The following is a 144179-nucleotide window of genomic DNA, read 5'->3' on the forward strand; positions in this document are numbered from 1 at the left end:
TATTTATATTCAATCTGAAAAGATGGATCTCAACAAAGAGTGCATAGAATTAAAAGGCAACCGACAGTATTGTCAGGTTAGCATAGAAACTAGAAAGTGTTTTAATTGCAATCGTTTCAAGCTTTGCAAAGGATATTGCTGTGTCGAAAATGAGATTGATGCGGATGTGCTTTATTGGATTGTCCACTTTTGTTGCCCAACCATGAAAAACACCTGTGAGAAAGCATGAAAAAGAGGCTGCAAGAGGGAAATGATCACAAAGCTAAACCGCGTCTTCCTTTGACCTGAAAGCTGGTATTCATTGCTTTTCAATTTGTTAGGATGGGCCATGTGGTTCCTAAAATCAGCATCTAAACGATGTGGGTGAAAAATGTGAAAATAAATAGACATGACTTAGAATGCCTCATTGCATTTTGAATTCGCAAAATCAAATATTTGCATTTTGGGGAAGATCCATTTGATGAGTTTCACCTCTAGGTCAATTATTTGGTAAATGACCCAAATACTCATGAATCTTGCACATGCCAAGAATTTCCAGCCTAGACTTCCCCAGTCCACAGAGCAGGTTGCCCTGGTTTAGGGCAACGGAACCTAGACTGTGAAGAAATTCTGTCCCCTGCAGTCTGAAATAGAAGCCAAAAGTGTACCAAAATGGATATTACGCTAACAAATTGCTGCATAGTAGAAGCAGATATGTAGCAAGTTTACTGAAGAGGTGAATATTTTTTATTACCTTATCTATAGACTGTGCTAAAGAACACAATAGAAGAACTAAAGATTTTTGTAGCCGTACTTAATTTAAAGGTACTTTCTAGAATCCTGTTCTTACTTTAGCTGACTGTAGTTAAATACAGTGTTTTGAAATCAGTTTGGCAGGTTTCCCTAAAGCAGGAATTGTCCACGGCACGATTGGCATTGGAGCTGGAAATTTCCTCACTGTTGTGGGGAATGCTTTGTGCATATAGAAGGTTGAGGAGCATTCTGTCCTCCATCCATCAGATGTCAATGGCAAGACCTACCTTCCTCCCGATTATGAATATTTAAATTGACATCAGATATTGCCAAATGATTCCTGGGGGCTTAAAAGTGCTCTTGATTGAGAACCAATGCCCTAAATTGAGCAAGGAGAAAAGAAATTAAAAAATTTTAAAGATGGGGTAGCAGTAAATGAGAATCCTAAGAATGAAGCCTTTCGTGTATTTTCTGCTAATAAATACCCAACAGCTTTGGTGCTACACTACACAGGCTTTGCATCCTGACTCCAGGGTTTTGTGCAGTTGTTGTTGTTGATAGGTGCTGCTGGGTCACTTTCCACTGACAGTGATCCCCATCTGATAGAACTACCCCATAGGGTTTCTAAAAACCCGCTGTGAATGAGTCCATTGCAACGCTCAGCTACCTTATAAGGCCTCGAGTAGAATTGTTCTGTGGGCCTTCAGAGACTACTTCTTTACGGAAGCAGTCTCTCCTTTCTCCCAGTGAGCAGCTGGTGGCTTTGAACTGCCTCTGTGTGATTAGCAGCTGAATGTTTAACCCACTGCGCCAGCGGGGCTCCTGATAGGGTCTCTTAGGATGTACTATTTCCAGAAGCAGATTGCCAGGTTTTCTCCTATAGAGATGCTGAATGACATTGACCCTTCCACTTCTAAAATGACATAGGGCTTTTGGGTAATTCCTTAGACCTCTCTGTGACTTCATCTTACCCTCTCTAAAAGGGCGATTGTAGTATGATCTACCTCTTAGAGCTTTTGATAATCACACCTGTAAAAAGCTTGTAACCGTGTCTGACACGTAGTAAGACTAGTAGAGGTGTAGTAACAATAATAGCAGCATCTTAAAATATCCATATTAATCGAGTTGCCCTCATTTAAATGTGTGGTGACTAACGGGATGAGCTGACCATTACTTTGCAAATTTAACAGAATCATCCTTTGATAATACTTGAGAATAGGGCTTTTATTATTATTTTCAGTTGGATGAATCGGTCCCCTCTGCTCCGCCCCCACCTAGAGGAACTATCACTCTCGTGAGCTAACACAGTCATGGTGAAAAATAAAACAAAAACATTCAGGAAAAAAACAATAAGGAAAATAATATAGATGCAGAGGAGAAATATAAATAAATAAAACAAAACTCCCCAAAGACAAGTTTGTTAACCACTCAGCTAATAACAAATAAACAATGATATATCTGTGCGCGTGTCACAGCGACCCCTATCGGACAAGGTAGAACTGCTCCTGTGAGTGTCCAGGACTGTAACTCTTTTTAGAAGTAGAAAACCTGTTTTTTTCTCTTGAGGAGTGCCTGATGGTTTTGAATGGTTGGCCTTGAGGTTAACTATCTGATACATACAATGCCACCAAGGAGCATATATATATATGTAAATATTAATATTAATATGTAAATATTAATCTCTTCGCGTGTGACACTTAGAGCTTTGCCCCTCTTGCCTCTCTCTAAATCTTGGTCCTCTAATGATGTATTGTGGGGAACCTGAACAGATGTCTAGCCTAGGAGACAGCCTGCACCCCCTTAGCAAATGGCAAAGCACTCCTCACCTCTACCTGGGATGCTCCAAGCACTGGTACGAAGACGCACATACAAAGCCTGTCATTTCTATGGACATTTAGTCTGGGGACATGGTATCTTAGTCATAGTTTATATATCTAGCTCTATCGATCAATCCATCTATCTACCTATAAATCATCATATATATCCATTATTAATCAATAATTGTTTTTACAGACACAATGGATGCTACCCTATCATGTAAAGTGATCGAATGCTTAGGAGACTTCATGGAGAATGTATTTAGCATAAGATCAGAGTTATGATGAGCTTAGTATTCCCTTTATCATAGATTGTATTCATCATACTTTTTTAGAAAATAACCAGGAAAATTAGAGAGCCATGTGAGTTGTAAAACTTTGAAAATAGCATATGCAAATGACCACATTTGTGAATGTTAAGCTTGTTTTTGCTGAAGCCAGAAGAAAATTATCTGAAAGACTCGCAAATACTAAAAGCATGTGCGTACATTTAAAAACTACCAATAGTAAATAAGAAACCATTGCTGAAACATCATAAACAACTTTAATACATAAAATAGCAAATGGGTAAGCTATTCTTTTTCAACATGGTTTTTATCTGGGTCTATACATCTATGAAGGCAGTGATTTCTTCTCTGTAATCTTCCCCCAACAAATTCTGCACATTTGGGGTTCCCACATTTGAAAAAGCAAATTTGCCTCCTCAGTGGGTACCAATTGTGATGCCTTTCAATGTTCTTTGAATTTTGATAACAGAAATGAGTCTGAAGGGGTAAGAGGAGAGCTACAGGGTAGGTAGAGTGAGGCCCCCACCTCCCAGACTTCACAGAACAGCCCTGATAATGACTTTTTAAAGGGTCGGGGTGGGGGATTCTCATGGTCACTTTTCTGATCCATTCTTCATCATATAATTTTTTCAATTTTCTCACAACTTCTTAATAATAAGTCTGAGGTTGTCTTGTGCTTTTGAAGAAAATCAGTTGAAAGTATCCCTTTGGAATTCCCCGAACAATTGCCATACCTTCTGAGTGTGGATTGCCTTGATGGTGACACAGCAGATCACTGCAGAAGTCAGTTTTCGCTCCTTGAAGACGCCCTAAATAGAGAAGAAGACAACTGTGTTACCGTGGAAACACCTCTGCACCCAACCACTAATCTCGGAGATATGTAAAAATGTTTTGTTTGGGGAAAATTTGTGCATGTATTAATTGGAACTCTAGTTGTAATATTTTTTACTTACTCATGGGTGTCTGTGTATATGTGTATAAGATGCATGTATAGCTAAATAAAAGAATAAAAATTCAATTAATGTGGCTGATTTTTTTATTAGCAGATAGAGTTGTTTTTAAAAAAAAATAAAATACAGTATAGTATCATGAATGTTTTTAGAAGATTCTTCAGGAATATTTTTAGAGGAAATTATAAAAAGCTGCCACTGGAGATATAAAAGGAATAGCTTGGCGTATTGGAAGAGGACTGACATTTAATTTTATACCACACAGCAATTTTGAGTTTTATGCAACCTGCACTTATTCCCTTTTAAAATTTCAAAGCTAAAGTATACTTATACCATCATGTATTTTTAATTAATAATGCTGGTGTTTATAATGTCTTGATTTAACGTTTTCTTTCAGGAACAGCAGTAGAATTAATTGAGAATGATTCAACCCACACAATTAAATGGGAACAATTGATCATTTCAAAAGGGTTAAAGTAAGCAAAGTTATATACAATAAAACAATAAATGCTACTCATTGTAATTTTCACGTAACCATAAATTTTATTCTTATGAAAGAATTGCCAAAACCCTTAACAAAATAGACTCTGAAAACAGTCTTTTGTATGTTGGATTGGTTTCCTTCTGCATTAACTAAATAAGCATTTTGCTTTTGTTCCATGCAGAAGTTGTTTTGTGCTAATTCGGGCCTTGTTACTATGTTTCGAACAGCCATAGATTTAAGATTTATTTTAAGGCAGAATATCTTTCCAAAGCTATTCGTGGCATACTTGTGCCCATCCTTCACAAACATTGTTTCCCAAATACTCAGTGAGTTCCTCTGCCTTTCATTCTCTCTCTTCTGAAATCCACCTGGTCCGTTGCCGTGTGCTGTGCTGTCAAGGTGCTCTTCCATCTCATCTGATGGTCGAGCCTAGCTAAAACTGATAGGATGGAGAGCAATTGGTGACTTTTAGCAAAGGAACTAGATCAATAACTTATAAAACCTATCTTTAGTTCAGAAACCACAATGGACTTGAGACTTAAAAACAAAGAAAGAAAGAACAGCAACACAAATTAACTAATATCTTTAACTGACAGTATTGACGTCTTTCTGGAAATAAGAAGAACGAATCTTGTTCTCAGATGCAGACATCTCCTTTCTGAAAGACTAATTTAGAAGTTCTTTTTTAGAAGTCTAATTCTTCTGAGATAAGACGAGATCAGACGCGTTCAGGGTGGTACGACTGTAGAATCTAATTCTGATCCATTCTATCCATTTAAAAAATACCAGTGATGCCTCAAAGTCAACTTTGAAAACCACGCCTCATAAAAGTGATGCTGATGTGATTTTCAAAGTTGGAGAGATACATTACAATGAAAACAGGATTTCATCTGTTCCTACTGCCCATCTCCTGGTGAAGTGAAAATGCCTCTTTTTGAGTTTTTCTGCTTTACCAAAATGCAGGAACACATGTTGCTCAAGGAACAAGGGCAAATGAAATCTTAAACTACAGGATTCAATATCCCTGGAATAGTTCCCACTCTCATTTGAAACTGTGATGGCGATAGACAAAGTGTCACAGCCAACGTTTGTCATGACGAGAGGAGGGTTTTGTTTTTGTTTTAGTTTAATGGGCACCTGATGTGATGAAAAATTGAGTTTTTAAAGCTGAAAGTAGATCATTTAAAAGTATGTTATGATAACATAAATCATATTATTTGATCAGCATACGCCCTTTAAAAAGTTATTATCAGGTGAATACTGAACACTTAGACTTTGTGGATGCCTTAGCTTAGGTTCTATTCTGGGATGCTGATAAGCTCAAGATGGTCAGGAAGATGACAGACTGGTGACTACAAAGGTGACTGCATCTAACATTAACAGGTCAGGCTTGTGACTGAAGAGGAAAATGAATTCATGTCAGCAGCAGGTCAGATAGCAAGCAGCTGACTACTCCAAGGACTGGCAGGCAATATGGCAGATGTTAGGTCAACTACAAAGAACCAGTTGATGAACCAGCCATGGGATCTATTTGCAGGATTCAGACCCATCCAAAAAATCGCAAGGTTTTCAACAGCATCCACTTATATTGAAAACAGACCATACCTCTGAGGAGACATACTTCAAATGACTGCATCAGGGCTATGATCTTAGTAAGGGTGTCGTAATATATAGTAGTTCATAGAAAATCCCTTTTTTGAAATTACATTGTGTTGGAGGGATTGCTAGGTCTTAATTACCAATCCTTGACCAACCAATGTGACATAAACCTTAAAATCACAGTGGATATCATAATCTAGTATGGAGTAATGGTTACGTGTTGGGTTGTGATCTGATTGGACAGTTGCTCAAAACCAACAGCAGCTCAATGGGAGAAATACTGGGCTTTCTATTTCCGTCCACAGTTACAGGCTCAGAAATTGACCAGAGTCACTATGAGGCAGCATTGGCTAGATGGCAGTGAAATATAACAAGGTGACTGTTGGCTTAAATAGAAATAGACTCTGGGCTGAAATAGAAGAGTCAGGGGGACACTTGTCCAATGCCCCACCTTAAATAGATTGTGTGCAGAGAGCATTGCCATTAATCTTCGGTCCAGATCCCGTATCCTGTGGAGTTGACACTAGTAGAATATTCCTATTAGATATGAGTCAGAATTGACTAAATGACAGTCAGAAGTCCTTAAGTCTTGGTTCGTTACAGGAAAGTCTGAGGTCAAGGAGGATGATCTGGATGCATGGCCCCTAGATATTCATCTGACTGAAGTTGTAGAGGTTTTCCTGGAATCAATTCAATGTACTGTGATTGAGTTCATCAGATTTATACCTATACCCTTTTGAAACCTCTCTCCCCACCTAATTACTTAGGATCAATAAGTTGGGTTGCTTTATTTCTTTTAAGATTGTATGGCTAACCTATCAGATTGTCTAGCGTTGACCTTATTTTATCAGCCAGAACAGTTATCAGGAAAACTCATTTGAATGTTTGTTGAATAAGTGTCAGAAGATTCACACTAGCAGTTAATGATGGTGAAAAACTTAAGAAAGGGAAAAAAAAGGAAGTTGTCTGGCATTCATTCATGAACTAGGGAAGCAAGCACCTATTCCTTGCATGTTGTATGAAGGGCTTCCAATATGTGGAAAATTGGAATAATGGAATTTTTCCATTGACAAAAAACTCGCTTGTATTAGTTGTCCAAGACTTCTGGAACAGAGGTCCACAAATTAAGTGACTTAATACAGCGGATACTTTCACGGTTCAGAAGGCTAGAAATCTAAAATAAAGGAGTCAGTTTGTTTTTAAAATAGTTGTCACTGGTGGTAGGTGAGGTCAGAGCCCAATGTTATAGATGATATTTTATCATCTTTCATAAGGATTCGGGTTTTGGTGTCTGTGGCTGGCACAAATATTTAGGACTCTTGCTTTAACTATTTTCCTTATGAATAAGAATAGTTTGTCTAGGATTCGGGAAATTCATGATCAATCATCAATCAACCCCAACTATTTCTTACAGGCAACTTGTAGGATAAGTGGGCCAAAGTCAAGTTAAGGCTAGGAAATTGGCAAAGTTTAATAAGTATAATTTTGTAGTTCTGAATGTGTGGTCTACTGATATACAGTTATATATTACCACTTCACATAATAACATAATCTATACCCGTAACTGGTTTCAGAGTCAGACAGACCTGGATTTAAATCTTTGTGCCTGCAGTTATTGCTGAACAATTTGGATAATGGGAACACAAGTCCCCAGCACGTAGTGATTAGTGGAAAAGTTACATGGGGTAAGAATGCCATTGAGTTCTACTCGGAGAAAAACTCAGTAAGTGGTTGAATTAATTAATGAACAATGGCAATAGAACTCCACAGAGTTGTAGGTACTTTACATAGCAAGTGGCGTGTCTGTCATTCCTTTTTAAAACCTTTTGTTCTGTTAATATTGAAGCAAGTAAGGAATATGCTCGTAATTGCAGCGTCAAAGGTCCTAAAGGTGAGAATGATGGTAACGGTGAGAGGGATGGGGTCAGTGGAGGGAGGATAGGAATTGGGCCAAATCAGACTTTTTCTCTCTCGTAATACAGTTTCCTTTCATTGTCATTTTGTCTGTCTTTTAAGCTTTGCTCTTTCAACTTCTTTACCTGTGGAAAATACACTGGTCAAAACTGAAACAATAACAAACTGCATAAGCATATTATCCTAGCACATTTCCTTAACACAATACGAGCGCTTCAGCTCTTTCTCCTCACCTGCTTTCTCCTAGTCTATCTCTGTAGGCTGAAGGAGCAAGCTCAACTACAAGTGTCAACGCCAACTTATCAGAGACAGAACTGAATCAGAAAGGCAAATGGCAGAAAATGAACTGGAAAAATCATCTTCAGAAAGAAAACCAGTGCTTAAGTTATTGAGAATTTTGGCAGACGTTTGCATTTCAGAGGCCAGCATTTACTCTTGTGGATGGGTTATGTCCAATAATTTTACCTCCTTGAGTAAGCTACAATCTGAACTAGCTGAAAAATCTCTTCTTTTCTGTCAGCAAAATGTGGGCCTCGCTGTTCTCTTTGAACATGTTTGTATCCATTCTTCAGTGTTTTTAAGCATTGGTGACTGTTGCTCAGTATTTAAATACTATAAGAACTTTTTTAAAAATCACAAAAAGATCCAACGATGGAGACTTTTGTTGAGGTTAGGTATTAAACTTTTCATATTGTATTTTATTATGTTGCTTTCCATAGAAACGAGTTGCGCCTAAAGTAGAAGATCGATTGGTTGATATGTGAAAAAAAAAACTCCATAAAAAATCCATACAAACAACTAACTATATTTAGTGCGGTGTTTGAAGTTGTCAGAAGAAAGCTCCATTCAGCCGGGCAATAAAGGTCTTTTTATTCAATAACAATAATAATAATCAGCTGTTTACTTTGGTTAACTGTGATCCATTAACAAAACATCATTTTCGTCTCCATCCCTGCAGCTCCTCATAACACAAATTGATTTTCTCTTTCTCACCAAGGCTATTTTGTCCTCAGCACATTATGGTGAGAGGCATTCTGTTGTTATTGTTTGTTTTCACTTTTGTCCGACACATTTTCCACTGGTCAAGTAGATGAAAGAGAAATACTTGGAAAGCAACGAGACAAAGAAGCGTCATATGGTAAGGAAATATAAATATTATATTAAGCATAAAATTTGGATTCAGTTTATTTAGAGGCTTCAATAAAATCTCCACACTGGCACTTAGAGTGAAGTCATTTTTTTAACGTCCGCAGGCAATACAAATCCTTGTGATAATCCACCGCCTAAGAGGATTAACTTCATTGTCAAAATGGTACAGCATAGTCCAAAACAAAATCTGCATAGGATCAGTGAGATATAAAAGTGAAACATTGCCCAAGAGGAACATGGGCTCTTGCACCAGTTTGTTTTTAGCACCAACCCCCTTTTATGAGGGAAAGGTTGAATTTATTCCAGTCATGTATTTTCTCAAGATCACCATTTACTTATCTATAAAATTATGTTCATCCTCTCTACACTTATCATTTTTTAATCTATGAAGCAATAGCTGATTCAAATGCTTTCTAGTCTTTTATTTCAACATTCAACTCACCCCATATCTCCATGAACTACTGTATATACTCGTGTATAAGCCGAGTTTTTCAGCACAAAAAATGTGCTGAAAAACTGGGGTTCGGCTTATACACGGGTCAGTGGTACCCTAGCTAGGTGTAACATCTTGTGCATGATTGCCGTTTCTCCACTGTTCATTCAAAGCCCCGCTGACACTGCAGGGCTTTGAATGTTTGTTTACTCACATCTAACCAATCAGAGCCATCTATGACATGGATGGCTCCAATTCGCAGAAGCACCCATAGTGATTCACTTATGCCAGCAGCTGAACTGGTAAGGATGTGTCTGTGGCTGCGCTCCGTCTCTCCCCTCTGGTCTCTGTGTTAATTCACATCCTGCATTTCCCACCCTAGGCTTATACTCGAGTCAATCAGTTTTTCTAGTTTCCCAGGTAATAATTCGGTACCTCGGCTTATACTCAGGTCGGTTTATATTCGAGTATGTACGGTATTTGTCATCTACTTCTCCGTCAAGGACATACTGAAATATCATTGTGTACATGCTGTTCTTTAGGGCTCTGTGGGAGCTAATTAATAGAAAAGATAAGTAAGTAGTGGAAGAGATACTTCTTATTATCAGGTCGCAGAATTTAGAGTTGGCAAAGTCTGTAAGACATAAAATGACTTTCATCCTCTCTGTGCTTTTCATTTTTTTAATCGTTATTTGACAAACAAGCCTGCAGAAATCTCAAGGATCATTGTTAAATTATCCATAGAGTAGGCTTCACATAATCTCATTGTTTTGCCTTATCCACAGTGTTTGAATTTCACATCAAACTTTAGGCCTTTATAAAATATTCTTATTATTCCTTGATTTCTAAGATATTTCCATTATTCATTGATTCCGTCACTAAATTTTTGATAAGCATTTGCCGTAACATAGACAGTGTGGTAGATGCTAGGTATACAATAACTGAAAAGTCAAAATAACTCATGATTGCTTATAGAGAGTAAATAGGAAAATATAAAGTCGGGGCATAGCTATGAATTTGGATTTCCTAGAAGGAAACAAAATAGCCAATTTTCTAAAATGATGGGGATAAACTATTTAGATAGACCAGTAAGATATGTACTACTTCAATGGAGTTTTCAAGACTGAAATGGAATGCTCCATGGGAAGATGAAAGGGGACAATATTGCTGGATACACAAGATAGAAGAACGTAAAATCCATTGCTAATTGGACATAGACCAAGTGGGAAAAACAGAAAAATGAGATCGGCAAAATTTTAGAGAACTTGCACATATTTTAATACTTTGTGTGTTTGCTTTCAAAGCACAATGGGAAGCAGTTGGAGGACATATAGCAGAGAAATTATCTAATCCAGATAAATATAACCACGGACATCAAGTAAATTCACACTCATAGTGACCCTATAGGATAGAGTAGAACTGATCTATCGGGGTTTCAAAGACCGTAAATTTTTGAGGAAGCAGACTGCCTCAGCTTGGAGCAAGGGCTATTCTATCCCTCCTCTCTCCCTGGCCCCACCCCCGGTCCTGGCCTCCCCGTAGTCACCAACGTTTTGCTTTTTGGTGTATTGAAAAATGATCTTAAGTAAAGGTCTGACCTTTGAAAGACAAGAAGTTCAGGAACACCAGCAGAGAAAGTGAATTTTCAATGCTAAGATTTAGCCATAGACTTGATACCAGGGAGGCAGGGCATGAGGAGGAGATTTTGAGTGCAGGGTTGGGGGATGCTCAGTCTGTTTCTGCATCATCTACATGGCGGTGCAGTGGTTACGCGTTGGGCTGAGATCCTCTGTGGGAGAGAGACTGGGCTTTCGACTCTTGTAAGCAGTTACAGTCTCAGAAACTCACACAGGGGGTCACTGGGAGTCAGCTTTGACTCCATGGCAGTGAGTTTGGTTTGGTTTTTTGGACATAGCAAATCTGAAGCTGAGGCGGTGATGACTTGTTAGAAAAGTATCAGAAGGGTATGGATTGAGTGGTGTTTTTGTTGTGTTTTTTACTTTATTTTGTAACAGCATAAAAAGATTAGACATGAAACACATCATATATGTATATATGTATTAATACTGTCTTATAACTGGACAGTCAGCTATGTAGCTTTCCTCTGTGTCTTCCACAGCGTCTACCACTCTTATTTTCACATGAAGAATAAATGAAATAATCACAAAAGTGTCAGATAATGAAACCTGCACTAGTTTGCATTACAATATACTAGCTTAGAGCAAAATTTGTGCCAAAGTGATAACATTGAATCAATAGAACACATTATTTTAAAACATACAACACAACACATATGCAGGGCCATTCGACTGGTACAGAACACACTGAATGAAGAATAAATGCTTTTGACTCTCAATGTTCCCATGTCCACAATTGCATACATGGATAGAATCCCTACAAAAGAGTTTCTTTAGCAATTTTAAAATATAGCCTTCCATTAACTTTTTATGGATGTAGAAACGCACCCTGACCTCTACCCAGGGCTCTCTCATCTCTTCCACTGTTGGTCCTGAGAGCTCAGTTGGAAACTCCCTTACTGCCTGTGTGGCTGTTTTATGGGTGACCACGGGGGCCTGCTCTATTATTACTGAGCATCTTCCTGATATTTGCTCTCTGTACGCCCACAGTAGTGTGAGTGAAGAAAAGAGGAGAAATGAAGCTCTTGGAGTAAATCAGCAAGAGTCATGTAACACCAGCCACATTTGAATCCTTGAGCAAGTGAGTGATTTTCTCATATATTTCTGGATCTCACTCTAGAGCTCACTAGGAAAGAGCGCATTCAGTGACTTTTCCATTAATTGGAACCACAGAGAGAAATGGAATCCCTTTCTGAAAAACCAAATCCCTTTCCTCCTGCAATTAATAGTCTCATCTCCTGTGTCCAAGTGTCCCGTTCGAGCATAAAGAACGGCAGGCTTAAATCCTTTCATTTAAACTGGAATGAATCCCCTTTGTATTACTGGATAACTCATCCATGGAAATGTGATTAGGCTTCTTTTGCTCATGAATAGCACCTATACATCATACTATAAATCATAAAGATTATATTTCATGAATTAAACATGAAGCTTTTCCTTCGTGATTGAGCTATTTCTTTGGAGCAAAAAAAGGGGAAGATTCCAGTCCTGCATCTGAGATCTCTGTTAACTGACAAAACATCTCCACTTCCTTTGCCCCAAGCAAGAGTCCAAAGTCAATTATCAATTACCACAAAGGTAGAGATGAAGTAGTCTGTTTTTTTCCCCTTGGCTGAAACACCTGATGTATAGCACCCTCTATCATTGGCTTCCCCTTCCAGACATTCTCTGGCATTGTTAACTGGGTTTTCATAAGCTTGTGTCTCGTTAGGACCTTGAGGACACAAAGTCTATGAAGTATTCAGATAAATGTAGACAATCATGACCATGCAATAAGCGAACAGCACTGTTTCCAGTTAGTTGAATGTTGCTCTCCCTCAGGGCTTTAAAAGCAGCTATAGGCACCCACAGTTCCTCGGACACTTTAATCTTGGTTTATAAACCTGAAAATAAATGATAGGAAAAGGTGTGTGTGAATAACCACACAGAGGTTATCTTTGACAAACTGCAACACAATGAGGAGAGCCTGAGTGTTATCATTTACATCCCAGATCTATTCAAATAGAAGATAAAAATGCTGATGCAATGGTTGGAGAGGGGATGAGAGCAGAGGACAGGAAGAGCAGATCAAGAAAAGTGAGCCCATGTAAGAATGGTCCCGAAACAGGACAGGGAGCAGAAAGGGCAGGTGGGAAATCACTTCAGAAAAGGAGCAGGCTAACGTTCATTTAATTTTTCTTGATGGAAGAGAGGTTGATAGTATTTTTATTGTTATTTATTTATTATTTATTTGTTTGTTTATTTATTTAATTGTGGAATGTGTTGATAAATTGTTTCCTTTCAATGCTGTGAAATAGTCCATTATAACAATATATCATGAATTTTCCATCCATTTCCAGATTTTGGTTATTACAAATAAAGCAGCTATGAACATAACATAAAAGTCATGTGCTTTTCTCTTGTGTAAATACTTAGTGGAATTACTGGATCATGTAGTAGGTGCAGCAAATGTTGTTTTCATTTCAACGCAGATATTCTCTCTTAGCCATTGGGAACAGGATTCGTTCTTTAAAGTTTCATGGAAAGAGTTTAAGAAGTCACAGGGTGTCCACAAAACTCAGCCACTGACTTTAGTGACCATAATAAGGATAACAGTTTCCAAATGACTGTGTGCCGATTTATTCCACTGCTGATTCCAAAATGCTCCCTCATCATTCTCTGTGAGGGGGATGAGGACCGCATGAAAACATGGCAGCTTGCATGGAAGACACACCTGTATTCATGGTAACTGCTGTACCCAGTCATGGGATAAACCTCGGTATGGGAATGCCCACCATTGAGTGGAATCTTTGTTTCTTTTCAGTAATATTCAGGACAGATGGGACCGGCTGCCTCATTTTGTGCTGTTTTAGAGTATTTCAAAGCTCGCATTAAAGTAGTTAGCTATGACTCCAAGACCCAATGGCAGCAGAAGGTTACCTGAGAAGAGATTTGTTTTATTATGGTCACTTTCATGTCGTCAACCACCCTTTGTAGTTGGCTTTAGCTATTGTCTGGTTCCGAGCAATTGACCTTCATTTTCTTCCCTTCGAAGACTAGAATTAAAAATATTTATGGTTTGCAGTAATGCATCCACTTCGATGGCAAAAGGTTGCCAATTAGTGTTTTTCTGCTCTTTTTCAAAAGATGATTACATGTTCACAATTTACAAGGTATTGTACACATTTCAGCAGGAAATTGTAAGCCTTTATCTTTTGACAGCAAGAAGGAATTACTGCCCTTTTTTAAATAGCCTCCCTATTTTGTTCAAATAAATGATTCATGCTGGAGACTTCATGATGTCTTTTGTTGGATTCTGTGATTTTCAACACGCGCAGTCAAAAGGGAAAAAGGAGGAACCCATTTCAGAAAATTTTAGAAAATTATAGGTTTTATATGGAAAGGAGGATGCATTCAAATATCTTTAGTCCTGATTTTTTTCTCCCTTCTATGCTTTATTAACGCAAAGCTTCAAGGGAAGGAAAGAACTTAAATGAGAGGGTAGGAAAAGGGTATTTTCTTTCTCCAGCCAATGGCTGTGCAGTGCCCAGTTTCCTTATGATCGTACAGAAAAGTGAAAGTGCGGGCTGGCTACAACCATGATGGCGAGCACCTGCCACCTGTCACAAACTCCTCCCTCTTTAAAAATAGCAGCATGCCTTCTCTAGAATGCCTTCCTCCAGAAGTTTGGGGACCTGTCCTTTCATCTTAAGCTAAATTCAGAACAACAGCAAAACTATCTATTAAAAGGTTCTGCAACAACATTTTACGTTGTGTACTATTTTACTGGTAGTCTGTCTAGATGATTTCATCTGTTACCATTACAATATTAGTGTCAGTTGACTTAACTGTCCTCTACCCTCATGAACAGCTATGTTTTTGCATGTACCTAGTGCCTTGGGTCAAAGCTAGTTGTCAGTAATGATTAATTGATTTCAGTAGAATTTTTCTGATGGTCAAATGCTAGCAATTGGCTTCTCTTACCTCTTCTAAATTTTTCTAGCACCTTAAGATTTATCAATGCTAGCACTGTTGACATTTTGGAAAGAACACTCTTTTTCCTGAGGAGCTACCCTAAGCTGAAGGACTTTTAGAATCATTTCTGGCTTCTACACACTGAAGGAATTCAAGAAAAAAATCTCAAGCCTAGAGTTTCAATCTTGAGAGATTGCATAGGCAACGTATTGAATGATGCGGGAATCATGAAAATAGGATGGAAAGAAAACACAGAAAAAGTGTAGCAAAATGAACTAGTCCACATTCCACCATTTCAGGAGGAAGCATCAGAGCAAAAGCAGATGCTGTTGAAGGAAGAAGTTCAAGCAGCACTGCAAGCATTGTCAAAGACAGTTATCTAGGACTCGGTGCAATGCCAATGGAAATGTTCCAACAATCTGGTGAAGCACTACAAGCACTTATTTATCGATGTTAGGAAATTTTGAAGACAGCTATTGGCCAACTGATGGGAAGAGATTCATATTTGTGTACATTCCAACAAAAAAAGTGACCCGACAGTATTCTCAAAGTATAGCAAGGTAACATTAATATCACATTCCACAGTGTTGTTGAAGATCGTCTAACAATGGTTGCAGCAGTACATTGACAAAGCTCAGAAGAGGATGTGGAACACGGGCCGTCATTGCTGATGTAAGATGGATCTTAGCTGAAAGATGACAATGCCAGATGTAAGGTTTATTTGGGTGCAAAACAGAACCAGAGATCCAATTAGCAAAGTTTCAGGAGCAGGCTTTATTGAGAAGCTTGCGGGCGGGATCAGCAACTCAGGGCATTGAGTTATTGAAGCTGCGCAGAGGGAAGTGTGAGCTGTGTTCTTATACCCCCCTGGCTGGCAGGCACAGGGGGAGGGGGGAGAAATGTGCCTACACAAGGGATTATGAAAAAGGGAAGCAGTCTTTAAATTTTCTGGGAATTGGGTGGGAGTTGGGCAAACTAGCTGAGCAAGCATCCTGTTAGTAAGAACACGCACTTTTGGACATTTGTGGTGTACCGAAGGGCAGGGGAAGTCGGTGAGGGGTAAGTTTCAAGAATTAACATGGAAGCGCCTGATTCAAAATGGAGCTTCTTGTGCCAAGGTCACACACCAGAGATGAGTTTACTTGTGTTTTATTGACTATGCCCAGGCACTTGACTATGTTGGTAATAATAAACTATAGCTATCCTTGAGAAAAACAGGAATTCCAGAGCACTTCATTGTGGTCATGCAGAATTTGTATGTGGATCATGTGGTAGTGGTGTGAACAGACAAGGGAATGGTGAATGGTTTAAAATCAAGGAAAGTGTGTTTCAAGGTTCTATCCTCTAAACATATTTATTCAATGTGTGCTCAAGAAATAATCAGAGATATGTAGATGCCACAAACCTGCTTGCTGAAAGTGAGGAGGGCCTGAAGAAATTGCTGATGAAAATAAAAAATGACAGCCTCCAATATGGATTACAAATCAATGTAAAGAAAATCAAAATCCTCAAAACGTGACCAATAGGCTACATCGGGATCAGTGGAGGAAAGCTTGACGTTGGCAAAGCTTCCATCTTGCCTGTATCTACAGCCAGTGCTCATGGAAGCTGCAGTCAAATGTCCAGTCAATCTGCTGCACGAGACTCCTTCAAAGTGTCAAAAAGCAAGACTTTGCTTTGAGGATTGGAGTATGCCTGACACAAGTCATGGTATTTTCAGCTTCTTCATATGACTATGAAACTTGACATTGAATAAAGAAGAGTGTAAAAGAACTGATGTGTTTGAATGTGGTGAAACTTTCTGAAAGTACCATGGGCTACCAAAAGAGCAAACAGGTCTGTCTTGGAAGAAGTGCAACCAGGACGCTCCTTAAAGGCAAGGATGGTGAGACTCCATCTTACTTGCCAATCCCTGGAGAAAACCATGTGTGGTAAATCGAGGGGGTCAGTGGAAAAGAGCAAGACCCTTGAAGAGATGGATTGACACTGCTGACTAAATGGGCTCAAAGATAAGAATATTGTGAGGAATGTGCAGGAGGAGACAGTGTTTTGTTCTGTTGTTTATAGGGTCAATATGGGTTGGAACAGACTGGAGAACACCTAACAACAACAACAGGGTGTACACTATGTTGTATCTCTGTTGACTCAGGGTTAAAGGTCCTTGTCTCTTTGAGATTCCCTGTGTGTCTTTGCTTCTTCTTCTTCTGTGCTTAATCCATTCATTTACATACCAAAGGTGATTGGCTTAAAATACACCCTATCCTAATAGGGTTTGTTTACATAACAAGATCATTGTCTTCAGAGATCATTTTCCAACTTTAGGAATTTAAGACACAATTAATTCCACTGAGTCTTTCACATCCATTAGTACTATGGTGTACCCCAAATCTCCACCTTCCCAAGAGAATCAGGCCAAGAAATGTTGGTCAAAAGAATCTTCCTAGAATTTAAAAATACACTCTCTCGATCTGTAGTATCCCGTGCAGCAACTTGGTGTCACCCAGAGCAGTAACTTACAGTGCCTGCCCCAACACACAGAAATCTGGCTTAACATGTTTTTTTATATGACTATGACTCACAAATCATAATTACCATATAATTCTCCTTTTCCTTTACTACTTCATTCTCACAAAAACTATTGATATAGAATCACAAAAACTAAGTACTGCAAAACTGTAGCTGAAAAAGCAAAAAACGTGGATGACAAAAATCACTGACTATTAAAACATAGGTAGTGACACAAACAGCAGGTTGGACAAAAGAAACCCCATGATGTAAGATGTCATTCGGGCTGGGTAATCATTATAGCCCGGAACAGACCACACAAGAAGGTTAAGAAGTTAAATAAGCGGAGCGTTCTCCTTCTAGGTATCTTCAGAACATCAGCTGAACCTACAAAAATGTTTTTGTTATTGTAACTAAACAGACTTTTCTCTTAAAGGATACAGTTTTTCTGAAATATGAAACAAAAAATGTGTGATCTCATCCTCTCTGATGTCACCGTGGCAGTGTGTGTCCTCTACATGTCCCCAGTAATTCACCGGAGAGTCCTAATTATATATTACAAAAAAATTTTTAAATGGGCAGAAGGGGCCATATAAGACCACTTCTGGCTTCAGGCAGGTGTCATAAGCACCTCCACCCTTGATCTGTTGTTACCCTCTTCTGAAAAAAACGGTTGCCCTCATGGAACTCTCATTCCATGCTGCATTTGACAATTCATTGCAATGACCACGCAGAGTCTATGGACAATATTCACAATTAAGGAGGGTTTATTATAGAAATGAACAGGTTACTACAAGCCAGGATCAGTAAATAGGAAGGAAACAGCCATTACTGTGCAGATGTGCCTCTCCTCCGCCATCAGCCAACTCTCTTTGGTCCTCCATCTCTCAGCCCCATGGCCCCATGGCCCCATGGCAGGAGGCCCACCTGTGACTATGTCTCACAGACCATAGTCTTGGGGCTGCTTCTCTGTGCTATTAGACAGTCTCTTTGCCTCCCTCTCTGGTCTCAGCCTAGCCACTTGTCTTTGTCCCCTGGGCCTGGTGCCCCAGACTCTAGTCCCTCTAGTATCAAACTTTGCCACTTCAGACAGAGATTTCAAATTTTCTCCACTGGTGGCTCTTCTTCCAATGTGTCTCTCCTTCTAAGGTTGCTCTCTTACATGGAGACATGGCTCTGATGGCAGTGAGTTTTTGGTCTTTCAGCAGGCCATTCCCCAAAGGAAGCAGATTTTGGCTTAGTTCACATCCTCAACGAAGGCAGACTCTTATTTATCTGAATTTTGTTCATTAGCATATCAGAGAATGCCCTCCAACATGAACAATAACCACAGGCTAGAAGGGCAGAATGTATAATACATCACATGCAAAGGATTATGGTTAGAAGGGTCATATTAATTATTACATCTCACATGACCATTCAACAATTGAAACATTCACTAGCCCCCAAATGAACAAAGAAACAGCTCACTACCAGTGAGTACATTCTGACCCAAAAGGACAGAAAAGCAAAGAAACAGAAGGATGTGTTCCACTGGATATGCCATGGTTACAAATAACCAGTAATTTAAAAGTTTATAAATCCGAGGGGGACTACAGATCACCTGATGATGCCTGAATCACAGCATAGGGCCTGTGAAGGAGCCGGAGTCTAGTAGGATCAAAAGAAAGCTGCTAGGGGGGTCAGCCCAACAGAGAAATGGCAAGATAATGGTTCATTTCTCAGTGTGATTGGCAGCAACCTGTAAGTGTGAGCCACACAAGCAGGCCCCTGCTTTCCTGTCAATAAGCACAGTCTAGCATTTGAGTCCTCATTCTCCTTCTCCCTAGAACTGAGTACACAATACCAGCCACTCTGTCCTTACTGACTCCCTGGACTTATCGCAGGACCAATCCCGTTAGAATGGAAAGGTTAATGGTTCTGGCAAATTATCAGGAGGATCTGCACAGAGGAGAGATGCTTTTTCAATATGGTGTTAAGGCTGTAGTGAAATGTGCTGTTGATACTTTCAAGGATCCATGACCTCTTGGATATAGCACTTTGCTGCTTTTCTTTCTATGCTGACTTTAATATCTCTGCCAGAGTGGGAGCAATGTCACAGCGCTGCACTCGGAATCCATCCAACTTCCTTTCAGCTCGCAGCAAACATCTGCTCTGACCCCCTGCCCAGAGGCCCGAATGTGAAGTGGAGTGTTTTTATAGGACCTGCAGCAAGAATTACTGGCATGGAAAATTGCTTCCTTGGTGATAAGTCCCAATATGAAACTAATGACATCAGCCTTTTTGTATTTTCTATTTTTAGATAAATATTTTGTAAAATTATCAAGGAGATTTAGAAATACTTATAAAATGTGTAAGATTAAAGAACTATTTATTAAAACATATGTCTCTTGAACCTGGCCGCATTGTGGGCTTGCCTAGGGCAATCCCCATCCTTTTCAATAGACAGAGAATAGTCATCATTGATTCTAACTCAGTTACCTTGTAGGGCAGAGTAGAACGGATTCGGAGAGTCGCCAAGGCTGTACATCTTTATAGAACAGACTTCCATGGAGCAGCTGGTGGGTGTGAACTGCAGACACTACTGTAGCAGCCGAGTAAGTTGGCCATGAAGCCATAGGATTCCTTCTTCTTCCACTGATAGGCGTTGGTTTTTTGTTCATTCTTTTTATCTTTAATTTATTTTATTATTATTTTTAATAAACCATTTTATTGGGGGCTCACACAATTCTCATCACAATCCACACATCCATCCACGGTGTGAAGAACATCCGCACATCAGTTGCCATCATCACTTTCAAAATATTTTCCCTCTACTTGAGCCCTTGACATCTACTCTTCATTTTCCTCCTGCCTCCCCCACCATTCCTCCCCCATGAACCCTTGATTACTTATAAATTATTACTCTTCCCTCATGTCCCGCACTGATTGATGTCTCCCTCCAACCACCTTGTTATTGTCCACCCCCTTGGGATGGGGCCATAGGTAGATAGATCATTGTGATCACTTCCCCCTTCCTCCCCCTACTTTCTCTTTACCCTTCTGGTATCGCTACTTTTAATATTGGTGCTGAAGGATTTATCTGTCCTGAATTCCCTGTGTTTCCAGCTCTTACATGGACCCATGTACATGCTCTGGTCTAGCCAGATTTGTAAGGTAGAATTGGGGTCATGACAGTTGAGGGCGGGGTGGTAGCATTAAAGAACTAGAGAAAAGTATGTTTCATTGTTGCTATTCTGAACCCTGACTGGCTCTTCTCCTTTCTGCGACCCTTCTGTAAGTGGATGTCCAGTTGCCTATAGATGGACTTTGAGTCTCCACTCTGAACTCCCCCACATTCACAATATGATTTCTTTGGTCTGGGTAATTGATGCCTGATACCTGATACTATTGACAACTTATGATCACACAGGCTGGTGTGCTTCTTCCATGTGGGCTTTGTTGCTTCTCAGTTAGATGGCTGCTTGTTTATCTTCGAGCCTTTGAGAACCCAGGCACTATATCTTTTGATAGTTGGGCACCATCGCCTTTCTTCACCACATTTGCTTATGCACCTGCTTTGTCTTCAGCGATCATGTCGGGAAGGTGAGCATCACAGAATGCCGGATTATTAAAACAAAGTGTTCTTGCTCTGAGGGAGTACTTGAATAGAGGCCTAATGGCCATCTGCTACCTTAATATTAAACCTATAAATATATGTACATAGACCTATTTACCCATAAATATGTATAAATATATTTACATATGTAAATGCCTTTATTTAAACCTCTATAAATGTCCTTTGCCTCCTAGTTCTTTCCTCTAATTTCTTTTACTTTCCTCTTGTCCCACTATCATGTTCAGTCTTCATTTGGGTTTCAGTAATTTCTCTCAGTTACATTGCCTTTGATCAAGACCTACCAGGCCTCCTACACACCCCTCGCCATCGATTTTAGATCACTTTAGATCACTTGTCCCTGGGTTTGTTAATACCAACTTCCTTTCCCCCACCTTCCCCTCTAAACAGTGTTTACTTTTTGTTTGTTGCCTTTTTATTTTTGTACTGAACAATGTTTTTGAAATATATTTAAATTCTCAATAATATCTGTTAACTTTTGTGTTTTGAAACATATAAAAATAGACTCACCCTATATGATTTTCCCTAGGACTTGCTTTTTTTTTTAATTTGATGTAATGTTACCCAAATAAATTGATCTTTTCAATTCATTCATCTTCCCTGTTGTATATTATTTTGTTCTGTTTCTAAAGGACAAATGACACATCAGTTCATGGGAGTAAAATTACACTTATGAACAGTCTTTTCCAGGATGCCAGCTGCTGATGCTCACCTTTCCCAAGAGATGAGCTTAGAAACCACTGACTGGATCATATAGGTTTCTAGGTGCCAAACAATAGCTGTAGAGAAGGCCAAGTAGCAATTCTAAGCAGCCGTGACAACCATTGAGGCTCTTCTATCTTCTTGCCAATGTTTGATAGCATCTGGCCTTTTTATAATTTTCCAAAATGCTGAATAGAAGTAGCATATTAATTTACATTGTGAATTTTAATTCAGCGATTACTAATGAGTTAAAGCTCTTTTTTTCTCTGTTCTCAAAAATACCTGCTTATTACTTTTAGGTGAAGTTTGTTTCATGATCACTTGTAGATTTCTCTATAACTCTGGATAATATATGCTCCTTGTTGCAGTTTGTGGTTCATTTTTTGAATTCTCTTTTTAAAATCCTTTATGTTTGTCAGTTGTATTTTTCTTAAATCAAACATACATGATACTTTTTAATCAAGGTCATCAAGTTATTTCCTTAGAATATCTTTTAAAATTTTAATGTTTTGCCTTTCTTATTTTAATATTTAATCCAGGTGATACTAATTTTGTCTGTAGTATAAACTAAGAAAAGAGTTTAATCATTTAAAAATCAATAGTTAATTTTCCCAGTACCCTCTACTAAAAATTCTTTTAAAAAAATGTTACACTTGAGAACTGCCACCTACTGCAAATTAGGTTTCCTTACATACATGAATCACTTTGATTCTCTCTAATCTCTTCCATGGGTCAGTTTTATTTTCCTCTTCTAGTTCTATACTTTCTTACAGCATTCAATATCAGCAGCCTATCTCCAATGTGTTTTTTTGTTTGTATGAAGAACTGCCGGGTGGTCCTTGTCCTTCCACAAAACATTGAGAATGAGAATGGCAATTACCAGAAGACCAAAGAGCAAACCAAACTGAAACACACAAGCAAAAACCACAAAGATGATGCTTCCATCTTTGCTCTTTCCCAAAACACCTCGAGTGTTGACTGAGATAAACCATTTATTTCGTTCAGAATTCTTTGATTTCCAAGATAATCATTTGAAAGATCCCTCTACCCTGGACTTGATTGGTTTCTCTTAGATAACTTAAGCTAATAGTAGAGATATTGCTACTAGATACAGGTCAAATCTGTAGTGATTATGTTCTTTGCATCCGCCTCCTGGAGATACTGTGTACAACAGAATTGCCAGCATTCCAAAGACCATCATTGCAGATACTGTACCAATCCACTTGACTGGGGATCTTCTAAAGCCTCATTGACTTTCCGCTTCATCAGGAGTCCCTTTAGGAGTGGGTTGGGTAGGAAATTTTGACTCAGACTCTCAATGAAATAGCAGTTATGGTGTCACCAGGATACAGTCATCTGAAATCCTGAGTGGAACTCAAAGATCTATGACCAGTATGATTTACTCACCTGCATGTCAAGGTGAAGCTGACACTTGGTCACCTATGTTCCTTATGACATGGAGCTCTTTCTCCACAGGCACACAAGAGTGTCCGCATAACAGAACTACTAACCCCAAAGAGCAATTAGTCTAAGAGAGAGCAAAGGAAAAGATATGACTTACCTATGAGCTTTTCATGGACATTTCATCTGACCGTTTCCACTGTATCCTATTGCATAATCATGAGTTTTATGAGGGGAATGAGGAGAGCCATGGATACTGGCAGGTAAAGAACACTGGGAGCAATCTTGGAGAAAATTAACTAAAGTCTTTTGGTTTTGCTCTACACTTAATTATCGTACATTATACATTGATAAAAACCCCAAACCTTTGAATTTTAAGAGACAGATATATTTAAAGGTAGAGAACTAGAGAAACAGAAAAATAGGTTCATATTTTTAACTGTCTTCATTGGATTTGAAAATAGTCTCTATTTTGTAGTGACTTCTTCACAAATAATTCTTGACATATTTTATACGTTTTAAGTCCTCACATGAATCCGTCCTCACTTTTAAGTGCTTATTATTACTGCTACTTCAATGCTGAATAACGAAATTCAGAGTGCTCTTGTAACTTACTCAAATATCTATGCTACAAAGAGGTAGACAAAAGTGGGATTCTAACTCTGCTTTATGAGTCTTGATGTTTCACGATCATTCCAGGGAGCAAACTGCTGGATAACTAAATACAAGGAACCTCTTGACATTTCTAGATAGCATAAATTTTCCAAAGCAGAGCTCACCCGTTCTGTCAAAATTTCAAACAAATCCCAGCAAGAGTCATCTGGTTAAGAATTTGCTACTAACCTATACCAGGAGCAACTACTTTTGGTGAGAAATATACAAACTATAATGAAATATCCACTTTACTAACATCATTTTCGAATATAGGACATTTCCACAATACATGTGATTTTAATATAGTGAGTTCGTGGTGCTAAAGGAAATCTTAATTTTTTTTCAAATAATTTTATTGAGGGTTGTACAACTCTTATCACAATCCATACATACATACATTGTGTCAAGCACATATGTACATTTGTTGCCCTCATTCTCACAACATTTGCTTTCCACTTGAGCCCTTGAAATCAGCTCCTCATTTTCCCCTCCCTTCCAGCTCCGCCCTTCCTCATGAACCCTTGATAATTTATAAATTGTTATTATTTTATCATATCTTATACTACCCCACATCTCCATCACCCACTTTACTGTTGTCCACCCCTCAGGGAGGAGGTTATATGTAGATCCTTGTAATCGCTTTCACCTTTCTACCCCACCTTCCCTTCACCCTCCTGGTATCGCCACTCTCACCACTGGTCCTGAGGGATCATCTGTCCTGGATTCCCTGTGTTTCCAGTTCCTATATGCAACAGTGTACATCCTCTGGTCCAGCCAGGTTTGTAAGGTAGAATTTGGGTCATGATAGTTGGGGGGAGGAAGCATTCAAGAACTAGAGGAAAGTTGGGTGTTTTATCGATGCTACATTTGCACCCTGAGTGACTCGTCTTCTCCCCACTACCCCTCTGCAAAGGGATGTCCAGTTGCCTACAGGTGGGCCTTGGGTCACCGCCCTCACACTCCCTCCCCTTCATTCATGATGATATGATATTTTGTTCTTTGGTGCTTGATACCTGATCCCTTTGACACCTTGTGATCACACAGGCTGGTATGCTTCTTCCATGTGGGCTTTGTTGCATCTGGGTTTGGTGGCCACTTGTTTATCTTCAAGCCTTTAAGACTCTAGATGCTATATCTCTCAATAGCCAGGCACTATCAGCTTTCTTCACCACACTTGCTTATGCACATATTTGTCTTCAGTGTTTGTATGGGGATGGTGAACACACAATGATGAATTTTTGCTCTTTGGTGTGTGCTACCTGATTCCTTCAACACCTCATGATCACACAGGCTGGTGAGATTATCCATGTGGGCCTTGTTGCTTCTCAGCTAGATGGCCATTTGTTTACCTTCAAGCTTGTAAGACCCAGGCACTATCTCTTTTGATAGCTGAGCACCATCAGCTTTCTTCACCACATTTGCTTATGCACCCACTTTGTCTTCAGCGATTGTGTCGGGAAGGTGAGCATCATAGATTTCCAGTTTAATAGAACAAAGTATTCTTGCATTGAGGGAGTACTTGAGTGGAGGCCCAATGTCTATCTGCTACCTTAATACTAAAATTGTAAATATATGTACATAGATCTATTTCTCCATCATCATATATAAATATAGTTACATATAGTTACATATGTTCATGCCTGAATGTATGCCCTTTGCCTCCTAGTCCTTTCCTCTATTTCCTTTTACTTTCCTCTTGTCCTACTACCATGCTCAGCCTTCATTTGTGTTTCAGTAATTCCTTGGGGTTACATTGCCCTTGATCACTCCCTACCATGCCTCACACACCCACCTTGCCACTGGTTTTGAGTCACTCATTGTTCCCTTGTCCCTGGGTTGGTTAATAGGACTGCCTTTCCCCCACCTTCCTCTCTCCCATTTCCCCCAGAACCAGAGTTCCCATTGTTTTCTTCTCCACATTGTTTATCCAGCCTATCTTATGTAGATAGACCTGCAGATAATATGCACATGCAATCACAACAGCATCAAACAAAGTGACACAGAAAAACAAAGCCAGGGTAGCAACAACAACAGCAAAAGCCAATGAGATACAAAATCAAAAAGAGAAAAAGAAAACCTTGTAAATAGTTCAAGGACTGTTTGTTGACCTTTAGGGGTGTTTTCTGGTCCCATCTGATGGGGTGCCATGACCTGATCCAAAGTCTATTTTTGATACTCCCTCAGGACTTCCTTGTTCTGCACCCCTTGCTGTTCAATTGAACGCCCTTAGTGTTTTGCTTTGATGTGGTGGGGTCAGCTAAGTCTTACATCCCATACTGTGTCTCCAGTGTTATCCCAAGAAGGACTATGGGCCAGTATGGGATGTCGCATCTAGTAGTGGGGCTGGCCATAGGGTCCTCTCTGAGCATTGGCTGCTGTGAGCTGGACTATTGTCCTCTGGGCTTGGTGGGCCAGCCTGTGCTCACCTCCTCCCCCTTCATTTGCTTCCACTTCCATCTGGGTATGGTAGGTGGGTTCCTTTCCCTGACCAGAAATTTCTTTGTCATTCTCTGTGGCACACCCCTCCATGTTGGGAGTCAGCCTGGTTCTGGTTGGGGCTGGGCCTTGAATCCAGTCTTTTTATGGATTCCTCCACGTGTTACATTGCTCTCCTGGTCTGGCACGTCATGGTGGGGTCCGTATGCACATTCCGGTTCTGTGGGGAAACACCAATCCTGCTCCCCCCGCCCCCCAGGTGGGTTAGTGCCTGTTCCCCCTGTCCCCTCAGGGAGTCATGAGAGAATACCTTTGTCTCGTTTTGCTTATTTTCTCTTTCTTTATCATGTTGGCTTTATTGTCTATGTTGATTCAGACGGCTAATTAATTAATTAATGGTTGACATAAAACAAAACATTTCTTTTACGACTGTGTATTGTTTGGGAAAGAACTTCTTAGGAAAACTATGTTTCTACCACTATGGAAGGAGTTTGGAGGGAGCCATGCCTGCAAATGGCAGAAAGGAAATATCTTTGGGCTCAGGGCTACCTAACAAAGCATAGCCTTTACTTAAAAGTTCCTCCTTTTTTGACTGTTTCTAATTTTTGCCTAACAAGTGCCTTTGGAGATTCATGTTAGTACTTAAAACTTCCTCAGTTTGAAAATGTTCTGTAGCACCTAGCTTGACTTTTGATCTTTAAAGCCTCTTACACATAGATTACACAAACATTTTGGGGGAGTACTGGGAAATTCAGTAAGTGATAATTGGATTATGCTAAATGTTGCTGATTAGACCAAAATTAGACTATAGAATATACAATAAGTTTTCGATTGAACTGATTTTCAGTGGTGTGAGAGCGATGCCTTTTAAATGATGCGTGTGAACTCCAGGAGGAGGAGCCTGGCAGCGTCCTGGTTTAGCCTGGGGCTGCTAATCCTGAAGTCAGCAGTTGGAAAGCACCAAAAGCTCAGTAGGAGGAAGACTTGACTTTCTAGTCCCATAAAGGCTTATCGCCTTGGGAACCCACAGGGAAAGTTCTATCCTGTCCTATAGGGGCTCTCAGAGTCAAAGTTAACTTGGTGGCAGGGAGTTTGGATTTTGAGTTTATTAAGTAAAGTAAGACAACTGTACAGCCTTTACCATTGATTTTGGTGTTACTAGGAGCCATTGACTCTGTTCAGACCGATGACAACACTACATGCAATGGAATGAACCCCTGCCTGACTCTATGCTTCCCTCACGCCTGCTGTGATGTTTGCCGCCAGGCTGTCAATACAGCTTGTTGAGGGCCTTCTTCTTTCCGCTGACCCCCTCCTCTGTCAAGCATGACATCTTTGTCCAGGGCCTGGTCTCTCCTGATAGCGTGTCCAACACCTACGAGACGAAGCCTCATCCTTCTCACTTCTCAGGGGCATTCTGGAAGCACGTCTTCCCAGATGGATTTGCTCTTTGACGCCACTACAGGGAACTTTAGTGCAGTCAGCAACTTCACCACACTTCCTTGAAAATCCATCGTAATTTGAAAAGCCCCATCTTCACCATTAGCCTTCCCGAATTATTATGTGTGGTTTTATTTCAACAATTATCACATTACTCTGCAAGGATGTTTGCATTTTCAGTTTTAGGGTTTTAACTTTTACTGCAAATGTTAATGCCGCATTAAAATTCAGCGTCTAACTTCCCAGGAGCAAGGAAATCCAAAGGGGAAGATTCTTCTAATGTGATTAATTTGTTATTGTGTCTTTGGCTTCTCATTGGGACATACATTTTGGTTTTCAATTTATATACTAAAAGTCAGTAAGCCTGGTTCCCTCTCTCCTGACTTCACTAAAGCAAGAGAAACATCCTTAATTGATGTCAGTGAAAACATTCTCAGAATTTGTTTGATTTTAGCTCTACATGCACAAATTATGTTTCTTCTCACTCACTGATTACGTTGGTTATTTATTCAGATTGAGTCTATACAGTGTATATCTACCTCACAGAAAAGTGAAAAGTTCTGCAAAAATAATAATTTTTCATTTTCCCCATAAGAGAGCACATCATAGCAATAATCCAATCTACTTACTAAAATTCTACATGTTATGTAAACATGCTATGATTGTTGCTTTTATAAAAAAATTTCTTTACCTTAAGCTTTATTAGTGTCCCAATAACTGATGCATCATTGTCAAAATTATTTGTTATGTCAAAATTAGATTAGTAATTATGAAAGACACCATAGCTCTTGGTACAGATATGTATAAATAAAAATTAAGACCAAAAATGTTGCTGTTAACTGAATCTGGGGTCCACACGAGGTCTACTGCATATTGTGAGAACCTGGGAAAGTTATTTTACCTTACTGTTCATATCAGTAAAATGGTGAGCTACTACAACTAGGGGGGAAATGGAAATTCAGAATTCTAATAATGAGTCTAGGTATGAGCTTGGGTAAGAAGGTATGCTTATTTTCTATTGTTTTGTGGATTTTAGCTTTGCAAGTCCCTCACTGAACTGTCTGAACATTGTTTTCCGTAACTAGCAAGAGCTGAGCATTTCTATACCTGATCCATTTCTTAAATAATTATTCTTTTAAATATTTGAATTACGTATTATACTGGAAAGATTAGTTGCAAAAGCCTAGCTTGTCCAAGTGGAAAGCGAATTTTGAAAATGACGAGTGCAGCGAATGTATAAGGGTGCTTTGCACAATTGATGTATGTATGGATTGTGATAAGAGTTGTATGAGCCCCAATGAAAAGATTTATTTTTAAAAAAGTAAAATTGGAGAAAAAGACAATGTCAACAACCTGAGGATGCTTAGGGACCATTCGCTCTGATTTATAGCTCTTCTTAATCATTGCTCGATTTCGATGCAGCTTGTCTCCAGGCTTGATTGAAATCTCTCTAAGTCATCATAAACAAGGTAGAGTTTGTGTTATCCTATTTGATGCTTAATTAGAATTTTCTCTTAAAGAACAGGTTCTGTCTCCTAATTACTTAAATGCTATGATTATCTCAATCACTCTTAAAATAATAAAGGCTGGAAACACACTCATTTTTGTACAAAACAGAAACAACTAGCACTTTTCCCTTCCTCCTCGTATATTTTCACTGGGGACAAAGTGGCTTATGAGTGAGCTGGAAGTCTAACGTCGGCTGTCCACAGCCCCTAGCTGATCCTAGGGACAAAAAATGGGCCTTTCTGCTTGTGGGAAGATTTACAGCCTTGGAAAGTCACAGGGGACGGCTCTGCTCTGTCTGCCAGGAAGGGTCAGCATGATCTAAAATGGCCTCCATGACAGTGGTGTGAGTTTGGGTGTATCCCTTCTCTTCCTTGTGTATATAGGATTCTTATAAGTTGGAAGCTTCTCGTGGCACATAAGCATACCTTCACTTCCTCATTGTGCTCTCTCTTCCTTGACTAAAGTTCTACATATATATAATACGGCACAACTCATGAGCCAGCACTTAAAAATAATTTCAATCACCTTATTGCATGTGATTATATTATACATTATATTCAACATTAAAAAAGAGGAAAACAAGATAAACAAGCGGCCATCTAGCTCAGAAGCAACAAAGTCCACATGGAAGAACACACCAGCCTGTGTGATCGAGTGGTCCCAAAGGGATCAGTTACCAGGCATCAAAGAACAAAAGATCATATCATTGACTGCACACCTCCATGATAGGATCGCTGAAGACAAATGGGTGCACAAGCAAATGTGGTGAAGAAAGCTGATGGTGCCCGGCTATCAAAAGAGATAGTGTCTGGGGTCTTAAAGGCTTGAAGGTGAACAAGCGGCCATCTCGCTCAGAAACAAATAAGCCCACATGGAAGAAGCACACCGGCCAGTGCGATCACGAGGTGCCCAAGGGACCAGATATAAGGCATCATGCAAAAAAAAAAAAAAAGATATAAGTGTGTGTATGTATGTGTATTTATGTGTATATGTATATATGTATGTGTATATATATATTATATTAAATGAAGGGGGAAGTGCAGAGTGGAGACCCAAGGCCCAAGTGTCGGCCAATGGAGATCCCCTCATAGAGGGGCCTAGGAGAGGAGATGGGTTAATTAGGGTGTGAGGTAGTATCGATGAAGAACACAGCTTTCCCCCAGATCCTGGATGCTTCCTCCCCCCAACTACCATGATCCGAATTCTACCTTACAGGGCTGGATAGGACAGAGGCTGTGCACTGGTACATATGAGGGTTGGAGATACAGGGAATCCAGGGTGGATGATACCTCCAGGACCAAGGGCGTGAGGGACGATGCTGGGAGAGTGGAGGGTGAGTGGGTTGGAAAGGGGGAACTGATTACAAGGAGCCACATGTGACCTCTTCCCTGGGAGAGGGACAGCAGAGAAGGGGGGAAGGGAGACCCTGAATAGGGCAAGATATGACAAAATAACGAGGTATAAACTACCAAGGGCATATGAGAGGGGGGAAAAGGGAGGGAGGGGGGGGGGGAAAAGAGGACCTGATGCAAGGGGCTTAAGTGAAGAGCAAATGCCTTGAGAATGATTGGGACAGGGAATGTATGGGTGTGCTTTATAAAATTGATGTATGTATATGTATGGATTGTGGTAAGAGTTGTTGGAGTCCCTAATAAAATGTAAAAGAAGAAAAGAGGAGAAAAAAATGATTAGGGCAAAGACTGTACAGATGTGCTTTATACAATTGATGTATGTATATGAATGAACTGTGAAAAGAATTGTATCAGCCCCAATAAATTGTTAAAAAAAAAAGAGGAAAACAGAAAGCAGGTAAGAGTCTGTTTATCTATTTTGTTTAAATAAATGGAAGTCATGCAGCTAATTGATTACTTCTCTAAATTTGGGATTACCATTAAAATTGGACCAGGGTTTCTCACTAGGCATTGCTATGTTATGGACTGGGTAGTCCTTTGTAGTGAGGAACTGTTTTGTGCATTAAGGTCTCTATTGACCAGATGCTGTGAAGCTTTAATGGAACAGAAAGCCTCATCTTCCTCCCAAGGAGCAGTTGTTGGTTATGAACCATGGACCTTATATTTATCAGTCGAGTGATAATCCTGTAGTGCCCCCATGCTTTGTCATTGCTTGTACTCTCAAAAACTTGCTACATCCCAGTACAGAAAACTACCAAATTGTGGGAATACAAATGTCTGAATAAAATGAGCCCACATGGAAGAAGCACACCAGCCTGTGTTATCAAGAGGTGTCGAAGGGACCAACTATCAGGCATCAAAGAACAAAAAATCATGTCACTGTGAATTAGGGGGAGTGCAGACTGAGGATCCAAAACCCATATGGAGGCAACTGGACACCCCCTTACAGAAAGGTTACAGGGAGGAGATGAGCCAGTCGGGGTGCAGTGTAGCAACAATGAGACAAAACTTTCCTCTAGTTCCTAAATACTTCCTCCCCCACTATCATGATCCCAATTCTACCTTACAAATCTGGGTAGATCAGAGGATATATACTGGTACAAATAGAAACTGAAAACACAGGGAATTCAGGACAGATGATCCCTTCAGGACCAGTGCAAACAGTGGCGATACAGGGAGGGTGGAAGGAAGGTGGGGTAGAAAGGTGAACCGATTACAAGGATCTACATATAACCTCCTCCCTGGGGGACAGAAAACAGAAAAGTGGGTGAAGGGAGATGTCAGACAGTGTAAGGTATGACAAAATAATAATAATGTATAAACTATCAAGGGTTCATGTGGGAGGTGGGGGTAGGGAGAGAGGGGAAAATGAGGAGCTGATACCAAGGACTTGAGTAGAAAGCAAATGTTGTGAGAATGATATGGGAAACAAATGTACAAATGTGTTTGACACAATGGATGGATGTATAGATTGTGATAAGAGTTGTATGAGCCCCCAATAAAATGGTTTATAAAAAATGACTGTACAAGTAAAACAATGAACATGATCTGGTGATCTGATGGATCTCAAGGACTAGTACGATGGCTGGCCTTAGTAAACAGTCTCCATTATATAGAATTAAGATACAAGCAAATCTGTTCAGTCAATATTTGAATGTTGTTACTGATTTGGCTACAATTCGTGCTGCTGTGTAAAGAGATATAGATGCAAACACGATCCTCAGAAATCAAGATGAAAGAGTAGGGACTGATATTTTTTAAATAGCACAATTTCAATGTATTTAGCCACCTAAGAAGACACTGAACTCCTGAGAGAAACCCAGCTCCTGGGGAGTCCACATGCTCCGGAGTTCTCCTGGCTGGACTTTCAACGGTAGCACATCTCCGGGCCTTTCTCCGGCGGTCCTCCTGGGGGGTGAACAGCTGATCCCAAACCACTTGCTCTAGCCAGGTACCTTATAAGACAGTCTGCTAGAATAGATCGGGATTCTAAAAGTGAACAAGGCAGGATTCTTTCCTCAAGAAGTAGAAAATGGATAAGTGATCATTGAATTAATACGCGCTGATGACAGTTTTCAGAAAGAGGGAAAGCATGTTCATCAAACAAACACTCCATCACCCTGTTGTGGTGGGGTCCGTCCTGACTGAAAGCAGCCCTATGTCAGAGTCGGACTGGCCCACGGGGTCCTGGAGGCTGAGCCCTCTGGGAGCATTGGGCCTCATCTTCTCCCGCAGAGTCCTGAGGAGTTCAAAGGAACCCCTGACCTTTCACTTGACAGGGAAGCATTGTGCCACCAGGACTTCTTATAAATATGATAGAAAGAAATGTTCTTCAGAAAGAGAGACCTTCATTCTCAGCTAGAAAAGGAAATGTTCCCACTTAGTATGTCAGTAGTCAACTAACAAAGATGAAACACAAAATAATTACATGAAACACACACAGATATTTTAAATCTCATTAACAAACCAATATCTGAAAATTACATTGGAAAAAGACTTTAATTCTCCCCCTATCACTTTGGTCATGCCTATATGGTGTTTCAGAGGATGTGGGAAAAGGGGGATCAGTGTGCTGTGGAGGATAGGATGGATTGGTTCCATATTTTTACAAAGAATACGTTTTACGGAACTTCGATGATTAAAAACAAGCGGTCCAAATTCAAAAGGAAGTAAAGGAGGAGGGAGAAATAAATATGGGAAGGATGAAATAAGGGACAGACAAAAGAAGGAAAGAAAAATTTGAAGGAAGGAAAGAAAGAGAAAGACAAAAAGGCAGGAGTGAGGGAGGAGAGAATGTCGGTAGACAAACTGTCACCCAAGGTTAAACAAAGTTCCAAAAGCTTGATAAGATTCCCCCCACCCCCCACCCTGCAGCATCCGGATGAGTTTATTTTAACTTAAGCAATTCATTGAAAGCTAACCATCAACAACTGTTATTTTGGTTCTGAGTAAGTTACAATTAATTTTACTTTATATTTTATTTTTGTATTGATGCATTTGTTTAGTAGGGCAACTAAAACAGGAAAAGGGCATCCTCAGTATTCATATTTCCATATGTCCAGCTGCCTCGGACTTTGAGATAGAGTACACGTTTTTCATAGTCCCAGAATTGTAGATGTGGCGTATCTTTCTAACTGCAGGTGAGACCATTGATAGAGCATTCACTTACACGTATGTGGGTGCATGCTATTTGTCCGCTATTGTAGTCATGCCTATGGCGTGACTGGGGGCCCTGGCGGTTGCAGTTCTTACCAGTTGGACTGTGAACTGCAAGGTCAGACGTTAGTTGCTTTGAAGATGAGACTCTCTACTCCCTTAAAGAGCTACAGTCTCAGAAATCCAGAGGGGTAGTTCTATCCTGGCCTATCAAGTAGCTGTGAGTCACTATTGACTTAACAGCAGTGTGGGTTTGTTTTTTGTTTTTGTTTTCTTTTTCTGTATGTTATGACAACTTTATTGAGAAATTCTCTATTTCTAATTGAAGATTAATTACTTCGAAAGTTCTCTTAACGTGGAAGGCATTTTTCTGAGGACAGGAGCCAGGGAAAAAAGTACTTAAAAATAAAAATAACTTTTAAAAATCAGTAGTTGGCACCTCTAAGTAACAGACTGATCAATGAGATGACTCTTTATGCAGATATTGCACAACCGAATAACTTTAGATTGAGAGGATTTTCTTTTTGATAAAAATTAATTACGTATTACCAGAAGAGCTAACTGTCTTGAGAAAAATAATGAAACCTTAATATAGCGATATACATGAGGAAATGAAGCCCAGGACGAAGAGGAAATACATGCCAAAGTGCATCATTAGGGTGACATAGAAACACCAGCCTGCTTGCCGTCATATTCAAGTGCCTTTGCCTCCAGTGTAGACAGTAATAAAACCAGTGTAGACAGTAATAAAAGCTGTTGTCCTCACTATGGCCGAGGTTTTTATCAGACAAATTTAACAAAAAATAAAAATAACCCTTTTATACAAGCTCCCTACTACACATTTTCATGCGGCTCAACATTAGATTCTATTGAGAGGGATAAAAAAAATAGTGCATCTTTCAGTCTCTTTTGAGCTTTTCTTCTACATGGTGTGTCACATTAATGCTGCCCTACAGGGAAATAATCAAAGAACTTTAATATAATACTGTGTTTAGAAAGGAGACATGACAGCAGTGCATTACTGCAAATTGAATTTAATGAGCTTCTTAGCGCTGGGAGAGTGACTCTTTGAAACAGAAGCTATTCAATTGAGATCATTTGATTATAATTAAATCATTTTACACTTACCACAGGGACAAGTTTAATCTTAATTAGACACTTTTACGAAGAGGTGAAGCCACATGATTTATATTTTCTTGATCACGTAGTGTATGCTTCATAATGTAAAGGTTATAAAACAATATGGTGGGAAATAAAAATAATAGGTAATCCTAAGGTTATTTTCAAGACAATGAGTTAGCACACAGAAATGTGTGAATATATGAAAACATATTCCTCCGAATTTTTCTAAAGTAACATGACTGTATTTTGTAAAAAGGATAAATAAAAATAAATGGCAGAACTACTTATTAAATTGGATCCAGTATGGAGATCCTCGTTCAAACTGAAGACATGCTAGAATTAGAGTTCCAAGCCATTCCATTGCAAATTTTGCCACTTCTTATTTTTTAAATAAATGTGTTTTAATTACCCTGAAGTAGGGCCCCTATGTGTCAGAAATGGTTAAATGGCAATGGGTTGGGTGTGAGTTCTGTGGGGTCAGCAAACTTCATTCTTAACTCACTATGAGTTCATGCCAACTCATCACAACTCTGTAGGACAGCGTAGAATTGCCTCTGTGGCTTTCTGAGGTTGTAATTCTTTATGGGAGTAGAAAGTCTCCCCTTTCTATATAGAAATATATAGAAGCAGTTGGTTGCTTCAAAGTGTTGAACTTACAGTGAGCAGCCCAACAAATAAGCCACTGCCTCACCAGTTACTAATTCTCACTTTGAGTTATTTTGATTCTCTCTCTCTCTCTCTCTCTCTCTCTCTCTCTCTCTCTCTCTCTCTCTCTCACACACACACACACACACACACACACACACACACAGCGAAAGTGCATTAACTTTAAATAGATATATAAATATGTTATTAATATTAAAGCAAATACATTGTTGTGGTTCTGTACTGTATGCGAGACAGTAATAAGATTTTTAAATGTTATTTTTTTCTCACACCATATGAATGTAGTGGATATTACAATAAGAAGAAATGAACAATAAAATCCAAGGCGTGTTTCTCTAATTAATGTTTTCCCAACCATGAAATATCCAAAGACTCTCATCTTTAAGCAGAATGACATGTCAGGAAAGTGGATGGCTCAAGGGATTTCTCGAGGATTAATCTGTTTGGCTTTAAACACAAGCTGCAATTCTTGATAAGTTATCTTCAGTCATCTAGCATATTGAATCATTTCTCAGAAATTGAAACTTGCAGGAAGTACCCTTCCCCTTAAATTCACATGGAAATGATTGTTGAAAAAGTCGACATGGAAGTGCCTGTAGGAAAGAATAGATAGCATGAATTTTAAAGCTACGATGGGGTACCCCCACAAAAGGGAATCTTTTTTCAAACCTATGTATTTAAAATTTTTTTTACAAAACAACCTTATCACCTTCAAAGTACTCTCCAGTACACTTAATACATTTGCCAAATCTGCAATTCCATTCTTGGAAACATTTTTCAAGCTCATCTGTTTGGATTGCTGACAGCACCTCCCTTGTCTTTTTCTTCACCTCTTCTACATCATCAATTTGCTGTCCTTTCATGTCCCTCTTCATTCATAGAAACAAAAAAAAAGCCACTTGGAGTGAGGTCAGGTGAGTCAGGGGTGTGGGACAAGATAGACATTCTGTTTGTCAAATACTGGTGCACTGAGATGGCTGCATGAGCAAGTTCATTGTCATAGTAGCAAAACCAGTCCTCTCTCTGCCACAAATCAGGCCTTTTTTGACACATACTGTTATGCAATCTTTTCAGAAATTCTAAATAAAAAGCTTGATTAGCAGATGGACCTGGTGGAACAAGCTCCAAATGCACTATGAGGCAATAGTTTTGTCTCTTCAGGAAGTTGATGGATGTCCAGAATGAGGTTTGTTATCAATTGACATTTCACCTTTTTGAAACAAGAAAACCACTCATACACTTGAGTTTGTCCCATAGTGCTGTCCTTGTAAGCTGTGTTCGACATCACAGCAGTTTCTGCAGCATTTTTATCAAGAAGGAAACAAAATTACACAGCCTCACACCGTTTAAATCAACCATCACAAAAAGTAAGGTTTGAACGAAATGCTTTTCTGAAAAAAATCAATTGTTCCCAGAGAGAACCTTTCCAGGTGATGCCACTGGGTGCACTAACTCACAGTGAGTTGTTAGATGCTGGCCTAGCAGGAAAAATTCGTACTATAAAAGCTCCACTCTTCCCAGCATAATTCCATTTTGGGAGGTACCCCCTCATGTTTTAATAAGGAAAATGCTATGAAACTATATAATGCTTTTAAAAAATATTTCCAAAGTCAATAGTATACTTCTCTCTGTTTATATAAACTGTGATTCTTTATTTTAACTCTAGACAACTGTACAATAAATCCTTTTAACAATTAATTTAGATGTGTTATAAATACTCTGCAGCTGAAAACATTTAATTTGCTTACTGGGAAGAGTCACTGATATTAACTCCATGAATATCCTTAGTCCTTTTATAGAGAGGGATGGTGTGCAATGTGGGGTGTGTCCTTACTATTTCCCTATCATCTAACGCATTGATGGTGCTATTCATTGAATCAACAAATTAATTTGGAATATTGATTCTAAGATATTAAATGGATATATATGTAGAAATAGGTTCAATCATACTTATATTAATCTGGCATAACTTGAGAAGTTGAACTATGTGGAGAATGCAACATCAAGATTGGAGAAAGACTTCTGAACAACCTGCAGTGTGCAGATCACAGAACATTGCTGGCTAGAAATGAAGATGACTTGAAGCATTTACTGATAAAGAACAAATATACAGTCTGAAGTTTGGATCCTACCTCAACATAAAATCAAAACAAAATGAAAATCTTCACAAGTGGATCAATAAGCAATATTGTGACAGAGAAGAGCAGATTAAAGTTATCAAGACTTACATTTAACTTGGATTCACAATCAAGGTCCGTGGAAGCAGCAGTTAAGAAGCCAATGGCCAATTCTAATTAAAAAGAACTCATCAGAATGTTGAAAAGCAAAATTTTCACTTTGAAAACAAAGGTGCACCTGACCCAAACCATGGTATTATCAGTCTTATCAAAAGCATTCTGAAAATCAACAGTGAATAAAATATTTAAATCATTATCATTGAGTCAATTCTGACTCATGGCGACCATGTAAGATAAAGTGGAACTGCTTCTATGGGTTTTGAAGTCTGCAAAACTTTCTGGGAACAGGGAGAAGCTCATGGGTTTGAATTGCTGACCTGGTGGTTAGCAGCCTAAAATATTACCCACCAGGTGACCACGGCTCAATAGTGAAAAAGAAAGAAAGAAAAAGACCAAAGGAAAACTGACACTTTATAATTATGGTACTGGTGAAGAATATTGAATACTTCTCTCTCTCCCTCTCCCTCTTTATACCATGGAGTTAATGCTGACTGACTTATAGCAACCCAATTGGGCAGGGCAGAACAGCCCCTGTGAGTTTCCAGAACTGTAACTATATTGCTCTTGTGGAGCAGTTCATGGTTTCCAAACGCTGAGCTTTCTCTCACCCTTTCCCTTCATTCTTGCTGAGATTTAGTCTGCCTCCTGGTGCAGGACTACACATTGGGTCACTGAGCCAAGGAGCCAACTTGGGAGCTTCCAGTCCCTTGCCATTTTTCCCTTGACCTTGGATCCTTGCCAGTGCATCCTGTGACTTCCCTGCACCCTGCTTCACCTGTCTCCTTCATCATCCTGCAGCTACCCTGTGAGTCTGAAGAAGCTTCTGGCCAACATTGGATTCATGGCCTTGAGTTAGATGGGACTCCATGTCTTCTTGATGTAAAATTTTTTTATATACCATGTATGCACATGTATAAGCCAAGATTTTAGCACATTTTCTGTGCAGTTTATGTGGTAAAATTATGTTCCTCAAATGATATTCAGGTTGGCTTATGTTTGAGTATATATGCTAATTTTTTCTTAAATATATATGAGTTCCACAGGTTTTCTTTCTCTAGACATCACAGCCTAGCACAGCTCTATGGCTTACTTTAGTTTTCTCTGACTTTAAGCTAAGTGTGTTAGACAGGGTTCTCTAGAGTAACAAAACTAGGACAATTATGAATATATATATATATATATATATATATACACAACATGAAGCAATATAACAGCTAATTAGTCCATACAGCAGTGCAGAGGGCTTAGTTCAACTTACTTCCTTGAACAGTTGATATATTGGAAGTCCTTCAACTCACGAGGGTTGCTGGGTCCAAAGTCAAGGAAGCAGACAGCTGAGCCTTCTCTTAGGCAATGCAGGAAGTCCAGTCTCAGGCAGCAAACAGCAGGGCGGGTTCACCAACAGTAAGCAGCTCAGGAGCTTAGTGAAGCATGGCAGCAAGACTATATGACCCAAAACCCTCAAGATCAAGTCATGTATATATCAACAGCATGGTTGAACCAGGTATCATAGGAACCTCAAGCTCTAGTGACACAATCTGAGTGTTGGCTGTCGCACAGGTAGTGCAGCTCACAATCTGAAGCAGAGAACTAGCTAAAGGAACTGCCTGCAGGTCTGATCACCAGAGACCAAGAGCAAGAGGGGCAGGCCGTGCTAAGCCATTTGTCTCTTTATCCTCCAATAAAACTGCAACTTTATTAATCCCACATGTTCCTAATGTCCAATATGGCACAATAAACCTGCCTATCACACTAACATATGAGCAATTGCAGGTCTTTTCCACAGTCAGACTTGTTTTGGCTGATGATATTAAGCTTCTCCATTGTCTTTTTTCACAGACACAATGAATTAGACTCCCATGTATTTATCTGACCAGGTCTACTTGCATCGGGGCTAATTATGTTGTTTAAAATCGTGTTTATGATGGAAAATGTTTGTCTTTATAAAATTCTACCGTGTGATCTCCAGCTTCGGCTCTATCACCACGACCAAAATCGCCAACTATTGCATCTTCTTCTTTGTTTCCAACTTTTGGATTCCAATCACCAGTACTTATCAAAGCATTTGATTGTATGCCTGATCAATTTCAGATTGAAAAAGAATTGAGAGAATTCTCAAATTTCTTCATCACTGGCCTTACTGTTTGGTGCATACATTTGAATAATATTTGCATTAACTGGTTTTCCTTGGAGGCTATAAATAATATCCTATCATAGGCAAAACTGTATGTCAAGATATTTTTTTAATTATGACAATGCATGGATGTCATATTTCTTGTTTTGTCATTCTGGATGTAAACCATAGGACTTTCTGACTAAAAGTGATCAGTCCATTTCTGACTAATTCCGTAATATATATTTTTCTGCATTACATTTCCTTGGTAACAATTCACTATTTTCTTAGATTCAAATGCCTAATTCCTCATTCTGATTATTCATGTGGGCAGAAGTCTCTTCTCATTAGATGTTATACCCCAGCCATCAATTGCGGTCTTGAAAGTTTTGCTCTGTCTACTTCATTAAAACCTACTTTACTGAGGAGGCAGCTCTTCTCCAGGTGTCCTTGGAGCAACTTCCAGTGTTAGGGCTCATTTTCTAAGACTGTATGTTACGCTATTCTGCTGCTATTTATAAGGTCTTCCGTGGCTAATGAGTGACTCTGCTGGTATTTGAAATACTGGTGACATTGCTTTTAATGTGCTCGTCACTACTCTATTACAAACTGACAAACAAGCGTGGATTTCTGCTCATCGCAGTCCCATATAGGGTTTTCAAGACTCTTTATGAGAGAGAAAAGGGAATTTTGTCTTTCTCCCTAGGAGTGGCTGGGGGTTGAATTTCTAACGTTGCTGTGGGCCCCCTAACAGCTAATCCACAATGCCACCAGGATTGGTTTCAAAACATCACTGAAAGGGGGAAGGAGTATTTATGGCACTAACTTTTCATAATAGCAAGAAAGGTGGAAAGAGCAAAGGTCTAAAGTGGACTGGCTGAGTAAAAGTGTGCATTCACATGACAATATATTGTACCATCATTAAAATGCAATTCCCAAGCAGCATTTCAAAACAATGTGTTACAAGGGGCCCAGGAGGCATAGTGCTTATGTGTGAGGATGCTATCTGCAGGGCAGCAGTTGAAAACCACAAGCCAGTTAGAGGGAGAAAGATGGAAATTTCTACTCCCATAAAAAAGTGTGGTCTCAGAAACCCAAGGGACAGTTCTATTCTACTCCACAGGCAAGTAAGAGTCAGGATCGACTCAAAGGCACTGAGATGGTTTTGGAGAATTCGCTTTAAAATATTGAGACATAATTGTGATCCATAGGTTGGAAACATATTTAGAGATCAGAGAATCAGAGGAAATAAGTAGTATCATTACGTCCTTCTGAATTCACGACATTGCCCACAATTTTTGTTGTTTCCCTTGTATCTCTTTTTATTGCCAACAATTTCTATAAAAAGATCATTATTTCTTTTCTAAAAATAAGATGGTATTTTAGAATGGCACATTCTTTATTTATGAGTACAATAATTTATATCCAAATAGTGCTTTTCAGTTTGAAAAACATTTTCATCTATAGATTATATTTGATTCTCAAAATAACCACTCAGATCTCCAGGCTTCTCTGCTCTGCGACTCTCATTCATAGGCTTAATACAGAGTTCAAGGTCACACTTCCATATGATCTTGTCCAAGCTGCCAGTAATTGGCTTGTAGATTTAAAGAGATGTGTTGTTGAGAATATGCATAGCAAAATATATACCAATTCAACAATTTCTGCATGTATGATTTGTGGATGCCGATTGTGATTTTCAAGTTGGGAAGGTATTTTCCTTAAGTTCTGAGCCATTTCTGTCCCATTAACACAAACTCACTGCCTTCTCAGGTTCCTATCAAATCTTTTGGGTTGCTGTTGTCAGTTTCATTCATGTCAATAGATCTAGAAAACAGAAAATACTCACTACAGACATTCTCTACTAGTTAAGCTGAACTACCGTCTGGATTCAAGAACACTTCAGGGAGTATTTTTGGTTTCAGCTTTAAAGATAATCCCATGGTAATATTTTCATCCTCTGTGGCCTCACAGAGGCTAATGGTCATCAGAATTTGAAATTATGGTTGGCATTCCCCACTGTAGGTGAGCATTCTTCTATAATTTTATGCTTCTCTATATTTTATCTTTGATAAAAACGGTCGCTAATGGTAGACAGCCACCATCCATTTGTAGTCCAGTGGCAAAGGAAACCACCATTAGGAGACAATTCATCACATTTCACATCCTTCTCCTATTCCTGCCTCTTCCTTCCCTATTGCTCCAGGATAGTAGGGAACAGTTGTTGTGCCTTAGATGATTCCTCGCCAGTTTTTAAGATAATCATTGCTGTGCGATGAATCAGCAAGTAGATCAGACCAATTATGTTCTACTTATCTACCTTCTACCAACTCGTATGACACAAATACAGTGATTAAAAACACTAGTCAAATAAACAAAAAGGGATCACCCATGTGTTAACTAGGCTAGATTGTATACAATTCAGATGCAGAGAGCATGCTTTTATTTATACAATGCGTATCTGCAATGCAGAGAATTTTGAATGTGGCTCTTGTAGCCATCACCTGTGTTACTTCAAGAAATGACTGTCATTGTCATGATGAATCTGGGCAAGAGAGTGGGAAAGATCATGATGAGATGATGTAATTCAGCTGCAAGAGGCTAATGTGAACACGGCTAATGGGAACAATGGCCAACCTGCTCGGTTTAAAATGAGCCAACTCAGAAGTGCGTGTGGGTATTTTACAGCTAGTCAAAGACAAGATCTAGGAGTGGAGCACATCCTTTGGACCCTGCAACGGTTGGGCAGTAAATCTCCTTGATCCAGGGGACAGCTGTGACATAGAAGTGGCAGAGGAGCGGAGCAGTATAAGGAGGACTCGGAGCAAGAGAGAACCATAAACTTCCCAGGCAACAGAGCAAGTAATGCTGAGTGCCTTGGGGCAGGAGACTGGCATCTAGAAAACGCAGTGCCTCTGGGCACTTAACTAGAGCGCTGGGTTTGCTCACCTACAGAGCTAGAGCAGAGAGCCTTCGCGTTGAAGCTACAGAGTACAGTGGTGTCCCCTCTGTGCATTTCTTGGAAACCTTAGAAAAGTTTGGCAATGCTGTCACAGCAAGCAGAGCCCAGGCCAAAAGGCCGAGGGCCAGAGGAAAGCCTGCCTGTTGGCACGGCAAAGAAGCAATTGTCCTTAGCATTCCTCACCTGTTAACTTACCTAATACATCTCAGAATCCCGAGTATCATCCGAGTTCTGTGTGATGCTTGCAGTGAGTTATGGAGCCCAGCGTGAACTGAGTGTGGAGAAAGGAGAGCGCCTTGAGAATCGCATTGGAAGCATGTCTGGGACAGTCAGCCTTGGGAGCCAGAGGTGGCCAGATGTGGTCCTCATGCTGTTTCAGCAGAATGTGATAAACTATGTGCACACAATGGGACTTTTTTTGGTCCTTCGTGTACATGTATCCCCCATGTTCCTATTTTTACAAACGTGAGCCATGTGTGACAGATAGACCACCACGACAAGCAATGATTAACACAGCTTCATTACAACTTACGCAACATCTTCCTCCTTATCATTTCATCGAATCCTGCAACAATCCTGTAAAGTCGATGTTACGTGACTCCATTTCACAGATGAGAAATCTGAAATGTAGCACATTTTAAATTATTTATATTTAACAGTTTAGTCAGAACTCGAATCCTGGTTTGTCTGGCATGTCTTGTGAAATGAAACTGATTCATGTAGATCCTTAGACAAGGAATGGAGCCCAGACACGTCTATGGTGTGTTCAATTCATTTCATTGACCAGGAAACTGAGGCTCCAGAAAGAGGACCATCTCTTCACAGCTGGCACCTCTGTAGCTACAGCTCGATTTCTGTCACCTTCCCTGAGCTGGTAGACTGGTTGACAATACCGTTAGCACTTTTCATGGAAGGAATAAAAACAAACTAAAGCAATGCTTCTTATGAAAGAAGAGAGATAGTAGTCTTTACATCTCCTGAATTTCTACCAACGGAAATTTAAAGAGAGGGCTCACTTGAAAGGTGGTTTCATACTCTTTTAGGTCCACAATATTCTGGTTTGTACTTTGGCATATTTGTAATTGTTTGTGTAGGATTGCCAACCCACGCTCCTTACTAGTCTCCAACCTCAGAAGCATTGAATCTCACCTTTATCTAGAGGTGGAGTTTGTCGTAGGAAGTCAAAAAGTGTATTGTACCATTTATGGCACATGCATTTATTGATCTGTGCCCATCTTCAAGAGGGGTCACGAACAGAAAGAAAAAAGGCCCTTTCTGACTCTAAGCATAGCAGGACTAAGAGGTAATTTTATCTGTTTGTGAACAGTTGTAACCGTGCACATTTAGGAATCTGTCTATACCATGCATATGCTAACTCTCGACTGCATTTGTGTGTGAGAATTTGGAAACGTGTGTGTATTGAATGTGTGTGGTTTTGCAAAGGTGGGGGCTGTTCCGTGTGTTGTAATGTGTTTCTAGGTTGTGTGTGATTACGTAATGTGTGTCTCACGCTATCATTGTGTACATGTTTGCTAATGTAGAGAATATAAGTTGTGCATACCTGTGTTGTTACCTGGATATGCTGGAAGTGCATGCTTACGTGTACTGTGGGAGGATTAATGTGGTACACCTGCATGAGCTCTGGCCAGGTGGCAGTGGCTTCTGTGGGCTATTAGTCCTGCGGACTTGTTTCTTCTTTGAAAGAAACTAACCTTTCTGCTAGCAACCCAGTACTTAGCGAATATTTGTGCCAGGTGGAGAGAGCAAATATAAATAGGAAGGCTGTATCGATGATAGACTGAAGATATGGAGAGTGTTTAGATGAGCTCAATCTGTCTCATTTCCACTAACAAGCCAACTAACACCAACTGATAGAGCCTGATTCTCAGAGGAAACCCCCTCCAGAGTTGTGATGCATACGTGCAGCATGGCGAATGTGTTATTCGCATGGCTGTCTCCTTAAAACACACTATTCCTGCTTCCCTCAGACATCGTATTGCCTGTTGGCACCTGGATGTGACTTGGGTAATAGTCCTCCCCAGGCGTGGGAGTTCATTCCAAGCAAAACAAGCAACAACATAACACTCTGTTACGTCAAGGGTAATAGAGTATGCATGTGGAAATACAAGGGGGGCAGTTAGCTGCTATTACCTCTCAAACAAAGGAAGGATTTGTGTGAATAACATCCATGGATGGACTGTATTGATTGCAGCACTTGAGTCAAATATCAATAACAGAAAGTGATAAGCATGTGCCACATGATCTCGTAGAGGCTAAAGGAAAAATGGCTAGGAGCGAAAACAGCCTTAATTCATATTTGCTCCTGGTTTTCTCAAGTGCTGTCCAGGCCTGGATGGAAGCCTGTTGCTTTCTCTTCGGCCATTCCAGACCTCATGGGTGAAACAAATTTCCCTGAGGCTCTATGTACTTCAGTCTTGCTTTATTTCCTTTGCTAAAGACCTATTGGTATTAAAGATTGCAGGGGGCTTATTTTATATTGAAATTCTGGTCCAATTACTTCTGGCTACACGGGGACACCCCAGAAGGGAGCTTCAGAAGGAACCCGAGGTGGTGTACATCGCCTTCTATCTCCCAGGTAGCAAACGCGATTGTTTTGTTTTCTGCGATCTCAAAATGACTAGATATCCGCAGCACACACCCCGCAGGGCAAATCAGGATGCAGCAGAAAGTGTTCAGAATTGCTATGTTGACACTGATAGCAAAACAGTAATAACAGAGTGTGTCTGCACACAATAGGGCTTCTGGCAATGTCAACCGCTCACTTGCTGGTGGAGAATAGACTGTGTCATTGTGTCATTCCAACTCACCTTTCATTTTCCCTCCTCTTCCTTGACCTGGAGAATATTTGTTCAGGATGAATAAACTCTTCCTTTCTGCCACGGACACACTGTGATTCAATAGCTGGCTCCACCGCTGTCTCTGTTGCTGTGTAGCTCAGAGATAACTCTCGCCGATAAGCTATGCACCTAGCAGGCTCTCTTGCTTCTTTGACTCCCTTATTTAAGAAGCCATCCTGTTAACTCCTGGTAAGTATGGATTTAGCAACTAACAAAGTTGTTGACTGTATGTCCTTAAAGGTGGGAGTATAACGTGGGGGGGGGGGTGACTAGAGAAACACTAGACTATCTACTCTCCCACGCTTCCCCCTAATGCACCACATCTATATGTTTACATTAGCTATTCCACAAGTAAGTTTCCCTTTTCTTTTCTTCTTTTTTTTGTGAGGAATATATTTTTAAATCATTTTATTGGGGGGCTCTTACAGGTCTTATAACAATCCATACGTTCATTTTGTCAAGCACGTTTGTATATATGTTTGCATCATCCTTTTCAAAACATTTCTTTATAACTGAGCCCTTGATGTCAGCTCTTCATTTTTTTCCTTCATCCCCCACCCCCCACCGTCATGAACCCTTGATAAATTATAAATTATTATTAATCTCATATCTTATACCATCTGTTATCTCCCTTCACCCATGTTTCTGTTGTTTGTCTCCCTGGGTGGTGGTGTTGGGGGGTTGTGGCTATATACTCTCATTGCACTCAGTTCCCCCTTTCTTCCCTCCCCTGCCCCCTAACCTCACTACTTCCATTACTGTTCCTGAGGGGTTTATCTGTCCTGGATTCTGCGTGTTGAGAGCTCTTATCTGCACCAGTGTACATGCTCTGGTCTAGCTGGATTAGTAAGGTAGAACTGGGATCATGATAGTGAGGGGGTGAGGAGGCATTAAAGAGCTAGAGGAAAGTAGTATGTTTCATCAGTGTTCTACTGCACCCTGGATGGGTTGTCCCTTCCTTGTAACCCTTCTGTGAGGGGAAGTCCAACTGTCTACAGATGGGCTTTGGGTCTTCACCACCCCTCACCCCCAACACACACACACACATTTTGTTAGCATCTATATGATTGGTTTTTAGCGGTTTTCTGATGTCTGATACCTGATACCTGACACCTCATAGTCACACAGTCTGATGTGCTTCCTCCATGTGGGCTTTGTTGTTCCCCTGCTAGATGGCCACTAGATTTGCTTCAAACCTTTAAGGGCCCAGATGTTGTATCTTTTAATAGCCAGGCACCATCAGCTTTCTTCACTTTTGCTTATGCACCCATTTTGTCTTCAGGAAGCTGAAGGTAAGCATCCTGTCAGGAATGTATCACAGAACACCAGGTTATTGGAAGCTCCCTTTTTTCACTCACTCTGTTTTATTCAAAGAATGTTACCTTTTGCAAACGTACTGACAAAATTATACAAGACAATGTTAAGCAGTGGCTGCACTTAACATTTTTTAGCATTCTTTCTTCCCAATTACCATTTTTTGCCATGTGGAATGCTTGCTCACTAATTAGAATTTGGAAATACTGGTTTCACTCAACTTTGGTGAGTATCTGAACAGGTTTTTCCTCCAATGCCACCCAACCAAGTTATTGATTGACTGAAATTCCATGTGTGTCTGTTAGAAAACAATGATAGCCATGATATGATCCATGTAAAAATGCTATAAGACAGTTTAGGAGACACATTTTCTCTCTTCTGTTGGCTTTGATATTATGGGAAATTCTCAATTTCACTTTCTGGATTAATCCCCTAGTGGTATGAAAAAAATGTTATTTTTTTCTAATCTAATTCTACATAGGATGCTGCATCATGCACTGACTTTCATTCTATGGCGATGCATAATGACCCTGTAGGACAAGGTAGAAATCCCCCTGTAATTCCCAAGACTCTTTATGGGAGTAGAAAGCCCATCGTTCTACTGAGGAGCAGCTGGTGGTTTTGAACTGCTGACCTTATGGTAGCAGTCCAATGCATAACTACTACACCAACAAGGGCTTCTAACAGGGTATATATTATTAGGTGCCATTGAATGGGTTCCAGCCCTTAGCAGCCGTATGCACAAAACAATGACACGCTGCTTGGAACTACACCAACTTCACAAGTGTTCCTATGCTTGAACCCATCTGTCAATCCGTCTCCTTAAGGACCTTCCTCGTTTTCTCTGCCCCTCCACTTTACCAAGCATTATGTGCTTCTCCAAGGACTGGTCTCTCCTGACAACATGTCCAAAGGATGTAAGATGAAGTCTTGCTTCTAAGGAGCACTCCGTACACACTTCACCAAGACAGCTCAGTCTTTCCTGTTAGCAATCTATGGTACTTTCAGTATTCTTCTGGAGCACCACAATTCAAATGCACCAATTATTCCTCAGTCTTCCTTATTCAATGTCTACCTTAGCCATTCATAAAAGGCAATTGAAAATACCATGGCTTGGATCAAGTTCACCTTTGTCCTCAAAGTAATATCTTTGCTTTCACAGAAAGGCATCCTTCCTTATGCAGCAGGTTTACTTAATGCAATGCAGCTTTGATCAATCTTTAATCCATTTTTCATGATATTACTTATTAGTCCAGTTATGAGGGTTTGGGTCTTTACTTTGAGTTGTAACCCATAATGAATATTGCAATGCTTAAACTTTATCAGCAAGTACTTCAATTCCTCCTCACTTTCAGCAAGCAAATATAGTAGTTAGATAATCTCGTGTCAATTTGAGAATATTAAGAGTGAAAGGTGGAGTCTAGCCTGTCAATCAGGTCACAGCTTGATCATCTCTCCTGTGGGCATACTCTTCTCCTGAGGATTCTGGAAACTTCCTCTCTCTTGATTCTGCCATCAGACAAGACCAGTCACTCTCTTTCTCTTTCTCTTTCACCCTCCTGTTGATAAGCCATGTGGTAGAGACCTAGGGGCACAGCCCTCTGATGCTTCCACTGCCATGGGTTTCAATAAGACTTTCTACCCACTGGCCTGCAATCTTCCTGTGTTCAGCATCATTGTTAGTGGCAAAGGGAGTCTGAGAAGGTATTTATGGACAAGTATCCGGCATATGGGCTAATATCCGATTTATGGGCTTAATCTGGACCAGACTGGGATTTTTTCTAAATATACAATCACTCTTTGATATAAAGCTCTCTATATTGAATGTCCCTTGATTTGTTTCTCTAGTTAACCCCACCTAAAACATCAAGGTTATATTATCTTCATATTGTATGTTATTAATTCTGAGCCTTCCTCAGAATCTGATGCCCCATTCTTCTATATACAAGTCAGCATCTAAGATTATTTTTTTCAGCATGTATATCTAATACGTACGGTGAAGGAAAACAACCCTGTCCTGATTTTAAACAATGTAATATTCCCTTGTTTCATTCATACCATTGCCTCTTGATCCATGTACCAGCTCTGCATGAACACAATGTAGCATTCTGGAATTCCCCTTCATCACAAGTTTTTTTTCATAGTTTTTCACGATTCACAAAGTTGATTGCTTGTGAATAGTCAATAAAATACAAGTAAACAACTTTCTGTTATCGTCTGCCTTCAGCCAAAATCCACAGGACATCTGAAATGATATTCCTGGACATACAGTCCAAACAGCTGCAGCAGCACGGATCATCCTATCTGCCTCCCGTGGAGCAGCTTGGGTTTCCCAGTTGCTGACCCACTGATGAGCCCAGTATGTCATTAAGGCTCCTAGAGTCCAAACAGGAGCCTGTTTTTTCATGTTAAGTCATATAAATATCAACAATTCTCAAAGAAAGGAAAAGCATGAGCTATAGTGTTAAAGCCGATCATTGTCTGGACAGATTTACTTGCAGAGGATTTCCTTAATTTCCTAAAGCAATAATGGCATCATCCCATGAACAGAGGGGGACTCTGCTGGGCCTACTGTTTACAAAGGGCTTGTCCTTATACCCTTTGATCTTGAGATGTGCACTTTCAGTGTAACTTTCTTTGCCAGCTTCTGAGCCTGCCCTGTGACAAGTTTCATATTTTATGTTCTTTGAATCGAGTACTCTGTCATCTCCACAGAAAGGGGACTGTAAAGGTCTAACGCTCACAATTGTTTGACAATCTGTTAGAAATTGCCCGTCCATGTGTTGGATGTGCCAACAAAGAAGTGAAGAGAGCAGAGAGAGGCTGATCTTTCTCTGCCTGACTTTGTTTCTCCGCCCACTCTGCTTGGCGATTGAACACCTCCACTGACATTGTCAACAAAGCTATTATTCCACCCATTGGTCAATACAGGTCCATTTTCTGCTGAATGCCTGGAGAATTGATGCATTGTATGCTGATGATCTCTCACGTTCAGGTTCTCAGGGACCGTAATGGGAAATCTGTACTTTGTGCATCTCTGATGGAGGTGCTGGGGGAAGGGGACTCCCATGATGCACATGCTTGGTATTGCAGGGACAAAAGGACAAAGAGGGAAACGATAGGTACCCGTGTTCTAAAAGAAAGGGGCGGGACACAGCAATCTCCAACCCAAAGCACATTCCTTGTTTGTCATCATGGAAGGGAATCCGTGCTCAAAGGCGTCAGTCAGATGCACACACCTCCAAACTAGAAACTTGTCCTCCTTTGAAGATGCCCAGTTCTCTCAGAAAGCCAATCTCAGCCTCTGGAATACAGGATGGGTTTATTTGGGACACATGAGCAGGTGAGGATTGCTGCTATTATCAACCCTATCGGACAGAGGAGAACCTCCACGCTGGGCTTGGAGGTTGTCAATCTTGACATGAACAGAGAGCTTCATCTTTCTCCAAGTGAGTGGATGATGGTTTTATTTGCAGACCTTGAAGTCTAACTTGCAACTCAACACATCTCCCCACTCCCTAGCCTATGAGTCTGGATTCATTGTACAGCAGTGAGCTTTGTTTCTCAGTTACGTTGTGAGCTGCCCTTGAGTCAGCCCTTGGAAGCCCCACGCACAACAAACCAAAATGCCTTTGAGTCCTGTGCCATCTAGGATAGCTTGTGGATCTGATCCCAGTGAGACACGGATTGCTGTTTCTTTCTTTCTTTCTTTCTTTCTTTCTTTCTTTCTTTCTTTCTTTCTTTCTTTCTTTCTTTCTTATAGGTTGTTTTTCAGAAGTATATTATAGGGCGCTTTCTTCCTGATCTATCTTAATCTTTAAGGTCTGCTGAAATTTGTTCGAACCATAGCTTTTGATAAGATTGGCAGTTTCTGTATATGATGTGAGTTGACTAAGAATTAAGCAGAATCTCCCTTATTGAAGAGAATAATTCTACCAAGGCCCAATTGTTTTTGGTGGGGGGTGTCATAGCTAAAAATCACTTCAATGAACATATTTTGTTTAGATTAAACTTGCATGCTCTTAATATTCTAAATTTATTACAGTTTTTAAAATGCTTCATACTTTCAGACCTGGAACTTAAGGCAAACCATAAATTTATTAACCCTTAGCCCCCTTCTTTGAAAATCTTCAAAACTCGCCACCTTGGTGGAGAAGTGATTAGCTTCATTAAACCCTGGTGCTTTCTTTCCTGCGCGTTTTCTCTGCACACCAGAACACAGTTATTTTTGTATCCTCTTGCACTGTTGTTTTGCATTTTGTCTCTAGTTTCATGAATGCCTGAAGGCATAATAATGCCTAACTCCCAGGGTTTGCTGTGCGGTTTATGTAAAAGAACATATGTTGATTTCTACCTCCTGCTCCTGTTAACAGTTCTGGCGATGCAGCGGAAATTGGCTATTGGGGCAGAGAAAAGGCTGGCTCACCTTGTTAATCCAGCATTAGTACAGGGGGAGTATTCCATGGGAAATGTAGCGTTTGTCTGAAAGAAACCTCTTGCTGTGGAGTCAGTGCCAATTTATGAGGGCCCTAGTGTCACAGTGAGGAGCCCTGCTGCTATCCCGGGCTCCAGGGGTTACTAAACACTAAGTCAACACTTGGAAACTACCAGTGGCTCTAGGGGAGAAAGAGGTAAAGGGTTACAGTCTGGGAAACCCACAAGCACAGTTCTACCTGTCCCCAAAGGTCACTATGAGTTCTTATAAACTCCATGGGAGTGAGTTGAGTTTGGTTTTTATGCGTTTCAGTAAGAAATCCTGGTCATGTAGTAAATTGTATAGGGGGTTACCTGTAGGGCTGCTAATCTCAAATTTAGCAATTTAACTCTCCTGGTTGCTCCTTGGGAGTGAAAGGAGGCAGTCTGCTGCCACCAAGCTATATCACATTGGAATGACACAGGGTGGTTCCCTTCTGTCCTATGGAGTCACTATGAGTCAGGATTTATTCCAGGCCAGTGGGTTTTTCTTTTTCTTTTATATGTTACAGCATAGAACTCCACATAATGTGCATGCTTTCGTCTTCTATTTGATACACAGTGTGAGGACTTTCTTCCTTTCTGCCTCTGGGTGGATTTGAACTGCCAACTTTTGGTTGGTAGGCCAACACAATTTATTGGTGCTTCACAAAGGCCATCCCAGTGTGTCTCTTTGTTGGTGTCTTTGTTGCTTGTCTTCAAGTGGATTCTGACTCATTTTGAATTTGATTCAGACTCCATCCTAAGTGATTGAGTAGAGCTACTCTACGGGGTTCCCTCTTCTGCAATCTTTACAGGAACAGAGCTCCAGGGCTTTTTTTCCCCTTGGGAATGGCTGCTGGATCCTAACCACTAACTTCTTGATGAGCAGTCTAGTGTTTAACCATTTCACCACCAGGGCCACACACTACTTATATTGCACGCTGGTGACCAGTGGGCCATAGGAGATTCACAGACCTGGTTTATTCAGTTGGTTTCTTTGTTTTAATCCTTGTGTTATTTATTAAATCAATTCAGTTGCAGGCATTTCACAATGAAATGTTTTTGTGTACAAATCTTAGTCTGCTGCTACCGTAGGCTTCTAGTACTGCATGATTGCAGCTGCATGAGGCTACAACTTTTAAACGAGTGTGTTTTCTGCCCTTTGCCATCCCCTAATGCTTTACCCCCTGCTTCCTCTTTTCATTGCTTGGTCACGGGAGGCCTTTGGGTGTGTGACTCCCTTCCAGGGTTCTCACTGCTTCGAAGATTTTATAGTTACATTATCAGCACACTTTGAACGAGCTCCAAATGTACATTTCTCTTCTTTTCCTTTAAACTGCATCTTACAAGCTTTGCGTGTCCACAGTCCCAAGTTACACAGACACCTCTAAACTGAGTTTTGCATATCTTTCCCCAATCGCTTGACACAGTGACGGTTGCAGTGGGTTTGTACATAATATTTATGAACACGGCGGCGTAGGACCACCCAATGTCTGTTCGGTTGCCCTTGGGGGTTGCCATCAGTCGCAACTGACTTAGTCTCCTCTAATAACAACGAACATTTGGTAGAGAATTCTAGGTATTGATACTAACTTAATAATATCATATTTAGGGCTATATCAATTACATAACAGCACATTATTTATAAAAGGTGCAGTGAGTTTTAGATAGTGAGCTTTGAAGTGAAAATTCCTTGCTTTGAAGCCTAACACTACAATTTACTAGTTATGGGGCATTTGATGTGCCTGTGCGTTGTAAGTTTCACAGTGTTTCGCATTTTAAAATAGAAGTACCATGGGTGCTATAGCAAAGTATAGTGAAAAAATGAGACGGTGCCCAGCTAGCAGAAATAATAGCATCAGGGATTCCAAAGGTGTGTCTTAAAACAAGCAACCTTCTAAATCCACACAGAGGAAGTACTCTAGCCAATTTGATCAAAGGATGATTAATAATAAAACCCAAGATGAGAAGGAGGAGACAATATTAGAGCTTACATTTCTGGCACCTGGTTTACATAAAGCTATGGGTGTCAGTGAAAGTCTAAAATCCATTCTGAGTCCACAGACAGACCAAGACTCTATTGCGTTCCCTCAGGTCATTGACCAAGGCCATACGGAGTCTTATCCCAATACAGAGTCCAATGGAAAGGGGATTGTGACAGCCGTTATAGGCTAGGTTAAAATTTAACACCATACCATTTGTTTTCCATTTGACCTGTTTTTAACTTGCTCTAGTTTTTCCTACTTTCTGCTTTCTTCTGGATTGAGGTTTTTCTGCATCTTATTCTGTTTTTGTTTTTAGTTATTTCCTTTATATGAAATATAGGATAGGCAAATATGCAGATATAGGAAACATGAATAGTTTCTCAGGATTATGACAGAACAGGTTGTATGTGGGGGATGGAGAGCTAATAATAATGGATGCAAGAATGAACGAAATGTTCTAAAATTGATTGTGGGGATCACTGCACAACTCTGAGATACTTGAATAAGATGCATATGTCATTGCTTGATTTCCCCAAGCAAAGAAGACCGATTGGACAGACTTGAGTTCAAATCCCATACATTTGCCCACAGGCTGGTTTTGGATATGTTCGTCTCTCTCTAAGCCTCCTTCTATTAAATGAAGACATTCCTAATGTCAACATCATTGCTTACATCTTTCCATTGTAATTTCTACTGCAGAGCTATGAAGGAGTAAATTCTCTATGATCCTTAGTCACTATGGTTATTCTTAAAGATAGAAAGGAGCGATTTGTTTTCTTTTAGTTCTTGTGGCAGATTCAGAGGTGACTCTACAAGCAAGACACACTTCTCCATAAAGGATTTGTTTAACCAAAAAAACCCTCGTTGTTAATTCCTCCAGCATATGCCTCAGTTAAGGTTGTACGCTGCTAGAGATGAAACCTGGCCAGGAAAGTCAATGGCAGCTGATGGGAATTTCTTATTTTCTTCTTAGAGTTGCCCTGCGTAAGATGGTGTCACAAGATGTTATAGGAGGTAGGGGTTTTCAGTAAAAATGAAAGACTTCTTATGGGAAATCTGTCTTCTGGACCTCCCTGGAGGAACAGAGATGTTTTCAGGTCTACATTCCAGTCGGAAGACCTCACTTCCCCATCCTGCTCTCGCCTTTGATCTTGCAGAGAGTTTAGTCTTACACTTCATCTCAGCATGCACTCTGTAGAAATACAGCTCGCTCACTCTTGAGCACAGCCAGTCGGGGGCACAGGGAGTGCGTCCTGAGAAGAATGGTTAGCAACCTCACTGGACTCTTTTCAGTAGACACCAGTAGGGTCTTCTAAAAACACCGAATCAAAAATGGCTTCAGACACTTTTGAATTTCCCCCAGTTGAGAAATACTGATTTCGGCCAATCTCTGCATTTCACCCATGAGGCAAATATAAGCCTGAAAGTTAGCATCCGCTAACAGAAATAGTGAGAGAACTGAACCTCGCATGCAGGTGTATTCGCATCTAACCCAGGGCACCTTAGATTTTGAAGAGGTACCCTCATATGTAATGTCAGGGAGGAGTAGCCTCCGGAGACAAGTTCCAGATGCAAGATCGGCCTTCTGGTTCTTTTTCTTGTTTATACTTCGGAGACAAAGGTGCTGCCACCTGTACCACATTGTGGCTCTTAAGCTCTGACCGTCTTTCACCACCCGGGTTGCAAGTTTAAGTTGCTTCTGCTTATTTGGTTCCTTCTAGAAGCACTTGAAAGTCATTGTGGTTCATTATTAGTGAAACTGTAAATTGGGCTTCCTCCAAGCAAACATATCTTCTAGGTATTGGTCCTGCTCTGACTGGCCTGCTACACAACATTTAGACACAGCTCCCCGTCTGCACTAGGATGAGAGAAGTGGCTCTCGATTCAAGTGACCTTTGCCCTGTGAGCACCAAAGAAGGCTCAGTACTCTCTATTACTAGTAACTGCTGGCCTATTTTTTGCTTGTTATTTTTCCCCCTTTCCTTGACACATAAGGGCCCAGATCTCCCAATATTTAATGTGAAATTTCTAGATTCTCAATTTAATAAGTGTTTTAGAATTAATGAGTGGTTAAATGAATAAAATTGTCACATCAGTATGCCAGATAACACATTATAAAGCATTCAGACATGGTCTGGTTTGTTTATTCTACCCTTCACTACATTCACACAGAATGTTCACAGAAAACCATTTTAAAAACTTGCAAAGGTACGAGTCAGACATTCAATTCCCTGCTCATCTACATGCTGTGGGGGCAGCTTTGTGTGGTAAAGCCTAAATGTGGTGATTTCTTTTGTGTATATAATCCAAAGGATTCATTAGAAAGGACAGTACTTTCTCCAGCATTCTCAAATATTTGTTGTAGGATTTTCCAATTATCACCCAGGAAGCATTGTGCCAAACACAAAGGCATGTTTATTAACATTAGGCACCAAGGGGATAGCAACATCTTCAAATATCTTAGGTAACATTCTCTGCTTTCTAAATTTTAGAATTGTTTATAAGTGTTAGGCATTTTCTGGTCTTTGATTATGTTGTTGGCAAAATACATGGTTTTGATGGGAAAGCAAGGCGCTAAAGTGATCCCTAACCAACCTTTACCTGCTGTGACCGAAGATTCTCCAGTAGGACAAAACATCCCTTAGTTATTACACTGCATCAGACTATTGCTGATTGGTTTTTAATGGCAATAGCACGATGCAGAGACACAGACAATGTGGGCCAGATCAAGAACAGAGGTCAAACATGTTCTTGAATTTCCTTCATCCATGTTAACTGGTATCATTCTATTTTTGACGACAATTTTTCTCACTCCTTTGGATCTTTCATCCTAGATTGCCAGCATAAAGCCTTTTATGAATAGTCATTCTAAAGTACTACCACGTTTTTACCACTCTTTGGACAATGTATTGGATCACTTTACATTAAAACATACAGCATTTCTCTCAAGTTGTTGACTGGAGAGGGCAATCATTAAAAAAAAAAAGTTGTGACTCTTGTTTTATATATGGCATATATACAGCCTGTAATGGTGCACTCCTTTATAGCTTTTTAGAAAATGATATCTATCCTGGGTTATGCATTGAGCTTTGAAGCACCAGGTCAGCAGTTTGAAACCACCAGCTGCACCATGAGATGGATGCGGCTGTGTACTCTGGTAAAGAGTTAGTCCCAGAAGCCGACAGGGACAGTTCTGCCCTTTTCTGTAGGCGCCCTAGGAGTTGGACAGGTCTTGAGGGCAGTGAGTGGAGTTGGTCCGCGAAGAAGGACCCCTGGTGGCCATGGCAGGTAAGCACTGGGGAATCAAGCCCACCAGTCCGTGCAGGAGAAAGATGAGGCAATCTGGTCCCGTAGAGATTTCTAGCTTCAGCAGAAACCTTGTATACAGTCGCTGTGAATTCAAACTAACTCCATGCCAGTTGATTTCCTTCTGAAAACAGTCTGTCAATATCCAGGTTCTACAGGAACCAAAATATTTTTATTATTCGCTCGACTGGTGTGCTCTGTGAGCTTATGGTGGTATATGAGTTTCACAACTACTGTCTCTGCTGCTGTACCAACCCATGCCAGGCAAAACTCTGGGTGACATCTCAGATACAGTGGAGTAGCTGCTACCCATATTTGACTATTTGACTTGAAATGTGGCTAGTTCCAATTGAAATGTGACATCATATTTTAAAGATTTCATATGAAAAAGAAATTTAAAATATGTTAGTGATTTTATCAAGTCCTATTACAGTAATTGTGTGCCTTTGAAAATATAAAGTCTTGAATTGAAAAATGTTGTTCCCTAAGTTCCTTCCCCGTATTCACTTCTGCTTTTAGCATTGGTCTTTATAGCCATCCAAGGGCAGCAGTTAGTTCCAGAACACTTTGGAGATAGGAAGTTATATCTCTTGAGCACGTGCACATGTGCGCACGCACGCGCACACACACACACATACGCAATGTTGCTTTTATCAAAGTGAATCCTATTCAAATAAACCAATGATAGAAAAAAAGTATGGTATATAGTCTTATTTGTAAATGAATGAACATTGAAATAATTTTCCCTGTGGAAATATTTTAAGGCATTATGTAGTTTTAATTGTTCTACTTGTTCTGTGTGATGACTAAGACCATAGTAGGTTTTACTTTAAAGAATATCGAGTATAGTGAATAATTCGGTTCAGATGTGTCTAATTAACAGTAAAACAATAAACATATCACTCAAGTAAAAGAGATAAGAAAAATACATTCATACATGTTGAACTGTTTCTTACCAATTTTCTCTTATGACTAGTTTCAGGAAGCAGAAGTAATCAATATAAATCATTTTTATTCTCTCTGAAAATATACATTTCAAATACCTGGTAATTGCCTAGGTCTTAAGCTGTGCAAACAGAAAAGAACAGGAAGTCACGTAATATACAACCCAGGTAAGCCCCAACCCAGTTATGAATGTGGGCTATTTTATGTAAATGGTGGAAGTGTAATGGTGAGGGAATTTCCTTTATTATCTCTTATTGCATATTTATAAGTTAAACAGAATCACATATTATAGCCCCATATGCATTCAACATGAAGTCTATGCGCTGTCATCATGCTCAGGGCTCTTTTATAATTTAAGGAAAATAATAAAACATTATATATAAATGATAAAAATGAGTGTCCTTTTTATAACACACTTGCTAAAATGAAATAAGATTGGATGCATAAATTGTGAAACATCTAAAACGAATGTTGGTCTCAGAGACACAAAGGAGCTAATCATTTCGAATGCCATGGACGGTTATTAGAAAGAATTGAAACTTCCTTAGTGAATAAGTGTGCTCATTCTGAGACTAGAAGACCCTCCCCTCCTCAGAGATGGTTCATCACACCCTGAGACTGCTTCCTGGCGCAGCACAGAGAGGGCGATTGGCACTCTGTGGTCGCTACGGCACTTTGGTGAAGCCATCATAGAAGCAGGGTTCTTTCCCTTGTCTGTCCTACCAGTCCTCCAGTGAACATTTTATCCTGATGATAACCTCCAGTTATCAAGGCCATATTTCATAAGGAAGAATGGAGAAAGTATAAGGAAATTTAACAGCCCTCCCTTTAAGAAGATACTCTTCAAATATTCAATAAAACCCCAAATTCACTGTCCTCAAGTTGATTCCAACTCATAGAAACCCAGGATAGAGTTTCCGAGACCTTAATGCATTATGCGCGTAGACAGCGTCATCATTTCCCATGGAGCAGTTAGTGATTTCGAACCAGCAATCCAAGGCTAATAGCCCAATGCCTTACCCACAGGGCCAACAGAGAGTTCTATTTATTGGCCAGAACTCAATCAACTGGCCACATTTTCCTTTATGAATGCAGTAACAATGTGTGTATTTTTAGCCAAGCAGAAAGAACACTGAAAGATTGAAGATTTTGTGATTGAGGACTATAAGAGCCTAGACTCTGGGATCAGCAACCAGCAGATTGTGTCACAGTCTATATAATTTCTTCCCAAATGCCTTATGAACACCATTTATCCTGCATGTTCAATTGCATCCATGTATATGAAAGGAAATATAGGGGCTGAGAAATCCTCTACTACACATCCAGATATGATTTTATGTTCTTTAAAGACCTGTATATTGGAAAGGCCATTTAGGTGTTGCTTACTCATAAAAAGTGAATAAAGAAGATAATTAAAACTCCCTTTTCAATAAAGGGGAGCACATAAATCAGAGGTGCTTGTGAGTGAATCACAGTGAACAAAGGCTGCCGTGCAGGAATAGTGAAGACCCCTGGTCCCTCTTTTCCCCAGGAAGTTTTCACTTCCCATTAATTTTCAGAGTCACATTTGAGATGGGCATTGGGAAATATGAGGGTAAATAAAAAAGTATTACTAAAAATAAATCATAGAAGACTCAATTAGACAAAAAATGGAAGATGTGAAGCTATTACTTCTCAACATAGACTCCTTTTTGTTTTTGCTGTACAATTCTGCAAGTGGTGTTTCCTCTCTGATCATTCCCTTTAGAATTCTGTGCTCTTCAATTTACACCACATCAAAAATAGTTTGGGTATCATGGAGTCACTAAATTTATATTCCTTTTAAATGTTCTTTGAACTTTGTGAACAAAAGAAGTCTTAAAGGGCAATATCACGGCTATGCATTGGATGACTTAATGTTTCTTAAAATTACATTCTCATAGTACAATTCTTGCTACCTTAGAAGAATTAGCAGGCGCATTTGAGAAGCTAGAAATTTTCAGAATTGATAGTTACAGGCTCATTATTACGTTGACAACACAATGCCCTGCAAACTTTTAAAGTATATGTATCCAGTGAGCATGTCTACTGTGCACAAAGCAAAATTATTCTGGATAAACAAAATTTGGAAACGATGTGAAATTGGTGCTGAACTCGATGAATGTGGCCTAAAGAAAGGCTTGAGAGGAGTCTGATAACCCTCCTGCAATAATGATAGCTCTCCATGTAGTAGAGGGGGAAGTGTCTCTTTCTATTCTTTGGAAGGCTAAAATGCTATCTAATAGGAATAAATTACAGAGACAGGTGTTGATGAGATGTGAGAGAAACAAAGCAAAGCAAGACAAACAACCTTGTGCATAACGGGAGGGCTCCCAAATCAGGAAGACTGTGTATAATGGCTCCTCATTGGCTTTCAGGCTACTATGGATGCGATTTCTACCACATCAGAGGCTAAATTAGGTAATTCCGAGGGTCCCATTGGCTCAGTGTCTTCTATTTCTATGACTCTATGACATCAAAGACCAGGATTGGACAAATAGTGACTCAGAAGAATCCAGAGAGGCACCAAGTAACTACAGACACACATCAAACTGTCTTGCAAGCTGCCACGCAAGATTAATGCTACCCCCTTAAGAGCAGCCAAAAAAGTTTAGGTGGCTAAATCCTCACCCTCTTGTTGGCCAGTTGATTTCTTAGACTTTCTGGCACAAGGTTTTGAAAATTGTCAAGATGTTTCCTGTAAGTCTCTGTAAGTTGCATTTTCTTTTATAGAATATCTGCCTTGTTATAGGAAATGTGTGTGTGCATGGATGCATGTTTTTTTAAATGCCACTAGAATTCTTGGGGTTTCTTTCAGTGGGTGGTATGGAGAGATAATTATATTTGAGAACATATAACATCTATATTTAAAAGTATACATTTCCCTATCGTGTTGTATTGCTTACATTAAATACTTGTCAGTTTCATATATACACATGCCTTCAAACCCAGAAATGTTGATTAAATTCTTTACTGAGGATACCATGCTACAACAAATTTTAGGGGGTAGGGGGAGAAGAAAAAACCTTTCCTGCAAGATATGTGGAGCATTAAAAACTGTGTGAACACATCTAAGAGGAAATTAGAACATTTTCTCATTCAGAAAATATTTATTGACCTCTTGAGGTCGTTGCTGCTGTTGTCAGGTCCCATGCAATCGGTTTCGACTCAGAGAGACTCAGAACAAGGCACTGCCCAGCCCTGGTCCGGATCCTTCCTCACAATTGTTCCTGTGCCTGAGCCCATTGTTATTTCCACTGGGTCAATCCGTGTCCTCGAGGCCCTCTTCTACACTTAAATTTGCCATGTGCTGAACTTGGCATTGGAAATAAAATGGTGAATAACTCAAACAGCCCTTCTTTGAGCTACCATGGTCCAGCCAATGGGAAAGAATATGAATTATAAATTTTTTTATTTAAAAATATGTGGTAGGAAAAGATGCTGATGGTAGAAAGGGGTATTTTTTTTGTTTTAAGATTCTCTACTTGAGTTCTAGGTTCTAATATCCATTTCAATGGTGGCACAGAACTTAGACAGGATACAGAATACAGGATAAAAGGGTTTATTAAGGAAGCTAACAGCTGTGGTGACAGTGAGACATGCTCAGGGTTGAGTGGTTTTTATCAGGAGATGTTACACAGTTCTGTCAAATCTGCTAATAAATCCCCAAAGGACAGACCACTCGGCTATGAGCCCCATCCCCAAAGGATACAGTTTCAGTTCCATGGTTAGCAAGCTCAGCTCCCTGAATTTAGTGCCCAGAAGTACTACACACACACACACACACACACACACACTCAGCTTTACTTGCTTCATGGGGGGCAAGTCCCTCTGTGCTGTGCCCTGGCTCTGCGGCTGCTCCTCTCATGGCACAGCTGTCTTCTGCATCCAGGAGGTTCGCTGAGCTGGTATCTCCGGTCCAGAGGATATGCTCAACTCTTGGATCTCGCTGGCAATAAGGTCCTGTCTTCCAGTGGGCTCATTTTCAGCACAGCAGGATTGCTCTTTGGGAATCATATTTGCGATTGCTCATAGGTGAATCCTATCAATACCTTCCCCAGACCCTTCCCCAGTGGTTATCCACCTTCCCAATGCCGTGACCCTTTAATACAGTTCCTCATGTTGTGGTGACACCTAACCATAGCATTATTTTTTTTTGCTACTTCACAACTGTCATTTTGCTACTGTTATGAATCAGGTGACCCCTGTGAAAGGGTTGTTCGACCCCCAAAGGGGTTGTACCCAACAGACTGAGAACCGCTGCAGAGCCATGCAGGGAAAGGCTGCTTTGCTGGCATTAAAGACTGCGTAGAAGAGCATATTAAATACCTTACTTGTCCCCTAGACAACCCCATTGTCTCTTTCATATTGAATTAATTTACTCCCTTCCAACATTTTTGTGCAAGTGTGTAAGCCAGCCACTTCCTGTCGTTATCATCCCTCATTTTAAATTGCCCGTCCCGAACAACCCCATGCTGATGCTTGATGTGATGCGTCTTCGTTTCTGGGTGGCCGTTGGCCACCTGAGTGTGTAAGCACAGGTAAGTCAACAGGAGGCCAATCATCAGAATGACAGCCACGCCATGAGCTCACCGAGTCCAGACACACAGTGACTCAGAAAGCAGTGTCATTTTACAACCGAAGTAGGAGTGGAGACAAAGAAGAGGGAGCAAACTGGACTTCACTGACTTCCCAGTTGCTTCATTCCCTCTGACCGAATTTAACCCCAAAGAGTCATCAGAATCTTCTTTTCTGGTGTCGCCACATACATCTGTTTTCTTTAAGAGAAGACTGGGGGGCTATTCTGACTGCTTTTCTATGGGCCTCTTGGTGCAGTCTGTAGGGGTTCTTTCTACATTCCCCGTCACTGAGCCAGGATTATTTCTGAGCTCCGTAGTTGAAGTGAACGGCCGAAGAACTCCGCAGAGCCTGGAAGTGAAAAAGTCCAGCGCCCTGGGTATCCTCTTAAGCGTTACTAATCTTGGCGACTACATTAAAAGCAGGCGATGTTTTCTTGAGAACATGATTTGTCTGAGATTTAATTTCACTGCAAAGAAGCAAGGTGCATTTGCTTTGGCAGTGTGGGGTGTTAACAGGCCGTAGCTCCACACGTTCTAGGAATATGATTAGGCGTTCACTGCTGAGGCGCATTGGAGAAATTAAGTTTACCTGAAAACGCTTTGCAGTTGGAACGTATTTCAGTTTCGTTGTTGATCATCGTTTTGTGGTCAGAGACTACAGCTTCTCTTCAAACAAGGACACTTACCCTCAAGGTGGGGCGAAATCCAGTGGGAAATCGTGTAGGAATACCACTTCCGATAGTAAGCTCAATGAGGTCGAACGACAACGCTAGTTGCCAGTGAGCTGATTCCCACTCACTCTGATTCACATCAGAGGCGGCCTGAGCTCAGAGGGTTTTCAAAGGCAGATGGTTGGAAGTTTCTTCTTAGGCTTTTCTCTCAATGCAGCTGTGTGTGTACTTGGACTTCCAACTTTTCACTGACAAGCCACCCATGTTAATTGTTCACATAATTCAAGAGCTTCAAGAGAGTCCATGCAATATAAATGTGAGTGGTAATTAATATTGTTTCTTATCCTTTTAAAGACCACCCACCACATTGATGAGCAAATATCAACTTGCCTATTTGAGACTTGGCCCAAAATATAATATGTAGAACAAGAAAAACAAAACGTTTCCCTTCAATCAACCAATATCTTTAGAGCATGCACTATATGCTGAGAACATGAATATGGCAGAAAACTCTAGAACAAAGACCACGTTGAATATGCTTAAATGTTATTTATAAGTTATAGGTGTCTTGAGAAAATGCAACAGGCTTCTGCTATAAAGAGGGATGAATGGGAGACAAGTATATTAGAAAGATGAGCATATTCCCGTTTATAGTGATCCATGTCCTGAATAATGAAACAATGGGCAAAATAAAGGAATTGTTAGTCATTCAGAGCTATTGGAGAAAGTTGCAGACATAGTGAAATGCAAATACACTAAGTAGAAAATGAATTTGTCATGATATAGAAATCAAAAAAGGCCAATGTTGGCAAAAGTCATGATTAAATGGTAGAAACAATTTTGCTCACCTGCTTCCAATACCTGATATTAATTTATAAACCTCTTTTTGTATGGCTGAATTCTGATATAATTTGCATACTGCTGAAAATTATTTACACTAGGGTAGTTTTTAATCTTTGCATTGAAAGGTTAATATATGTAAACTGATATGTCAAGATTCAACAGTATCTTCTGAAGATTTTCTTTGAAAGAAGAGCTTCAAAAGTTTAGAAACAATAGGAAGTAAACTTTCCTTGTGTCCATTCCTTGAAGACAATGTTCCCTCGTAGGATGGTGGCCATGCAGAGCTTAGGAACATATTCTGAGGAGAAAGTAAAGCCAGTATCAAAACACAAGCAAACAAACAACAAGCAAACTCTCTTTGCTGTGGAGGCAATTCCAGCCCTCTGATACAGAGAACTTCTTCATAATGTGTCCAATGCTGTAATCATTATGAGAGTGGATGACTACATCTTTCTCTCAGTGGTCATTGGACTCAAACCTCATACCTTCCAGTTAACACCTAAGTGCTTAACCCCTGTGTCACAAGGTCTCCTCTTACCACGGGATTTAAGTCTCCAATGGCAACGAGAATATGGTATTGGAAGTTGGTAAAGGTCGCAGGTGGGACAGAGTGAGCTTTCTTAATATAGCTCTTCTATACAAATGTCTAAGTAGCTCTTTTCTAAAGGATGCAGACCAAGAATATCCCCTTCTCTTCATGTCACAGTTACAGGTGCCTGTGGTCTTGACCCCCAACATTTCAGACAGAGATTTCAAGCATTCTCCTCTTCCAGTGAACCTGGCATTTCTCTCTGTCCCAGATGAGTCTTATGGACATAGGCATGGCTTTGATGATAGTGGGGTTTTTTGTTTTGTTTTGTTTGTGTTTTTTAACAGACAATGCTCTTCAAGGAAACAAAAAGTTTTGTTTCACAACCTCTACTAAAGTCAGGTTTAATTACTCCTTAATTCTGTCCATTAATATAGCACAGAACTCTTCAAAATGGGATTAGCTCATCCATAGAGTCCAGAATTATAATAAAGCACATAAGAAATTGCTGCTAGAAGGGCCATAAAATTGACCTAAGCACAAATCCGTTTGAAGGTGTGAACCAGTAGTCTTCAAGTCTACTTACCCACCCTTGCCACCGGACCTTGTTATGAGTATAGAATAAATATTTTTCAGTAATTAGTTCAGTGTGAGTAATTTATCTGGACTACCCAGCTTCTCTATAACAGATAAGTAGGAAGGTAGACTACATCATGTTTAAATGCACTGTAAACATTTATAAAACAAAAGAAGTACAGATAACCTCCTGTTGTCAAAATATGAAGTAAAGCAGCCTAATCAGAACTTGAAATGCGAGGCCCTTTCTGGGTGCCATCAAGGCCTGATTGAAATGCAACAGGGCATGTTGTTTACCAGAAGTCATGCTGAGCAAAGGAAAACTTTTTGTTCCAAAGGCTGACAAAGTAGAAAAGCACCCACAGTAGGATTTGTAACAAGAAGGGCGGTCACCGCCCTTTTTGAAACATCCACTGTGGAAGAGTTGTCTCCAAGAATTCTTTGACTTTGATGATGAGACAGCAAAACATTGCTTCCCTTGTTCCCATTTTTTAACTTCTTTCTGCTTTAAATAAAAAGGAAAAGTGTTCCCTTGAGTTTCTAGCAGCTTGCCTCTGAACCCCTGAAAATCCATTCATGCTTAACAGATGATTGATGGATGTTATGATCTTGTATCGCTCGCCTGACTGAGGTACCTTGGTGGCCCCGTTATTAATGCCCTCAGCTGCCAGGGGAGATGGTCCTAAACTTTAAGGAGCTTGCCTGGAGAAGGATGTGGCAGGCTGCTTCTGTGAAACCTTGAAACCCTGTTCTGCGCTGTGCTCCCCACCACTGTGAGTGCGGATCAACTCGACAGCCCTGGTTGTGTGAGATTTTGAGGGCTCTGCTTTATGTCCAATGATCAAAAGAGAGAGGAGGAGTTTGCTCATTTACTAGTGTCTTTTTCAACAAATCACCATGTGGCTTTATGGCTGTTCCTTTATGTCTTACCTTGAAGATTATAACAAAACATTAATTCATCTGCACCTTTAGCTTTTATAACCTCCCTTCACAATACCTTGGCTTCGGGGCATATATTAATTATAAGTGAATGGAGGAAGACTTCTTCAATATTTATTCAATTGGGTCATTTATAGGACTTAAATTTGTAGTGGAAAATTCCTCATGGTTTAGTTGTTCCTTTTCTTTCTTATGGTTTCCTGTCAAGTTATAGAGTGATGATGGTGAGAAGCAGAGCTTGCCTGTGGTATTGGTATACAAAATGATCAGTGGAATATGAGAATTGTTCCCAACAGCAGTTGAACTAGAAGAGGAAGTTATGATTTTGAAGTCAAAAAAAAGGAAAAAGGCATTGAGGTGCGCTATGTTTCCATTGCACAAACTTTATTTCTACCCATGTACATATGTACATGAACAGATGTGTAAAATCATGTGCATTTTATTTTTTTAAGTTTTATTGGCATATAGTTCACATATATAATCCAATGACTTGAATGTAATAAAAATAGTTGTGCGATCATCACACATCACATCATCAATTTCAGAATATTTTCTCCATTCTTGTACTTATTTTTAAGAACTCCCTATTTCTGCTCTATCTCCCCTGCCATAACCTTAAGGAACTATTAATCTGGTTACTGTCTCTATGGATTATCTATCCTGGATATCATATAAAGAAAAATCATACAAAGAACCCCAGCAGTGACAACAAAATGCAACAACAGAGCCTCAATCCAAAAGAAAGCCAACAATAATAGACACTCACAGGGGCAGTTCTACCCTGTCCTGTAGGGTGAGTCAGCATCAGCAAAGGCAGTGTGTTTTTTCCGGTATTGAGCAAAGGAAAATATACATACATGGGAATGCATTTTAGGTGAAAACACTTGGAATGTTCATTATACAGGCTAAAAACTTAATTAATTGAACACTTATTAAGAAATGAATAAAAGTTGGATACAAGGCACCAATTTTAATAATGCCCATTCACTAAGGCAAAACCATTTCTGCAGAAGTAAGACATGTCACAAAACCAAAAGGAGTATGAAAATTGCATACATATGGTAGTCTTAAATTTCTAATTGATGGGATATCTCAAAGGCAAGAGTTTGCTTTTTTTTTGGATTAATTTTATTTAGTTATTTGAATCATTTTATTGGGAACTCTTTTTTTAAAACATTTTATTAGGGGCTCATACAACTCATCGCAATCCATACATACATCAATTGTGTAAAGCACATATGTACATTCTTTGCCCTCATCATTTTCAAAGCATTTGCTCTGCACTTAAGCCCTTTGCATCAGGTCCTGTTTTTCCCCCTCCCTCCACGCCCCCTCCCTCATGAGCCCTTGATAATTTATAAATTATTGTTTTATCATATCTTGCCCTGTCTGATGTCTCCCTTCACCCCCTTTTCTGTTGTCTGTCCCCCAGGGAGGAGGTCACATGTAGATAAAGGCAAGAGTTTTGAGCCAAAATCCACTGATTGCCAAATCCATGAGATTAAAATAGCATTCTTCTGCTTCTTCTCACAGTAGGATATTTCAGCTTTAAGTCCAAAGGAGTATTTTCATTCATTTAATCTGCAACAGATATGTTTATGGTAAATTCTGTTTCCCTTAGTGGGGCTTTCAAATGAAATCATTCTGGTATGTTCTTTCAAGAATACAGTAAACCACAGAAAGGAAAAAAATAAAGTTCACCCCAGGCAGCCTATAGCATTTTGTTTCTAAGATGTGTATTATTCCACTGTGTGTACTTACCCAGGTTTCCTTAGTGATTCTGCTGATGGGCATTGGGCTGTTTCTAACTTCTTTCTATGTGCTCAGTGCTGCCATGAACATGTCAGTGCATACATCTGTTCATGTTTTGGCTCTTACTTCTTTGGAGTATATGCGCAACAGAGGCATTGCTGAGTCATACGGTGTTTGTATTCCCAGTTGTTTTAGGTAGGTCTCCATATCTTCCCACAATTTTTGTACATGTTTACAGACCCACCAGCACTGTAGGAGAGTCCCAGTCTCTCTTACCTTCTGCAGCATTTGCTGCTTTTTAATTTTATTTTAAATTGGACTATTCATGTGCATCTCCTTGATGTTCTAATGACCATGACCATTTTTCCCTGTGGTTGTTAGGCATTTGAATGTCATTTTTGGTGTACATACTGTTTGTGTCTTTTGCTCATTTTTAAATGGATATTTGGGTGTTTTTTTTAGACATTTTATTAGGGGCTCATACAATGCTTATCACAGTCCATACATATACATACATCAATTGTATAAAGCACATCTGTACATTCTATGCCCTAATCATTTTCTTTTCTCTCTTTTTTCCCCTTTTCTTTTTTTACATTTTATTAGGGACTCATACAACTCTTATCACAATCCATACATATACATACATCAATTGTATAAAGCACATCCATACATTCCCCGCCCCAATCATTCTCAAAGCATTTGCTCTCCACTTAAGCCCTTTGCATCAGGTCCTCTTTTTTTTCCCCTCCCTCCCCGCTCCCCCCTCCCTCATGTGCCCTTTGTAATTTATACATCGTTATTTTGTCATATCTTGCTCTATCCGGAGTCTCCCTTCCCCCCCTTCTCTGCCGTCCCTCTCCCAGGGAGGAGGTCACATGTGGATCCCTGTAATCAGTTCCCCCTTTCCAACCCACTCACCCTATACTCTCCCAGCATTGCCCCTCACACCCTTGGTCCTGAAGGTATCATCCACCCTGGATTCCCTGTGCCTCCAGCCCTCATATGTACCAGTGTACAACCTCTGCCCTATCCAGCCCTACAAGGTAGAATTCGGATCATGGTAGTTGGGGGGGGGGGAAGCATCCAGGATCTGGGGGAAAGCTGTGCTCTTCGTCGGTACTACCTTGCACCCTGACTGACCCATCTCCTCTCCTAAACCCCTCTATGAGGGGATCTCCAGTGGCCGACACTTGGGCCTTGTGTCTCCACTCTGCACTTCCCCCTTCATTCAATGTGGTATACACACACACACACACACACACACACATATACACACATATTCTTTTTTTTTTTTTGCATGATGCCTTATACCTGGTCCCTTTGGGATCACTTGCTCACTCAGGCTGGTGTGTTCTTCCATGTGGGCTATGTTGCTTCTGAGCTAGATGGCCGCTTGTTTATCTTCAAGCCTTTAAGACCCCAGTCACTATCTCTTTTGATAGCCGGGCACCATCAGCTTTCTTCACCACATTTACTTGTTCACCCACTTTGGCTTCAGTAGTTGTGTCAGGAGAGTGAGCATCATAGAGTACCAATTTAATAAACGAAAGTATTCATGCATTGAGGGAGTGCTTGAGTAGAGGCCCAAGGTCCTTCCGCCACCTTAATATTAAACCTATAAATGTAGACAATTAGATCTATTTCCCCATCCTCATATATATGTTTGCATGTACACGTCTTTGTCTAGACATCCATAAATGCCCCTTGATTCCCAGCTCCTTCCTCCCTCTCCCTTGACTTTCCTCCTGCCCCACCACCATGCTCCATCCCCACCTGGGCTACAGCTATACCTCTTCTCTACGCAACCTTACCCTTGATCGTTCCCCATCAGGTCTGTCACTCCCCCCTCACTACCATTTTGGGTCCCATGTTGTTCCCTTGTCCCTGTGTTTATTAACACCACTTCCTTACCCTCTTCCCTCCCCCCCCACCCGGATCTTTCTGTCCCCCCGGAACTGTCTGTCCTATTGTTTTTCCTCCAGATAGTTCATCCAGCCTGTCCTATTCAGACAGACCTGTGGAGACTCTAACATGCACGAAAACAAGACAGAAGAAAACAAAGCAACAGTATACAACCAGACAATAAAACAACAAAAACAAACCACTGACAAAGAACAAAACAAAACACTTCACAAAAGAAAGGCTTGTAGTTCATTCAAGGATCGTTTGCTGGCCCTTAGGAGCGTTTTCCAGTCCAGTCTGTTGGGGCACCATGCCCTGGCCCCAAAGTCCACTTTCAGCATTCCCTGGAGACCTTGCCACTCCATTCCCTTGCTGTTCCACTGCACTCCCCCAGTACTTTGCCTCGGTGTGGTGGGATCAGGTCAGGTGCAATTCCCACACTGTGTCTCCGGTGCTGTCCCCTGTATCGCCCTTAGTCACTGAGGGGCATCATGTCTCATAGTAGGGCCAGCCATGTTGTTCTCTCTGTGGACTGGCTGCTCTACTCAGGAACATCATCCTCACGGCCTCGTGGACCAGGTTGTGTTCCACTGTCTCCTCCTGCCCCTTCATCTGCTCCCGTGTGCTCTGATCAGATATATCCATCTCCCGGAGCTGCAGAATCAATGTCATCCTTTGAAACGAATTCTTTTCGGGGGAGGGGCAGGAATCCACTTAATTTTTGGTGCTGGGCCCTACTCCACGCCGGGATATTGCATTCACACCTTGCGGCACTGTGTTGAAGTCTGGTCCCACTTTCCCTGTGGAGATATAAACAATACCCTCCCCTTGAGTGGATTAGTGCCCCATGCCCCCACTTCCCTTTTCTTCCTTATATTCATCCTTTTATTTTCCTTTCCCCACCTCCTCCACTGTTGTCTACCATGTGCATCCCTGGTTTTGATCTGGTCTCTGCCATACTACACAGTCGTCACCCCAGAAATGTTTGTATACAGTAGCTTTTTCCCCTATGCCACTTTTGCATTAAAAAAATTTTTTTAAAAATTTTTAATTAAAAATAATTTTTTAAGACTTACCTCAGCGGGCTCATGTTGTACTTGTTCTTTTGTGCTTGACTTACTTCACTTAGCATGATTTCCTCCAGTTCTTCCCATGTCGCTATGTGCCTCATACGTTCATCACTGCTTTTTAGTGATGCGTAGTACTCCATTGTATGTATATACCACAGGTTTTTAATCCAATCGTCAGTTGATGGAAATTTGGGTTGCTTCCAACTCCTTGCAATTGTGAACTGTGCCGCAATGAACATTGGAGCACAGATGTCTGGTCTTGGTTTGTTCCTTGCCTCTTCTGGGTATATGCCCAGTAGGGAAATTGCTGGGTCATATGGTAACTCTATTTCCATCTGTTTTAGGTATCACCAGATTGATTTCCATAGTGACTGTACATACTTACATGAGAGTTCCTGTCTCCCCACAGCCCCTCCAACACTTGTTGCTTTCTGATTTTTTGAATTGGGCTACCTTTGAGGGTGTCAGGTGGTACCTCATTGTTGTTTTAATTTGCATTTCTCTTATGGCTAAAGATCGGGAACATTTTCTCATATGTTTGTTGGCCATTTGGATTTCTGTCCCTGTAAAATTTCTGTTCAAGTCCTTTGCCCACCTTTCAAGTGGGCTATTGGTTTTTTTCTTTTTGGAAGCTATCAGAGTATTGTAGATTTTAGTAATAAGACCTTTGTCTGATGTGGCGTTGCTAAAGATGTTTTCCCAGTCTGTGGAATCTCTTATTACTCTCTTGGTGAATTCTTTAGATGTACACATGTGTTTTATCTTCAGTATATCCCATTTGTCGATTTGTGCCTCCTCTGTGTTTGTGTCCTTCCCTATTTCTGATAGCCTGTGTATTCCCTGCGCCAAAGTTCTCAAGTTGGTCCCAATTCCCTCATTGATGGCCCTAATAGTTTGGGGTTTAACTTCAAGGTCTGTGATCCACCTTGAGTTTATTCTTGTGCATGGAGTGAGATAAGGGTCTTGCTTCATTTTTCTGCATTGGATATCCATTTTTGTTAAAGAGGGCATTGGCTTCCCATTTGATATATTTGGGGCCCTTATCAAAGATCAGCTGTGTGTATGCTGATGCTTTTATTTCTGGGTTTTCAGTTCTCTTCCATTGGTCTGAGTATCTGTCATTGTACCAATACCATGCAGTTTTGAGAACTGTGGCTGCATAGTATGTGCCAAAGTCAGGTAAAGCAAGCCCTGCCACGGTGTCCTTCTTCTTGAGGAGTTCTCTGCTAATTCTGGGTTTCTTCCCTCTCCATATGAAGTTGGTAATCAGTTTTTCCATTTCTTTGAAGAAAGATGATGGTAATTGTATCGGGATGGCATTAAACTTATATAGTGCTTTTGGCAGAACTGACATCTTAACTATATTAAGTCTCTCAATCCAAGAGCATGGAATATTCTTCCATTTGTTGAGGTCCCTCTTGGTTTCTTGTAATAGTGTTCTATAGTTTTCCCTATATAGATCTTTTGTTTTTTTAGTCAGGTGTATCCCTAGATATTTCAATTTGTGTTTGGCTATTGTTAAGGGTACCACCTTTTTGATCTCTTCTTCTGTGGTCTTATCTGATGTGTATAACAGTCCGATGGACTTCTGTTTGTTGATCTTGTATCCTGCCACTCTGCCAAACTCCTCTATTGCTTCCAGTACTCCCCTTGTGGAACTTTTGGGATTTTCCATATATAGAATCATATCATCTGCAAATAACGATAGTTTCACCTCTTCCTTCCCCAGACGTATACCTTTGATGTCACTTCTTTGCCTTATGCTGTTAGCTAAAACCTCCAGCATGATATTAAATAGGAGTGGGGACAAGGGGCATCCTTGTCTGGTCCCCTTTTTCAGTGGGATTGTGTTAGTCATTTCTCCATTGACTACCACTTTGGCTGTTGGTTTTTCATATATAGCTTGTATTGTCTTGAGGAACTTTCCTTCCATTCCTATCTTCGCTAGTGTCTTAAACACCAATTGGTGTTGGATGTTGTCGAATGCTTTTTCTGCGTCTATTGATATAATCATGTGATTCTTATACTTTTTGATGTCAATGTGACGAATAATACTAATGGTCTTTCGTATGTTGAACCATCCCTGCATCTCTGGTATGAATCCCACTTGGTCATGGTGAATTATTTGTTTTATATACTTTTGTAATCTGTTGGTTAGTATTTTGTTAAGGATTTTTGCATCAGTGTTCATTAGGGATATTGGTCTGTAATTCTCGATTCTTGTGGGATCGTTGCCCGGTTTGGGTATCAGAGTTATACTAGCTTCATAGAAGGAGTTTGGGAGTTTGCCATCTTTTTCTATGTTCTGGAAAAGTTTGTGTAGGATTGGTATTAGTTCTTCCCTGAATGCTTGGTAGAATTCTCCAGTGTAGCCATCTGGTCCAGGGGATTTTTTTGTTGGTAATCCCTTGATAACCTTTTCTATTTCTTCTATTGCTATGGGTCTGTTGAGATTCTTGATGTCCGCCGAGGATAGTCTAGGGAGGGATTGTTTTTCCAGGAATTTGTCCATGTCTTCCAAATTGTTGAATTCATTGGAGTACAATCCTTCATAGTACTGTGTAACCATCCTTTTGATTTCATTAGGGTTTGTTGTAATGACCCCTCTTTCATCCCTTATTCTTGCTATTGAGATTTGTTCCCTCCTTTCTTTGGTTAGGTTTGCCAATGGTCTATCGATCCTGTTTATCCTTTCAAAGAACCAACTTTTAGCGATATTAATTTTTCCATAGTTTTTTTATTTTCCCTCTCCTGAATCTCAGCTCTGATTTTTATAATTTCTTTTCTTTTGCTATTAGTAGGGTTGTCCTGCTGACTCTGCTCTAGTTTTTGTAAATTTTGTGTCGGCGTATCCATCATGATTCTCTCTTCCTTTCTTAGGTGTGCTTGTATTGCTATGAACCTTCCTCTGATGACTGCCTTTGCTGTGCCCCATAAGTTTTGGTACGTCGTGTGCTCATTTTCGTTGATTTCTAGAGATTTCCTGATTTCATCTCTGATTTGCACCAGTATGCACTCCTTTTGCAGTAGAGAGTTATTCATTCTCCAATTATTTGCTCTTATTTTCTTTGTCTTCTTTTTGTTGATTTCCAGTCTTATGGCACAGTGGTCAGAGAGAGAAGTCTGTATTATTTCAATGTGCTTAAATTTATGTAGATTTGCCTTATGCCCCAGCATGTGGTCTATCTTCGAATATGTGCCATGGGGACTTGAAAAGAATGTGAATTTTTTTTTATTTGGATGAAAAGCTCTGTAAATATCTATTAGGTCAAATTGTCTAATTGTGGAGATTAGCTCCCTAGTCTCCTTGTTGAGTTTCTTTCCCTGTGATCTATCTTTCTCAGTGAGTGGTGTGTTGAAGTCGCCCACTATAATTGTCGAATCTGTGATTTCTTTCTTAATCTTTTGGAGTGTTTGGTTGACGTATTGAGCTGGTCTCTCATTCGGGGAATATGTTTACAATTCTTAGTGGTTCATTGTCTATGATTCCCTTGAGCATTATATAGTGTCCCTCCTTATCTCTTTTTATGGTTTGCACTTTGAGGTCAATTTTATCCGAGATAAGGATTGCAACCCCTGCTTTTTTTATATTGCTGTTTGCTTGGTAGGTCCTTCTCCAGCCTTTGATTCTCAGCCTATTTTTGTCTGTAGCCTTGAGATGTGTCTCCTGTAGGCAGCAAATTGATGGGTTGTGTTTTCTAAGCCATTCTGCTATTCTCAGTCTTTTAATGCCTGAGTTCAGGCCATTGATATTCAGGGTTATTATCTCCATGTGCGGACTCTGTGATGCCATTTTATACCTTTTGAGTTGGGAGTTTTCCTACTTTCTTTTATCATTAGTATGTGTTTTGTGTGTGTTTCATTCTTGACTTCTTTCCATCCTTAAGCCATTGCTATCTTGGGGCCTGTTTTCTCTTTGTTGTGGTCTGGGTGAAGTTGTTCTATGTGTTGGTCTCTTATTTGTGCTTGGTGAGTGTTGTTCTTCTGCCCATACTGAGTCGGCGAGGATCTTTTGTAAGGCTGGGTTTGTTGTAATGTATTTTTTGAGTTTTTCCTTGTCTGGGAAGACTTTTACTTCTCCATCGATCTTGATCGATAATTTGGCTGGGTAGAGTATTCTTGGATTTGCGTTGTTTTCCTTCAACTTTTGGAATATGTTACTCCACTCTCTCCTTTTTTTCATAGTTTCTGCTGATAGGTCTGAACATATCCTTATGTGGTGACCTTTATATGTGATTGCTTTTTTTCTCCCTAGCTGCTCTCATGATTTTCTCCTTTTCCTCAAAGTTGGATAGTTTAACTATTATGTGCCTTGGTGATTTCTTCTTGGGGTCCCGTCATGCTGGTGTTCTTTCAGCCTCCTGGATGGTTGCTTGGTTTTCATTCATTAGGCTGGGGAAGTTTTCCTCCAAGAATTCTCTCGCTACTGTTGCAGATGACTTCTTTGTTGTGTCTTCCTCCGGTAGGCCAATAATTCTAATGTTGTTCCTCTTCATAGCATCAGACATAGCTCTTAGGTTTTCTTCGGCTTCTCTGATGCTCTTATTAGATTTTTATTCACGTTTATTAAAGTCTGCTTGGTTGTCCTCCAAGACACTGATGCGGTTCTCTGATTCCTCCAGTCGATTCTCAAGGAACATGATTTTGCTGTTGTTTTTCTTTATTTCCGCCCTAAGCTCCTGTATTTCCGTTTGGTGTATGGCTTTTATCTCCTCTATCGTTTCATCCTTTTTCTGTATTGTTTCCTTCATATCCTGCATGACTCCAAGCAGCATTCTGAGAGTTTCTTTGTATGGCTTCTCAATGTCTGCTTCTTCTATGTATGTTGCTATGTTCAGCACATCTTCTGCCTTTGTCTTTTGTTTCTCCTGTTTTTTCATTGAGGTCGTTGGGGCTGATGGCTGTTTGAGTTGAATTGTTTTTGAGGGACCAGGTGCCATTTTCTAGTCTCTCTCTGGAAGACTTATAGGAATGCTTCTTCCAACTGCCTACAGCTGATTTTGCTAGTTTATTAACCTACCACTTTATCTTTTTGTGGCTTCCCTATCAGGGGAGTGCCCCAGATGGCAGGTCAGCTGCCTGCTCCTGTGTTTTCAGGGGCTGGGCTGAAGTTCCTGCTATTGGTTTGAATATTGATAAGTGTTGGCTGAGCTGCCTTATGTCCCCAGGTACACAGGCAGGAACTCCCTGGTGAGGAGTCAGAGGAGTATTCCCCTGGAGAGCAAGCAGGCCTTTCCCTAGCCTTGGGCTATCTATGCAGGGTGGAGCTCACCTAGCTGGGTGTGGCCCAGGCGCAAATGCCCTAGGGCAATGGGAGTGTCCGGTAAATCTGCAATGGAGTGTGAGAGAGCAGTTCAGGAACAAGAGGGGGAGCAAAATTAAACAGTGAGACCAGACTGTGCCGGGGTACAGGAAAGCGAGGGAAGGAAAAGCAACTATGCAGCTGAGTCCCACTCCCTGCCTGTGGACCTGCAAGGGCCCACTCCCTGCCCCAAGCCCCAGCAGCAATCCGCAGCTGAGCCCCAAGAAGAGTCACAAGAAAGCTGCCAAGCAGCCCCCAGAGAAGTGGGGGTGCAAAGAGCAGAGATGTTAACCGGCACAGCAGTGTAGCTGAAGCTTGATCCCTACCTATGGAGCTGTGGGGGTTTGGGTTCAGTCCCTGCTCAGTCCACGTGGCGCGGCAAGCTGTGGCTGTGCCCCGAAAAAGCCCCTGTGCAGCCCTCCAAGGCTGCGTGGGAATACAGAGCAGAGACGCAAACAGAAGCAACAATGCAGCTGAACACCAATCCTTTGCAGGTGGAGCTTCAAGGGCCCTGTCCCTGCCCTGAGGCAGGCAGGGAAAAACTGGCTGTGCTGAGGCCAAGCCCTGCTACAGGCTCCAAATGGTCCCGGCTTGGGCAGACACAGCGGCTAGGCTAGGGTCGAGCCCCAGCCGGCTTCCACTGAGGTAAGCCAAAAGCCCCCAGCCCCTCAAAACACCGTGGATCTGAGCCTACTTATCTTTATGATGTGCCTCCTGCGATCCAGTGGCATTGAATTTCCCTCTGAGCAACTCTCCTGGGCTGGATTCTGCGGAGTCCCTCTGGTATGTGTTACTCAGTCGCCATCTTCCCGGAAGTCCGATATTTGGGTTTTTTTCTTATTGAGGTCTTTCGTTTTCTAAAGATTTTATAAATTAGTCTCTTGTCCATTGTATTATGGTTATAGATTTTCCCCAGTCTGTGAGCTCTCTTTTTCTACTACTTGTGATGTTTTGATGCACATAAATATCTCATTTTTTATAATCTCAGTCATCTATTTTATCTTGTGTAATTCTTTCATTATATTTGTTGATATTTATCTGCCCTTAAGTAGAGCCTGTAAGTTGCCCCTAGCTTTTCATTGAAGATCTTTAATGCACTGGGATTTACATGCACATCTTTGATCTATATAGAGTTCACTTTCATGCATGGAATGAGGCTTGTTGCATTCTTCTGCAGATGGAAACCCAATTTTGTCAGCACTATTTATTGAAGAGACTGTTTCTCTTTTGTTTAATATTTCATGACCCTTTGTGAAAAAAATCAGTTGCCTGGAGGTGGGTACATTTGTTTCTGGGTTTTCTTTTCTATTCCTTGGTCTAGGTACCACTCACAGACCCAGTACTGTGGCTGTGTAGTAGGTTTTGAGGTCAGGCCATTATTAGGCTTCCTACATTGTTCTTATTTTCTAAGGAATTCTCTGTTTATCCTGGGTCTCTTTGTTCTCATATGAAGTTACTAATTAGTGTTTCCATTTCTTTAAAGAATGAAGTTGGGGTTGGAATTGTATTTATAGATTATTTTGGGCAGTGTTGACATTTTCACAATATTACGTCATATTATCCAGGAACATGAGCTAGTTCTCCATTATGTAGGTCTCTTGGTTTCTTATAATAATGTTCTGTAGTTTTCTTTCGGAGGGTGCTTGTTTCTCTGATTTATTTTATCCTAAGCAATTCATATTTTCTTTGGCTATTGTAAATGGTATTGTTTTCCTGATACCTTTATCAGAAGTCTGTTCATTAGTATACAGGGACCTGATTGAGTTTTTGCTTATCAGTCTTACATTCTTAGATGTGAATGAGAGTGAATGATTCTAGCTAAGATTTCTAGCATAATGTTCCAGCATGTCTACCTTATATAAGGAGGCAAACCAAAATAGACCAAAAATAAAAATATTAAGTAAATAAAATTATAACACTTGAATAATTTATCAACTAATAAAGAAAACAAAAGATTAAAAGAAAAAATATATACATAATTGCAGGTTTGCCCACTGATCTTTATGACTATCGCCCCACTGCGCCTGGAGTTTTTCTGGGAGCCGCCCATCCTAGTTTGAAATCTATGTTAGGGTTGGGGACTCTTTAGGGGCTTTGTGGCTTTGCTTTGCTCCTGTTGCTGATCTGTTGTGTTCCCTTCTTGGTTTGTCCCGCTGCTGGGGGTTCAGAATGGACTAACTCCCCGCTGTGTGTCCCCAGTATTGTCCTCTGTCATGGTGTGCTCCAGTAAGGGAGCAATGTGTCTTGAGCTGTTGTCTGCCCTATAGCCCTCTCTGTGCATTAGTAGCTCCATACAGGGATGATGTCCTCCAGGATTGGTGGGCTGATATGGGGTCTAGACTGTCCCTTACTCGTTTTCCTTCTTGGTTTGCTTCCATGTGGGGGTGGTATGCCAGCTCCTCTCGCAACCTATAGGTTTAGTGTTGTCCTCGGTAGCACATACTTCTAAGATGGGGTCAGTTGGGTCTGGTTGGGGCTGGTAATGTAGCCAAATCTCTTCATTCATTTTTCCATGTGGTTACATTGCCCTCAAGGTTTGGTGTGCCACATTGGAGTCTGTATGCACACTCCCAAGTCCGTTGAGACATAACCAATAATCTTACAGCTGGCTGGGTTAATGTCCTGCTCTCCCTATGCCATCATTTCCCTCCTCCTATGCCTCTTCTCTCCCTCTCCCTTCCCCCTGTTCCCTTCTTTGTGTTGGAATAACATCTGCCTCCTTAGGTTTGGTTTTACTTCCCATGGACTGCCTGTATACCAACCCGTATACCTACCTTGCTGGTTATATTTACCTCAGGGGACTCATGTTGTACTTTCCCTTTTGTGATTGGCTGGCTTTGCTTAGCATAATTTCCTCCAACTCTTCCCACGAAAAGATGTACATTAGACGGACAACAGAAAAGTGGGTGAAGGGAGAGGCCGGAGAGGGCAAGATATGACAAAATAATAATTTATAAATTATCAAAGGCTCATGAGGGAGGGGGCAGTGGGGAGGGAGGGGAAAAAAGAGGACCTGATGCAAAGGGCTTAAGTGGCAAGCAAATGCTTTGAAAATGATTAGGGAAAAGAATGTACAGATGTGCTTTATACAATTGATGTATGTATATGTATGGATTGTGATAAGAGTTGTATGAGTCCCTAAAAAAATGTTTTTTTAAAAAAGATGTGCATCATGTGATCATCAGTGCTTTTTTAGTGATGCATAGTATTCCATTGTGTGTATGTGCCAGTGTTTACTAATACACTTGTCTATCCATGGAAATTTAGTTTGTTTCCAATTCTGTGTGATTGTGAATTGTGTCACAATAAACATTGGAGCTCAAAGGACAGCTCGTGGTTTATTTCTTACCTTTTCTGGTTATATGCCCAGTAGAGAGATAGCTAGGTCATAAAGTAGCTCAATTTCCATTTGCTTTAAATATCACCAGATCGCTTCCACAGAGGCTTTACATATGTATACAACCACCAGCAGTGGAGGAGAGTTTCCATCTCACCATTTCCCCTTCAACATTTGTTCTCTGGTTCTCTGATTTGGGCTATCCTCAAGCGTTTTAGATGGTAAAATATATTTGTTTTAATTTGCATTTCTCCATTGGCTAGTGATCAGGAGTATTTTCTCATATGCTTATTAGCCATTCGGGTCTCCTCCCTAGTGAAATTTATTTTCAGAACTTTCTGCCCACTTCCTCAGGGGTTAACTGTTTTCCTCTTTTTACAGGCTAGGAGGGTATTATAGATTTTAGTATTAAGCCCTTTGTCTGTTGTGTCATTGCTAAAAATCTTCTCCCAGTCTGCTGTGGGTTCTCTTGATACCTTCTTGGTGAAGTCTTTCAATACACACACACACACACACACACACACACGTGTTTTGTCCTTAGTACAACCCATTTGTCGATTTCTAGTTCACTTGTGTGCGTGCCCTTTCAAATTGTAGTTAGTCTGTGTATTCCCTGAGCCAAGGGTCTTAGGTTTGTCCTGATTCTTTCTTTGATAGTCCTGATAGCTCGGGGTTTTACTTCGAGGTCTGTGATCCACCTTGAGTTTGTTCTTGTGCCTGGGGTGAATGTAGGAAGGCAAGGCAGCTAATGGGCGCCCTGGTGAGGCTAAGTGGGGCAGCCCACAGTGAGTTGACCAGAACCAGACCAGATGAAGAGAAGACTTGAGCCTCTGCATTGGTCCATATTGCTGCTGACTTTATGGGTGGTCTGTCCTGGTTTGACTTTTCTTATGGATGCGGACTTCACAAGATTCCAACTGGAATGAAGATTCTTCACATTAAAAAAAATATATGTGATTTTTTCCCTGAGAGCACTAGATTGATGTAAGTAGGCCAGATAGAACTGGATACCCAAAATGGGGCAGATAAAGGCTTGAAGTGGCTGGCTTACAATGTTTCATAGGTGGGGGAGTATATTTATTGAAATATGTTCATAGGATTATGGTGTAGGTGTTCACATGGGCATAGAATATTTTTCTTTTGTCACCTATGGAATATTAAACTTTAAAAATATGACATATTTAGTTTTATGCTTTTTAGTTTTATTCTGTTTGGTACAGATATGTTTTTGTTATTGTTTCATTAAACATTATGTGTGGCTAAAGAATTGTGTAAAAGTGTCAAGTTGACAAGGAGTGGTCTGTGGTAGTTACATAATCTGTTATCAACATGTGAAAGAGTGGCATCTAGCCTGTCAATCAAGTAACTGCTTGGTGACCTCATTTGGAGGTGGGTCACACCCTTACACCCTGCAAGACATTACTGAAGATGCACCTGATGGAGCTATGCTGATGCAGCCAGAATCCTGGAGCTGGAGGAGTTACATGGGGACCAATGCCAGTGCTTAAATGAAATTTCTACCACCACTGAATCCACAAGACTTTGCACCCACTGGCCTGTGATTGTGCTGCATTTGTTATCAGTACATGTGTTTCATGAGGCTGAAGAAGCCTATGAAGATTGGTATCTCACATATGGGTTAATATTGGACTTAAGGACTTGATCTGAATTTTGCTGGGATATTTTCTCAATATTCAATTTCTCTATATAAAACTCGTTCTTATACATATATAAATGTGTGGGAATTTGTTTTTCTTGTCTACCCAGACTAAAACAGTGAAGTAAACACCTTGTTTAATTTTTCTACAGATATCCATTGTTTCTGTCACCCCTTATTTTAGAGGGCATCTGCCTCCCACTTGAAGCTTTTGAGGCCCTTATCGAAAATCAGTTGTGTATATGCTGATGGTTATATTTTTGGGTTTTCTGTTCTTTTCCATTGGTCTGAGTATCTGTCATTTTACTCGTACCACACTGTTTTGATCACTGTGGCTGTGTAGCAGGTATAAAAGTCAGGTAAAGCAAGCCCTCCAACTTTATCCTTCTTGAGGAGTTCTCTGATAATTCTGGGTCTTCTTCCTATACCCTGTGAAATTGATGGTCAGTTGTTCTAATTCTTTGAAAAAGGTTGTTGGTATTTGATTTAGAATAGTATTAAACTTATATAGCTCCTTGGGTAAGGTTGACATCTTTACTATATTGAGTCTTCTGATCCACCATCATGAATTCTTCCATTTGTGGAGAGCGCTTTTGGTTTCCTGTAGTAGGGTCCTGTAGTTTTCCTTGTATAAGTCTTTTGGATTTTTTGGTTAAATGTATCCATAGATATTTCTATTTCTTCTTGGATATTGTGAAGTGTACTGCCTTATTGATCTCCTCCTCAACGGTTTTGTCAGATGTACACAGAAAACCAATAGACCCTGTTTGTTGATCTTGTATCCTCAAACTCTTTCATATTTCTCTATCACTGTCAGTACTCCCATTGGGGAGCTTTTGGGATTTTCAATGTATAGAATCATGTTGTCTGAAAATAGCATTACTTTCACCTTCTCCTCTCTAAGTTATATACCTTTAATGTCCGTCTACTGTATTATGTTATTAGCTAGAACCTCCAGTATGATGTTGAATATAAGTGGGGACAACGTGCATCCTTGTTTTATACCCTTTTTTAGAGATATTGATTTAGTCTTTTCCCCCATTGACTATGGTGTTGACTGTTGGCTTTTCTTAGATAACTTGCATTGACTAACTTGAGGAATTTTCCTTCCATTTCTATCTTCTTGACTGTCTTAATTGGGAATGTGTGTTAGATGCTTTCAAATACTTTTTCTGCACTTATCGATATTATCATATGATTTATATGTTTCTTATCAATGTGGTATGTAATATTGATAGATTTTTGGATGTTAAACCATCCCTGCATCCCTGGGATAAATCTAGTGTGATCATGGTATATAATATGTTTTATATACTTTTGTATTCTATTGGTCAATATTTTGTTAAGGATTTTTGCATCTATGTTCATTAGAGATATTGGTCAGCAGTTCTCTATTCCTGTGAGATTCTTTCCCTGTTTGGGTATCAAAGTTAAACTGGCTTCGTAGAATGAGTTTAGGCATTTGCCATACTTTTCTATGCTCTGGAATAATTTGTGGAGGATTGGTGCTGGCTCTTCCCTGAATGCGTGGTAGAATTCTCCTGTGAAGCCATCTGGTCTAGGAGCTTTATTTGTTGGTTGTTTCTTGATAGCTGCATCTAGTTCTTCCTTTGCTATGGGTTTGTTGAGGTTCTTGAACTATATCTGGGATAATTTAGGGTTGTATTGTTTTTCCAAGTATTTTTCATGTCTTCCCTGTTATTGAATTCATTAGATAACAGACTTTCATAGTATTTTGTGATTATCATTCTAATCCCATTGGGGTCCATTGTGATTTCCCTGTTTCATCCCTCATCATGGCCATTGATGTTTGCTCCTTCCTTTCCTTGGTTAGGCTTGCTAGTGGTCTGTCCATTTTTTTGATCCTTTCAAAGAACAAACTTTTTGCAGTATACATTTTTGTATTGTTCACTTGTCTTCCCACTTGCTTAATTGTGACCTGATTTTTATTATTTCTTGTCGTTTGCTATTGGAGGGGTTGTTCTGTTGACTTTGTTCCAGTTACTGGAGGTTTTGTGCTAGCCTATCGGTCATAAGTCTCTCTTCCATTTTCATGTAGGCACTCTTTACTGTCAAGTTGCCTCTGATAACTGCTTTTCCTATCTTCCATAGGTTTTACTCTTTTCATTTTTTATCTTCTCTTTTATTTATTTATTTACAAACCCTTGTGTCGAGGGCTGACTTTCAATAGATTGCAGTGAGGGAGCTGCTCTGCAACGTATGAAACCCTGACCCAGAAGCAGTTTGTCTATGAATGGTTTAGCACCAGGCTCCCCACGAACGTGTGGTGCGTGATGGGCGAGGGGGCGGCCGCCTTTCTGGCCGCGTCTCATAGGTTTTATACATTGCATTCTCACTCTCATTAGTTTTTAGAAACTTCCTAAACTCTCTAATCTGGGCCAGTATACATTTGTGTCACAGAAGATCATTATTTATCCTATAATTGTTTTCCCTTGTTTTTCTTGTCATTCTTTTATTGATCACCAGCTTTATGGCATGGTGATTTGAGAAGGTCATCTGAGTAATCTCTATGTGTTTGAATTTACTCAGGCTCAACTTGTGTTCCATAATGTGGTCTTTCGTTAGGTGTGTATACATTGATTGTGCTCACTGGTTCTTGGTTTACTGAGCCTTTTAGTATTATATAGTGCTCTTCCTTCTCTCTGGTTATGGTTTGCACCTTGAGATGAATTTTGTTGGAGATTAGGATTGCAGCCTCTGCTTATTTTAAATTGCCACTTTCCTGGTATATTTTCTGCCAGCCTTTTATTCTCTATCAATTTTTGTCTGTGAGCTTCAGATGTGTCTCTTGAAAGCAACAGATTGATGGGTTATTCTGAGGCAGTCTGCTAGCCTTTGTCTTTTAATGGATGAATTGAAGCCATTGACATTCAGAGTTCTTAGCACAATCTGTGGATTGATTGCTGTCATCTAGTACCCTTTGTTTTGGGTGTTTTTCGATCTCCCTTCAGATCACTGTCCTGTGTTTGTGTGGTTGGTTCCCTTCTTGCCTTCTTTTCCCTCTGAGGCCATGTTATCTTGATCATTGTGATGGGCACATTGGTTTCTGGGTGAGGGTTGGTAATCTGGTGGTCTCCTGCTTTTGTTTGATGGATGTTGGTCTTCTGACCATTGTGAGTCGGCAAGAATTTTCCAGTGTTGGGTTTCTTATGGCGTATTCTTTCCATTTTCCCTTGTTCTGAATGACTTACCTTGCTGTCTATCTTGATAAGAGTTTGGCAGCATAGAGGATTGTTGGGCAGGTGTTTTTTTCTTTCAGTTTTTGGAAGGTGTTATTCCACTCTTTCTTGATATATCTGAGCATATTCTTACCAGAACACCATTATATGTGACTGGAGATCACTTGTATGATTCTGCCTTTTCTAGTCTGTCTGTGATATCAGTGATCTTGTGTTTTGCATCTGTTACCTCATCCGTCAGCTGTTGTATTTCCCTTTGATGTGTGGATGTTATCCCCTCTATCATGGACTTCATCTCCTCTGCCATGTGTCCTTTATTCTGCATTACTTCCCTCATCTCCTGTAGTACTGCAAACAGCCTTCTGAAGATTTCATTTTGTGGCAGGTCCAGGTCTGGTTCTTCTGAGCATCATTAGCTCCACTGTTGTATTTTGTTTTCTTTTTGAGGATGTTGTAGTATGTTGCTGCTTGTGTGTCATTTTGGAAGAACTTGACATGATGTTTCTTCTGGGAGACCAAGGGGGTCTGAGCTCTTTATTTTTGTGACTGCTAAGAGTGCTTTTGAGGGCTGCCTATGGCACACTATAGAAGTGGGTCAGACTAATATGTAGGCAGGGTGCCTTGGCAATTCAGTGGCTGATGGCGGGAGTTTGAGGGGTGTGCTCAGAGACTGGGGTGAGGCTGTGACTGTATTTATGCCTCAGGGAAGAGTTGAGGTAGGTCTGCAGGTCTTGGCTGCAGGTCTTGTATGGACTGAAGTCTTTCAAAGAGTGGTAAAGCCTGTTGGCCGTTCCCATTTTGTTATGTGAAAAACCCAAGGCTGTGCTCTGGAGTTTAGCTCTGACTACCTTGTTATTTGAATGGATGGTGATGGACAGAGTTCTACAGGCTTACATTCAAAGTTGCCCAAAGGACCACAACCAAAAATCAAAAGCATTTTTACAAAGAAAAGAAAGTTCCCCTTTTTATAATTGGTTTGTGGGTGCCCTGGTATCAGGGCTCTGCTGCAGTGTCTTCCAGGGGAAGGGGGGAAAGCTTAGCAGAGAGGATTTGGGATGCCTAGATCTGAATTCGTAGTCGACTGCCATTCTGTGTCCTTCCTCTCTATATGGTTGTGCTCTGTGGAACTGCTTTAGATCAGAGGTAAGTATCCCAGGTTCTCTTCAATTGCTGCAAATTATGGTCTAATTATCTATGGTTTCCCACGCTGGCAGGCGTGGAGCTGGGGAGAGGCAGGAAGAGGATGGTCAATGTAGTCACTGTTCCTTGCTGTGGAGGGGAGTTGATAAGTCATGCATAGACTGTAGGCGTGGGGTGGCTAGCAACATGCGCACCTCCAGTGTGAGGCTTCTTGCCAGCTCTTGGAGGCTCTGTTAGCCTGAGATGATGACTGCCTTTAGACTGCTTTCTGGGGAAATGACTGATCCTTGCGGGACTGGGGCACAGGAAAGGGTGGCAGATGCTGTCCGTCTGTATCTGGAGAGGGGTTAGGAGAGTCCATAGGCAGGCACAGTGAACTTAGAGCGCTTCAATATGTTCTTGAATCACTTCATGGATGAAAATAAAAGGGGAGGTCTGAACCAGACCCTAGTACACTGAATCTAATTTTTGCCCCCAACCTTCCTGTATTGACGTCCTCACCCCTTAATTTTCTGATTTTCCAGCAGGAGTGCCAGGCAGGTGTTTCTACGTAGACGTCAACTTGACTCCTCCATCATCAAATCATTTTTCTTTGTGGTTTGTTATGATTATGTGGTTGTTTAATTGCTGTTTGTCAGTTGGTTTATGTGGTGAATTTCACTGATTATATTTTAATGTTGAACTATCCTTGTGTACCTGCCATGAATTCCGCTATATCATGTTGTATTTTTCTTCATTCTCATTCTGCCTCTGCTGCTATTTCTTCTTCTTCCTCCTCTGCCTCTACCCCCACTTCCCCCTCTTCTTCCCCTCCTTCTCCTCCTCCTTCTTCTATATTGTTGGCCATGACTTTGTTGAGAATATTTACATCAATGATCATGAGGAATATTTGTCTATAGTTTTCTATCTTTGAAATGTCTTCACCTTATTTTAGTATCAAAGTTATGCTAAATTTATAAAATTAGTTTGGGTATTTGCTAAATTTTTTTTGTATTTTAGAATAGTCTATATTGAATTAGTGACATTTCTTCTCTGAATATTTGGTAAAATTCCCCTCTGAAGCCATCTGGTCCTTGACTTTTCTTGTTTGGAAGATTTTTAATGACTTGCTCTATTTCTTTTTGTTGTTATGGCTCTATTGAGGTTTTATATATTAATCTATGCTAATTTAGGTAGATATTGTGTTTCTAGAATTTTTTCCATTTCATCTAGGTTTCAAAACTTTTTGATATATATTTTTTCCACTTCCTTTTTTTTTCCTTTTTAAAAGAAGAAATGACCACTTACTGATTGGGGAAATATTCGTTTGAAACATTGCCAAAAATAGGCACATTTATCATGAATAATTTTGTTTCCATATTTAAAAAAAAATTGGCTTCTGAATCCACAGCAAATACCTTATGTGATTTAATTTATAAGGGAATGAGAAGAATTAAGTTCATCAACCTATAGATGCCAGATATCATTTATAAACATTTATAACTAGAACAGGCTTTAGTGATCAAATCAGTGTCATCAAAATAGTCTAGGAATCCTTGAAAAATGAGTGGATGTCAGCCTCAGCTCTCCAAATTTGAATCTATTCACTTGCAGTGGGGTCTAGTTCTATGTATTAAAATAATAACAAAAGCAAACATACACAAGCAGACTACTACAAACATTTGGTTTGTTAGTCTTGGTTGACTAGAGAAATAAATCCCAGAGACACTCATATGTGTACACGAGCTTTATATAAAGAGTAATTGTACATTCTAAAAATATCCCAACTCAGTCCAGATCAAGTTCATAAGACCAATATTAGCTCATGTGTCTGTTACAAGTCTATAAATTCCTCTTCAGACTCACGCAGCCATGCAATAATGCTGAATGTAGGAAGATCACAGACCAGTGGGTGGAAAGTCTTGTGGGCCCAGTGGCGGTGGAGGCATCTCTGTGCTGGCATGGGTTTTCATGTGGCCCCTCCTGTCCATGGCTCTGGTTCCATCAGCATAGCTCAATTTGTCTTGTCAGAATTAAGATGAAGCAGAGAGGATATTGGCCTGGTCTCCAGTGAGATATTTATCTCTGTATCACCTCTAAATGATGTCATCAAGCTGTGACCTGGTTGACAGGCTAAAATCCACCTCTTCACTCTTAATAGTCTCAATATTGACACCTTTAATATGTAACTACCACACTTGGGTAATTGTGATTCAAACTTACAGCTGAGAATCACTGATAATCCAACATTTCTACAGATGAAGGACTGCTTTATTTCTATTTTACTGCATTACACAGTACCCACACATTACTGCTTAAAACACCATACATTCATAATCTCCTAGGCCTGGTTGGATCTCTGCACAGGGTCTAACAAAGTTTTGATCAAGGCTTCAATTGGACTGCATTCCCTCTAGAGCATGGATCCTCTTCGTAGATTTGTAGGTGCTTCACAGAGTTTGATTTCCTAAAGTGGCCTTGCTTCTGTTTACTCACAGCCTAGAGGTCACCAGAGCTCCTGATAAAGAAGCCTTTTCCTGTTGTTGTCATTGTTAGGTGCTTTCAAGTTTGTCTGACTTATACTACTGCTTTGTCCTACACTCTTGTCACAAATGTGGCAACCACTGTGTGAATCCATCTGTTCCAGAGATTTTCTTTCTTTTTTATTTTAATGACCCTCTGCTCTAGTCAAGCATCAAGTCCTCTTCCATAGACTCATTCCTCTTGAGCAAGGTATGATGGGGTGATTGAAAAAAGTGTTACTCATTGCTCCATTTCCCACAATACTACAATATTTAGCTGGATTTAATAATCATTTCAATGGCCACATAGCACTCATAAATAAAGCTCACATTTATGGATTTATTAATTAAGTTTGCAGATCACATTTCAAGTGAGAAATACTCAGGATACCATTGTCTAGTTGAGACTTTTTTTTTCTACTATGAACACAGCCATATCTCTCTGGCTTTCAGTCTCTTGGCCTGTTCTCTGCCCTGTTCAGGCAATGTCATGGAGGTTGCTAATAGATACCACTGAGGCTTCTAGTGAATGCCCAATAGGGATTCCACTCAGCCTTAAGCCTCAACCTGAAAGCGCTCAGCACCAGCTCAGTGATTCAGCAAGCTTCATTTCCCCCAATTAAGTCCCCAAAGGCAGCCCATTCCATTGGGCTGCTCAAAAGTACTCAATTTTACTTGTTCTGTGGGCTAGAATGCCCACACTTCATGTCATTCTCTGGTTCATGGTCCTGCTTCAACTGCTACGGCTCCTTGGTCATTCCTCTGACATCAGATTTGTCTCCTGAATCACAGAGGTTCGATGTGTGTGGAGTGCTCAAGGTCCAAATGATGAATTTCACTCCTGGCTTTTCAGTCTTGCTGGTACTGAGATTTCCCTTTCCTGCTTCTGAGATGGCTCATTCCACAGCCAGCAGCATGGCAGGCACAATTAACACTGCTAACAATCACTCCCCACTGAATCATATAATCCAAGCAAAATCTTTTAGTTTCTTCTTACCCAGACCCATCCAGGAAATGAAGGATTTTTTTTTTGTGAAAGTAAAAAAGATAATAACTAGAAGAGTCACATTATATAATTCACTGTATTTCACTCATTAACATGTATTTTGTCTGCCATGAGAACCTGAAGTTCAAGGAGGCTAACTGATTAGTCAGTTGTATAGCTAATTGGCTGTGGAATAAAGACTAGAGCATACAATGGACCATGAGGTCTTTCAAATTAGTCATAGAAAGTCAAGATAAAATCTTTTATTTTCTTCTTTATTGTACAGCATTTAAATTCTTGTGTGCTTGTTGTTAGGGGCTATTGAGTTGATTCTGACTCATTGAGCCTAAAAACACCACCATCTGGTCTTGTGTCATTTTCACAATTATTTGCATGTGTAAGACCATTATTGCAACCACCTTGTTAATCTCCTAGCAACTCTTCCTTTTGACTGTCACTTTAATTTTCCAAGAATGGCGTCCTCCAGGGATTGGTCTCTCCTCCCTCATAATATATGCAAAACACCTACACAAGGTCTTGCTGTCCTCACTTTTAAGGGGGCCATCTTGCTGCACTTCCTGCAAGACAGATCTGTTCATGCTTCAGAAAGTAATTTTTCTATCCTATTTTTCAATCCCTGAAATCAGACTAACCAGAAATCTGTGGGAATACATTATTTTACTGAAGGCATCCCATTTGTGGTATTTCTTATGAAGACATAGGAACCTAATATACTAATGATAGCATTTGAAAATAAAAATAGTCACAAGTAGACTGATACACACACCATTATGAGCCCTGGTGGGGGGGTGTCTGTATGTTGGACTTCAATCTGCATGGTCAGCAGTGAGAAATCAACAGCAACTTTTCTGGAGAAAGACTGGTCTACTCTCATGAACAAAGTCTCTGAAACCCACGGGAAGCTGCTATGCGTCAGCACGGAATGCATGGCCGTGAGTTTCACATTGGGAAGCCTGAAATCAAGAGGTCAGTAAGACCATGTTTTCTCTACAGCTCTAAGAGAAAATCTTGTGTCTCGTGCTGCTTTGCTTGTGCCAGAATTACTGCACTTTCTGCGTCCATTTCCATGTGGCCTGTCTGTGTGCCTCTTTGTGTGCATGTCTCCTCTTCTTACATAAACCAGGGAACTTCGGGCCCACTCGAGTACAGTGTGATTTTATCCGGATCTTTTACTAATAATATCTTAGAGTTCACATTCTAATGTCCCATTCTAAGGTCTTCAGTGGAGATGAATTTTGAGAGACACTATTCAATCCACTACAGTGAACATGTTTTTGACTTTTAAGTGTGGTTTTACTAGAACATGGGGAAAAAAAAAACTAATGATTTGTTCAGTTTCTTATCATGTATATAGATAAAATATTTGTAAAAATGCTAGATAATTAATTTACAAAGAGATGTTAGCCCTGCCATATGGCAATAATTTGGAAAATTATAATTTCTGCTAACATTCAAATTTTTCCTGGTGAGTTAAGCCATATTGTAAATAGTATGCATTTGAATCACTCATGTGGTAAACATTTTGACCTAAAGGAAATTTAAGTATTGAGCAGAAAACATGGATAGGCATTTGATATAAAGAAAGTTTTCAATTAATAGCATTTTGCTACTTATATAGATGTTTTTGAATTATCTTTTACCAAATATTTAGGTGTACTTTCAGAGGAAGTTGATTATTTTGACTGACCCATAGCTAGGACTACAAATGAGCACAACTTTAAAATTTAGCAAATAATTACCTCTTTTTGTTTGTTTTTAATAACATTTTATTGTGATATTGGTGAAATTTTACCAAATAAGTAGTGCCCTTTTATACATTTCTGCATATATTTTTAGTGACCTTGGTTGTACCTTTTATAATATGTCAACATTCTAATTATTACCATCCTGTTTATTCCATGTCTATTAACCTAGCTTCTCTCTGCCTTCTTACCTTGTCTTGATTGATGTGAGGTAACTATGGACAAGCTTCACATAGATGATTTTTTAAGAAGGGAGTATAGTATTTGCAGATGATGATATTTATTTTATAAGTCAATCTGTTATGTAGCAGAGAGGAGACCTCTGGGAGTTGTTTCAGTTGAAAGCTTAAAGGGTACCTCAGGGCAGCAGCCTTAGTAGGCCATCACAATCTCGTTGTACATCTCTGGAGGTTCCTAATTTTGCAATTGGGAAGTTATCTGTATTTTTTCTATTTATTTTAGGGTTATTCTATGCCAACACACCAATATCCAAAACGCAAACCAAACTTACTGCCATCTAGTTGGTTCTGATGCACAGTGACCCTATTGGATAGGGACTGCCTCTGTGAGTTTTCTAAACTATCTTTTTAAAATTTAATCATTTTATTGGGGTCTCATACAACTCTTATCATAATTCATGTACCCATCCATTGTCAAGCACATTTGCACATATGTTGCCATCATCATTTTCAAAACATGTTCTTTCTACCTGAGCCCTTGGTATCAGCTCCTCATTTTCCTCCTCCCTCTCCCTTTCTCCTTTATGAACTCTTGATAATTTATAATTTTTTTCATGTCTTGTGCTGTCTAATGTTTCACTTTATCACCTTTTCTGTTGTCTATCCCCCTGGGAGGGGGTTATAGGTAGGTCATTGTGATCGGCTATAACTCTTTATGAAAGTAGAAAACCCCATCTCTCTCCTGAGGAGCTAGCTGGTTGTTTTGAACTGCTGACCTTGAGATTAGCCACCCAAAGCATAACCTGCATACCACCAGCAATCCTACAAACAAATAGCAGCCATGTGTCTATGCTGACTGTATTTGGAGAAACCACAGTTTTCCTACTGCAGTTTAGGATATTGAAATTCAGTTTATAGTAGTAAAAATGCTTTCTTCTTCTCAAATAATTGTTCCTAAAGTTAATTCAACCAAATTGGTTAAGAAATATTTTTGTGACATTGGAAATATATAGACATTTAAAGATTTTATATATCCTCTTTTTTGAAAAAAAAAAAACAAACAACAAACCTATAATTTTGTAGATAAAACTGAACTCTCATAGCCTCACTTCCCCTTCTGTCCCAGAAAAGAGAAAACCACTATCCTGAAGTTTGCAAGTATTTTTACCAAGCATATTTTTATGACTTTATTTTATATAAATGTACTAGTAAAAGTGGACTTATTATCATAAGCACTTTTTATTCACATGCATGCTAAGGATCTACTCTTTATTTTATCATGTTAAAATTTTTGATTGAGCTGATTGAACTACATCATGAACTGTTCATGCACTCATTTTCTAATGAAAGGTCATTCAATTACTTATCATTTCTCACTAATATTAAGAAAATCGCTTCATTTTCTGTCTATAATATTTGAGCGTGTTTCTTTAAAGGAGTTCTTTTGGAACTTATAGCTTCAGAAAGAGACTGAGGCATACACTGAGTTATGAATGTCTGACTTACGGATAAATCCTATGTGATCTTGAAGCAAGGCTTCTAAAAGATTTGAATTGGCTTGGTCATGGAAGACTAGGTGAAAGGAAGAGATTCGACGTTTTGCAGTTTTGGTGGTTCACATGGTGACCTGCAAGATAAAAACATGACAGGTTGAAGTCCTGGAGGAGGAGACGTGGGAAGGGCATCGTGAGTCATGTCATGGCTTGATGTCTGATACTAGATTATCACTGGGGCTGTGGAGAGCCTTGCACATTCAAAGCAGTGTAGCAAACATTCCCTTTGTATGGTAGCAACACTTTTTTATTTCTAAATCTGTTTTATGTGTATTTAAATTTGCCCTCACTGTGAGAAAATTGAACCCACCCCATCTCAAAACAAATTCTTCATCAAAGTCACCTTCGCTTGCTCCATGTACAGCTTTGATTTAAAACCAACTAACTCACTACCATGGAATTGATCCCACATCATCACCACTCTGTAGGACAGAGTTGAGCTGCCCTTCTGGGTTTCTGAGGCTGTAAAACTTTAAGAGAGCAGAGAGCCTCACTTTTCTGCCAGAGAGCTCCTAGGAAGTTCAAGTTGATTACCTTCTGTTTAGCAACTAGGCTCTTAAACCTTTTGCCATTAGCACTCTGCTTTATTTGCTGCTAAAGTATCTCAAATTCTCTGTTTCCAGTTGCTTTCCCTCCTCTGTGTGTGGTCCTGGAAGCAGACGCCACTACAGTTGGATGTACATCTAGAACCAAAGTTTCGAACTTGAAACGAGGTTGGGGTATCCACATCAATATGTATCAGATTCTTCATGCAAACAAAACTGAATGCAGGCATTATGGATTGAACCATGATCTCTCAAAATATATACTGTCCTTCTTAACCTCTATGTTTGGGTTGTAATCCCATTAGGGAATGATATATCAATCACACAGATTTAGGGTGTATTTTGAGTCAATCTCTTGAGATATCAAAGCTATTAAACAAAATGCAAAAAGCAGAGTTAGGGAGCAAGAGAAGCTATACTACGTGAAGCTTTCTCAGAAACAGAAGCTCAGAGAGACAAACAATTGTCCTCCAAAGCCCGCAAAAAGAGTCTTTCCCATAAAACCAGGGCCCCCGAGTTTGGATACCTGGTTTTCTAATCTATGAGGAGAAGGAGCATTTTTTTGTTTTTGTTAAATTCACCCTCTTATAGTATTTCTGTTAGAACAGCACTGCGAAATTAAGGTACCAGGTGTACAAAAGACGACAGGCAGAGGGGTGAGGTTGTATGTTTTCGACTTCCTGTGTCCCTTCTAGTAAAAAACTCTAAGGAGTTTAAATTTGGAATCTTACTTTGTCGGCCATTATGAAGATGTATTTGTCCAGACAGAATGTTAGAATGATTTATTCAATGATTTGTTTGTTTGATTTTGTCTTTTCAGAGTTCATTTTTTAATATATGAGTTGATTCATTGCAGCACTCACTCGACCTATCTGTATATTTGGCTAGAATATTTGATAAAGGAAATTTGAGTAGGTTTCTCTGGAAAATGATTTATTTTATTTACTTTTCTCTAAGAAAGCTATGGCTTCTTTGCAGTATTTGGATTTCAGAGTTGTGAATGACATGAGAATTGTTGGGTCGTCACATAAACTATTAGCAATAAAGTCCCAAAGATTGTTGTTGCTGTTTTTCATTTGCATATTGCCACACAGAGAGCTTTGAAGGTATAGGATAATAGAAAATGAATAGCTACCATTAATTGAACCATCTCTAAAACAGTAATATCTTTTGTTTTTCATAAGCTCTCTCTCTCTCTTTGTCTCTCTCTCTCTCTCTCTCTCAGTGTTATTGGCACATAATCCACATAGTACAATTCAATAGTTCCATCATATTAAGAAGACTATACAGTATACCTGAATCAATTTTAGAACATTTTCTTCTTCCTTGTATTCATTGTTATTAGCTCCCATTTCCACCAACCTCCCCTGCCAGGCATACCCATAGGAAACCATTAATCTACTTATTTTCTATAGATTTACCTATCTTTGATTTCATATACAGAAAACATACAAAAACAAACAAACAAACAAACACAAACTAACAATAACAAAGTAAAAGAGAAAAACGAGAATAAACTTAAGATAGGTCAAAAGGGATATCGCATGTAAGGTGCTGAATTTTTAACCTAACTGCACCTGCAATCATCTATCTCTTTGAATAATCTTTTTAGTTAAAATGCCATTATTATCTTCCTTTGCAGATGAGGAAATAGGCGCAGAAGTAATTAGTTTACAGTGACACAGTCAGTGATTGACAGAGCTTGCCTTGAGCAAAGAGTAAGATTCTATAAGGCACAGGAAAGCTTCTACTGTTATTTCATCTCCAAACAGATGAGTTAATTTTTTAAAAAATGGCCAAGAGTTTCCTTGAAGCCAACCCTATCTTGGAAACCTAGCTGAAATGGTTGTCTTTGAAACATTTATATGAGTCACACATTTTGATGTTTTGCTAGGCAAGTGTGATTTGAACATCTAACTTTAGTATCATAATATGGAACTTATATTTTGTTTCAAAACATATTAGGAAAGAGGCTGTGGTGATGAAACAAAAGCAGGACATTAGTTTCATTTTGAAAGTCAATATATTTTCATATTTGGTATTGAGTTATGGAGTCATGATTATTTATCGGGCTCCTGATTGAAGGTGCCACTTATGATATTGTCATTATTAATGCAATAATTCAGTTCTTGATTGTATGTTTATGTAAGAAGTCCCATTGAGATTTGGAATGCTGATGACACAAATGCAATAAGAAAAAATTCTTTATTCATTTATACTCAGTGAAATAATATTAGAAAATGATATATTCCCTCTTCCTTATGCTTGGCAATTTAGGTCTCATGATTCTGCATTAAATTTATTATTTGTTGGGATATAATTTGCAAAGATTCTGTCTTAGCATTCATGTCTCTACTTGGGCTTCCACTATAAATTATAAGTGCTCACAGTGAAATGAGGGAAGAAGCACCCTTTATAGAAACAACCATGGCAAATGGACCACAGCAGCTGTCAACTTGAAAAGGAGCTGACAGCAGCTCATGCAAAGATCGTCCTGGGCTTTGCAGAAGGGTCAAAGTTGTCTCTTCTCTAAGACTCAGAAGATCATCACTGTATGCTCATGGCCTAATGATTTGTCTGTTCAGAAGGAGAAGTAGAATCATGTGGCAAAATGCACAATTGGAGACTGACTTTTATCCGTTGTTAGAATAGAATTAATGCAGACCTGCTAGCACATGGGAAGATGAGAGGAGTCTTGACTCTCCTTGAGTCAGGATCGTCTCTAAGCCTTGTGCTGTTGTAGGAAAGCTAGACTGTCCATCTCCATGTGAACACTGCCTGGTGGACAGGAGGGGAGAATAGATGTTTGAACCAAAATATGAGTGGGATGAAGGCATGTTTGATCGCCGTGTGAACCCCACACATCTCTTTTGTTTATATGAAGAATGCATGTGTTTGTAAATTTTTTTTTAAAAAATCTCCACTTATGTTAATGATATAGCTTTTCTGGAAATATTAGTTTTTGACTCAGGCATACTGAAAGACCACACCGGTCAAGTGCATGTAAAGAATTGTCAAAATGCATTCTATTTCCATGTGAGAACCTTGGCTTTATCATTTATGAAGCCTCGCCCTTGTTTTCTGTCCTCAGTCTACTTGTATACATTTTATAAATATAATTGTCTGTGAGACTAAATGGGAGTTTCTTCATTCCCTTTAGGTCGAAACCATTATGAAGCATCATCCAATGTGTAACACACAGTATATAACGTGTACTTACAGAAGAAAAGTACGATGTAGAACTCTCATTAGACTAAATACTTTTCAGTAAATAGGTTTGTCGTTTAACTGAAAAAATATTGTTTTGTGATTAGTTGCCATCACGTCAACTCTGACTCATGACAATCCACGTGTGTGAGAGGAGCCCTGTGCTCCACAGTGTTTCAAAGAGCTGACCTTTCAGAAGTAAATCATCAGGTCTCTTTTCTTAGGTGTCTCTGGTTGTCAAGCATTTACTCATTTGGGCTACCCAGGGATTCACAAAGCTAATGCCAAGGTTGGGTTTTAGCATTTATTAACTATTCAACATACTTGTAGCCTTGGTGGTATCATGCAGTGTCACTAAGCATTAGTTCCTTTATATTTAAAAAAGAAGCACTCCAATGATGTCCTCTTTAACTGGTCTTGAATATTACATGGGACCACACATATGCAAACACCTTTTTACATCCCTTGCCTGCCAGTTCAGAGGGACTAAGCAGAATGTACTAAATGAAAACAAGAGCACAGATGTTTGAAAGGCTCAAACATCTTCAATTATCTTCATTTAAAAGTTAACTTTCGTTCAGAGTGTGTTTCCATCACTGAAGTTTAAATACAAGCTGCAGTTCACCAGAGCTCCATTCACAAACTCTCTAGGGTATCCAGTTAGCCTTGCAGAAAGCTGGCACCTTTGGTGGCCTCTTGATAGATGGATACTATTTTAACAACGGATCAACAGCTCATGCGAGTACCTTTGATTCTGTAGGGAAATAACAGTTTTAGGTGAAACCTGCAAGACACTTGGACATCTGCATAATGACTCAAATTAGCATAAGTTTACATAGTACACAACTCCATCTGAATGTTGATGCCTTGTGAAGCAACAGAAGGTTATAAATTTCCCAAGGAGAAGTCTCTGGAGGGGGAGCAGTCTGAAACAGAAGCAGACCCAATGTGAGAGGCATGTTGTGACTAGTTGAAAGGAGAAAGAAGAAAGAGAGAGAGAGAGAGAGAGAGAGAGAGAGAGAGAGGATGAGAGGAAGGAAGAATGAAAGAAAGAGAAAAGTGTGTCCATCAAGGAATATATTGCTTTTTTCTAACCAAAAAGTAACACATTGCTGTTTCTACATACGCATTTTTATATTTTAAGAGATGCTGTGGAATGAGTAAGCTCACTCCATTGGGCTTCTTGAGAGGAATGTGGACTAAACCTAAACATATGTACATACAGCCATGAATTCTTCATAGGAAACCCTGTGGGAAGGGAGAAGTGAAAAACCAAGGAAAGCCAAGGCAAAATGAGCAAGAGAGAAGAGTGGAAAGGAAAGAAGGTGAGACAGAAAGGGCATTCATACAGGGGTGGGGGCACGGGTAGGAAACAATGGACATCACAGGATCTGGTTGACTTTTAAGGTTCAATTTGATTGTATTGTCATGAGGCTGCTTCCCACCATCTCTAGGGATGGAAATATGAGATTAAAAAGGTTTCCAGACCTACAGAAATTTTTAGCAGAACTGCCCAAATGGAGGTAACTCACAAGGGACTGTTTCTTTCAGTGGTAACTGGGAAAATGCGTACCTGAGGAAAAATCAAATCAATGCAAAGCTGTCTAAGACTGCAAGTCCTTGCAGAAAGCTTCTAACTTCATGTACAGCATAGAACATAGGAACTTGATTCCTAAAATTTTCGTACTGAAAGTATTTCATTGGTTTCTTTCTATCATCAGAAGTCTCTAATTTGCAGCCTGTCTGCTTACAAAGTGAACTTCCTGGAGTTAATTATACTTGTTTTATTTCCAATATTTTTAATTAATCTGATAGATAGGAAGGGGCTTCAAAACACTTGTGAATAAAGGAATGAAAAGATAATGATTTTTTTCCTCACTAATCATTTGATACTCCTTTATCTCTCTCTCTCTCTCTCTCTCTCTCTCTCTCTCTCTCTCTCTTGACATTCCAGATTAGTAATGGAGAGCATAGATACATCTCTAAGCTGATGAAAATTTTAGCTATAAAGACACCTGCTGCTTTAGAAAATACTTTAGATTGCAGTGGAGAGTCGTAGGCATTGACTATTGGAAGAACTGAAGATAGTGTAGGGTATTGCTTAAGTATGAAACTGTGATATCAAAGTATAACCAAGAATGGATTCAGATAAGCGCTTCAGACCAACTGGTGACTAATAACCTTTTTTGTGAGATTGGACAGACACTCTGGACCCCTTTGGTGGCATGCAGTCCCTTCTCATGGACTCTGACCATTATGTGGCCCATTACCTTCTTTTCCAGATGCAACATGAAGTTGAAGGAGGTAGTGGTGAATCAAGCACTGCTCATGTAAATGTGAGATGGAAGAATCTTTGCATGAGGACTCATGGAATGCCTCCTTGAACTCTGTTTTTCTATCTGGAAAGTGATCAAGGAAAACTCTATGCATCTGTTCTCTCTGTGCTATAAACAACTCCATGCCCTCAAGTCAATTCTGACTCATAGGAACCCTATAGGGCAGAGTGGAAAAGGTCCTTTAAGTTCCAGAGACTGTAACTCTTTATGGAGTAGCAAGCACAGCCATTCTGCTGAGGGGCAGCGATGGTTTCAAATCGCTGACCTTGGCAGTTAGCAACCTAATGTGTAACAACCTGAACTCCTTCTATCCTACAGTACTGTGATTATTTTTGTCATCACTCGGTCTCAAGCTCATTTTTATTTGTGGAAATGGGAATAATATCTACCTTAGAAGGTGATACTGAGGATTAAAAAACAGCAAGCAAGTATCGCTCCCTATCCAAACATATTCGATTCCTGAATGTACTTGGCCAGAGTTTCAACAGCGAGTTCAGAGAGTGAGGGCAAGCATACAGGTCAAATCTATTTGAGTTCAGTATCTCATCTAGCAAGTGGTGAGTTTTGAATAGTGAGGATTTATCAAATCTTTTCAGGTCCCAACTATGTATGGAGACATTTCACATATTGGTAACCCCCAATAAGAATTTATTCTGGTATCCTTGACCTTGAGGATAAAAATTGCTTTGTTCTCTTTTCGATTTTTTTTTAGCCTCGAGTTTCTACCATCGTGACAACAGTACGGAGGTGACTAGTGGATGCTCATGGCTCTAAAGCATGTCGTAGAACCCCGATGAGCCTCAGGGTCATCATCTCTAAAATGTATTCAACAATATCTGTTCCCATGGAAATGCTGCAGATAGTTAAAAAAAAAGATAAAATTAAGACTTTCATACAAATATAAAATGAGCAGGTCTTAAAATTTTATATGATCCATTAATTCATGTGAGAACTAGAAGACTCTATCATTAACAAATCTAAAATTATGACACTTTTATGGATCAGGAACATTGAAATAAATTAGCAAATGGCGACAAATCTAGTTTCTCCCACGATGGGGAGTGAAGTGCATTGCCCTCTGCTAGACAGGTCAAGTGTTATATATATTCAGAGAACTATTTTGTAATGCTATCAAAAATTTATAATTTACAGAATGGCAATAGAATGCACATCAGATAAGCAAAAGAGTGCCACAGACAATGTCCTAGTTTTCCACTGAAACACAGGCTTCGGGACTAAATGAAGCATCCATGCATGAAAGCCACTCACCTGGCTCCTAGCACATTGCACACGTCCATGAACGTTCACTTGTTTATGTATTTTTGTTATTACAATGACTTGTAGCTGCAAAAGAGATTTGAGTGACTTGTAGATATTTAATAAATTGAATAGATTTGTTCTGAGACTCACCGAGTCTACTTCCAAATTTAGCACTTATTTTCCACTCAATTATAGTTTTCTTTTCTCATCATCCATTTCATTTGTTTACCACAAAGCAGAAGGGTTTTGTACAATGTTGAACACATTTACACATTTCCTTGAAGGTTTGCTTATTCTTCTTAAGGGAAATTCCTACACACACACACACACACACACACACACACACACACACACACAAAGACAATCAATAAAATTAAGTTTCAAACATTATTTGGAAGGGCTATTTGTTCATAAACTTGTGGCAGGAAGCTCATCTGCCTTCACTTTCATTTCAGCACATGTTCAAATGTGTTTGGAAGAAGAGTGAGCTTTGGGGTTGGAAGAAGAAATACAGAGGGTGGACGCAATAAGCAAGAGTTTTTGTTAAGGTAGAATTCTTAGAAGTCAAGGAAGCTTTTAAATTACTGTAGTGCACCTTGGTTGGCTTCAAGTTGTCTTAAATTAGATAAAATGCAGCCATTTTTTATCAATTATTAAGGATAAAAGCAGGCAAGGTTTCTAGTTTTTTTTTGTTAACCTAAGGACAAATTGCCCCTCCCAGATTTGTCTGATCATAGCCAGTTTGCTGGTTCAATGCTCAGTGACCATTGAAGACTTAACGAAGTACGCACCAGGCATCTAAACCACCTTCAACACTTGAAAAGGAGGTAGGGCTCTCTCTGTAGACTGCATCCTTTCCCCAAAGCAAGTGCTTTCAAATGTAAACTCTAAAACACCAGTTTGTAGAAATTGCAAGAGATACAAAAATGTTCCCCGTGAGTTGTGGACAGGTGCATGTGGTTGTTCTTTTCCGGGAACAAGATAATTTTGCCGCCATAATGGTACACAACAGAGGGCAGGGCATGCCCTTGCAGAAAATTTCTCACTACAAACCAGTGAACTACAGAGTGTTAAATAAATCATATGGTTCACATATGATTATTTATTGAATTGTATTCCCCCAAAATTGTGCTATAAATCATAACTTCTCTGGTTGTGGATGTGGAAACTATACCCGGATCAAGAGGATGTTGTCTCAACGGGACAGGGGAATACGACATGCTTTAAAATCAAGGCAGGTTGTGTTAGTGTTGGATCCTCTCCCAAAATTCATTGAATCTGTATGCTGAGCAACTAACAGAGAAGCAGAGTTAGATGAAGAAGAATGTCACCAGAGTTGGAAGAAGGCTTATTAAGCATTGAGATATGCAGATGACACAATCTGTCTTGCTGAAAGTGAGGAGGACTTGAAGCACTTGTTGATGAAGATCAAGGATTGCAGCCTTCAGTGTGGATTACTACTCAATGTAAAGAAAACCCAAATCCTCACAGCTGTACCAATAGATAACATCATGATAAGTGGAGAAAAGGTTGACATTGTCAGGGATTTCAAGCAAAATCCCCCACAAGTTTTACTTGTTTCCATAATCAATGCTCCTGGACACAGCAGTCAAGCGATCAAAGATGCACCAGGTAACTCTGCTGCACAGAAGTTAAAGTGTTGAAAAGCAAGGATGTTACTTTGAGGACTAAGGTGAACCGGACCCAAGTCATTATATGTTTGACCCCTTCATATGACTATGGAAGGTGGACACTGATTAAGGAAGACCTATGTAGAATCGATGCATCTGAATTATAGAACTGGCAAAAAATGGTGAGAATATGATGGGCTATCAAAACCCCAAACGAACCTCAGTGTCATTGAGTCAGCTCAGGCTCATAGCAACCGTACAGGACAGGGTAAAACTGCCCTGCTGGTGTTCCAACACTGTAAATCTTTAGGGGGAGAGATCCCTTATATTTTTTTTCCGGAGGAGCAGCTAGTGGTTTCTAACTGCTGACCTTGAAGTTCACAGCCCAACTGGTAACCACTATGCTACCAGGGATTCCCTATGGCCTTCTGAAGAATAAACAAACCTGCCTTAGAAGAAGCACTACCAGAATGCTCCTTTACAGCAAGAATGACAAGACTTCGTTCCATGTATTTTGGGCTGGTTGACAAGAGAGACCCAACCCTGGAAAAGGACTTCACACTTAGTACAGTAGAAGGCAGGTGGAAAGGGAGGCTCTCTACCAGATGGACTGACACGGTGGCTGCAACAATTGGCTCACGTATAATGGGAGGATGGCTCAGGACTGGACAGTGGTTGATGCCATTGTGCACAGGGTAGCTAAGAGTCAGAACCATCTCCAGGGCACCTCATTGCAGCAGCACGTTGTGCTGACAATCCCATTTGGGAATGAGATGTTTTTGTTGTACTTATAAATCAGCATTCATGTTGGATGAATATTGTTGAAATCAAAATACGAGCTATAAAAAGGATTTCAAGAAAACTAGCAAAGAAGATATATGGTTAAATAGAAACCAAGCCACCCGAAGATAGCCAATAAAAAAGGAAGAAGCACCATGTACTTCCCTCTGCTGTGGTTCTCAGCCTTCCTAATGCTGTGGCCCTTTCATAGGGTTCCTCATGTGGTGGTGACTCCCCAACCATAGACTTATTTTCATTGCTATTTCAGAACTGTTATTTTGCTACTGTTATGAATCAGGCGACCCCTGTGAAAGGGTCGTTTGACCCCCAAAGGGATGGGTTGAAACTGCTACTCGAGCCAGCAGAGAAAGGCTTCCCCTAAGTCCAGCACTCTGAGTTTGGGTTTCTGGCCTTCTAACCTGTGGGAACATGAATTTCTGTTTGGTTAAAACCACTCACTTTTGGTATTTTTATTAGAGTAACATTTAGCCACTAGTACATAATTTGGTACCAAAAAGGTGTTGGTGTTGCGTTGGTGTAAAAGAAACCTAGAATGCATAAGTGAGTTCAAAATTGAGTAAAGAATGGAGCCTCGAAGGCTTTTTTTGGGTTGTTGTTGTTATCTATCGTTCCATTTGTGAGGATTTGGTTTACTTAAAAATGTATTATTATTATTTCTAATCACTTTATTGGGTAACTTGGTAGAGAATGATAGGCCACAAAGGCAATTCTAGTAAGGGCTCCAGGAACTGAGAAGAGTTATAAAGAAAATCTCTACCGTCTTAGAGAATACCTATGGCACCAGCCACAGAATGTTCCCAGAAATTGGAAGTGAGATGTGTTTCTGAGGAGGCTTTAATAGAAAATAATACATGTGGTGGAAAAGTGAAGCAAGGGCCATTTTTTTTTTGCAGTTGTAAATAATTTATCTGAATTACGTTCTGATGTTTAGTGGAAAGTAGAATTTTTAAGTGATGAATTTAAATGTATGGTTGATGATATGTACAAGGTTTTAAAAAGGGGAAAATATTTCTCCTTGCCTCTTATGGTAAACAAGCCCCCCTGGTGTGATAGTGGGTTCCATGTGGGTCTGCTAACTACAAGGTCATCAGTTTGAAACTACCAGGTGCTCTAAGGGTGAACGATGAGGCTTTGCACACCTGTAAAGATTTACAGTCTTGGAAACCCACAGGGGAAGCCTGATTCTGTGCTACACAGAAGCCATGAGCAGCAATCAACTCCATTTATATGAGTTTTTGTTTGCTTCATAATAAAATGTGCGAGGAAAGCAATGGACTTGAAAATGCACTGCAAAATGAAAGCAAGATTTAAAGATTTGGAAAATTGTGTTGTACTACTTAAGAACACATCAAAGACATGGCTATATAATCACTATGACCAATAAATCTTATCAACTACCACAGTTTAGACTAAACAGGACAGAGAAAGAATGAAAAGAGAGAACTGTCAGTCTCTTGGGATTCTGCAGACAGGACACAGGCTACAGAATCTACTTGTAGCTATTGTCCTCAAGAAAAGAATCATTGCTGGAGCAGCTTGTAGATCAGCAGAACTTCTGGAAGAAGCACGGGTAACAGAACTACCCAAATCTCACAGAGTGGGGCCATGGACTCTAGAGCATCGAAATAAACAAGTAGGCAATGCAGAGACGAGGCACGATAGATGCCAAGACACATGGAGAACTCAAAGGAGAGGGGATCCAGAGTTGAGGAGACCAGGATCTTCCTCCAGAGTAGACACATGGACCAAGCCTCCCCTGTGAGGCAGCACACACTGATTTTGACTTTAGCCTCTGCAACTACGAGGAAATAGCATGCCAGTGTTAAAGTCACCCTTGGTGGCATTTTCGTTATCATAGCATTAGATAGCTAAGACAGATGCCCACAAAATGATTTATTTGGACTTATATAAAAAAGACCTATAAATATGTGCAATTTTAAGCCAATAGGAAAAAAAATCACGATATAACATGACATGAAATATATTTAGAGGGTTGTTTTTTTTTTAATTCTTAGAATTAACTAGAATCCAATACCCAAATTGCGGATTTGTCTTATGCCAGATTCAGGTTATAAAACGTTTTTATAATAAAGATTTAAAGAAAAGAAAACTATCTCACACCAAAGTAAGGAGAAAACAAAGGATTCAAACTTAGATCCTCTAAAGTACCTTGAAGTTGATCCAACTCATAATGGCCCTACGTGACACAGAACTGCCTAATAGGGTTTCCTTGGTTGTAATTTTTCAAAACAGATTTTTTTCATAACCATAAATGAGGTTTACTTTCTCATTCCATCATCTCAACACTGATGCAGAAAAGGTTTTAAAATAAGCATGTATAAATAGTTTTGACTATAAAGGGTATAGTTTTTCCTCTAAATCAGATTATAGTTGTCAAGATCCTGATGTAAAGTGGCAAAGATTTTGAAAAGTTTCCCTAGCACAGCTTAGCAGAATAAAATGTTGGCAGTTCCCAACTGGAGGATGTTAGCTGATGGATGTTTTTTTAAAAAAAATCATTTTATTGGGGCACGTACCATCTTTTCACAATTCATACATCTATCCATTGTGTCTAGCACAGTTGACATTTGTTGCCATCATCATTCTCAAAACATTTTCTTTCTACTTGAGCCCTTAAACCCAGCTTCATTTCCCCCTCCCTCTAGCACCCTCCCTTCCTCATGACCCCTTGATAATTTATAAATTATTGTTATACTGTCATGTCTTATACTGACTAATGTTTCCCTTTACCCACTTTTCAGTTGGCCATCCCCATGGGTGGGGGTTATATGTAGATCATTGTGATTGGTTTCCCCTTTCTACCCCACTTTCCCCTTCCCCTCCTGGTATGGCTACTCTCAATATTGGTGCTGAAGGGCTTATCTGTCCTGGATTCCCTGTGTTTCCAGCTCTTATCTGTACCGGTGTGCATGCTCTCATCTAGCCAGATTTGTAAAGTAGAATTGGGGTCATGATAGTAGTGGGGAGGAGGAAGTGTTAAAGAACTAGAGGAAAGTTGTATGTTTCATCTGTGCTATACCATATCCTGATTGGCTCGTCTCCTCCCCACGACCCTTCTCAAAACAGATTTCTTATGATTAACAGTTAAGCATCTAACCATTGTACCACTGAAGCTCCTTGAATCCAAGTTTTGCATGTTTTAAAATCTGATCTCTACTTATGAAATATTTAAAACTCTCCTTTATTACAAAAAAAAAAAACTGAAGCTAATACTTGTGCTTTCTCAAATGTTAAAGTCCTCTTTGCCTTCAAGGGCATGTCCATTAATTGCAGGTAAATTCAGTCAAATCTATTTGATTGAGTTTCTAATCAATGCATATTTATTGAGCCTTTATCATTCATATGCACTTCCATGAATTGTACTTATAGATATAAAATCACCATATGATGCAGTATAGTTTTTTAAAAAATATGTCTTATTATCACTTTCAATTATAGAAATGATACCCACACCAGTTGTTAATGAGCTAACTCCAATTTGTTGTTACCCGATCTAGGTGTGTCAGAATAGAATTGTACATCTTAGGATTTTCAATGGTTTATTTTCTAAAGTGGATGACCAGCCCTTTCTTCTGAGGGGATTCTGACTAAACTCAAACTACCAACCTTTTGGTTAGCAGTTGAATATATCAACCACCCATCTAAATCATATAACTCCATACATATCACAATGATCTACTATTTTCTGGTGTGAGCTGTGGATGCTAAAATCAAATTAAGAAGATAACGTTCATTGACCATAATAATCCGAAATGTTTAATTTTATTATTATTATTTTTTTATGTAGGAGTTACAAGAACATCGGGGACAGCCTGTGCAGATTAACACTATGGAAACATCCTGAAGCTACTTTTGGAGTCTCAGTGAATTAACTGGATTCAAGTTTCACAAACAAGAAAACTAGTCCATAGACAATTTGCTACAGGTAAGTGCGAAGTATAATTTCCTCCATTAGAAGCCTTCAAAGATTCATTGACGGCAGGGTTGTTAATTACATTTCATATAATTACAATGGTCCTTTGGTACCGCTGATGGCTCTCTTCCCTCCCCTGGGCACACATGGCTAAATGTCTGGCCATTTCAACTTGTTCGTTTGGATTTTAGTCATTGCAAAGGGAGGAAGCAAGAGGAAAAGATCCCCAACTCATAAAAGTTTTACTAGCAATGATTTATGCAGCGAGGCAGGAGGGAAACTGTTCCACAGGCAGATGTTTTGGTGCGCTGCTCCGGGAGTTCTAACTGTGGCAGATTGAGCTGCCCAGGACTCAAAAAGAAACAAAGAGAAAAAAGTGATTTTGTCCCCTTCCTCTTTTGAAGCTCGGGCCACAGTTAGGTCATTAATATAATAATAATAACAATTATGATAAAAACAGTGTATGCATAATTATATAACTGCTTTTTATTCTTCCTTTGAAAACCCAGTGAGAATGGAAAGCTTGGTGTAGTGACAACATGAAACCAGTTTCTCTTGGTCTATTGGGGAATCTGTGCTTGTCTGAATGAGCTGAGGGGGAGAGTGAGAATCCCAGAGCCTCTTAACCAGCTGCGGTTTGTGGGCTGGGCCACGGTTGTAGCATTCTCTGCTGCTAAATGCTGTATCATCAGAGCCAGCATCACCCAAGCTTTTACAAAGGAATCAACCAACTCTGTCAAAGGCAACACTATATTCATTTATTGTGTGGTTTCACTGTGTGTGTGTTTTTTTTTTTAAAGATCAGAGTGTATTGACATCATGGGAAAGGAAGCATTTGTCTTTGCCGTTTCTGTTGTCAAATCCTTACTTGATTCCTTGATTCGTTCCTGTGGCTTTAAGGTCTGGTAGAAATGTTATGCCATAACAAATGGAGTTCTTAGGGTTTTATTTTATTCACGTTCTGTATTACTTGAATCTATAATCAATACCCATGGACAACGCAGTCAAGAAATCAAAGGACATATTGCCTTGGCAAAGCTGCTGCACAAGACCCCTTTAAAGGGTTAAAGACAAAAATATCATTGTGATGATGAGGGTGACCTGAAGTAAACCATGCTAATTTCACTCACCTCGTGTGCATGTGAAAAGCTAGATTGTGCAGTGTATAATGATAATGCATAAAGAAGGTGGAAAAAGAGTTGGTGCCCTTGAATTACGGAACTGACAAAGAACTAGAAAGATACTGGGAACTGTGAGCAGCAAGAATGAATCTATTTTGGAAAAAATATAGTTAAATTGTTTCTTAGCAGTGAGAATGGCAAGACTTTGTTTCAGGCACTTCAAACCAGTTCCTAGAGAAAGATGTCAGGCTTGGTAATGCAGTGGGTCAGCAAACATAAGATCCTCGGTGAGAGGGATTGATACAGTGCTTTCAAACACTGGGCTCCAGCACAGTATGCTTTCTCAGAACGGCATGGGACCACATGGTGTCATTCTGTTGTATATAAAGCTCTTATGAGCTGCAACTGAGAGATGACATGTATAGCAACAGAAGTGCAATAGGCGAACTCAAAACCATGCTGACATAAATAACTCATGCATATTCCTTTAGTGTTTTGATTTCTCTGGGTTTGCTTCAGGTAAGGGATCTCTTGTGATACAGTGGGTTACATCGTGGACTGCTAACCACAAGAGCAGCAGTTCAAACATACCAGACAGACTGTCCAAGGGAAGAAACATGAGGCTTTCTGGTCCTATACAGATCTATAACCCCAGAAACTCCAGAGCTTTGTTCTACCTGTCTCCATGAATGGGAATCAACTTAATGGCAGGGAACTGTCTGGTTTCCTTGGACAGCATGTACATGTAGCTTCTGTCTGCAGTGGATCCATAACTAACGAGCTTCCCAGCATACAACTCTTCTCTTTCTGTTAATAATCCATCGCATTGTGCAGGTTGTGCTTCATACATATGCTGTCTTCTGCTAGAAGCCCATTTTGAGAGTCATATAAGCACATAGTTGTAGACATGTTTTGCCAAATGTAAACTTCTCTATAAGACAAAGTGCCAATGACTCCGGAAACAGCAAAAGAGAAAACAGTTGATGCTCTTCTTTGTAAAACACATAATGATTGTCCCCTTCCCGCTGATAACATTGCCTCAATCTTGATCCGTCTATGCTTACTGAGAGGTATTAGTTTAGATAGCTTCATTTTTTCAGAGGGGAGAAATATTTGTTCAAGTGAAATGGGAATCATTTTAGTAGAATACTTAAGCTGAAAGAGAAATAGAACTGGCGGATATACTGGGTGAGTTGTCAGTTTTCTTGTCATTCTTGTTAGGTGCCTCAAAGTCAGTTCTAATTTTACAGTCGACCTCTGGACAACAGAATCCAAACTTTGTCCAGTCCCATGCCATTTTCACAATTATTGTTATTTTTGAACCTATTGTTGTAGCCTATATCATTCCATCTGGTTGACAGTCTTCCTTTTTTTCTCTGAACCTCTACATTACCAAGCATCATGCTTTTTTATAGAGTCAGGCTCTCTTAATAATAAGACCAAGGTACCATATATACTTGAGTATAAGCCAACCCGAATATTAGTCAAAACCTCTCATTTTACCACAAAAACTGCATTAAAAATGTGCTGAAAAACTTGGCTTCTACATGAGTATATATGGCATGTGAAACAAAGTCTCATCATTCTTGCTTCTTCTTTTTGCTTTCTTTTTTAATCATTTTATTGGGGGCTCATACAGCTTATCACAATCCATATATACATCAGTTGTATATAGCACATTTGGACATTCGCTATGCTCATCAATCTCAAAACATTTGCTCTCCACCTAAGCCCCTGGCATCAGCTTCTCACATTTTTCTCCCCTCCCTCTTCACTACCCACTCCCTCATGAACCCATGGTAATTTTTAAATCATTATTTTGTCATATGTTACACTGTCCAACATCTCCCTTCACCTACTTTTCTGTTGTCCATACCCTAGGGAGGGGGTCATATGTAGATGCTTATAATTGGTTCTCCCTCTCTACCCCACTCTCCCAGTATCACCACTCTCAACACTGGTCCTGAAGGGATCATCCTCCCTGTATTTCCAGTGTTTCCAGTGTCTATCTATACCAGTGCACATCCTCTGCTCTAGCCAGATTTGTAATGTACTATTGGGGTCATGATAGTGGGTGGGGAGGAAGCATTTAAGAAATAGAGGAAAGTTGTATGTTTCATCATTGCTACACTGCACCCTGATTGGCTCGTCTCCTTCTTGTGACCATTCTGTAACCGGATGTCCAGTTGCCTACAGATGGGCGTTGGGTCCCCACTCGACATTCCCCCTCATTCACAATGATATGATTTTTTTGTTCTTTGATGCCTGATACGTCATCCCTCTGACACCTCATGATCCCACAGGCTGGTGTGCTTCTTCCATGTGGGCTTTGTTGCTTTTCACCTAGATGGCCGCTTGTTTACCGTCAAGCCTTTAAGACCCCAAACGCTATATCTTTTGATAGCCGGGCACCATCGACTTTCTTCACCACATTTACTTATGTACCCACTTTGTCTTCAGCGATCGTGTCAGGAAGGTGAGCATCATGGAATGTCAGTGTAATAGAACAAAGTATTCTTGCACTGAAGGAGTACATGAGCGGAGGCCCAATGTCCATCTGCTACCTTAATCATATCCTATAAATATATGCACATAAATCTATTTCCCCATCCTCATATAAAAATATATTTACATATGTACATGCCTTTATTTAAATATCTATAAATGCCCTTTGCCTTCTAGCTCTTTCCTCTAATTTCTTTTACTTTCCTCTTGTCCCACTATCATGCTCAGCCTTCATTTGGGTTACAATAATTCCTCTTGGTTACATTACCCTTGATCATGCCCTACCAGGCCTCCTATACCCTCCTCACCACAATTTGCTTCACTTGTTGTTCCCTTGTCCTTGGGTTTGTTAAAACCACTTCCTTTCCTCCTACCTCCCCCTCTCCCACATCCCCCCGGAACTGTCAGTCCCATTGTGTTCTCTTCCAGAATGTTCATCCAGCCTTTCATTCTTGCTTCTAAGAAGCCTTCTGGCTGTATTTCTTCTGAAACAGATCTGTGTGTTTTCTGGCCATCCATTATACTTTCAATATTCTTTGCGGATATCCTAATTCAAATGTATGATTCTCTTTAGTTCTTCCTTATTCATTATATAACTTTCAAATACACATGAGGCTATTAACAATATCACAGCTTAGGTCAAATGCACCTTATTTTTCGAAATGACACATTTGGTTTTAAGACTTTAAAGAAGTCTTGTGTCTCAGACTTATTCAATACAGTACCTTGTTTGATATATTTACTGATGTTTCCAAGAGCACTGATCTAAGGAAAATGAAATTTTTCAAAACTTTGATCTCTTCTCCATTTATTATGATGCTGTCTATTGGTCCAATTGAGAGGATTTTTTCCCTCTTTACATTGTGTTGCAATCCTTATTGAAGGTGGCATTCCTTGATTTTCATCGGCAAGGGCCCTTGCCTTTTGGAAGTTTGTGTCATCTGCCTATCAAAAGTTGTTAATAAGCCTTCATCCAATCCTGATTTGTAATAGAGTCCAGTTACTTAAGTTGTTTGCTAAGTATAAGGATTGAGAAAATGTAGTGAAAAATACTACCATGACACATACATTCTTTGACTTTAAACTGTGCAGTATTCCCTTGGTCTGTTTTCACAACTACTACTTGGTCTAAGTACAGGCTCCACATGAGTACAATTAAGTGTTCTGGAATTTACCTTGTTTACAATGCTAGGCACAGTTTGTTATGATCCACACAGGTGATATACTTGCAGTCAATAAAACACAAGTACACACATTCAGGTATTCTCGGCTTTTAGCCAAAATCCACCCAACACAAGCAATGATAAGCTTGTCTTCTGGATCCAGTTTGAATATCTGTTAGTTCCCTCACATATAATCAGTATAAGTATGGGTCTTTCCCAATCCAATGGCCAGGGAGATGCATTCCAAATTTCTTGGCAGAGCCTAATCATGTTTCCCGGATTCTATTATTTGTTGAAACATCCCTGGTAGAATTCTGTCTTCTTTTTGGCTAATGCCTTCCCAGCACCTTGAATTTCTTCCTTTAATATCTTCAGTTCTTGATCATTTGTTACCTCTTGAAGGAGAACAATTATATTTGATGCAATGACACATACATTCAGTTGTCTTCGGCTCCTTTCTGCATCTCTCATTATTTTCCCATATAGAATTATTCTGTATTGAAACCCAAGGCTTAACTTTTTTCTTCTCTCTTACAGCTTAAGATATGCTGAGATTGTTCTTCCTTTATGCCTATTAAACTCCTGAACTTTTTGCATTCCACTACTGTGCTTTGCTTCTTGAGCTGTCCCTTGAAATTTTCTATTCAGCTCTTGTACTTCATCACGTGTTCCATGGGCTTTCACCCCTCAATGTTCAAGAGCATGTTTCAGAGTCTTTTTGGACATCCAGTTTGATCTTTTCTTTTTCCTTGTCTTTTAAATGACCTTCTGCTTTCTTCATATATGATGGGCTTTATATCATTCCACAACCCCTCAAGTCTCTTTTCATTAATGTTCAATGTTTCAATGTGTAATCTGTTCTTGAGATGTTCTCTAAACTTAGGTGGAATATACGTAAGGTTTTATCTTTTCTTACATTGATTTCTTTTAATTTTATTCTATTTCAACTTGTATATGAGCATTCATAATCTGTCCAACAGTTGGTACCTGATCTTATTTTTAATGATGGCATTTTCATTCTTCATCATCTCTTGCTACAAATATGGTCAATTTGACTCCCTTTTATTCAATCTGGCAAAATCTGTGCATGTTCACTATTGATTTCATGGGAAAAAAGTTTTTTTCCATGAAGTTGTTGATGTGGCAAAATTGTATCATTTAGTCTCTAGCTTAGTCTATCGCTAAGGTCATTTTCCAACTACATCCTTTGTTTCCACATTTTTCATTACAATTACAAATGATCGTCAATGCATCTTAATTGCAGATTTGATCAATTTTAGACTGAACAAGTGGTAGATTTTACATTTTCTTCATCATTAGCTTTAGTGGGTGGTGCATACATGGGAATTGTAGTAGTATTAACTCAATTTCCGTGTAGGTGTTTAGATACTGTCTTGTCACCAACAGCATTGTACTTAAACATAGACCCTGAAATGTTCTTATTGACAATATAGTTTACCCCATTCTTTTTGAATTTTTCATCACTAGTATAATAATAGCCACTATCAGTACATTTTGGTGGACTAATTCATAGGATATTGATCTTTAAGCCTTCCATCTCATTTTTAATGATTTCCATTTTTTTGAGAATTGTACTTACATCCCATGGTCTAGGTATCAATGTATACCCACAGCTGTTTCACCTCATTTGGAGCCATGCCTCACTGACAAATGAAAGCTCTGGAGCCTTTACTCCATCTACTTCATTACGATTCCCTAATTTGACAAGTTACGGAGGTTACTTTGATGACTAAATAGCATCTGGCCCAACTCATGGTATTTTCAGTAGCCTCATATGCATGTGGAACTTGGATATTGAATATGATAAACTGAAGGAGAATTTATGCAATTGAATTATGGTGTTAGTGAAAAATATTGAACGTATCATGGACTTCCTTAAAACTACTGAACTTGGAAGAAGTATAGCCGGGAATGCTCTTTACAAACAAGGATGGTAAGACTCCATCTCACATACTTTGGATGTATTTTCAAGAGAGACTGGCTCCTGGAGAAGACCATCATGCTTGGTAAAATGGAGGGGCAGCAAAATAGAGGAAAGCCTTAATGAGATGGTTTGACACAATCGCTGCAATGATGGGCTCAGGCCTACGAACAATGATGAGGATGGCACAGTGTTACAATCTGTTATTCACAGGCTCACCATTAGTCTAAACTGACTGACAGTACCTAACAACAACAACAACAACAACAACTTTGTGTACCTTTTATTCTAAGGGGCTCAGTTACCAACAGTACATCAAGAATAGTCTGTTTAATTCTGAAAATTTTCAGTGACTAATCCCTTGGAAATAGCACATTTCTTCTTCCTACTCTGGAAACTCTGCTGAAACCTAGTCACCAGAAGTGAGACCCTGCTCATATTCAAAATGGTGGTGGTATATCATTTAGCATCACATCCACATATAAGCTACCAGAGTATGGAAAAATGTTAGATGAGATCTGGGTGTCAGTTTTAGAACTTTTTAATATATTTGTCTCATTCTCATTAATAAATGAGACCTTACCTTATTGGTAATGTTTTGGATTTTCTTAGGAAAGTATGGAGAGGTAAGGGGTCCCCAATTACTTTTTAAAGTTGTTTTACATTTGACTTTGTCATTCTGTAGTTTACATGGTCTCTCATGCCGGAACCAGCCAGGGTTCCATCAGAGAACAAACCCAGAAATATTTAAACAGAATATGTTCTCAAACTTTTTAAGTTAGGTATTAGAGAATTATATAGGCAAAATGGGTTACTGAAATATCACAGAAATAGTAACTTATTTGGGTTGGAAGGAGACAAAAGGTAAGGGTTGGATATTAATAGAATTTGTGGTAAATTGGGAAAGTGACCCAGTTGTTAGATGCAGTTGGGTTAGTTCTGACTCATAGCACCCCTATGAATGACAGAATAAAACATTTCAGGGTTGTGCACCATCCTCACAAATGCTGGTACTGTTTGAGCCCGTGGTTTAGCTACTGTGACAGCGCATCTTCTGAGAGTCTTCCTACAGGACAGAGACTCCCGTTTCTAAAATGAGTATGTTGCCTGTTTAGAGTGTTTCCTTTTTATATATTTTATATATAAAAATATTATATATATGTAGTTTTGGCCTTGATTTCAGCTCTTATTCCATTGTGGTTAGGAAATATCATTTGATTTCATCTTTAAAAACTTGTCAGTGTGTTATGGTTCAGAATATAATCGACTTTGTGTATATTCTGTGGAAATATGAAAGGAATACATTTGTTGCTGTTGGATAGAGCATGCTATACATATTGATTAGATTCTAGTGGCTAATGCGCTTATTGAGTTAAAAGAAATTTTGCTGATTTTCTCTCCAGATTTTCTATTATTTGCTGAAAAGGGGGTATGGACCTTGCGAATTATAGCTGTGGATTAATCTACTTCTTTCAGTCCAACCAGATTTTATTTATTTATTTATTCCAAAATATTTGGAAGGAGCCCATTGGCACAGTGCTAAAGTACAAGGGTAGAAACTAAAAGGACAGTGGTTGAAGTTCACGAGCAGATCTAGGGGAGAAAGATGTAACAGTTTGTGTCTGAAACAATTGCAACCTGGTAAACCCTATTGGGAAGTTCTTCTCTGTCCTGTAGGGTTACTCTGGGTCCAAATGTACTAAAAAACAACGAGCTTTTATGGTTTGGATTGGGTTTTGAACACTTTGTGTGTATGTGTTTTGGTGAAGACACATTTTAGCTTAGTATATCTTCTTGGAAATTTGACCTTTATCACTATATTAAATAATACTCTGTTTCAGCTTATTTTCTTTGCTCAGAACTCTATTCCATCTAATATTAATGTATCTGCTCCAGTTTTCTTTTTTATAATATTTTCAATATACATATATATCATTTGCATTCTCCTTCATCCAACAAGACTATTTTAAAGCAAGTTATTTTTGTAAACAAACAATAGTAGGAATGTGTTTTCTTTCTATTCTATTAATCTTTGTATTGTACTTGGTGCATTTTGACCATTTACATTGATTATTACTACAATAGAGCTTCATCCTGAGATTTTATTTCTCTATCTGGCCTTTTTGTTTTGTTTTCTCTATTTTTTCTGTCTCTATCTTCTGGGTTATTTGAAGGTTTTACCGAATTCTGCATATTTTCACCTATAATTTTTATTGCATCTATTTGCATAGCTTTTTAATGTTTTGCTCTAGATATCTCATTATACACACACAATTAATTGCAGTCCATTGGTGGTGTTGTTTTTGACGGTTTGAAGTAATGTGGGAACCTTACCTCTGTGTGTCCTTTGTATACCTCTGTTTATAATACATTTATTCTATAGTAATCCCCATGTTCCAAAACCAAACCAAACTTAATGCCATCAAGTCATTTCTAACTCATTTCCGCCCAATGGGACAGACTAGAAATACCCCCCATGGGTTTCTGAGACTGTAAATCTTCACATGAACAGAAAGCCTCATCTTCCACTCTTGGAACAACTGGTGGTTTCACACTTCTGACCTTGCAGTTAGCAGCCCAATGTGTAACCCCTATGCCAGAACATATCTTGTCCCTGGATTAGGGAAAATGAAATACCATATATACTTGTGTATAAGCTGAATATTTCAGCACAAAAAATGTACTGAAAAACTGGCTTTCGGCTTATACACGGGTCAGTGGTACCCTAGCGAGGTGTAACATCTTGGGGACGATTGCCATTCATCCGCTGTTCATTCAAAGCCCAGCTGACACTGCAGGGGTTTGAATGTTTGTTTACTCACATCTAACCAATCAGAGCCGTCCTATGATGTGGACGGCTCCAATTCACAGAAGCACCCGTAGTGATTCACTTACACCGGCAGCTGAACTGGTAAGGATGTGTCTGTGGCTGCACTCCGTCTCTCTCCTCTGGTCTCTGTATTAATTCACATCTCGCATTTCCCACCCTAGGCTTGTACTCAGGTCAATCAGTTTTTCTGGTTTCCCAGGTAATAATTAGGTATCTCGCCTCATACTCGGGCTGGCTTATATTAGCTCAATTAAATATGTCTTTAAGCATTTGTTGGTCAGTCGGAAGAGGAAATACAATTTCTTATATACCTTTACTTTAGTGCAAGTAAAGGCTAGAAATCTTTTTCAATGATTTATAAGCTATATGTTCATCAAGGGAAGGTAATTGCAAGGAAGGATGTGTGGTGAATGGTGGTTGCTTCACTCTTTTCAATGTGAGGGTGAATTAACATAACCCTAAATGTGGGCTTTAATGATGATAGCACTCCCTCAACCCTGTCAGCTGACTGCATCTCCTAAAGTACCTGTGGCTTTCCTTGGTGCTGCCAGTAACCTGATTTCAAACATTGGGCTCCTGAAAAGCCTCACAACAAATCATTCACATTGGGAAAATTCTGCTTTGCTCCTGGGTTGCTTTATTGTACTGATAAAACCAGTTCAAAAGCTGCTTAAACAGTGAGTAGGAGCTGTCCATAAACCAAATGTTTTAACCTGGGGACAATGGGTGTATGTATCTAGAATATATTATTTGTTTCATTGGGTGTGTGTGTATCTAGATTTACAGGAGAATGTATTATTTGTTTCATACATAGTTTATTAAACTCAAGAGGAGAAGGGAGGTCCATTTTCTAAGTATGTATTTATATTTTGCTTAGCTCTTTAAAAATGTTCTGTTATTTCAAGAATCTTTCATTTGTGATTCACCTTTTAAAGAAGAGCACTTCCTTTTGTTCAACCTTTTAGTAGTTCTACTGGTAACAAGTTCCCTTAGTTTTCCTTCATCTGAGGAAGTCTTGATTTCTTCTGAATTTTTTCATTATATATAAAATTCTGTGTTGGCAGTATTTTTCTTTTAGCGCTTTGGCTTTCACGGTTTCTGATGAAAAATGAACTGTCATTTGTGTTTGTATACACACATATACATACACATAAGTATTTATATATGTAGTTTTACATGTGTGTGCATTTTTTACACGAGAAATGTTATTTATTTTGCTGTTTTCAAGATTGGGGTTGGGTCATCTTTAGATTGCAGACATTTAAATAAAAATCACACTTAATTAATTCCTTTCATTTAGTCCTGTTTGAAATTTGGCCAGCATCTTTAACCTGTAGTGATCGATTTCATAGTGCACCTATATGAACATTTTCCTACATAATTTTTAAAACCCTTTTCAGTTTCGCCCTCGTTCTCCTCTGCTTGTGAGACATTGCTCTTTTTTTTCCTCAGTCTAGTTTCTGTTTATTACCAGACTGCATAATTTATTCTTATCCTATCTTCTAACTTACAGATTCCTTTATTTTATTCATTATTATTTTGTTTATCATGAATTCTTTACTTATAAAATATCCAGTTAGCTATTATATTTTTATTTCTTCCTATTTATTTGCTGAAGTTACTTCTCTTTTTCCTCAAGCATGTCTATATTTCATCATTGAGTTATTTTATGGTTAAAATTTAAAATATTTGTTAGATAATTCTAACATTTCTATCTATTTTGGTGCTTATTGATTATTTTGTTTAAGTTCTTCCTGATTTTTGGTCTGATGGAATATTTGTCATTGAAATCAGACATTTTATGTGACTCTGACTTTAGTTAAATCTTCAGTTTTAGCTGAAGTAGCGGGATTAGAACAGTAGCGGGATTAGACCAGTCCGTTATTAACCTCTGATTGTAATAGATGACCACTTGGCCTTTATTGACACCTCAGTGATGATACTCATTTTTATTGCTGGGTGAGAGTAGGGGTTCTATTTTCCAGTAGGAACCTACTGATATTCCTGGATGAGAGGATATGTAGTGTCTTCTTAGTTGTTACTGTTATCCACAAGGAAAGCTGACATTGGGTGGATGATGGGCAGCAGTATAAATATAACTCTTCCCTAGGCCTTCCGTGACAGTCTGGCATGGAGTGGACAAGGAAACCTTATTTCTGGTGGGAAGCAATGGAAGCTATGTCACTTCTCTGATCCTGCACCATCAGGCAGAAGGTTGCTTCATTCTGGCCTGACAAGCATGCCAGTCCTGCTTCCTTGTGTGGTCTGCCCTGACACCATGGTGTTTAAGGTTTCAGATGTCTCTTCGTATCAAAACCAGGGTAGAAGTCTATGGTCAACACATGGCCTTCATTAGTCTGGGAGGGAGTGACTACTGATTTATTTTCTGTGATGTTTTGGTTGTATTAGGGTGATCTTAGGTCTATTTTCTTTCTAAATTTCTAAATTAGCAATCAAGGTATAATCACAAAAGTATAAAAAACACTATGTCCTTGTGTTTGGAAACATTAAAACTATCTCAGAGAGAGATTACACACAGTATGAGTAAATAATAATTATTAAATGAAATGTAATTGTTGCATGAATGTATTTAACAAATTACATGAAAGAGTATTCTATGTTAAGTAAAATCATATATACATGTATATACATATATATTGCACACATATGTTTCTGGAAAAATTCCATTATCTTTAAATTATTTCTTTTCCACAAACATTATCAGGGTTCCAATTCATACATGCATATGTTTTTTCCAAACAAAACATCTTTAAACATATCTATGCAATCTGTGAATGGCTACAAATTCTATAAGTAATAATATTGCCTTAATTATCTAATTTTTGTAAAAAGGGAGGGGGTAGGGTAGGGCTTCTAAGGAGACTTCTGCAGGGGAGGGAGGTCAACTTAGAAGGGTATGGTGACTGCTTTGGGGGATTCCAATGGGGTAATCTTGGGAGATTTTTCCAAAGGACATGGGTTGTTCATGTGATCTTACTGTGAAATAGTTTTGTGTTCTTTTTTTAAAGATGAAACTCTTCATTGGTGAGGAAAAAACTAGAAAATAGTATGAAGTACATTTAAGTCCCCCGAGAGAACTCAAACTGTCTTGTATTTATGTTGCATAAATGAAAAAGTGCATTTGAGTGACAGAAACACTACCTTCTGTAATGTATAGGTAGAGGATATGTAAAAAAAAACCACAGTAGATTTACTTCTGGATACTTTTGTTTAATAAATATTTCTAAAATATTGCAGCAATATTTTTCACACACACACACACATCAAAGGCCTAAATCACATAAGCACTAGTAACAGAGCTAAACTAGAAAGACCAATATAGCTGTATTATATAAATTGTCTTCTCCTTGTTCAGAGAATGACTGTGTTTGGTTCACCTTTGTCTTCTGTTAGTGCCTAATGCAGCACATCAGTCATCATACATGGTACGCTGTGATCGTCATACATGGCATGCTGTGATCATCATACATGGTACACTGTGATCATCATACATGGTATGCTCTGATCATCATACATGGTACGTTGTGATCATCATACATGGTATGCTCTGATCATTTATGGTATGCTCTGATCATCATACATGGTACGCTGTCATCATCATGCATGGTACGCTGTCTTCATCATATATGGTAAGCTGTGATCATCATACATGGTATGCTGTGGGACTTTACAGTAGAAAAAGAGAGAACTTTCAGATGCTGGAAGTAATCTGTCTCACATTTTTCAAAAATCATAAAAAATGAGTTGTGTTATTTTCTGACCCAAGTATAGGTAATACATTCTCACATGGTACACTTCTTTACCAACTCATAGGACTATTTATACAAAATCTTTTTTTTCTATGCACATACTTTAATGACCTTGAAAGAAATAGAAGATGCATAAATATCAATTAACACATGTGTTTATATAGATCAGGTATTCTTTCTGTGTTGTCATACTTATGGTCACCTGCAATAGCCTCATATTAGGTCATATATATTGATTGATGGTCTCTGGTCAAATGCCAATCCTATCTAACCCATCACACATTCTCACGCCCAAATAAATAGTAAGAACCAGTTAGTTAAAGTCGTGGCAGAAGAAACAAGGTGTCCTTTGAAGCAGGCATTAATGTTTTTCTTTACAAAAGCACATGAGGGAACTCTGAATTTTATATAATTATTATGTTGTCCGTCAGGCTATCAGTGAGGTTCACATAATCAATTATTTTCCATATACTCAAGTGAGGGAGGGACTTTACCTATAAAGGTAGCAGTTGGTTGACAGAAAGCAAGACTTGTAACTACAGAATTCCTCAGCTCCTTCTCCCTGAAGCAGGGACGCCTGAAGCTTTGGGAGACAAGCAAGAACTCTGATGGATAAAAGGCAAGCACCCTTAAAAGCTGCATGCAACCAAAGCCAGTCCCGTCTGATGAATGGCAAGGATACAGAGACACGAGAACTCTGCTCAGCGCAAACAGACACAAAGAGAAACCTTTCTGATCTACATTACAGACTCTTAGTGAATATTGAATTTGACTTTGTAGATTTGATAAGGTAGGGATACACTGAGGGGCCTTTCTAAATATTGATCATTCCCAGGAGCAATTAAAAAAGTTCACAGGCTTTTATTGTGGGGGAGGGGTGGCTTAGTTTTTTTAAAAGCTAGCCCTATTTGGGAGGGGGAATTCCATAGGTGTCTAATGCTCTAAATTAAATACGAAGAGTATGATTTATAGCAGAATAAGTTCCACTTGATAGTGAGAATAAATTCATATTTACACATGCTTTTCAGTGAATAATCAGAATCAGAGTAACACATTGAAATAAGCAGGTGATATTTACGCTTGGTGAACCTTGCTTTATAGATGTTTACTTTAATAGCATTCCCTGTGAATGAAATTAAATTGATAATCCATGCCTTCAAAACTTCCAAGAATTTGGAACCATATGGCAGCATTCTGAGCACCATTCAAGCTATGAATTTTCCACAAATTCAGGTAGTGAGGATGTCAAGCATTATTTCCCAAAGAAAGCAGTCTGTGTCTGCAGAACACTGTCCTACTCTGGGAGATTTAAGGATTACAAAGACTAGCAGATTTTAAGATGTTGCTTGTTATTGAATTAATCTTGTGAAATTATATTTTTTTATATTCTTAACAAGAATATCTTTTTTAAATGCCTGTGTTTGCATGAAATTAGAAAAAAGTAAGTTACTATTGTGCATTTAGAAATAAATTAACAAATATGAAAACAACTTTGCTAAAGAAGAGAGATATCCACACAGTATAACTTCTTTGAAACCACTTTCTGAGTAAAAAAATTGTCAGTTTTTCTTTTCTCTTTAGAAATCAGGTATTGAAACACTGAGGTTCATCTATTGTTTTCTTGATGTTTTAGAACCTTTAATTCTTTTTTTTAAAGGATGCATGGTAAGACAAATCAAAACCTCCTATTCCAGAATCTGTTCCCCTCAGTAAATTACAAAAAGAGAGGACAAGTGTCAAAGAACATTGACGTCTATGAAGTGGCTGGAAAGTTGAAAACTGATACGAAATAGCTTAGTCAAGTATTCATTTTATTCCCAAAGTTAACACAAATTATAAAAACTAATGAAGGATTTAAAAGTATCACAAAGCTATCGGTAAGGAAGTAGCAGACACTTTTTTAGTGCCACGGTCCTGAATGTGATTTTGCAGCTTTTCTGACTAGGTAACACAATATTTAGTCCATTTTTTGGAGGTATATTTATATGACCTAGTTGAAGTCTGAGAGGTGATGGTAAAGAACTCAGAAAAAAACCAATCAGTGTGAGTGCATCTCCTTGCTATAGTTTAGCTTATTAAACATCATTTCCAAAGTTTCCCCGTCTGTCTGAAGCACCTGTGGCAGAGGATAGCCTGACTCTGAGAGAGCTGGGGCAGCCCATTTCTCCCCTGATCCCATCCTTCCCACCAGGTGGTGATGGCAGCTCCTCAATTTTATGCAATTTTTCCCCTCTAGTGATAAATAGCTGAATGTCATGAGAAATCCTTATGCTTGGTTTCTCACATTTTGCCTCTTTAAGCTTCGTATTCATGTTGCAACTATGATGAAATATCACTGCAATAACGCAAAATATCTCAAAGTGCACATTTGGTTTTCAAGAAATCAAACCATCAACCAGAAATCCAAGGCCGTAAAATAATTTGAGACAAGCATTCTATTTAGCTCAACAGTAGGCATCTCTTTCAGAGAACAACTCCTAAAGATAGACTCCATGCACAGAGGGAACATGGCAATAACAAAGAGCTGAATGGATGGTTGTTTATTTCATGCACTATAAATTATGAGGCTGCACCATTAGTGTGCAGGAAAGCCAATTCCTTGAGAGAAAAAATGAATAACTGTGATTTATAATGCTCGCCAATTTCTTTCCTGTAAATATTCCCATTAAGGTTCATGTCAACCCCTATAGGAATGGCACTGACCACAGCCTTGAGAAGAAATATGTAGAATTATCTCTCACACATTTGCCCAAGCTGGCTCAGAGGCTCTCTGTAAAAATCCTTTGATTTTCCTGCATGTGATTTTGCAAAAGAAAATCATTACACAATGTTTCTTGTTTAACAAGTAAACTTGTTTGAGGGAAACTAACAATGGGTCTTCTATCAATGATAACACAGTGTTTTTGTTTATTTGATCTGTTAGTTTTGTTTTCAGTTAGGTGACCTGGAGGAAAAAAGGTACAAGTCTCTCCAGGAATTCCTCTGCTTTTGATAGCAAATAATAATTGAGGAAAGTCTTAAGGATTTCCCTGAAGTTGAAAAAAGATCTTTTTAACAAGAGCCACCTACTTTAGGGCATAGGAGCTTAAGAATGCCTTGAAGAATCCTTCCTCTGTGGCATTGCAAGCTCAAAACTGAATATGGAGCCTCAGGCTAAGCACTCTTTTAGCAACAAAACCTATTAAGTCTTAGAATTTATAAAATCCTTCAAATCCTCCATGATGCTGAACTACTTTTGAAGTCAAGAAATTTAGTGCATAGAAGGACTATCAAAAAGTATGTAGACTACTTTATTTGCAACCAAAACGCCCATAAATGAAATAGCCAATACAGGTCTTCAATTGGCCAAACTGTGAGCAGAACCTATGCACACCTATTATTTTAAATATTTCAGTGATGGGTATATATGTAATGTGTATGATAATGCATATATAATGAGTTTCATTATTTTTGTTTTCCTCAAAAAAAACGTTTACTCATATTTTTCCTTTGCAAAATTGCTTCCTTCCCTGAATTAGTAACTGAAAAATTCAGCCCTTTACTCAAAGTTCTGGACACATATCATATGCATGAAGTTTCACCTGATTGTTCCTACCAAATACATTCACCTTAGATTGTCTCTGCATTTGGTCTTCCAGTATCTCTAACATAACTACTCTATATGTATCTGTGCGCTTGCCCTTTATCTGCTTCAGGAAGGTGAGTCCCTTCCGTAAGGCTTGAACAACAAGGATCACTTAGCCCTTCAAAGCCTGCAAATCCTGAGGGAAGCTGAGGAATTTAATGAGACCCATAGGCCAGGAGGCTGGGCTGTATTAGGAAAGGCTTAAGAAAAAATCTTCTTGTAGACAACTAGCTTTAATTATAATTGAGAATTAAGTACAATTCACTACCATATACCCACTTGGGTTCTAGAGCTCAGGGCTGTGAGTTTTATCATGAATTTCCAGGGTGAAATAGGAAAGTGAAAGACAAGCTGGCAGATAGGAGCAGAGCACGCAAACCTCTAAAAATGTGATTTATCTTTTTTATTAGTTTGTTTGAAGGGGGTAGGGATGTTGAGGCTCTCTTTTGCAAATTTACCATGGGCTTAGAGTAGAGGTCTGTGTGAGCCAGAGGAAAGCCTTCCAATTTGTAGGCATTTGATAACATGCCTTGTAATTAGCCATAAACCGTTTGTTGTTGTTATTTTAAAATTAGCCTCCTTACCACTTGGTTTGGTTGTGATGAAATAAATCTAGAAATCAAATTCAGGTTGTTTCTATCAAAAAAGAAAGAAAGAAAGACAGAAAGACAGACAGAAAGAAAGAAAAGCATTTATTTTTAAATAAAATGGTTTAAACACTGATAAATACATTAATTTTCAAATTTATCATAAAGTTGCATTCTAATACACATACAAGAGACTACTTGCTCTGTAGAGGCTCTGTAGAATCTATTTTCAACTCTCCCTAGCCCCATTCAACAGAGTAGAACTGCCTGCCAGGGTATTTTGACTATACTTTTCATAGATGGAGATAATCCAGAGCTTTCTCCACAGATCCACTGGATGGATTCAAACTGTCAAACTTTTTTTTTTAATTGAAAATTGAGTGAAGATTTATTGAGCAGATCGGTTTTCCATTCAACAATCCATACACTTTTTGTTTCATGTCATTGGCTACATTTCCTATAAGGAAACCTCTCTTTTTCCACTTCCTCTCTGTGTTTCCTATTTCATTTGTTCCCCTTGTAGAGATAGATATGTATTTTAGGGTTAAGCCTAAACTTGAGGGACCTGAAAGATCACTTAGGTCCATAGTCTTGGCATTCCCCTGCCCTCTAACCTATCAATAAGTATGGCCTTTTACTTGCTTTTGAATTTTGCTTCTCAATTTTCTCGCACCTTACCCAGGACTGCCTAATGTGACCCCTTTTAGATCAGTTGGTTGTGGGCTCCAGGTACTATGTAGTTCCTCTGGCCTTTAGGTCGTGAAGGCTGATGTTTGTGTGACTCATTAACCTATGAGACACATCATTTCCATTCTTCTTTGATTTTCATCACTTTTTTCCCTCTGGATAGGGAAAATACCTTAGAAATAGTTGTACTTTAGAAAGCTGCTCATGATCTTTTAAGACCCCAGTCACTATTCAGGGAAGTGGGATATAGATCACTATCTTTGTGGAATATATTATGCCAACATTTCAATTAGTACTCAGTAGGTAGCTATTGTACTACCAGAGTACCCTATATATGACACTAAGAATGCTTAAATACTTTTGCAAAACATTTGTGGAAAACATGAACGTGTTTAGTAAATTCTAGGGATACACTAATCTGTCTTGGAAGGAGTACAGCCAGAGTGCTTCTTAGAGGCAAGGATGGTAAGGCTTTGTATTTTGGACATGTTGTCAGGAGAGACTGATCCCCGTGAAGAACATCAGGCTTGGTGAAATAGAAGGGCACAGAGAGAGGAAGGCTCTTCTCGAGATGGATTGATGCAGGGTCTACCACAGTGGACTCAAACAAAGGGGGAAAATGTGAGGAAGGAGCACACCCAGACATTGTTTCATCCTGTTGTGCCTAAAGTCACTATGAATTGGAACTGACTTGTATTCAACCTAAACCCTGAAGCCCAATTCCATTTCATATGTAATGTACTGAAAGATTCTTTAATATTTCAGAAATTGCAATTACCTTCACATAGTTCAGATGGAAGAAGCTAAGGTTTTGTCAACACATGGCACAGATACCAGTCCAAAAGCCTTTGGGTTGTAATCACTAAGAATCAGGAATCCTCAGGGAAATGGTCATGCAATGTGCACTGTTTTCTGCCATCTATCCGTCCTTCATTATTTAGTTCTCCTTCATTATACTTTCACATCATGCTAATGCTGCTTTGTTAGGCTGGGCTCTTAAGAGAAGCAAAACCTGTGATGCTTGTTTATGCATTGTATTAGTCTCGGTAGACTAACATGTGTATAAGAAAGAGCTTGATATATGAGAGCAGTTGAATATTGAGAAAACATCACAGCCCAGTCCAGATCAGGTCCTTAAGTCTGATATTAGACAATGTGGCCAATACCAATCTATAAAGTCCTCTTCAGACTCATGAAACACATGCAATGATGCCAAATGCAGGGAGATCACAGGCCAGTAGATGGGAAGTCTTGTGGATCCTGTGGCATTGAAAGCATCTCAGCGCTGGTAGGGGTCTCTACGTGGCTCCTCCAGCTTCAGTGGTCTGGCACCATTAGCCTCTCTCCATGGGTCTTCTCCACAGGGTTGTCTCACAGAGCATGATGAGAAAGAGAGAGAGAGTCTCCAGGAAGAATACAGGAGTTCTCAGAATCCTCAGGAGAAGGTCATGCCCCCAAGGAGGCCTCATTGGCTGTGACCTGACTGACAGTGTTCGACTCCACCCCTTCACACAATCCTCAAATTGACACCAGATTATATAATGACCACATGTATGTACATAGAAAGATTTATATCAAGAATGCCTCACAAAGTTACTAAAGTAGGTAAATCCAATCCAGTTCAAGTCTGTGGGGTCTGATATCAGGCTTCTCTTAACTCCTGTAGCTGTAGGCCTGGCCAACAGGGAGCAGGAAGTCGAGGGAAGAAGTTCACAGGTGGGTGGATCCATAGCTGATGAATCTGAGATGGGCAGAATGGATCCAAGGTCAGCAGTTCATGATGGCTCCTGGGGTTGGCAAGCTGTATAACCGGAAGTCAATGAACCGGATGGAGGATCCAGATTCAGCAGAAGTGAGTTAGCTTCCATTACAGTTGTTGTAGTTGAGCCTATTGCTGCAGCCACTGTGCTATCAAATCAAGGGATTTCACTATTCTGGACATCGTTTTAGAGAGGAATTCTTGCCTTTTAAACATCCAAGTTCAATAAGAGGAAGCCTTCCTTGGCACTCGGTGGCATTTTCTCTTGGGTTTCCGTTAGCTTCCTCAGTGTTCATAGGACATATTACCACTTCCTTCAGAATGAAAGCTATGTATGAAATTAACATGGACTCTCAATTGTTCTCCACTTCTGTGTCCCATCATTGACAGTGTATTTCACGATAGATCTTGATCTGGAAATGTTCTGTTTGATGATGAATGTATTGCCTCTTCCACTTGTCATTGGTATCATAGTTGACCATGTAACTATCCAATTCAAAATGGCCATTTTATCTCACTCACTCATTGCCATTAAGCCAATTGCACCTTACAGTGTACAGGATCTACCTGCCCCTGTGGGTTTCAGAGACTCTAACTCTTTAGGGGAATAGAAAGTCTCATCTTTCTCTCATGTTTAGCTCATTCGTGCTTATGAAATGCCTTTTAGGTTTTCCACTTCATATATATACTACTTCAAAGTTGCCTAAATTCATGATTTGTACTTCCATAGTTTCATTTTTGAATGGGTGTTTGCAGTTACTTCTTATTACAGACATGCCACATTATCAAATGGTGATCTTATCCAAGTCATTAAAGTCAACTCTACTCTGAGATGACAGCTCTTCCCTGCTTATCTTTTGAGTTTCTTTCAACATGAATTACTCATATTCTGGCACTATTTAAAAAATATTCAACATTGACATAATCTCAATACCTATGTAAACACCAACATAGCCATGTCATGAAAATATCTATATGAAGGAGAAGGAGAGATGTCCAAAGGAAGAGAGTCCAAATATTTTCTGAATTTTGCAAAATGCGAGTAACTAGATTCGGTTTTGGGGGAGGGAACAGCAGTCAGAATTCCCATAGTAACGCTATTGCCTTTCCTATTTTGCAGCCATATGTTTGCCACAATATTGAGCTGTCACATACTGAGATCGCCAGGGTGACAGCTTCATCAATTTGAAACTGACTCTAGCCAATGCAACTCAGCCAATTACTGGGGCACCACCCTCGCCCTGTCCCCTGGCAGCTCAAGAGGATCTGGGCTCTCATTGCTGGACACTTCCCCAGAGTGATTTAACTTTTCTGGGTATCTGCCAGCACTTGACACACAAAGAAAGCCCAATCAGCTTCATCCTTACTTTTACTCATGTTAAGAGTCCAGAAAAGAGCATCAGATAAGCAGCCGAGAACCCAGCTCATTTCAGAGAGTGAAAGCCACGGGCACTTTCTCCTGGTCATGGAAGTGCACATAAGACATCCAGGAAAGGGGTTAGAAAACTCAAGAAACTGGCCTATTATTCTCTAGGGGAAGCACAGTGAGTTCCTATCGCTCCTTTCAAAGGCTTATATATAATTTTTATATCATTATTATTTCACATTGAAAAGTTACTCATTGAAATGGAATTTCTTTTAATTTTCTCTGTTTCAAGATGCACATAAAATAAGGCCCCCAGGGAAAATGAGTGTACTCATGAGTGGGTTATGGAGGTATAAGGCACATTTCATATCATAAAAAATTCTATGCCCGTTACAAAGTGAAATTGCTTGAAATTGTGGCAAGCTGTGGGGAGTGTTAAAATCACTGATGCTTTGGTCATTTTAGCCAGATTCTGAAAGGCACACAGTCAAAGTAGTGGGCATGGTGCAGTTTGGTTAGAGTAATAATTGGGGATCTGCCTGCATTTGAATCCAATGGAGATAATGTTGTATAGTAGGAGCTCGGAAGTCAGAATTCCAGGTTTTGAGCTATTTGACTTCACACAGTTAACTCTTCTGAGAGAGCATAATATGTACTACCAAGATATGTCAATGGAGAGCCTACTTCAGATGGCTTGTATTGTTAGTGGCTGTTAAATTAGTGGCAGCTCATGGAGACTACATAATAGAACAAAGCTTTGGCCAGTGGTGCACCACATTCATCATCTGTAGGTTTGAGTCCACTGTTGTGGTGGTATGTCAGTCTTACTCATTAAGTATTTCCTTGCTTTCTGCTGACCTTCTGTTTCACCGAATATGCTGTTGACATCTAGTGGTTTGTCTTTGTTTCGGCAGGATAAGTCAGGAAGCCAAAGTCTCGCTGTCTGATTATATTGCTTCTAAGACTCATGTACTCATTCTTCCCGCATGCACGTTGTTCTTATCAAGTGAAACACTATGTTAAATGTTCAGATTAATGCTTGATGCGTGGAAACGTCTCAGTGTACAACAGCCAATAATAAAAGTGGTACTAGTGTTAACCTGACTACAATACGCAAACAAATAAAAGAAGCAGTGAAAGTGAAGAAATGTCTTAAAATCCTGTATCTTTATAATATATATGTGGTTTCAATTTAGTTTATTTTCCCTTTGTGATTCTTGAACTTGTCCTTTATGAGAAAAAGAATGCTCATGAAATTGTTTTCAAAGATGACTTTTACTTTATTCTTATATAAGCATTTTCATAATAAGAATCCATGAACTATTCACAGTTTAAGTAAAAATTAAATAAAAAGTACTATTCAACTTTGCTTGTTATTAAACCTTGCATAATAAATATCGGGATTTCAATATTGAAGGGAAATTAGAGAAGAGGTAATTTGATATCTTATTATCTGATATTTTTCTATCAAATATGTTAACTAAATTTATAAATATACCATATATACTCGTGTATAAACCGAGTTTTTCAGCACAAAAATGTGCTGGAAAACTGTGGTCCGGTTTATACACAGGTCAGTGATACCCCAGCGAGGTGAAACATCTTGCTGCCCTCTCTCCCTCTGTACCAGGAGTAGCACCCATTATCTCGCGGGTGATTGCTGTTTCTCCGCTCTTCATTCAAAGCCCTGCTGACACTGCAGGGCTTTGAATGTTTGTTTACTCACATCTAACCAATCAGGGCCGTCCTATGACGTGTATCTTTCAATAAGCCTTTTAAAGACCGTGTGTGAACTGTGTGTGAAGGTTGTGGCATGAATGGATGTCATCTAGTTAAGCCCGACTAAAAAAAGGAGGAAATTTCATGAAGCCTGACATCGAGTTAATAGCAAAGTGGGTTCGAGATGCATGGGAAGACATTCCAAAAGACATGGTGCGACGTGCCTTCCAGAAATGTAGTATTAGTAATGCTATGGATGGCAGTGGAGACTGCACTTTGTATGAAAATGACAGCAGTGATGGTGATGATGGCGATCTCAGTGAGGACAGCGTCTATGATGACCTCACACCAGCTGACGCTCTGCATTGGGATATCGATGATGATGAGGAATCCAGTTTTGAAGGATTTTAACTCTTTACATTTTAGCTTGGTTGCTGATTGAGCTCAGGGAATAGTACTCTTAAGGTATCATTTTTGATACCTTATTGTTTTTGGTGAACCTATTTTCCATATACTGTGCTGGTTTACTAATGTTAAATGACTTGTTGTCCTTTTATTTATGTTTTTTATTTAAAATAAACATTTAAATACATTACCCCACTGATGTCTCAATTTTTTTAGTAATTTTATTTTCATTTGTTTGGATTATTGAAACTCACCAATAGCTTCTGCATTTTCCACCCTAGGCTTATACTCGAGTCAATCAGTTTTTCTGGTTTCCCAGGTAATAATTAGGTACCTCAGCTCATACTTGGGTCGGCTTATATTCGAGTATATACAGTAATCCCTGACTATGTGTTTTATGGAATCCCCGGGTAGCTGCGGAGGGAGCCCTGATGGCTTAGCAGTTATTAGTGTTGAATAGCAATCTGCAAGGCCAGTAATTTGAAGCTACCAGCCAGCCACCTTGAGGGAGAAAGATGGGGCTTTCTCAGAATATCTCAGAATATCACAAGGGCAGTTCTACCCTGTCCTATAGGGTGGCTATGCGTTGGCATTGACTCAATGGAAGTCAGTTTGGGTGATTGCTAATTAGAAGATTGAAGGTTTGAATCTCCAAAATGGTACCTGGGAAGAAAGACCTGACAATCTACTTTGCGGATAAGCAATTGGCATTGGACTTGATAGAATATTAATTGTTTTTTATATGAATATAGAATATAGACCGTGTATCTAGAGAGACACACATAGATACAGAAATTTGGATGAAGTTAAATTTAGAAACTATAGTATCACATGTCACCTATACAGGTGTGAACTATGGATGATCCGAGCTGTCAGAAAAATGATCAAGGAGGTCAATACCATGCTATTTGTGTGTGGATCACAAATCTGTGCTCTGTCAAGCACTTGTTCTCAACATCCTCACTCAGAACTGTAGTGACATAGGTGAGGGCAAGACAAGTAAGGGAACATGACTTAAAATAAATCCATTTCTGTTGGTAGAAATGCATTTCCTTAGAAGCGAGCATTTTCTTAATTTATGGGTAATTACTTCAACTGAGAAAATACTGGCCAAAAACAAGGCATCGGGAATTGATAGAATACAAACTGAAATGTTTCAACAAGCTGATGAAGCACTCATGTGTGCCAAAAGACAGCTGTGGAAGACAGCTATTTGACCACCTGACAGGAAGAGATCCACATTTGTACCCATTCCAAAGAAAGGTGACCCAACAGAATGTTCAACCTTATAGAACTATAGAATTGATATCACCTACAAGTAACATTTTGCTGAAGATCATCCAACCACAGTGGTAGTAGCACCTTGACAGGGAGCTGCCACAGGTTCAGGTCTAATTCAGAAAAGGACATAAAACAAGGGATATCATCGCTGATGCCAGGTGGATATTGGCAGAAAACAGAATATCAGAAAAATGTTTTCTTGTGTTTTATCAACTATGTCAATATAGTGGTTCATAAAAAATTATGTATAGCCTTAAGAACAGTTGGAATTCTGGAAGACCACATCGTGCTCACGCAGACCTTGCACATGGATCAAGAGCAGTTGTGAGAACAACACAAGGGAATGCAGTATGATTTAAAATCAGGAAAGGGATGTGACAAGGACTCATTCTCTCACTGTACTTATTCCATCTGTGTGCTGAGCAAATGCTCAAGAAGCTAGTTTGTATGAAGGTGAGTGTGGCATCAGGATGGAGGAAGGTTTATTGACAACTTGTTATACACAAATGACACCACCTTGCTTGCTGAAAGTGAGGAGGAACCGAAGCCCCTGCTAATGAAGATTAAGGATTTCAGCCTTCAGTATGTATTGTAATTCAGTGTAAAGAAGACCCAAATCCTCACAACCAAACCGCTATGGAACATCACGATAAATCGAGAAAAGGTCGAAACTGTCCAGGAGTTCATGGCACTTGGCTCCACAATCAATCCTCACGGCAGCAGCAGTCCAGAGATCAAGAGATGGGCTTCACTAGTAATATCAGCTGCATAATACCTCTTAGAGTATTGAAAAGCAAGGGTATTATTTCGAGGACTACGATCCACGTGCCACAAGCCAAGATACTTTCAATCACCTCATATGTATGCGGAGCTTGAATATTGAATAAAGAAGATGGAAGAATCAAGGCGTTTGAATTGTGGTGCTGGAGAAGAATATTGAAAGTCCCATTGCCTGCTAGAAGGACAAACCAATCTGTCTTGGGAGAATTGCAGCCTAAGTATTCTTTAGAGGCAATGATGGTGGGACGTTGCCTTACACACTTTGGGCATGTTTTCAGGAAGGGACAGTTTCAAAAGGATGACGCGCATGGAAATGGATTGACATTGTATCTGTAACAATGGCTCAAACTTAGGCACAATAGTGATGGTAGCTCCGGATGGGCAGTGTTTTGTTTGTTGTGCTTAATGTAGCTCTGGGTCAGAACCAATTTGAAGGCAACAACCACCAAACAACTTCCACTTCAACAGACAGAATGATACCTTAGTTTGACTGTGCATAGAATTAGGAAGTCCACGTAGGGAAGATAGCTAGATTGCAATCCCCTAGTATGAACATTCCATTCTGAGCAGTATAGGATACTTAGTGAAAGGCATCAATATCTGTTAAAATATTTAATTGGAATATTCAAAAAGTACATTAGCCCAACAGACCTTTTAAAATGAAAGGAGGAGTGATATCTCTGCTCTTTAACAAGGAGATGAGAAGCAAAATTGCCACGGATAGCAATTTGTAATGCAATTTACTAGCTAACTGCATGTAATAATATTTGAATGACAGATTGCTAATATCCAAAAAATTCACACGACTAGGAACTTCATGCCATCTCATAAAGTCATCTTTATTAATATTATTTTCTCAAATTAAAAGCAAAGAGCAATGTTGATTTACTTGTAAATTGCTCTGGAATTTATGATGCACGAAGGCACCCCGGTGGCCCAGTGGGTGTGTTTGGGCTGCAGTCCTAGACTCCCCGCGTGTGAGGGAGAGAGACCACACCTCAAAAGGGTGACAGTCTCTGAAACCCGCAGGGCCATGCCCACCCTGTCCTGTAGGGTTGCTATCAGTTGGAACTCGTTGGCAGTGCTTTTTGGGTTTCTTCAAAGCGAAAAGGCAGATGCTATTTTGTTACCACAAACCAAAATGTATTTAAGTAAAAAGCAAAATAAAGTCAGCATTGTATATTTATAATTAAGATAATACATGCTATCTACTTCATATATACATATATGGAAGCACTGCAAATCATTGAAAATGATTCCGATTTTCAAAATCTATCAGACTTAATTGATACATCACACAAGTTTCCCAAGTATTTCCTAACTGAGTAGAGATTAGTCTGTTTCATTATTCATTCATTCATTCATTTCATGGCTTAGCAAAGAACATTAGCAATACATCATCCTTCAAAGACTTGCAGAATTGCCAAGCCTAAATTTCCAACTGTTTGCCAGTTAGATCTACACTGTGATGCTGAAAATGAATTCTGTGAATTCAGTACTTGACAATTCATGGAGCGCATTTACACACATTGACCAGCAATCGTATTGTGAGTGTGGCACAGCCATTGTCCCTAACTTAATAGTGAGTCAAACTATGTGGGTTACGTGCTTTCCCTAGGGCCTTACACTGTAAGGAAAAGCCATTAGGCTTTGACCTCAGTCATTTGGATACCATGTCCTATGACACTTTCTAATAATGCATACTGTATTTCCTGGTTATAGTAACACCACTATTGGTATTATAAAATCTCACAGTTGCCAGAGTACTGTGTGCTTTTCAAAGTGTTTTTATGTCCATCAGCAGATTGGATACTCAAAATCCACCTGGTTAGATGCAGGACTCCTGTTTACATGTAAAAAAAAATAGTGGGATGCATTAAGGAATTAAACAATTCCTAGTAACCAAACAAGGACACCATTATAAAGTGGTCACATCTCTATATTGTGCTCAATCTGTGACATGAAATAGAACTGAAAGCTTTCTAGAGGAGAGGTGATATGAGCTAAGTAATAATGCTTATTCTCAGAAAAATTTACTAAACAAAATATAAAAATTGAAGTTATTGTCTCTCGACATATTTCCACCTAGATCTATATACTTCTGAAGGTGGTGTTTTTATCTGACTAATCTTTCCCTAAAGAGCCCTGATGGTGTATGAGTTATTCACTGCGCAATGATCTGCATGGTCAGCAGTTCAAAACCACCAGCAACTCCACAGGAGAAAGACTGGGCTTTGAGACAGCCTTGACTTTTTGACAGTCAGAACCTTTCCGTAAGAAGCCCTGGACTATGCATGGGGCTGCTAATTTCAAGGTTGGCTGTTTGTACCCAATAGTCACTCTGTGGGAGAATAAAGAGGCTCGCTGATCCCATAAGATATGCAGACTCTAAAGCACTGGGTTAGTCTGGGCTGACTAGAGAAACAAATTCATAGACGCTTGTATATGTATAAGAAAGAGCTTTTATATAATAGAGTAATTTTATATTGAGAAAACATTCTAGCCTAGACCAGATCAAGTCCATAAGTCTGTTATTAGCCCACATGCCCTCTACCTGTCTATCAATTCCTTTTCCGACTCACACAATACAAGCAATGCCACCAAATGCAAGGAGACCACAGGCCAGTGAATGGAAAGTCTTGTGGATCCAGTGATATTTATTATAAGCATTTCAGTACTGATGTAGGTCTCCAAGTGACTCCTCCAGCTCCAGAGCTCTGGCTCCACCAGTGTAGCTCCATGTGGCTTGTCAACAGGAATGTTTCACAGATAGACAAGCAGAGAGAGTGTGTCTGGCTTCCAGTGAGCTATTGATCTCCTTTGCACCTCCAAAGGAGGTCATCAAGCTGTGACCTGATTGACAGGCTAGACTCTTCCTCTTCCTGACGTTGACAGTAGATGATGCAACTGCCACCAACAGAAAGGATTATTTTTCCACTATCCTATAAGAATATCATAATCATTGAGGTAATCCTCAAACCACATCAAAAGAACAGTTTGGGCATCTTCAAGGAACCCAAATATTGTTCTTTTGATACGTTCTTTGAATTTGGGGGAAAAATTAAGTCTTAAGGGACAAGAGGAGGGCTGTGAGTTGGATGAGTTAAGGTTTCCCAATGAAATTCTCATAGAATAGCCCTTGTTGACCTAAAAAAATGAGCAAGTTCACTGTCCTGTTGTTGTTTTTGTTAGGTACCATCGAGTCAGTACAGTCATTTGAGAAAATCTATTACAGATTCCTATTGGAGTCTTCTAAAATCAGCTTCCATGCCTTTTAAACTGGCCTTTTGGCCTTGAATTTAACTGGCCAAGGAGACCCCCCTGGAAGCCACACTTTCTATTTGATCTTTTATTTTTAGAGCACATCCTACGGGAGTAAGAGGATATATGACCGAGAGAACATGTCTGCGGCCAACAGCAGAATGTAGACATGTTTAAACACCTGTTGTGTGGGATTCACGCATGCGTGTGTGAGCCCCAATCCTAGTCAGAGAGTTTTGACTTATCCATGGAGAGTAGAGCTATAATTCCAAAACCGCATTGGGAGTCAGGAAGATGTTTATTTTGCGTTTTGTGCTTTTAAGTATTGAAGCAGTCGAAAGTGAGAGTGAAGGTAGAGAAGGGGCCGTACTAGTATTCTCCTCCTCTGTGTTTTCACCAATAAAGTAATCACAGACCAGCTCTAATCAATCATATAAACAAAGGGTCAGATCCTTTTTCTTGTACCATCTAGAAGGAATTCTTGTGCTCTGAAAATCACTGCAAAGTCTGACTCTGTAATCTCCTTCTCTGGCAAACACACATCAGGGTGTATCCTCTCTCCTCGCCTCCCTCCTCCCAGGAACTTAACCCGAATTGTACTCTATAACTACCAAGTCCTTTAAATTTTATACTTTACAAGAATGGGCCTGCTTAAGTATCCCTTCATTCCCAAGTCAGACTCTCATTTTAAGGTTCTAGATAGCGATTGTTTAAAAGCATTTCAATTTTGGATTTCCATAGTTTCCAGGTTTGAACATTTTAATCTGTATTATAAAATCAGACTACTTCCTTTGCCTCATTTAATTAATGATGACACCCTCTTATTTTCTCCCTCTTGTGCTCTCTCTCTTTCTCAGGGAAACACAGCTTGTTAATAAAGGAAATATTTGCTGATTGTCATTCTGTTATTGTAGTACTCCCCCGTAGGATAAATGTAACCCTAGAGGGAAATGTCTAAATTTGTTCAGCAATTTTCAGACCTTTCTAGAAAAAACACAGAAGAGCAGTCGCTTAAAAAAAAACAATCTTGTATTGTAACGTGGACGTTCAATTGTGTTTTTTTTAAAGTGCATTATTTTATATGATGAATAAGGTTGAAAAAGACTCTGGTTAATGTATATCTTGGCAAATTGTGGGAGGTGTGTTAGGCTGATCCTCCAGAGAAGCAAGCCAGTGAGAGAGAACTACAGTCATGTCAGGAAAAAAGCTCAGGTAGTCCCAGAAGCAGGAAAGGGTTGTTCTGCTCCCTCCAGGCTGGTGGCCACGGGGCCAGTGGGTTAGACTTGTGAAGAATGGACGCATTTGCTGACGAAGATTAATGTTTCCAGTATGCATTGCAACTCGATGCAAAGAAAACCGATATCCTCTCAAGGAGATCAATAGGCAGCATCATGATACATGGAGGAAAAAAATGAATTTATTAGGATTACATTTTGTTTAATCCACCAGTAAGGCTCATAGAAAGAGTCATCAAATCTGCATTGGGCAAGTCTGTTGCATAAGCCCTCTTTGAAATGTCAAAGAATGAAGATAACACTGTGAGGGCTCAGGGGCATCTTACTGCAGCCAGGGTGTTTTCAATTGCTTCATATTAACGCGAAAGGGCCAGTAAGCAAGAGCAGAGAAGACTGCAGCATTTGAATTGTGGAGTTGAAAGGAGGAACTGATCTGTCTCGGAGGAACTATAAACAAAGTGGTCCTTAAAAGTAGGTATGGGAAGACTTCCTCGGATAGACTTTGGACTTGTTATCTAGAGGGACCAGTCCTTGAAAATTCCTGGTTGATAAATAGAGGGCTAACCGAAAAGAAGATCTTGGACGCAATGGATTGATACAGTGGTTGCAACAATGTGCTCAAAGACCAGGCTTGTGAGGCTGAAGCCAGACCCAGCCATGTTTTGTTCTGATTCACATCAGTCAGCAGGAGTCGGGGTTGAACTGTTTCTGGCACAGCCAGACTTAAAACCTGGAAGGAAATGATATGCGTGGAATCTGCATGTGTGATATCAGGACTAAATTCAATGGGATTGAGCAAATATTTGAGAACCTCAACATTAAAGATGTAAATATCTCGGGGATTTTTCTTATTTCTATTCATTGCTCTTGTTTACTGGGAAGCGGTACAATGGCACTAAACAGGACTGGGCATTAGAGGAAGGATTCTTTCATCCATGGAGTATGGATTGGATGCCAGCAATGTATAGTCTAGCACATACATAAACACTGGGAATTCAGTAGCTACCTCAAGTTCTCTTAGAGCTTCCCTGTGGACAGTCAGAGAAAGCAATGACGTTCCTAGTATTCTAATAACTACCACACTGTCGTCAAGTTGAGTCCAACTCATGGAACTCTATAAAACAGAATAGAACTGTCCCGTATGGCTGCGGAGGCTACGGCCTTCCCTGTCTGCCACCGAGCAGCGTGTATAGTTGAAGCACTGCCTTTCTGCTCAGCAGACCAACTCTCAACTGTCTGTATCCCCAGAGCTGCAGGTGCCGATATGAATAAGGGCTAAGCTGGAAAATAAAGCAAAGGAGAAAAGCTGGCAGTGAGCAGGACTCAAGTTGCCCAAAGATCTGCCTAACCAGGCAATCTTTAGTAAAATAACCAGGCAAAGTTAGGCAGAATTACTGTAGACAGGAATCTTTTGATCTGACAAACTTTTGGGCACAGAGTTGGTGTGTGTGAATCAAGTTGCCTCATCCTAACAGACCCAAGCTGGAAGCACAGAAACGATCAAATGAAAAACCATTTGGGATAAATCAAGACTGACTGTATCTCTGAACTGAGGCTGCCGTTCCCATAGTTATAGGGGTAGTTTTCTGGAAATACAATTTTTTATAAACTCTTGCAATTTTGCTTTGTCTAGTGGCTATTGTACCCTATCAAACAATTGCACAGTTTTCCCTTTATTTGACTTTTAGTCCAATTGTAATGAGTGGCATGGGACCTATAATTGAAGACGATTCACGCCTCTTCATTAGGGCACTTTCTTTGATACCACGTTCTGTAACTCTTCCCCCACCTCTAACACCACACCTCTAACACAACAGTGATTTGTGGATTCTGATGTGGGAGTCAGCGTGACCATAGAACGTGTTTCTGATGATTTGTTCAAGACTGAAACTCATACAGTAAGGGCAAAAATATGCTGCTTTCCCAATTTCTCTTTTTTTTTTTTTGAAGGATTGACTATTTTAATATTGAAGTGGGGCTTAATATTCTGAAATTCATGAAAATAAAACAAAACAATATTCTATTTCTGTTGGAAAGGCGTCCTGGTGGTGTGGTGCTTATGTGTTGGGCTGCTGACCCCAAGGTCAACAGGTCAACAGTTGGAAAATGTGGTTTTCTGCTCCAGTAAAGACATACAACCTCAGCAACCCAAAGGGACCCTTCTACTCCATCTTATAGGGTCACTATGAATCAGGAGCCTTAAGAGACTCAGTGCCAATAAGTTTAGCATTCCTTGAGTTACCATGTGAACACATTTGGATTTAATTTGATGGCTTACTTAAGGTAGAATGAGCCATCGTAGTGGTAAAGTGGGTTAAGCATCGTGCTCTTAATTTCAGACTGCTGGTTCAAACCTACCAGTGGCTCCAGGAGAGAAAAAAGAGGCTGCTTGCTTCCATCAAAATGTACAGTCTTGGGGGCCTTCTGTAGAATTTCTGCTCGGTTCTTTGGGTTGTTAGGAGTGAGGAGAGTCTCAAACCCCAAGGTGGGGCATGGGGGGGATGTTAATGTAGAGTGCTATAGTAATAGATTATGTTTTCATTCTTGTATGTTAGGATAGCAGTTAAGGGCTCTTGCTAGAAAAGACAATGTCTCACTAGGAAATGAATTCCATGTGATCCGTAGGCAGATTTCCAGAGAGGAAATGATCTACATCTGGAGACACCTGTGTGCTCGTCAGGTTCCCCTTATTACCCAAACCCATGGCTTTGCGAGCATCGGCTGGCACCCTCAGTAGGTGTTCTTAAGTGTGGAGAGTACTCACGCAGACACATTTGCAGAAGAAAAAGTGATTTAAAAAAAAACACATGTTATTAGGGACTCATACAACTCTTATCACAATCCATACACACATCAATTGTGTAAAGCACATCTGTACATTCTTTGCCCTCATCATTTTTAAAGCATTTGCTCTCCACTTAAGCCCTTTGCATCAAGTCCTCTTTTTTCCCCTTCCTCCCTGCTCTCCCCTCCCTCATGTGCCCTTGATAATTTATAAATTATTATTTTGTCATATCTTGCTCTATCTGGCATCTCCCTTCACCCCCTTTTCTGTTGTCCGTCGCCCAGGGAGGAGGTCACATGTAGATCCTTGTAATCGGTTCCCTCTTTTCAACTCACTCACCCTCTACCCTCCCAGTATCGCCCCTCACACCCCTGGTCCTGAAGGTATCATCCGCCCTGGATTCCCTGTGCCTCCAGCTCCTATCTGCACCAGTGTACATCCTCTGGTCTATCCAGACTTGCAAGGTAGAATTTGGATCATGGTAGTTGGGGGGCAGGAAGCATTTAGGAACTGGAGGAAAGCTGTATTCTTCATCGGCGCTACCTCGCACCCTGACTGACTCATCTCCTCCCCTAGACCCCTCTGCAAGGGGATCTCCAGTGGCTGACAAATGGGCTTTGGGTCTCCACTCGGCACTTCCCCCTTCATTCACTAAAAGTGAATTTTTAAAACCAGAAATCAGATCTTTAAATGCTTGGCACCATTTTAAAAAAAGGGATCTATTCTCAAATAATATTACTTTATGGATCAAAGGAGTCACTCTGGGCATCTCAAACGCCAGTTCCATTGTACATAACTGGCAAGAGGAAAAGTGTAAACCAGAAACTTCATTTTCTTAGCAAGATAATTATACAAAGAAAGTTAAGTCCAAGAGAATTCCTATTGCCTGAACTGCATTTTGACAATCAGTTGAAATTATATCAATCAAAAAGATTCCTATACCTCAGAATTTTTCTGTACTGTCTTCCCATGTAACTCCATTAAAAGATACTCATAAAGTAGTTTTTGAGGTTTGATCAATGTTGTAATGGTTTGGTGAAACAATATCTACATTTTTTTACTTCCTGAAATCTCTCTGTATTTTTAGTAGGGCACACAGTATGAAAACATCTATTTAATTAACAGTGGAACTCTTTGGCATTTTGTCTATTGATTTTTGAATTATATTTTCTCTTCTTATTGGACATAATTCATGCTTTTTAGAATACAGTTTGGGAAAAATAGTATCTATGATTCCAAAGCAAAGTATCGATTTAGGAATTCAATAAAAAATATTTGTATTAAACAATATGGTTTGAGTAAATGTATTTAAGTGGCAGAAGTGTAGACATTGCCGAAATGTGTCCTATATTTCCTCAAAGGGAACACATTTAAGGTTAAACATTTTAAGAAGTGTTTTCTGTCCATGCTGCTCAAGTGATACTGTTTATTTTTGTTTAAATTTCCTGTAAGTTTGATTCCTCCCATGATAAAAATTTCAAGGACACGAGCTCAGTTATGTTCTATAACAACACATTGAGGGCAGCAAACTATGATTCCCATTCTATAAATGGAAAAGCAGAAGGAACATTCATTCCCGTGGCTTTCCCGATATTCACACCAGGGAAGGATGTGAGCCTATCAAGGCACTGTTTTCATCTGAAACAATTTAATGATCATCTTCTCTTCTCCACTTCACTTTACAAATGAGGCAATGAGACAAGTTAACAAGACTGTGGCATTTTGACAGACCCTGAAATCAAGCACAGGCTAGCAGATTAGGTAGAGGAAGCCACACCCTGGAGCCATGCATAGATGTGCCAACGAATACCATACAATAGCCTGCCATACATTTTACAATCATCCTATCATTTAAAAAATGACTAAATAATGAATGGTATATGGGTATAGATAATAAAATAAATGCATTACATATTTACGTTAAGTTGTTCTACCAAGTGACTCTGCAAGAGAAAAAATACCTAGATGATTCTGCATAAAGATCACAGCCTAGAAAAACTTTATGGGGAGTTCTTATCTGTCACAGGCTGTCACATGCATCCAAAAGCAACTTGAGTAGACAGTAAGCAACAAGAAAGACATCATAATTAATTATATACACATGAATATATTGCAAATGTGTGTGTGTGGCTTACCAGGAAGATCTTTCCCAGAATATGTTATTTTTGTTACCTGATTATTGAGAGGGGCTCTGGTGAAGGAGAGTCATGCCTTGGCTGCTAACCATAAGGTCAACAGTTCAAAATCGCCAGGCTCTCTGAAGGAGAAAAATGAGTCTTTCTGCTTCTGTGAATATTTACACCTCAGAGAACCAAAGGGGTGGGGTTATCTGTCCGTTAGGGTTGCCATAACTCAGAATTGACTCAATGGCTGTGCTAAAAACAATATATTAAAATACTAACTAAAATGATGATTTCAAGGATTTTAGTAGCTATATCATATTCTAAGTACATTATGCATGTCCTGTGATACAGATACTGTGTTGAAACTATGTTATTGTGTCTCAAGTCAGGCTTGTGCAGGGCTGTAGGTTCCCACTCAAGCAGTTCTACACAGGTTGTACACTGGTTGAATGTTTTAACCACGGGAGAGCATACTCATTATTTCTGTTTTGGTTGTTCTGTTCACATTAATCTAGTTTTTCGGCTCTCCTTATATTGTCATTTTTGTTTGAAAATAATCTTTGAAATTTTAAGCTCATATAAGAGATTTTTGTGAAGGAGCTTAATACCACTTTTTTTGCGGGCCAATTTTCTATTTAGATAGAATGAGACTACAGTTAATCAGCTTGATTAAAGGATTTTAGACTATCTCAGGGCAATGATTTTGGTTAGTCCCTCAGTCTCAGCCAGTCTACTAGCTCTGTTCTTATTTTCAAATGTGTATATAATGTATACATGCATATTTGTTTTGCTTTTTAGGAATGTGAAGTTTCGACACACCCCCATTCTATCACTATTCAACTTTATTGCACCCTAATATGAGTGGTAGCACAATCTATTTTTTGTGTTCTCAGGGCATACAAGGCTTCAGGGTGTATTAGTTTTTTGCCTTTCAGACCCTCTTTGAGTTTTGGTTTCTCTCTTCGATGGCTGCTCGCAAATATTTTTATAAGTGAGAAAATAATGGAGAAGCTAAGTATTTTGTCTCAATATTCTCATTAGAAATTTGGAACTGGGCTCAAAGGCAATGTTCTTCTTCTCTGTGTGCATTGCCCCATTTAACAAACCGTTTTAGAAGCACGGAGCTAAACTCATTCATTCAGCTTGTTCTCAAACTATCACTCTGGGGAGTCCAAATGCATTAAGATGGGTAGAAGAACCGTTCACATTGGGCTCAGAAACTGTCATGAAGCAGAAAGGGACACTATGGTTCCGTTCTTCCAGTCATCTTTCATAACTGTGTTTTTCCTGGTCAAGAGACGAATCTCGTTGTTCTAGACTGGGAATTCTCTGTGGGCCAGAAGACAGAAGATTATTATCATGGAAATCATTTTATGCTTGTTCTTTGATTCTTTAGAGAATCATTTGAGAAAATAGACCATTTCTACCACCACATCAGTGTTATCATGGGTCATTGGTTCTGGTTTAGTTGCTCATATGGAACCATAATCAAACCAATTTCTTGATAATTGGGAAAGTAAATTTTATAGCATAACATTTATAATGGAAAAAGATATAAATATAATCCAAAGTGTGTATTTTTTTAATCATAAGAAATATTCAGCAATCCTGAGCATTAGTTTTGTTGACTTTCTTAGCATGGAATTTGTATCATCCTTAGCCCCATGGTCTGTTAAAGTATAAGCTCTTGAATTATAATGCCTAGGTTCAAATTCTAGCTCCGCATCCCAGCTACCTTTAAATTTGTATGCATCTCAGTTATTCCATAAAAATAAGGATGCTGTGTTAGACAGGGTTCTCTAGAGAAACAAAACCAGGACACTAATAATTATTTATATATATTTATATCGATAGATAACATTAGAAATAAACAATTAATTAATGTATAAGCACTACAAATGGCTTAGTGCAACACACTTCCATGAAACAGCTGGTACACTGGCTGTCCTTCTCGTCTTGAGGGCCACGAGGTAGTCCTCGGAGGAGCAGTTCAGGCTATCTGGCCACAGGCAGCAAACAGCAAGCAGGTCACCAACAGTCAGCCAGATAACAGGGTCTGATAGTCCCCAGCTCAAGAGAGGTACCTTCCTTAGCATGGTGAAGCAGGTCTTGAAGGAATCTTAAGTTACAGTGAAACAGTTCATGAGTTAGGCATCCCACAGGTAGTGTAACTTGCAAATAGAGGCCCAGAACAAGCAAGACAGCCACACACTGGTCCAATGATCAATGAGCAAGAGAGAAAGAGGTGAGGCTCACCGAGCCATTTATCTCTCTGCCCTTCAACTAATCTCACATGTGTTCATTGGCCATGATGGCACAACAAACCTACCTATCACAGATGCCAGCCTCATAGAATTTTACAAGATTAAATGCTCTTAAAATAGGCAGCAATCAGAAAAGTGGGTGAAGTGAGACGTCAGACAGTGTGAGATATGACAAAATAATAATTATTTGCAAATTATCAAAGGTTCATAAGGGGGGGAGCAAGAAAAGAGGGGGGAAATGCGGAGCTGATACCAAGGGCTCAAGCAGAAGGCAAATGTTTTGAGAATGATGGTGGCAACAAATGTACAAATGTGCTTGTCACAATAGATATATGTATGAATTGTGATAAGAGTTGAACACGCCCCCCCAATAAAATTATAAAAAATACACAGCAATACTTGACAATATTTAGAGTCCAGAACATGCTGATAATTATTTATTTTAGATTAACAAAACAATTAAATATATATTCTATGCTAGACACAGAAAAGAGCTGGAGGTCAAAGTAGTTAGTATGTAAAATGGCAACAAACATGACCATTTAATGATCCAATATACAATGACTATTATGCTTGAGTAGATGAGTAGTTTGAACTAGATAGTATTTTATTCTTAAAACTTTATAACAGATTTTTATAACAAGAATCTGAATAATGAAAGTGGACACTGAGAAGAAAGGCTTTGGGTGAATATTGAGCAGTGAATAAAGAGTCCTGTGTAATATACAAAGTACAGGCCTTCTTGGTGCACAAAAGCAATTTAAAGTACTTGGTACTGTGGTCGAGGGGGAGTAGTAAATGGTAAAACTAAGCCTAGAGCTTTAGGCAAGGGTCAAATAGAGAGTAAGTATATATTAAAAAGCAAACCTATTATTTCATAGGTAAGAAGGACCATTATAGTTGCTCAGTGCTGTTGCGTCAGTATCCAACTCATAGCCATGTCATGAGACTGAGGAGAACTGCTCCATAGGATTTCCCACATTGTCATCTAATCTCTTGACCTCTCC

This window comes from Tenrec ecaudatus, chromosome 4, assembly GCF_050624435.1.
Source record: "Tenrec ecaudatus isolate mTenEca1 chromosome 4, mTenEca1.hap1, whole genome shotgun sequence".
NCBI lineage: Eukaryota > Metazoa > Chordata > Mammalia > Afrosoricida > Tenrecidae > Tenrec > Tenrec ecaudatus.